We start from the raw sequence: 144179 nt of genomic DNA on the forward strand, positions 1-144179 counted from the left end.
CATTAGTTGAAATGTAAAGATAAAACATTTAATTTCACAAAACTGAAGTTTAAAATAGTTTCACAGATCATAACTTGCCAATTTTGGTCTAGAGTTTGGCCTCATTCCTTGGGAAAATTGGGAAATCATGAGACTTGTTTGAGTCAGGGTTACCTCCAAATATCCATGGCTTAACTCAACTTGTACATTGGCTAGCATGTTGTGTTTGTGAATGTTTAAGATGGTCCCACTTGAGATATCTATCACCGCTTCCCTCCCCTCGTCATTGGCCTCAGCGCTGTATAAAGTGTGATGTATAAAGACCCTGGTAATGGAAGTGCTGGCTCAGCCTGCAAAACATTGTTGGAACCTCTCAATCTGAGAATGTTTGTGACTGTCATAATCACATGTATCATCAGGGGCATCACAGCTCTCTCTCCTGAACCCAGTTCCACACAATTTCACCAGTGTCCTCAGATTGCTGTTTCCAATTATAACTGTTAGGTCTCTCTTATTGTGTTCTGAGGCTTTCTTGAGTTCTGTAATGTGAGCTTTCAAGTGGAATAAACCAAAGTCTGACTGACCAGATCCAGTCAATCAGAAGATCTGCAGTAAGCAGGATTACCATGGTCACATTTGTCAAAGTCAGGGGTCATTTCCCCAAATGTCTAAGGTTAATGTCATTATTCCTTAGGTATAGGCTTTACCATGTTATCCTCAAAGATTCACTATGGCGAATGTAATACCTTCACGTTTTCAACAAAAAGAACAAACAGTGATGGCGTGTCCTTGGGAGGACGTAGGCCATTAAAATACAGGGAAAAAACTAATATAGTTCCCACATGCTTGCAATCAACCATCAGAATCTAGGAAGGTCCGTTTTCCATTACCGAATCGAAGGGAGGCCATGAGAAGTTGGGTTTGGCCAAAACCAAAGGAATGAACTGTACAAAGGCAAACTTCATGGCACACTGACTTTCACTCAGTGCTGAGATCCCATTTTCACTCTTGCAATTCATCCTCTGTGCTAGTAACTACTGTATGGAATAAAATAGGACTGAAAAAACGTTCAACTGGAGGAGCTTCAGACTTTGGTACTTGCCAGAGACATAAGACAATGGTTACGAACATAATGGGACGCCTACGCAAAAGACACTGATGTTGCGTAGAAATTGCACTCCGGTGGACTCTTATCCGCAATCTGTCAGTATTATGTTAGGCTCACATATCCATCCAGGGAGGTCTACCGTTTTCCACTCAAATTCCAAGCGTTCCATTTGTTGTGTTTAGTTGTTGGGCAGCTGTGGTCGCAAATAAAAAACATCTGTGATTTCACATTCAAGAGGTAGAGCTATACTGGCAGATCAACGGGGGAGCTGAGAGATTGTAGCAGACTTGTTTGGCCATTTCGAGGGAGATCGGTTGACCCGTGTGGGTCCGTGGCCTCAGGAATGTGCTTAAAAATAGTCATTTGCGGAAAAGGGAAGCCAAAGAATCAATGACGCAATGATGATGAGAATGACAGAGTTCTGGTTTGGGCTTGCTGAAAGCATTACACCAGCAAGCCAACGTTCCAACACAATCAAAATGAAGAAGTAAAGGAAAATCTTGGATTGTTATTTGAGTATTAAAGGCCATGTTTGAAGCCCCAATTGATGCCAAGGAAATAGTAAGGGACATATTTCTCAATATTTTTATCTCAAAGTATGATATCAGATAAATAAAACCTTTGTTATGTAGCAAAACATTAAATGTTTAACCTTAACCCTTAATTCATTCTCCTTCTGGTTGCTTTGATTTCATTTGGAAGTCTTTCGTGTTTTATTATTTCCAGGAAACAAACAAGTGCTTGTGTCTGTAAAAAGCAAGGATCTTATTCAAAACTGTCTGTAGCCAATCAAAACTGGCTACAGACTATCCAGATACAAGAAATGGATTGGGCCCTAATTAACCTTGGAACTGAGGAGGAAATGTTCAAACAGGGAGAACCTTTAAAAACATTTAATGCCTCGTTCATCTTAAATGGAGTGGTTGGAGTTGTTGTATACAGTGAGGTCTGGGGTGTGTGGGCATGTTTAATTTAACAGGGCCATGTTGAGAGAGTGCAATTAACACAGGCAGCCATTAAATACTTGAGCTGCTTCTCGATCCTGAAAAAAAGTAGCCTCCTTCCCTCCGAAATTGTTTCTGCATCTCCTATGGCAATGAACAGCCCAGCTCAATGCACATTACCGCTAACAATGTACACTCTCCCTTACACCATGTAACAACTCTGTGTCAGAATGAAAAATGATAATGCATAAATTAATAGCAACCACGTCTGTTATGTGCCTGACTCTCTACCTCTTGCCTCTCCCTCTGCTCACATATTGAAGGTTATGCTACACTCTAATCATATTAAACTTTGAAACATTAAAACCTTAAACTCGGAAAGATGTTGGGATTTGGTGTTTTTAAAAGTTGCGATTGACAGAGGGTTTTTACAAATTGTTCATTGGTAACATATTTGGCAAATTTCAGTTGTGGTCAAGTTATGAACTATTTTTGATCAATGGTATTGGTCATGTTTAGTCCCTATCACTCACCATTGTATATGATTAGTTATTGTGTGTCTACACAAGTAGCTCAGTACAAGTAGCCCAATTACCTAAACTCAGGTTTGGCATCAGAGAAGAAAACAGCAAGGATGGAAAACATGAAAAGAAAAACAGTAGACCATATAAATTGTTGTTACAGTTTAAACTTTGGGGCCATTAAACTGGAACGTGAACTGCAATTGGGACTTGAGACAGAGGCCGTTGACCAGAGAATTTCTCTCCAATTGTTGTTTCTATCCTTAACACACGCATTATTCATCCTTGGAAGATACGGTTTCAAATGAGCTTTCTGCACTGTGCAACCCTGCACTGTAAATCACCCCACCATTTTGTTTAGAGTGAAAACATGAGCAAAAATTCACAGCCAGCATCCAGAGATTGAAACGCTCTTTGCTACTACAAGGCCATAGACCCTTAGCCACTGTTTCCGGTCTGATGAATAAAGCCTTCTGTTTCTTTTGCCAAGAATGGATTGATCATGTCACACTTGGGGTCAATGTGTTGTTGTTGCAGATATTAAAGCCTTTGAATCATGTTTGCTGAGTGTAAGAGGCCACCACGGTTCACATGTGAAATACGATAATGTGATTTTTTGTTGTTGTTGCCGTTTCAAATTAGAAAACTCCATGTGAAAATGTTACATTTCATATGTTAAAAACATTCACGTGCAAATCACACTTTCGCATATGGAATTGCAGATTCACATGTGGGGTTAAAATGTTATTTTCCTCACAAGTAAAAATATGGCGTTAAAGAGCGACTGAACTTCCTGATTTGGTCCCGTTTTGAAGCTTAGTTTTTAAGAAATACTAGCGGCCATGATTGAAGCCAAACGACAGTGGTCTTAGGGATGTAATTTGGCGTGGGTGTTTCTTTGCCATTCAATCACAACAAACACGGGCATTTTAGTCATTCAGCATACATTCTTATCCAGAGCAACTTACAGTTAGTGCATTCATCTTAAGATAGCTTGGTGGGACATCCACATCACAGGCATAGACAGTACATTTTCCTCAATAACGTAGCTATCAGTAGAGTCAGAGATAGAAGGGGTGTGTGACGTGCAAGTGCTGGTAAATATTTGAAGGGGGTTCGTGGTGCTTGGCGGTGGGGGTCGAGTTGAGGAGGAGGATTCTTTAACATACTGTTTGAAGAGGTAGGGTTTCAGAATATGGGCAGGGACTCTGCCGTCCTAGCTTCAGGGGAAAGCTGTTTCCAACAATGGGGTGCCAGACAGAAGAGCCTGGACTGGGAGCTCCCCTCCCGTAGGGGTGGGAGGGCCAAGAGACCCCAGGTGGCATAATGGGGTGATAGGGTTGGGGTGTAGGGTTTGAGTATAGCCTGAAGGTAGGGAGGGGCAGTTCCTCTTGCTGTTCTGTAGGTAAATGCCATGGTCTTGTAGTGGATGCAAGCTTCGACTGGAAGCCAGTGGAGTGTGTGGAGGAGAGGGGTGACATGAGAGAACTTGGGAAGGTTGAAAATCAGGGAGCCTGCAAGCATTCTGGATAAGTTGCATGAGTTTGATGGCAAAAGCGGGGAGCCCAGCCAACAGCAAGTTGCAATAGTCCAGATGGGGGAGGACAAGTGCTTGGATTATGACCTGCACCTCTTCCTGTGTGAGGTAGGGTCATACACTACGGCTGAACCAAGCCCTGGGGGACACCAGGTACAAGCAGCCTGCTTTTAGGATGCAATCCAAGTGTGCAGAGCTTGAGAGGGTGGAGAGGAGGATCTGATGGTTCACGGTGTAAAAGGCAGTGGATAGATTTAGGAAGTAGAGAACAGAGGAGAGAGAGTCAGCTTTGGCAGTGGGGACAGCCTCCATGACACAGAAAAGAGCAGTCTCGGTTAAGTGACCAGTCTTCAAGCCTGACTGGTTAGGGTCAAGAAGATCGTTCTGAGAGAGATAATGACAAAGTTGATCAGAGACAGCATGCTCAAGTTTTTTGGAAAGAAAAGAAAGGGATACAGGTCAATAGTTTGTTACGTCAGATGAGTTGAGTCCTCACTAGTCGCAGGATGTCATCTGGCGAGAGAAGGGAGAAAGGTCAAGGCGTAGGATAGTTCTGTGTGAGTGGGATAAGTGGACTCAATATGCTGAGTGTATGAGTAGCTGATGTCATCAACCTTTTTTTCAAAGTGGATGACAGACATTTGCAGGGAGGGAGGGGGTGGAGGATTAAGGAGGGAGGAGGTGTAAAATAGTTCTTAGGGTTAGAGGCAGAAGCTTGACATTTAGAGGTAGAAAGTGGCTTTAGCAGCGAATCCAGAGAAGGAGAAGGTAGAGGAGGGAGTGAAAGGATGATAGGTCCTCCGGAAGTTTAGTTTTCCTCTATATTCGCTCAGCTGCCCGCAGCCCTGTTCTGTAAGCTCACAATGAGTTGTTCACTAAGCTCGCAATGAGTCACTCAGCAGGAGGGGAGGGCAGACCCGGCCGGAAGAAAAAGGGACAGTTCGAGAAAAATGGAGGAGAGTAGGTCGAAAGGCAGATTTAGGAGACAGGAGAGAGAAGAATTTAGCAGAAGGGAGAGATGATAGGATAGAAGAGGACAGATTAGTGGGGGAGAGAGAGTGCAAAGATTGCAACGGCGCATGACCATCTGGATAGGGCTTGAGTGGTTAAGCTTGGAGGAAACGGAGACAGAAAAGAAAATTAAGTAGTGATCAGAGACCTGGAGAGGGGTTGCAGTGGGATTAATAGGCATATTGCCTGCCTTGTGAGTTGGAGAGGATTGGGAGGTCAAAAGAGGCAAGGAGGGAAAGAGACAGTTGGAAAGAAATTAATCGAAGGCAGACGTTGGGATGTTGAAGTTGGCAAGTACGAAGAGTGGTGAGCTATCGTTAGGAAATGAGGTCATCAAGGTGTCAAGCTCATTGAGGAACTCTCCCAGGCCACCTGTAGGGCGATGGATGACAATAGTGTTAAGGCTTGAGTGGACAAGTGACAGTGACGAGATGGACAGGTGAGATAGGGAGAAAAGAGAAAATCTCCACATAGGAGAAATGAGTAGACCTGTGCCACAAAGTTTTGAAGATAGGGACTTCTTCCCTCCTTACTGACTCACCATCCCAAGATGTTCAGCTAATTCAGTTATGTGTAGGCTAATGCCTGCTCTGACCTTGTGTTTAGCCAAGCTGACAGTAGCTAGCTAGCATAGCTTGGGGATTGCCGTAGCAGGGGGTTCATGGTGCTTGGCGGCGGGGGTCCTCAATTTGGTGGTATCCAATTGGTAGTAACAGTCTCATCGCTGCAACTCCCGTACGGACACTGTCCAGCATGCACTGCGCCCGGCCAGCCACAGGAGTCGCTAGTGCAATCAGTGCTGTGGGACAAGGACATCCCTGCCGGCCAAACCCTCCCCTAACCCAGATGACGCTGGGCCAATTGTGCGCTGCCCCATGTGTCTCCCGGTCGTGGCTCACTTGCGACAGAGCATGACTCAAATCTAGAATTCTAGTCCACTGCGCCACACGGGAGGCCCTGGAATGTGTTTCTACAACACCTTGCTACAGAATTTGCAAGAAACGTAGTTTTAAAGTTTCAACAGATCACGTAAAGGCATGTTAAACGGTATCAGGTGCGAGCTGAAAGCCTGGTCTTGACTCAGCTGTCTTACAACACAATATTCTATAACTGGCTAGTTTTGACTCATCTCTCCTGATGTCCGATCTTACCCGAGGACAAATCCCGGAACTATTAATATCCCTACAGGTGTAGGATACATGTGGACATTGCATAAACAAATCGCACAGCTTGTGTAGATAGATTTATCAAAATATTTTTGGAAAATATCATCGATATGAGTGTTCGTGTTACAAAGAAAAAAGATTTTATGCTGTAAAAATCATATTGATGTGCTTATAAAGATGGTATGCCTACACTTACAGTACCTAGCAAATAACAATACGTTGTGTGTAGAGTACAACTTCAGCTGTTACCATTACTGGAATGGCATTATATGTGTCTATTTGGCCAAATCTAAGGATGTGGCTATCTAACCACACACTGACATGCACAGCTCTCTGGGTGAGGTTCTGTCTTCAAGTCTACAATGGGTGATGAAGTGCCTTTCATCTATGTAATGTATTACATGTTATGGACAGGTGCAGTCAGGTGGGTGGAGGGGTGGAGTACATGACACTCCATGCTGGATATGGCAGTTTGCCTCAACCCATGGGTCCAGCAGGCAGAGTTAAATAACTATAGGCAGATGTGAGATTTATCAGCTCCACGCTCCTCTCCTCACAGATACTGGCTTCTGCTTCTATATCTGTCCAGCTCTTATATCACAGAGGTAGGGAGACAAAGAATGTCACCATACAGTCATGGAAGCAAATAGGAGTGGAAATATGCTTCAGTAAATACATGGTTGAACATAGCCAATCAGAGATCTTGATTCACAGCTAATTCACAAGGGTCATGTGCCAGCATGACACTGACTGGTTGGCATTACTTACTCGGGCCCAGGTGTATTCCATTGGCACATTGGAAAGGGACACCTTCTTACAACATACACAGCACTGATTACAGGATCAATGGTGCTTAGGTGAATTACAGGACAGATAAGTGTTTTGACCATTGACCAGATCAAATGTTATCAACCTGATTCAAGTGTCCTCCATTACTCTGAAGCAGTACTGATGTTTGGCCACTGCCTCAGCCTTCTGTAATAGCTCCTGATATGGTAGGGGGTGTTCCCACAAAAGCAAGCTGGCTACACCCTATGATTAGCAAGCAAGGTAGTATCCAATGCCTGCCCTCTATTGACCCTAAATGCAAATGGCTAGATCTCTTGTTAGCGAGTTAGCTAGCTAACATGAGCTATGCACAGCTTTCTCAGACATGCTATACATTACACATTAGCTTGATGTATTTAGCCCAACATATAATCCTAAGGAGCCTACAGTTAGTCATTATGGTCCATCTACATGAAGCCCTTTACGTTCATGTCACATCAAAATAATTTCACAAATGCAAAATATACACTTACTGTTGTCACCAGTTTACTAATCACCTGTCAAGGCAGCACATCATTACGCACACCTGGCAACCGTTACTACGCACACCTGCACCCCATCATCAGTCACAACTGTACTTCATTATTTATAATTTATCTAGCACTCTGTTCTTTCAGTCATCAGGTAGTATTGTTAATGTTTTCCTTGTTAGACACTTCTCTTGTTTTGTTTTCATTAAACTCACACTACACTTGCTTCCAGACTCCCTGTGTCTATGTTACAGAATATTACCTGAAACGCTGAAACCCCTCCGCCTCTCCTGGACATCGATGGGAGTTCCGCCTATACCGTCAGATCCCTCCTATACTCCGACATCGTGGGGTTCGTCTCCAATACCGGGTGGACTGGGAGGGGTACAGTCCAAAGGAGCGGTGTTGGGTTCCGGTGTACGTCATTCTAGATCCCAACATCATCTGGTATTTCAACCTTCACCGTCGTCCTGCGGCTGTAGCTGTGCATCTGGGGTACTGTCACTTCTACTCACGGTCACTGGTCTACTAACTACCAGTTCTTGCAACCCATCATTATTCAAACCTGCACCCCATCATCAGTCACACCTGGACTTCATTGCTACCTTGATTACCTACCATTTATCTATCACTCTGTTTCAGTCATCAGGTAGTAATGTTTGTTTTTCCTTGTTAATTAAGACACTGCTCGTTTTGAATTTTTCCATGTTTCTTTTTCATTGAACTCTATTCCGGACTCCCTGTGTCTACGTTACAACTGTATACGGTTTTAACCGACTTTATCACAGTTCGAGATAACAGTATTTTTCAGTGACAACACGTTTCTGACGGCAGCCTTCTTTGGAGCATGCTAGAGTGCTGATTAGCACAGGTGGCCTCTCTGTTTATCTTCCTTAAACATGCTCTGTTACATGGAGATATGACCGTGTGGGAAAACTAACCCTATAAAAGATGTATCCTTTTAACCTTTTATTTCTCACTGATCACAAAGCCCTGACCTCAATCCTATAGAAAATTTGGGGGCAGAACTGAAAAGCGTGTGTGAGCAAGGAGGCCTACAAACCTGATTCAGTTACACCAGCTCTGTCCGGAGGAATGGGCCAAAATTCACCCAACTTATTCTGGGTGCCACGACTTCTGCCGAAGTCGATGCCTCTCCTTGTTCGGGCTGAGAATGCCTGTTCTTCCAGCAGGCCATCTCCTTCCTAGGGTACCGCATTTCCACATCAGGGGTGGAGATGGAGAGTGACCGCATTTCAGCCGTGCGTAATTGGCCGACTCCCACCACGGTAAAGGAGGTGCAGCGGTTTTTAGGGGTTGCCAATTACTAGCGGAGGTTTATCCAGGGTTTTGGCCTGGTGGGAGCTCCCATTTCCTCACTGCTGAAGGGGGGTCCTGTACATTTGCAGTGGTCGGCTGTGGCGGACAAGGTTTTTGGTCACCTAAAGGCTCTGCTTACCTCGGCTCCTGTGCTGGCCCATCCGGATCCTTCTTTGGTGTTCATAGTGGAGGTGGACGGGTCCGAGGCTGGGATAGGAGCTGTGCTATCTCAGCGCTCGGGCACGCCACCGAAGCTCCGCCCCATGCTTTCTTCTCGAAGAAGCTCAGCCCGGTAGAGCGGAACTATGATGTGAGGGACCGGGAGTTGTTGGCTGTCTTGAAGGCCTTGTAGGCGTGGAGACACTGGCTTGAGGGGGCTAAACACCCTTTTCTCAACTGGACTGACCACTGCAACCTGAAGTACATCCGGGCAGCAAGGAGACTGAATCCTCGTCAGGCAAGGTGGGCCATGTTTTTTTTACCCATTTTGTGTTTACCCTGTCCTACACACCAGGTTCCCAAAATGTGAAGGCAGACGCACTGTCCCGGCTGTATGACACAGAGGAGTGGCTCATGGATCATACTCCCATTCTCCCGGCCTCCTGCCTAGTAGTGCCAGTCGTGTGGGAGCTGGATGCGGACATTGAGTCAGTGTTACGTACAGAGCCCGCTCCCCTCCAGTGTCCAGCGGGGCATCTGTACGTTCCGTCTGCTGTCCGCGACCGGCTGATCTATTGGGCCCACACGTCACCCTCCTCTGGTCATCCTGGTATCGGTCGGACAGTGCGCTGTCTTCGTGGGAAGTACTGGTGGCCCACTTTGGCTAAGGACGTAAGGGATTATGTTTCCTCCTGCTCGGTGTGCACCCAGTGCAAGGCTCCTAGGCACCTGCCCAGAGGTAAGTTACCACCCTTACCCATTCCACAACAGCCGTGGTCGCACCTGACGGTAGAATTCCTGACCGATCTTCTCCCCTCACAGGCTAACACCACGATCCTGGTCATTGTGGATCGTTTTTCTAAGTCCTGTCATCTCCTCCCTTTGCCCGGTCTCCCTGCAGCTCTACAGACTGCGGAGGCCTTGTTTACACACGTCTTCCGGCACTACGGCGTGCCGGAGGATATAGTGTCTGATCGGATTCCCCAGTTCACGTTGAGGGTCTGGAGGGCGTTCATGGAACGTCTGGGGGTCTGTTATAAGTTACAGCTTCCCTCCGATTACCGCATTAACCCCTCGTTCCATGTGTCTCTCCTCAGGCCGGTGGTGGCTAGCCCGCTCCAAGAGTTTGAGGTGCAGGAGGTTCCTCCACCCACTCTGGACATCGAGGGAGAGGGGCCTTCTGTACCTCGTGGACTGGGAGGGGTATGTTCCGGAGGAGAGATGCTGGGTTCCGGTGGAGCATGTGTTGGACCCTTCAATGCTGCGGGAGTTCCATCGTCTCTGTCCGGATCGCCCTGCGCCTCACCCTCTAGGTCGACCCAGAGGCAGGTGTCGTCAAGGGGGGGATACTTTCACGACTTCTGCCAAAGTCGTTGCCTCTCCTTCTTCTAGCCATCGGTGATCCATTTTCCATTTGTGTTGTCTTGTTTTCCCACATTATGTGTTGTGTATTTAGCCCCCTGTTTCCACCATGTCTTTGTGCGTGATTGTTTATTGTTAGTTCGGTACGTTTCCGGCTGGTTTATTCCCGGGTGTTGTTTTACCCGTGTTTAGTGGCAACCGTTATTTTGTTCGCACATTGGGTTTGTTACTTTGTCCATTTGCCTTTTATTAAAGTGCGTTGTTCACTTATCTCTGCTCTCCTGTGCCTGACTTCATGCACCAGCTACACCCACCAACTGACACTGGGAAGCTTATGGAAGGCTACCCGAAATGTTTGGCCCAAGTTAAACAATTTAAAGGCAATGCTACGTAAACTTCTGACCCACTGGGAATGTGATGAAATAAATAAAAGCTGAAATAAATCTTTCTCTGTACTATTAAAGTGGTGATCCTAACTTACCTAAGATAGGGCATTGTTACGTGGGTTAAATGTTAGTTTCACAATTCCTGAGTTGAAATATATTTGGCTAAGGTGTATGTAAACTTCTGACTTCAACTGTACATATTACCTCAACTAACCGGTGCCCCGCGCACATTGACTCTGTACCGGTACCCCCCTGTATATAGTCTCACTGTTGTTATTTTACTGCTGCTCTTTAATTACTTGTTTTATTTTTATTTTACTTGTTTTAGTTCTTATTCATATATTTTTTTAACTGCATTGTTGGTTAGGGGCTTGTAAGTAAGCATGTATTCGGCACATACTAATAAAATTTGATTTGAAATGATCCGCTAAGAAATGAATGCCTTCGTGAATTTTCATGTACATAATTCTCAGATGGTAAGGGTGTAAAACTTTTTTTAAATAAGATGTGTGTGTGTGTGTGTGGCATGGTGGGGCAAATGTAGTCACAGCAATAATGTGAGGGAGCGAAGGTCACACCAAGCATGTTTTCTGACAAATACCAGAAGCTATGAGAAGGACAATCAGGTCCAAGTTCCAGGTTGTTTTCTTCTTCTAGGGAATATAGTGAAACTGAGCAGTATGGCATTTACTTTGCTAGCATGAATATGATTAAAACATATATTTTTGTACTATTATAGGACACCACTGGTTAGAGAGGGGAAACTGGTTATAGATACCACGGCTTAAATATTAGTGGATAATTCTTAATTTTTGTAATTCCTGCAAGAATAGCATTATCTTTTTTATAGTTGCCAGTTATTTTGACTGGTTACAGAACACTGTCACACCATTTAAGGTTGCTTCATAGGTCATGTCTAGACAGTTCATGCAGCTTTAGTATTCTCATAAAGTTTCGATCATGGAATACCGAACACATCATGCATGAAACACCTACATTTAAATATGTTTACCATGTCCAAATGATCTTTCCTCACGCTATATTCAAATGCCAGTATGTATTCTACAATTGGTAGATTGGCAAAATATGTATGTCATCGCGGGTCAGTCCTTCACAGGAGAGCCGTTTGAACGTAAACACAAATTGTTAAATTACGAGCATAGTTGGTTTAGCCACAGAAAAATTATGCAACCTTCCAGCTAGCTATGATTGGCTGAGATAATGAGTAACCTGGACATGCCGAGAGATGAGTTGGGATTGGTCTGACATACAGCACGCCTCTGTCTATTTGAGCTGGTCAGTATGTCTAGGGATTCCTGTCTAGTGGGGCTTTATTTATGTCTCGTGTATTAAAAACTGCATAAGTGTTGCTCTCCACATTCCGGAGGACTGAGTTTTTAAATTAGTGGAATAAGAGTACGATAGCTAAGGAGATAGAGAAAACACCTGTCTCCAGATTAAATCTTCAAACTAAGGGCAACTATGGCATCCGCCAGGATACGCGTCCAACCATGAATGATGTGCAAGGGTAAAATAGACCATGGACATGGACCACCATGGCACCATTTTTGGTGGTCCATGCCCCAGCACCGTCCTTCACACGTCTGACGACATAATCCTCACTGAAGGACTTGTGGATTGTTGTGCACATCACCACCTCTCTGGTATCCATCCACTTTACAAAAAGCAGGCCATCTTCACGGATCCATCGCATGGTCCCCCGTGCTTCTTTACTGGCTAATTGTTAGTATTCAGCTAACCACGGTTTGTGGTCATCAGCTATCCTTTAGCTCGAAAATCTATCGCCAGTTTTGTACGGCGCGGCTCGGACCGGAACATACCGGACTTATTTTTCTCTCCATGTCCCCGGATTTCAACCGCAAGGTCTGGACATTTATACCTGGATCTCGCAGCTAGTTAGCTGCTATCCATGTGACTATTGGCTTACGTCGATTCCGGAGCAAACATCAATTATTCCGGAGCTAGCCAGCTGAAGAGTTCCATCAGTCACTCCTGGGCTACAATCACCTATCTGGACCCGTTTTACTGCCTACGCGGAGCCCCACCGGGCCTTCACAACTGGACTACCGATGTTATCTGCCCGAGGGAGTTATCCAGCTGGCTCCTCCGTCGCGATGTTACCTGAACGCCCATCTGCAGTCCGCTAATCGTTAGCTGTCTTATCGGCTGCTATCTGAATAGACCTATCGGACAATTTTTTTTTCTTTCTTGGGCCTCTGTAACTATATCAATATTTTTTTTTGCGAATTGGATTGATCCCCTGTACCACACGGAACCCCACTAATCCTACCGACGGAAATGCACGAGTTGGCTAAAAACAGACCCCCATCCTATGCTAGCTTGCTACCGATGGCCCGGCTAGCTGTCTGAAATGACCATGACCCCGACCAACCTCACTACTCACTGGACCCTTTTGATCACTCGACTAAGCATGCCTCTCCTTAATGTCAATATGCCTTGTCCATTGCTGTTCTGGTTAGTGTTTATTGGCTTATTTCACTGTAGAGCCTCTAGTCCTGCTCACTATACCTTATCCAACCTATTAGTTCCACCACCCACACATGCGATGACATCTCCTGGTTTCAATGATGTTTCTAGAGACAATATCTCTCTCATCATCACTCAATACCTAGGTTTACCTCCACTGTATTCACATCCTACCATACCTTTGTCTGTACATTATACCTTGAAGCTATTTTATCGCCCCCAGAAACCTCCTTTTACTCTCTGTTCCAGACGTTCTAGACGACCAATTCTCATTGCTTTTAGCCGTACCCTTATCCTACTCCTCCTCTTTTCCTCTGGTGATGTAGAGGTGAATCCAGGCCCTGCAGTTCCTAGCTCCACTCCTATTCCCCAGGCGCTCTCTTTTGATGACTTCTGTAACCGTAATAGCCTTGGTTTCATGCATGTTAACATTAGAAGCCTCCCCCTAAGTTTGTTTTATTCACTGCTTTAGCACACTCTGCCAACCCGGATGTTCTAGTTGTGTCTGAATCCTGGCTTAGGAAGACCACCAAAAAATCTGAAATTTTCATCCCAAACCACAACATTTTCAGACAAGATAGAACTGCCAAAGGGGGCGGTGTTGCAATCTACTGCAAAAATAGCCTGCAGAGTTCTGTCCTACTATCCACGTCTGTACCCAAACAATTTGAACTTCTACTTTTAAAAATCCACCTCTCTAAAAACATGTTTTTCACCGTTGCCTCCTGCTATAGACCACCCTCTGCCCCCAGCTGTGTTTTGGACACCATATGTGAGCTGATTGCCCCCCATCTGTCTTCAGAGCTCGTGCTGCTAGGCAACCTAAACTGGAACATGCTTAATTAACACCCCAGCCATCATACAATCTAGGCTTGATGCCCTCAATCTCACACAAATTATCAATGAACCTACCAGGTACCTACCCAAAGCCGTAAACACTAGCACCCTCATAGATATCATCCTAACCAACTTGCCCTCTAAATACACCTCTGCTGTCTTCAACCAAGATCTCAGCGATCACTGCCTCATTGCCTGCATCCGTAATGGGTCAGCGGTCAAACGACCTCCACTCATCACTGTCAAACGCTCCCTGAAACACTTCAGCAGGCCTTTCTAATCGACCTGGCCGGGGTATCCTGGAAGGATATTGATCTCACCTGTCAGTAGAGGATGCCTGGTTATTTAAAAAAAAGCCTTCCTAACCATTTTAAATAAGCATGCCCCATTCAAGAATTTTAGAACCAGGAACAGATAGAGCCCTTGGTTCTCCCCAGACCTGACTGCCCTTAACCAACACAAAAACATCCTATGGCGTTCTGCATTAGGATCGAACAACCCCCGTGATATGCAGCTTTTCAGGGAAGCTAGAAACCATTACACACAGGCAGTTAGAAAAGCCAAAGCTAGCTTTTTCAAGCAGAAATTTGCTTCCTGCAACACTAACTCAAAAAAGTTCTGGGACACTGTAAAGTCCATGGAGAATAAGAACACCTCCTCCCAGCTGCCCACTGCACTGAAGATAGGAAACACAGTCACCACTGATAAATCCACTATAATTGAGAATTTCAATAAGCATTTTTCTACGGCTGGCCATGGTTTCCACCTGGCTACCACTACCCCGGTCAACAGCACTGCACCGCCCACAGCAACTTGCCCAAGCCTTCCCCATTTCTCCTTCTCCCAAATCCAGTCAGCTGATGATCTGAAAAATCTGGAACCCTACAAATCAGCCGGGCTAGACAATCTGGACCCTTTCTTTCTAAAATGATCTGCCGAAATTGTTGCCACCCCTATTACTAACCTGTTCAACCTCTCTTTCGTGTCGTCTGAGATTCCCAAAGATTGGAAAGCAGCTGCGGTCATCCCCCTCTTCAAAGGGGGGACACTCTTGACCCAAACTGCTACAGACCTATATCTATCCTACCCTGTCTTTCTAAGGTCTTCGAAAGCCAAGTCAACAAACAGATTACCGACCATTTCGAATCTCACCATACCCTCTCTGCTATGCAATCTGGTTTCAGAGCTGGTCATGGGTGCACCTCAGCCACACTCAAGGTCCTAAACGATATCTTAACCGCCATCAATAAGAAACATTACTGTGCAGCCGTATTCATTGATCTGGCCAAGGCTTTCGACTCTGTCAATCACCACATCCTCATCGGCAGACTCGACAGCCTTGATTTCTCAAATGACTGCCTCCCCTGGTTCACCAACTACTTCTCTGATAGAGTTCAGTGTGTCAAATCGGAGGGTCTGCTGTCCGGACCTCTGGCAGTCTCTATGGGGGTGCAATGGGGTTCAATTCTAGGACTGACACTCTTCTCTGTATACATCAATGATGTCGCTCTTGCTGCTGGTGAGTCACTGATCCACCTCCACGCAGACGACACCATTTTGTATACTTCTGGCCCTTCATTGGACACTGTTAACAGCCCTCCAGGCAAGCTTCAATGCCATACAACTCTCCTTCAATTGGAGGCCATACAACTGGCCTCCAATTGCTCTTAAATACAAGTAAAACTAAATGCATGCTCTTCAACCGATCGCTGCCTACACCTGCCCGCCTGTCCAACATCTCAAATCCAAAGTTAAATCTAGAATTGGCTTCCTATTTCGCAACAAAGTATCCTTCACTCATGCTGCCAAACATACCCTTGTAAAACTGACCATCCTACCAATCCTCGACTTCGGCGATGTCATTTACAAAATAGCCTCCAATACCCTACTCAACAAATTGGATGCAGTCTATCACAGTGCCATCCGTTTTGTCATCATAGCCCCATATACTACCCACCATTGCGACCTGTACGCTCTCGTTGACTGGCCCTCGCTTCATACTCGTCGCCAAACCCACTAGCTCCATGTCATCTATAAGACCCTGCTAGGTAAAGTCCCCCTTATCTCAGCTCGCTGGTCAACATAGCATCACCCACCTGCAGCATGCGCTCCAGCAGGTATATCTCTCTGGTCCCCCCCAAAACCAATACTTTCTTTGGTCGCCTCTCCTTCCAGTTCTCTGCTGCCAATGACTGGAACAAACTACAAAAATCTCTGAAACTGGAAACACTTATCTCCCTCACTAGCTTTAAGCACCAGCTGTCAGGGCAGCTCACAGATTACTGCACCTGTACATAGCCCACCTATAAATTAGCCCAAACAACTACCTATTTCCCTACTGAATTTATTTTATTTATTTATTTTGCTCCTTTGCACCCCATTATTTTTATTTCTACTTTGCACATTCTTCCACTGCAAATCTACCATTCCAGTGTTTTACTTGCTATATTGTATTTACTATGACACCATGGCCTTTTTTTGCCTTTACCTCCCTTATCTCACCTCATTTGCTCACATCGTATATAGACTTGTTTCTACTGTATTATATACTGTATGTTTGTTTTACTCCATGTGTAACTCTGTATTGTTGTATGTGTCGAATTGCTTTGCTTTATCTTGGCCAGGTCACAATTGTAAATGAAAACTGGTTCTCAACTTGCCTACATGTTTAAATAAAGGTGAAATAAAAAATTAAAATTACAGTCATAGCTAAGTCCCTTACCAGTAGCAAAACTGTTCTTCCCCTCATAGACAAAAACATTGCATGTGTAGGCACACACAGAATCAGCCAACACAAACAGCTTGTAACCCCACTTGGTTGGTTTGTTTCTCATGTACTGTTTAAGGCCAATTCTGGCCTTTGAGGCTATCATCCTCTCATCTATTGACACATTCTGGGCTGGCTGAAAGTAGGTTTTGCAGGCCTCAACAATGTTGGAGTAGAGAGGTTTTAATTTGCACAGTCTATCAAATGTTGCTGTGCCTCTCTTCTTGTCATTCGCTTCATCATCCTTTGGGTCACTGATATGAAGCGCCTGTGAAATAACCAGAAACCTTTTGCAAGACATAACAGTTATGGGGAAAGGCCGTTGGTAGAGAGATGATGTTTTCCAGTAGTCCTTCAGGCATTTCAGCCTCACCAGCCACATGTAGACGACCAGTGAAAGGTAGCAGAAAAAGTCTGATATGGATATGGGCTTCCATGCTACCTTTTTGCCTGCTTGCTTCTTCTCCCCATACTTATTTGTGTTAGACACGAGCGACTCGACAACGGATTGGGTGGAAAACAGCTGAAAAAGCTGAAGGGGGCTGTAAGTTGATACTCAACTGAGGTCCTGGCTCCCTTTTCGGCCTAAATGTTGGTTGAGGTGGCTTCACATCATCTTCTAGGACAGTGTGCCAACGCCCTTCTGTCCCTTCGTTAGCAGGTGGCACACTTCCCCACCTCTAGATGGCCCGGGAGGTGTGGATCCAGACAGGTGTCCGGCTGGATGAACCAGCTTCAGTGGGGGATGGACACCTTGGCACTGGGGGCTCCCATTTGGAGTCAGTGTCACTGTGAAAGAAAATGTTCAGTTAGAATAGTTTCACATATGAGCCCTGTATCAACAGGTATAATAAACAGGTACAGTGCCTTGCGAAAGTATTCGGCCTCCTTGAACTTTGCGACCTTTTGCCACATTTCAGGCTTCAAACAAAGATATAAAAATGTATTTTTTTGTGAAGAATCAACAACAAGTGGGACACAATCATGAAGTGGAACGACATTTATTGGATATTTCAAACTTTTTTAACAAATCCAAAACTGAAAAATTGGGCGTGCAAAATTATTCAGCCCTTTAAGTTTGCGTTGTAATGACTGAATTTTCTTTTTTTTTTCTCAGCCAAACGTGATGAACAAAACGGAGCGATTTCTCCTACACAAATAATATTTTTGGAAAAACTGAACATTTGCTATCTAACTGAGAGTCTCCTCATTGAAAACATCCGAAGTTCTCCAAAGGTAAATTATTTTATTTGAATGCTTTTCTTGTTTTTGTGAAAATGTTGCCTGCTGAATGCTAGGCTTAATGCTATGCTAGCTATCAATACTCTTACACAAATGCTTGTGTAGCTATGGTTGAAAAGCATTTTTTGAAAAACTGAGATGACAGTGTTGTTAACAAAAGGCTAAACTTGTGAGCCAATATATTTATTTCATTTCATTTGCGATTTTCATGAATAGTTAACGTTGCGTTATGGTAATGAGCTTGAGGCTATAATTACGCTCCTGGATACGGGATTGCTCGTCGCAACAGGTAAAATCCAAATGAGACCATGTTTTACTGAACGGAAATCGTCCCTCTTTTTAATGAGATTAGCACTTTAAGAATGAACTATATTCTCATTCCCTCTTCCACACACACATCGTAACTTCACCTTTCAGATATTATCACATTTACAGTTGTCCTTATTGGTCCTTATTGGTTTCTTCTCCCCATTTCCATTATTATAACCTAATTACAATCATGGGCATGAACAAAGAGAGTCCAGTAAACTTGTGTGGACTTTTTAGGGGCCCCTCACCTTGTGCTCTGTGCAGTGAATGGATTGCCTCTGTGATTCACTCCAACAGATGAAGGGTTTACGTTGCAGCTGTGCTGAATTCAATTGCAAATCAGTGAATTTGGAAGCTCTGCTTGAGTCACAGGCAAGGAATCCCTAGTATGTCAATATAGGAGTTGATCATTTACATTGTACATGATCAAACTAACAATTGCAGTCCCAAATGTGCCACGATCTCATCCCACTTTGTGATAAGTGCCATGGGATATTTAGTGCCTCATTATTCAGTAAACTTGTCTCTGTGCCGTCGTCTTCGCAGGTCAACAGATTTGAACTTTTCCACGTAGAAATGGCATAGAGAAGTCAATGTACAGTATAGAGATTTGCATCTTTACACTATTGAAATATGTGTATGTATTTTGCGATAACTCTAGGACATGTAGAGTTAATGCTAAAAGGCCCTGAAGGCCTTCACTCACTATGTCGGATTCAGTCTTTTACAAGTATTACAGTACATGTTAGCAAATAAAATCACAATATCAATTCGGCCAGATTGTATGATTTGCTTCAGTCTTGTGGTCACATTTTGCGATTGGCTTGCAAGACTATGTAGTTGATCGGCACATGTGCCAGCACCAGCAGCGCAAGTCTCCCCCTGCTCATGAGCGAGTGAAGTTTGTCAGCTTGCGCTATTCTGTGAAGGGAGTAGTACACAGCACTGTACGAGATCTTCAGTTTCTTGGCAATTTCTCGCATGAAATAGCCTTGATTTCTTAGAACAAGAATAGACTGATGCGTTTCAGAAGAACGTTATTTGTTTCTAGCCATTTGGACCTGTAATAAAACCCACAAATGCTGATGCTCTAGATACTCAACTAGTCTTAAGAAGGCCAGTTTATTGCTTCTTTAATCAGAATAACAGTTTTCACCTGTGCTAACATAATTGAAAAATATTTTTCTAATGATCAATTAGCCTTTTAAAATGATAAACTTGGATTAACTAACACAACGTGCCATTGGAACACAGGAGTGATGGTTGATTGTCACACCCTGACCATAGTTTGCTTTGTATGTTTCTATGTTTGTTTGGTCAGGGTGTGATCTGAGTGGGCATTCTATGTTGTGTGTCTAGTTTGTCTGTTTCTGTGTTTGGCCTGATATGGTTCTCAATCAGAGGCAGGTGTTAGTCATTGTCTCTGATTGGGAACCATATTTAGGTAGCCTGTTTGGTGTTGGGTTTTGTGGGTGATTGTCCTTGTAACTGTCTAGTGTTAGTTTGCACCAGTTTAGGCTGTTTCGGATTTCACATTGCGTTTATTGTTTTTGTATTGATTCGTGTTTACTTTGTTTATTAAACATGAATCTCAATAGCCATGCCGCATTTTGGTCCGACTCTCCTTCACCAAAAGAGAACCGTGACATTGATGATAATGGGACTCCTTACGCCTATGTAGATATTCCATTCAAAATCAGCCGTTTCCAGCTACAATAGTCATTTACAACATTAATAATGTCTACACCGTATTTCTGAACAATTTGACATTTTAATGGACGAAGAATGTGCTTATCTTTTAAAAACAAGGACATTTCTAAGTGACCCAAAACTTTTGAACGGTAGTGTATATAATATAACAAATATTGCCCATATAACATGTTAATCCTCACCATGTTGGCAAGGCTCTTTTACTATCTCTGTGGGTTTCATTTGTATTATGTTGCTGCAGATAATGGAAGTACACACTGGTTCATCTCCCTGGGGAAATTGCACTTCAATACACTTCAAGAATGTTCATTCGCATAATGTCATACTTTCTCCTCTGAGGAAAAAAACAACCTGCAATGAAAGAGAGGTGAAATGACAGTACATTTCTACAGCCTGTTTTGACAGTGAGCTGACAGCCTGTTTTGACAGTGTCTGCTGACATGGCCAGGCTCTTACGGTACAACCTAATTGGTATCTGTTGTGCCCCACCCTTTAATCAGCGTTCCATTTGTGCTCTGAGGGAAGTGGGGCCCTCTCAGCCAACAGTATGTAGAAGAACCAGAGCCATGCTACAAAAATACCAATGTCATGGAGAGATTGGTGCGATCCAGACCTTCATAGACATTTTACTATTTGTCAATGTTCTAATAATGTTCCTTCCAGACAGTGTTGCCAATTTAGCAACTTTTACAGCATATTTTGTGAATTTTCAGCTACTTTTATAGGTTTGACACAGAAGATTTCTATGGTTTTGATCGCATTTAGCTACTTTTCCTACTGAATTTTTTGCCACTAACGAGAGTGGAAGAAGCTGTCTGTGCAAAGAGGGGAGGGATTGTGCAGCGGGAGAGTGGCCGAAAATTTCTTATTCTTGGAGGGCTCATCTTTTTTCTTTGACTGATTATTACCACAATCATATCTGATTGTGCCTCTGGGCCAATGACCTATGACACTAGGGGTAATCAAGACCCATGGACATTTATACTTCTGAGGGGGGAAAAAGTTCCAGCATTACACGAAACCCAAACCGGCTGCACATTTGTGTATCGTGCGCCATCGTGCATAAATGTATAATGTCCCCCCACACTAAACGCCATCACAACACGGAGGTTACAATATCAAAACAAAATCGAACTGATTATATTAATTTGGGGACAGGTCGAGAAGCATTAAACATTTGTGGCAATTTAGCTAGCTAGCTTGCTGTTGTCCTGGGATATAAACATTGAGTTGTTATTTTACCTGAAATGCACAAGGTCCTCTACTCCGCCAATTAATCCACACATAAAACGGTCAAGCGAATCGTTTCTAGTGATCTCTCTTCCTGCCAGGCTTTCTCTTCTCTTGACTTTATATTGCGATCGGCAACTTTCATAAATTAGGTGCATTACCGCCACTGACCTCGTTCGTCTTACAGTCACCCACGTGGGTATAACCAATGTGGAGATGGCACGTGGGTACCTGCTTCTATAAATCAATGAGGAGATGGGAGAGGGAGGACTTGCAGCGTGATCTGCATCAGAAATATAACTGAATTCTATTTTAGCCCTTGGCAACGCAGAAGGAATCTGGTTGATATCCCTTTCAATGGGCAATAGGGATGCATAGAAAGACACGGGTTTCAAAATAAGAGTCACTTCCTGATTGGATTTTTCTCAGGCTTTCGCCTGCAATATCAGTTCTGTTATACTCACAGACAATATTCCTACAGTTTTGGAAACTTCAGAGTGTTTTCTATCCTAAGCTGTCAATTATATGCATATTCTAGCATCTGTTCCTGAGAAATAGCCTGTTTACTTTGGGAACATCATTTTTCCAAAAATGAAAATAGTGCCCCCTAGTTTCAAGAGGATAACAAAAGGTTAAAGGCTGTGTTTCGCTATATTTCACTTGTGATTTCATGAATATGAATATTTTCTAGTAAGATTATTTGACCGTTGCGCTATGCTATTTAGCGTAGTTGATGACAATTGGGTGGGTTGGGTGGGTGGTTCCAAGAGGTTAACTTGACGCATTGCTTATCCCTGATTTAAACTCTTCACTTGTTAACAAACTTACTATAATTTGACTTGAGGCTGTTGATAGATACAACTGGATAGACATGTCTATATTTATTTGAATTCTTCAACGGCTACAGGATAGCTAGAAAGGACACATCGTATACAGGTATCTCCCTGTCTGCTGCTCCACAATGTGACAATGTGACACCAGCTATTTGTATTATGTTGGCTCCCCCTCCCATTTTGTAAAGAAACTAATAAATGTAATGCACTAAGCAGTCCAGCTAAGCACAGTGGCTGATATGAGTTGAATCAGGTTTCACAATGCACACATGATATTAGTCAATGTGTAAGTACTGGCATTGTGTAACATTGTAGCATTCATATATTTCCCAAAAAATCGAACCTCGAGACAAACATGTCCAGTGTTTGTGATTGCGTGCCCACTGGAGCCGCTTCTTCTTGTTTTTAGCTGATAGGAGTGGAACCCAGTGTGACCTTCTACAATAGCCCATCCGTGATAAGAGCAGACGAGTTGTGCATTCCGAGATGCCGTTCTGCACACCACTGTTATACTTTGCCATTTATGGCCCACCTATTAGCTTGCATGATTCTTGCCATTCTCCTTCAACCTCTCATCAAAGAGGTGTTTTCGCCCACAGGATTTCCACTGACTGGATGTTTTTTTGTTTTATAATTATAGAGTTTGCTTTGGAATCTACATCTTCCAGAACCCCAGACATATTTCATTTAGATAAGTGTTCTTTCCATCTTGACTCCTCACCAACCTTTTTTTCATTGTCTTTGAAAAATAAATGTATACATTATGGTTTTCCTCCATCAACAAGTGTAAGAGGTTGGAATAATTGAACAAAACAGTGAGCCATTTGGAGGACTACACAAAAGGGCCTAAAGCAATGGAGCCTTTCCATGTAAACAGACTGCAAACCATCATCTTCAGAAGCAGTAGCCGCCTCTGTTCAGAAAATACAAGACGAGTCAGTCATACATAACCTTTTTCCTCCACTACTCTGAATCAGTGGCGATTGGGCCGTTTAAGATTAGGGAGGACAACTTTGTTAATGAGCATGGCGATATTTCTATTACAGAATATTGGATGACTGTCATTTATATTCCAATCACCCAGCTCAATATAACATTGATTGTGGTAGTCTACTACACACTAAAAACAAATGCTTGCACAAAAAGAGCTGTGAGCAAACCACGCCCCTAAAATAGAAAAATTTGCCCTACATTTGAATTATCACTATAAGACGAAATAACCCTTTTTCTTTTGCAAAGAACCATTGAAAGGTTCAAAGGGTTCTTTGGGTCGGTATGATCGCCCACAAAGAACCCTTGAGAAACCTCATTTTTTTGTGTGCACATGATACTCGAATTTGACCTATACCCATCATGAGGTTGCTACAACCTAGCATAACAAATGAGTGTGTATAACGTAGAGGCACAGGTCGAGAGGCAAATTTGAGTAATCAAGGTGACAGTGAATACCACCGTGCACAATCTTGCCTGCATCTAGCTTATCTGAGGTGTAATCATTAGTCCAAACAGTTGCAAAATGAGAGTTTCTATTGGACATACAGTTGAAGTCATTAAAACTCGTTTTCAACCACTCCACAAATTTCTTGTTAACAAACTATAGTTTTGGCAAATTAATTAATTAAAAATCCTACAATGTGATTTTCTGGATTTTTCTTCTAATTTTGTCTGTCATAGTTGAAGTGTACCTATGATGAAAATTACAGGCCTCTCATCTTTTTAAGTGGGAGAACTTGCACAATTGGTGGCTGACTAAATACATTTTTGCCCTACTGTATAGAGTACAGGGAACATAAGGTTGAATATATTATTATGACCTCCTCTCTTTTATATTATGACATTTCAGCTAGATCTACTGTCTATTATTTTATGACAGACCAGCTATATCTACCGTCTTTATTATATTACAACAGACCAGCTGTATCTACTGTCTCCATTTCACTTTGGCAATTGTTGTGGGCCTGCCCTCCCCTCAACAGCCTAGCCTAGTGGTTAGAGCGTTGGACTAGGAACCGGAGGGTTGCGAGTTCAAACCCCCGAGCTGACAAGGTACAAATCTGTCGTTCTGCCCCTGAACAGGCAGTTAACCCACTGTTCCCAGGCCGTCATTGAAAATAAGAATGTGTTCTTAACTAACTTGCCTGGTTAAATAAAGGTTAAAAAAAATAGGCTATTTCATGTGGGTTGGGGTGGGGCGGCAGACACACGCATCTCACATTTCATGACATTACATGTTAATATATTGCTTCTAAAATAAATAAAAAAATCACAAATAATATTTTATATTATTAATTTCAAACAAGGGCATTAGCATGATAAGAATTTACCAGTCCAAAACGATGTCCTCTCCCATTCAAAAATATTCCTCCACAATCGCTAAATGAATCGTCCTACAACAATCTCTGTCTCACTTTCCCAATCAATTTATTCTAAAATCGTGTGTACATCTGTATATCTAGACTTAGATTTAGCTTTCCCTGACTTAGTCGCCATACTGATTGATATATAAACAGCTGAATCTGCGCGTTTACCAAGCAATGCAGTGCGCAATATGTGTTTCTCCTTCCGGTATGAAACTTCAATAGCGAATGACTCTCTTTACGCTGGAGCTTACTACTTGGGTTGGTCTTGCAACACATAAACTTGACCTATTGCCGTTTACCCCAGCTCATTGGCTATCTACCCAGCTAGATTTCAAAACGATCAGTGGTCATTGGGTTAAAAGACAGTCAATCAACAAAACAGCGGGCAAATCATTGGTGCACAATGATGTCATGACTTGTTGTCTTCAAATCGGTTTCTTTCAGACAATACGTCCCGCGAAATGGCCCATCAGGTTTGATTGTGTTACAAACAAACCAGTTGATTGCAGTGAAACCAAACATGACTGGAAAAGTCACGTTCTGTGTGGGTTATTTACCTGGAATGTGTCGTCGAAAATGGAATGAGACGGAATTCACGACACAAGCGGTTCACAAAATGTTTCGTGTTAGGCTATAAAAACGGATTTTATCAAACAAAAGATCATTCATTCTGTAACAATGAGCATTGGAATTGCAAACAGATGAAGATCGTCAAAGGTAAACAATTTATTTTAATGCAGTTTGTGATTATGTTACGCCTGTGCTGGTTAAAATTGTTATTTTTTTATGGGGCTCTATGCTCAGATAATCGCATCGTATTCTTTCGCAGTAAATCCTTTTTTAAATCTGACAACGTAGTTGGATTAGCAAGATTCTATGCTTTCGATACATGTGAGACACTTGTATTTTCATGAATGTTTAATATGACTATTTATGTAGCGATCACCGTATGTTGTGGAATTTCAGCCCGCTACCGGGTTCCGTGCACAGAGAGGTTAATTCTTGATACTACCCATCCCGGATCCGGGAGCGTAATCATCGTCTGACACTAATTAGCATAATGCAACAGACATAAATATTACTAGAAAATATTCCTATTCATGAAAATCACAAGTGAAATATATTGAAACACAGCTTAGCCTTTTGTTAATCACCCTGTCATCTCAGATTTTCAAAATTTGCTTTACAGCCAAAGCAAGACAAGCATTTGTGTAAGTTTATCAATAGCCTAGCATAGCATTATGTCCAGCTAGAAGCAGGTAACTTGGTGCACTTTAATCCACTCCAATCAGAAAAGCAATCAAATTAAATCGTTTACCTTTGATGAGCTTTGGATGTTTTCACTCACGAGACTCCCAGTTAGATAGCAAATGTTCCTTTTTTCCCAAAATATTATTTTTGTAAGCGAAATAGCTCCAAATGTTCTTCACGTTTGGCTGAGAAATCGACGGGAAATTGCGGTCACGAAAACACCGAAAAATATTCCAAATTAGCTCCATAATATCGACAGAAACATGGCAAACATTGTTTATAATCAATCCTCAAGGTGTTTTTCAAATATCTATTCGATAATATATCCACCGGCACAATTGGTTTTTCAGTAGGACCGATTGGAAAAATGGCTACCTCTGTATTTTACGCGAGAATCACTGTGAGAGCCATCAGGTGACCACTTACACAATGTAGCCGCTTACGGGTATTCTTCAACATAAAGGCGTAAAACTACGTCACAATGCTGTAGACACCTTGGGGAATACGTAGAAAAAGTAATCTGGTTGATAGCCAATTCACTGCTCAATAGGGACGCATCGGAACGCAGAGCTTTCATAACATGAGTCACTTCCGGATTGGATTTTTCTCAGACTTTCACCTGCAATATCAGTTCTGTTATACTCACAGACAATATTTTGACAGTTTGGAAACTTTAGAGTGTTTTCTATCAAATACTACTAATAATATGCATATATTAGCAACTGAGAATGAGGAGCTGGCCGTTTACAATGGGCACCTTTTCATCCAAGCACCTCAATACTGCCCCTGCAGCCATACAAAGTTAAAGAAATTATGTTTTGCCTCGTAGCGCATACACCACGAATGAAGAATGGGCCCGATGTTCCTTATACAATGAGGATAATGTATCATGAAGTGGTATTTCGGTAACACATTTCTATCAGGAAACATAAATAAATGAAAAGCCTATGATGTTCAGCAATTAAGTGCTTCATAAAGATAGTCATGCCCTCTGTTAGTATAGGAGAAAATAACACAATATATAACACAATATTTACCATTTGTAATATGACAGAAACAGCTGCCAGTATTTATCATCTTTTTGTACCAGATCACCAAATATCAATGGCAAATTACAGAGAAGACACCAAGACTTGAATAGCATTTAGACCCAAATCAGATTATAACAGAACATGGCCAAGATGTTTAAATGTTCATAAATGACCAGCATGGTCAAATAATAATAAGACAGCAGAACAGTTGAAACTGAAGCAGCAGCACGGTCAGGTGGACTGGGGACAGCAAGGAGTCATCATGCCAGGTAGTCCTGAGGCATGGTCCTAGGGCTCAGGTTCTCTAGGGAGTTTTTCCTAGCCACCGTGCTTCTACACCTGTATTGCTTGCTGTTTGGGGTTTTAGGCTGGGTTTCTGTACAGCACTTTGAGATATCAGCTGATGTACGATGGACTATATAAATACATTTGATTTGATTTGAACTACAATACCCTCAGTCTCAAGCACTTTCAAATCGCTTACTATTGGCTCAAGAATGGAATCAAATCCATTTGTTTTAAGGTCCTGGGTATGGAAGAGTGCACATAAGTGAACATTTACCCAAATTGAATTAAACTTTAGGGTAAGATTTCTCAAAGTAAAGTATTTACCTCCCAACTCGTGAATACCATTAGCAGTCTCAAAGTCATCATAAGAGTTGAATTTGCAATGCATTTTTCTCTTTAGGAAAGAGAGGATGTCTCTTCATATATAGTCCATCTTCCAAATCAAAGTAAACTTCATCTTTAAGCAACCCTTGGATTCTCCTTAACCTTCCCAATGTCTATGCTGTACACAGTTGTCTGAATGAAAGTGTACATGTTGCGCAGCATTGTATTGTAAGCAGTACCAAAAACAAAGTGAGTCTTGAAAAACTCATCGAAGGCACTCGAGCGCTCGTTGACTTGCACGGCAAGGCTCGCTTGTCTAGGATGATGACGTAAGCATGGATGCTGCTCTTTCTGGTCCCGACTGCAAGAAGATATGGTTGGCGGCTCTGGTTAATCGCACCAAGGTACTCCTGGATACTGGTTCCTGCCTGAAGACGACAAAAGCAAACACCATCGTTAGTTCATCATAACGGCAGCAGCACTGTCCATGAATAAGAATGCTAATACAAACCTTTTGGAATATCACAAGATGCTGTTCAGTTTGGGATGTAAACATCTTGCCTGGTCTTTTGCGGCCTTGAAACGAAGGAAATTCCATCAGTGACATTAACATTTCAGAGTTATTTGAAATATAAATGATAAATTTATGATCTTCTAACCATCAGCATTCGTGTCAGCTCCCCCATCAACTGCAGATTCTGCCAGATTCTGAGTGGCCTTGCTTAAGCATGATGATCTTTTGCTTGAATGTAGTTGGCCACCTCTCCAAAAACGTGGCTGATGTTCCCTCTCCAAACAGCAGCACAAAATCCTGTTCAATCTGAAACAAATAAGACAAAAACATTCCACATTAACCTCCAAAAGCATTTAAATAAATCACCAGCCTACACATTCATTGAACTACTATTACTGGCCAACCTAAATTGGCATCTAGAGATTAAACACAATTTAAACAACTTAAAACAGCTGTTCACATCAAGAAAGCGTGGAAATTCAGTTAGGATGGTGGAGCATTTACTCAGGTCATGGGTCATCTTCTTCCTGTACTCAAAGGTCAATTTCATCCTCTGTTTGACTGTTTCTTCATCAGAAGAATGCTTTATAAGAGAAATGGCCTCTCGGCACTGGTCTTCACTCAGGGTAGCCAAAGTGGATGGACTGGACTCCCTCTCAGCAGTTGGCCCTCTAGAGTATAGTTGAGTGGGCAGTTTCTCGGATGAAGCCAAATTCCTCTGAATGGTTTTGATTCTATACAAGACGTACCCTTCTCCACTATTAGATCGTAATAATGTTCCTAAGAAAATTAACATGGTTACTAATCTTCAAAGTAAAAACAAATAACCAAGTCCCATTTACTCCGATACCATACCAGACGAATTAAACGCAGATGCCCTTCATCAGTGGTAATGTATGCTTACATATCCATTTGCAGTGTAGGGATCCTTCAGGTATGGGAACAAGGAGACGATGCCTTGTGCAAATGTTTCTCTCACACTGTGCGGTGGTGATGTCCTGGCAAGAATATAATGTTATGTTTAGGCGGCAATCAGAATCTCCACAAGCAGCATTGGTCCCCAGTCAGCTAAATATCAGTCATTTTTGAATCAGTATCATGTCCATCGAGTTTGATACAAGATAAATCTTCTACCAATAGCAGTGGATGGTCAGCAGTAGCCTATCCAATCAGATACTGATACAGAAGTCATTTTTAACATTCAGTAGATATGGGAGCAAGTAATGCTCAACAATTTTCATTATGAATCTTTCCTTTAAACTTACCCATGAGTCTCTGTCATCGCCGAAACAAGAATGTTGATCATCTTTTGTCTGGTGCAGTCAGTCAGGCTTTTAGTTTTGGCGTATCCCTTGATGGCAACCTCTCCACCTGGCTTTTTCTTCAGTATGCTCTCTATTAGCTGTAAAAAAAAAAACAGCAGTGAAAAATCCATTTGATGCCACTTGAATTGAAGAATGAATTACAAACATACATTTTTTGCTTTGTAATCAGATCTTTGACACTTTCGTGAGGGGCTTCCATCCTCGCTCAAAATGATTGTATCATCCGACTTATGGTCTGAACCACCCATCACGGAACTGGCAGAGACAGGACTCATCAGGGAAGATTCTGAAATACACAACGATGAGAATACAGGCATGTCAAATGTATGGTTATATTGAAAGTGATGCCACAAGTAACCAGGACTTGAAAACCAGCACATACCTTTAGCATCATTGTTCAGTGTGAGCTTGAAAACACCCAGATCTGGCCGTGTCACCACCTCCTCAAACACATCCCCATGAATTTCAGCTCCAGACCCATCATACAGCTTTGCCTCTGATAAACTAGTAAGTGGGATCTCAAATTTCAGGAAAGCTGTGACAAACAAGCTGTGACAAAAAAAATTAAAACAACAACCTAGAATTAGAATTGCAACCCTAATGGTAAGAGTAATCAGACTGACTGGTATGAAAACAATACATTTATTTCCAATCACAAATTAAAAGTTTACCTCCAATAAAAAGGTCTTCAAGTGTCAGGTCAATGATCTTGACATATTTTTGTTCACCATTGAATTTAACCCTGATTAGCATGACTAGGTCTGAAAGCAGTTAATGGTATAATATAACGCAACATGGATGTAAAAGCATTACATTTGTATTTCAATCATGACACATTATATAAGGATGACTACAAATATTTTCACCAATACTCCTGCAATGCTAATTTCAAAGTATATTATGAAAATATTGGATCATGACCACAACTTCTCTGATATTACTTGAAGCAGGTCCCAAACTACAGCAAACAGACTATTCAACTCACATCCACTGTCCCAAAATATTGACATCCTGGTTAGTCCAGTAAAATACACTCATCCTTTCAGCTAGTCATGTTCTGGGAGCAGTCTTACAAGCCGGCCAAAATCAACTGGTGATAAAGCGAGTGGGAAACACAGTTATCTAGACTAGCTAGCTGCCGATGCAATGGCCACAATAGGTATCTATATGCATCACCCACAAGTCAAAAGTGTCAGGTCATTTTACACCTTAGCAATTAACACCAGTTATCAGCACTGACTCTAGGGGTCTTTTGGCACTGCCAGTTGCTAAAACAACTCTATGGGAGTCTATCACTTTTGACACAGTGAAGTTAACACTGGTGATTGAGTATGTGTTGTGCCTTTATGAGGGTGGATATTCCCCAAAATCACATCTAGACAATAGCCTGATGATTATCTTTCTCTCAAACTCACCTGATCTGTGTTCTACTTTATTTACTTAATCATGTGCATGCTGCTGCCTACTTAACCAAACAATTTTGTCGCCCACCCCGTGGTTGATAAAATTCCTAAACTAACCATAATTCAGTTTGACCCTTACGTCCCTAATCTTTAAATACCCCTTTCTGCTAATTGAGTGTTCCTAATTTCATAAGTAAACAGAAATCCAAGTCATTGTAGCTGCCGTAGATTAGGCAGTCAATATCTGTCCAGTTGTGAAAAATAAACACTTAAATCTCTTGTCTAATCTCTCCAATTTTACTGCCCCTTCTCGGAGGTACCTGACCTGCCATTTCAACATGTGCTCCATCATTGTGTCGAGCAGCCCTGTTTGTTTTTACGGCAATGGCGATGGATGGTGGATGCTGGTAGGTCATTACCAATGGGTAACAAGTTTCCCTGTCAATGTTTGAGAAGAAAAAGTTCCTTGGTCTTTCAGAGTGGAATTCCATCAGTCTCTAAACAAAATAAATAGCTTGTTTTTAAGCTTTGCACAAGAACTGCAATATTGGAATATTACGTTTGCACTGTGCCATTCCTTTTCTGTGAAACAAAGCATCCAACAGAAGTCATGTGAGTCCTTATCAAACTGTCAAACAATGGCCTGTCATAGCACCATCAAACTTTCAAGTGTTTGTACACTACAATCTTAGAAAAAAAGGGTGCTATCTAGAACCTAAAAGGGTTCTTTGGCTGTCCCGATAAGGATAATAACCCTCTTGGTTCCAGGTAGGGTTTTACCCTTTCCATAGAGGGTTCTACCTGGAACCAAAAATATTTATCCTATGGGGACAGCTGAAGTAACTCTTTTGGAACCCTTTTTTCTAAGAGTGTACTATTTATCAAGTCAAAGGCTTCTCTCCATGATGGATTGGCCCTAGACGTTTCTACATCCTCTGATAGGAAGAAGGAGTATGCTATCTTAAGAGAATCACCTCAAAACAACTATTTTCAAGCTTTTCTTTCATCTCTCAATGTTGTCAGACAATAAGGGGAAGTCATACCTTCAGCTACCACAGGTATTATCCGGGATGGCCCACTGACTATAGGGTCGTCGCAACCTCAAGGCGTCAAAATGTAGGCCCATTTATTGGTTCCCTCATCCAATCAAATGGAAGGGGTCGATTTTTCTGAAGATAAAAAATAGCCCAAACATGACATCTTTCTGAGATAAGGGTAATGGATCGGCCCTGTGAGCAGCCCATCTGTTTGCACAAGTGAAGGGGACCTGCGTCTTCTCTTGAGTATATGACGGCTCTACTTATGACCTCCTAGGCCCCATAATCAGGTCCTTGGCAGGGTGCTTTGATCTCCTTGGGGCTCCCTTGACTACTGCCTATTGGGAAATGTGGATATATGGACAAGGGGGCCTGGTTAAGAACAAACATGGGTGAAAAGGATAGAAGATAGACAGACAAGCAGGGGTGACATTGGTTTAGTGGTGTGGAGCTTGCTGAGTGGTGGGGGTGGTAAGTGCACAGAGGTTAAAAGTGCACAGAGGTGAGGGTGCTTGGTCGAAGAAGTCAACTCCCAAGGATATTTGACTTGTAAAAACAGCCAGCATGGGTGTGTGTTTGCGTGTGTGCATGCATTCGTCTATTTGTCCATCTGTGTTTGCTCAAGAGAGTCATGAAGAAATTAGTTAGGAAGAGTGTGAGCAGTTGATTGTAGGTGTGGCTGCAAAGCCATTCACTACCACTCAAAAATAAAAAAGATCTTAAACTGATAAATGCTCACCCCAAATGAGCTTCTTATGTACATGGTTCAAAATTACCGCTACTATATACTATGAGGTGCATGGGGACCAATGGAACAAATTGCTCTGCATCTCTTGTCAAATAAGTAGGATGAGCAAAGAGATAACATTTTTGAAATTGTCTACAAGGGTAATATGGGTTCCATCAAATGGTGAAATTGAGCAAGCCAAAGAATTATGCCGCTAAAATGTAATGTGTGGTGAATTATACCAAAGTATTGTTTTCATAACAATTCCGTCACTCAACAACCCCCCTTTTTGTGCACACAGACACACACAATCTCCCCTATCTGTGTCTTTTGACACATGCAAATCAATCATTACCTTCATGGTCAACAGGCTTGATCATTGAAGTACAGAGTGTTTAAACATGAAGAAAAACAAAGAGCGACATGAGGAATAGCCTCTTTGTCCACTTACGTAATCAGTCATACTCCAAGTGCTCAACCCTGGCTCTTGAGGGCCAACCCTTGGAGTGCCCTTTTCAACTGCAACCATATACAATGTGATATGGGATTTACAGAGCTTCCCTCAGGCCCAGGCCATGTTGAGGGATACTTTGGGAGGTGCTTAATAATTTCCTGCTCATGTTATGCATAATGGGACATACAGGTCCAGAGATGGAGGTGTAGAAAAGCGCTACAACTAGCACAATCTCTCACTCCCAGAGACTCTCTCACACACACACACACACACACACACACACACACACACACACACACACACACACACACACACACACACACACACACACACACACACACACACACACAGACACACACTAATAGCTCTTCTGTTGTTTATATCTGGATTTAAAAACTCATCCCACCCACCCCAAGTGTTCCGTAAAGCAAGTTTCCCAAACCAGAAGCAAATGTCTTGGTCTAAGGAAAACCCCCCAAATTAGGGGAATCAGTCAAAGCGTAATTTGGGCCTGTTAATGTTGGGTAACTGTGTACTAAGAAAAGGCTCTCCTTTTGGTTGGTTACATCCTGCACTGAGTAATGGCATGTTTGGTGAGGAGAGTCCAGTCCCACTGAAATACGTAGAGCTCAGAGTGTTGACATGGAACAAAATGTCTGACAATTACAGTGAGTTGATTGCAGTCAAGGATGCTGCCAACCAGGAATTTTCATTGTTCATAACCAAAAGAAAAATATTTATGTCTGATGCCTAAAACTATTTTGCTTGTAGCCACAGTGGCCCTTACCCATGCGTGGTATTTTATTATAATTAGCTGGAAAAACATAACATGACCAGAGTTATCAAAGTGGAACAGTTTGGTGAACCCATGCCATATTATTTCAATTAGCTAACCATCCGCAGTTTGGCTGGGAAAACAGGCGTAACTACTGGCGTGCTACATTTTAGAATGCTAAATTGATGCAAAATGATTGAGGGAACTATTACTCTGCAATGCTTGCTTCTAGATAACAAGCCAACGTAAATATGACATTTGAAATGTGAAACATTTCGAGATAAGGGTTATATATCACAGTCCAGGAGAAGGGGACTGGCAACAGCCTATCTATGCAATTGGATTGTTTAGACATTCAAACATCACATCTCAGAATGGATTGGAATGAAATGGAGCACTGTGGACAAACCCATTTTTAAAACTGAGAAAGAGCTGTCCATTAGCATGTAAACATTGGTTAACATTAATATTCTCAAATCCAAAAATAAATAAAATGTATTGGTCACATACACATGGTTAGCAGATGTTAATGCGAGTGTAGCGAAATGCTTGTGCTTCTAGTTCCGACAGTGCAGTAACATCTAACAAGTAATCTAACAATTTCACAACAACTACCTAATACACACAAATGTAAAGGGATGGAAAAAGAATATGTACATATAAATATATGGATGAGCGATTGCCGAGCGGCATAGGCAAGATGCAGTAGAAAGTATAAAAATACAGTATATATTGTACATATGAGATTAATAATGTTTACATTACTCACATTACTCATTTTTTAATGTGACTAGCGATCCATTTATTAAAGTGGCTAATGATTTTAGTCTGTATGTAGGCAGCTGTTTTTTAGTCTCTCAGTCCCTCCTTTGATGCACCTGTATTGACCTCGTCCCCTGGATGGTAGCGGGGTGCTCGGGTGGTTGTTGTCATTGATGCGGTTGAGGGCGGTGCAGTTGCCGTACCAGGTGGTCATACAGCCCGACAGGATGCTCTCAATTGTACATCTGTAAAAGTTTGTGGGTTTTAGGTCACAAGCCAGATTTCTTCAGCCTCCTGAGGTTGAAGAGGCCCTGTTGTGCCTTCTTCACCACACTGTCTGTATGGGTGGACCCTTTCAGTTTGTCCGGGATGTGTACGCCGAGGAACTTGAAACTTTCCACCTTCTCCACTACTGTCCCATCGATGTGAATAGGGGGGTGCTTCCTCTGCTGTTTCCTGAAGGCCACGATCATCTCCTTTGTTTTGTTGATGTTGAGTGTGAGGTTGTTTTCCTGACACCACATTCCGAGTGCCCTCACCTCCTCCCTGTAGGCTGTCTTGTCATTGTTTTATTTGAAATCAGTAGTCCCAAATGTATTCACTTCTCCATGCTCAGTCTATGCTGGCTATCATGGTTCTAACTAAAGCAATTGTATGTTTCTATTTTGACCGTAGGGCTCCATATTCTGTAAATGCTTAGGCCTAAATTTCACTACTCTATTACATTGCTGGTCACACAATGTTGGCTACTATGGGGGCTAGTGTCTTTACTGTGCTGGCGAGACCCCGTTCTACCATCCCATAAATCATCTGGTATCAGGGAGTAAACATTATTCATAATCAAGGATACCTGGAGATAATCAGACCTCTTTGAAATGAAAATGTATTTTTACCTGGCCCTCCCCGAGCGTAGAATTTTTCTCTGTCACGTCTACTCCCCCTCCCCCTGTCCGTTGCTGAACGTCGCCGGTCTACTAACTACCTGTCCTGGCAACCCATCATTATGCAGACCTGGCAACCCTCATTCCATCACTACCCTGATTACTCCCCAGCATAACTCTTCGGGCATTATTGGTTATGTTTCCTTGTCAGACGTTTCTCTTGTTTTGTATCTTTCTATGTTCATTATTATTAAACTCACTAACTGGACCTGCTTCCTGACTCCCTGTGTTGACGTTACACCCTCCCCCTCAAAAATGATCCTTAAAACAAAATAGCAGGGAATATGAAATCCCTTTTTAGTATGCTACCAATGTTGAAGTCGCGATTTCCATCAAATCAACCCCTGGTTGAGAACCACTGCTGTATTCATTACATATTCATGTTATTCGCTAGAGGGCGACATTTACCAATCTAAGTGTTAAGGGCCATTCACACCAAGAACGATAACTATAACGATAAATGATACATAACTATAAAACATTGGCGAGCATCCGCACTAGAAGAAAGTTTATCATTCTACAGTATCCTACACCTGTCAATCAACTGATCAAATTATCCTAATGCACGCTGTAGGCCTAATACTAAGGTGGTAACAAAGACCATTCATCAGGGATTCAGGGTGTGTTGATTGTCCTAATGACAACTGCAAATAATACTTCAATCTAGGCTACATGTAGCCTAATGAAAAATATATATATAGAAACTCGTCCTTAAATTAAATGTAGAAATTCAACAAAAAAAAACGCTGTTTAGCCGGCACATCTTTTATATCATGTCATTGCTTGCCTCATTGCTCAAGTGGTTTGCGAGTGATACCATTTTTCGAATGGATTTAAATTAATTTTGATATTTTTATTCACCGTGCAGCCATTTAATAAGCTATATCAGTGAAACAATGTTATCATCACTGGCCAGTGATGCACTCTCTCTCCGCAACTTTCCCCGACAGTTCATAATGATCTATTTTACATTCAGAAATTAGCAAGAGCAAGTCTGCTTCTCTCCACAAAAAGCCTGTTAGGCCTAGTATAACAATTTCAAACAAAGAATCTCCTATAGCTTTTGACCTCAATCCTATAGAACATTGGGCAGAACTGAAAAAGCATGCGCGAGCAAGGAGGCCTACAAACCTGACTCAGTTTATCATCTCTGTCAGGAAGAATGGGCCAAAATTCACCCAACTTATTGTGGGAAGCTTGTGGAAAGCTACCCGAAACATTTGATCCAAGTTAAACAGTTCAAAGGCAATGCTACCAAATACTAATTGAGTGTATGTAAACTTCTGACCCACTGGAAATGTGATGAAAGAAATAAAAGCTGAAATAAATCATTCTCTCTACTTTTATTCTGACATTTCACATTCTTAAAATAAAGTGGTGATCCTAACTGACCTAAGATAGGGCATTTTTTTTCTAGGATTAAATGTCAGGAATTTTGAAAAACTGAGTTTAAATGTATTTGGCTAAGGTGTATGTAAACTTCCGAATTCAACTGTATATATGATTTTGATTATTTATTTATTTATTTATTTTATTTATTTATTTTACCTTTATTTAACCTGGTAGGCAAGTTGAGAACAAGTTCTCATTTACAATTGCGACCTGGCCAAGATAAAGCAAAGCAGTTCGACAGATACAACGACACAGAGTTACACATGGAGTAAAACAAACATACAGTCAATAATACAGTATAAACAAGTCAATATACAATGTGAGCAAATGAGGTGAGAAGGGAGGTAAAGGCAAAAAGGCCATGGTGGCAAAGTAAATACAATATAGCAAGTAAAACACTGGAATGGTAGTTTTACAATGGAAGAATGTGCAAAGTAGAAATAAAAATAATGGGGTGCAAAGGAGCAAAATAAATAAATAAATTAAATACAGTTGGGAAAGAGGTAGTTGTTTGGGCTAAATTATAGGTGGGCTATGTACAGGTGCAGTAATCTGTGAGCTGCTCTGACAGTTGGTGCTTAAAGCTAGTGAGGGAGATAAGTGTTTCCAGTTTCAGAGATTTTTGTAGTTCGTTCCAGTCATTGGCAGCAGAGAACTGGAAGGAGAGGCGGCCAAAGAAAGAATTGGTTTTGGGGGTGACTAGAGAGATATACCTGCTGGAGCGTGTGCTACAGGTGGGAGATGCTATGGTGACCAGCGAGCTGAGATAAGGGGGGACTTTACCTAGCAGGGTCTTGTAGATGACAGGGAGCCAGTGGGTTTGGCGACGAGTATGAAGCGAGGGCCAGCCAACGAGAGCATACAGGTCGCAATGGTGGGTAGTATATGGGGCTTTGGTGACAAAAGGATTGCACTGTGATAGACTGCATCCAATTTGTTGAGTAGGGTATTGGAGGCTATTTTGTAAATGACATCGCCAAAGTCGAGGATTGGTAGGATGGTCAGTTTTACAAGGGTATGTTTGGCAGCATGAGTGAAGGATGCTTTGTTGCAAAATAGGAAGCCAATTCTAGATTTAACTTTGGATTGGAGATGTTTGATATGGGTCTGGAAGGAGAGTTTACAGTCTAACCAGACACCTAAGTATTTGTAGTTGTCCACGTATTCTAAGTCAGAGCCGTCCAGAGTAGTGATGTTGGACAGGCGGGTAGGTGCAGGTAGCGATCGGTTGAAGAGCATGCATTTAGTTTTACTTGTATTTAAGAGCAATTGGAGGCCACGGAAGGAGAGTTGTATGGCATTGAAGCTTGCCTGGAGGGTTGTTAACACAGTGTCCAAAGAAGGGCCGGAAGTATACAGAATGGTGTCGTCTGCGTAGAGGTGGATCAGAGACTCACCAGCAGCAAGAGCGACCTCATTGATGTATACAGAGAAGAGAGTCGGTCCAAGAATTGAACCCTGTGGCACCATAGAGACTGCCAGAGGTCCGGACAGCAGACCCTCCGATTTGACACACTGAACTCTATCAGAGAAGTAGTTGGTGAACCAGGCGAGGCAATCATTTGAGAAACCAAGGCTGTCGAGTCTGCCGATGAGGATGTGGTGATTGACAGAGTCGAAAGCCTTGGCCAGATCAATGAATACGGCTGCACAGTAATGTTTCTTATCGATGGCGGTTAAGATATCGTTTAGGACCTTGAGCGTGGCTGAGGTGCACCCATGACCAGCTCTGAAACCAGATTGCATAGCAGAGAAGGTATGGTGAGATTCGAAATGGTCGGTAATCTGTTTGTTGACTTGGCTTTCGAAGACCTTAGAAAGGCATGGTAGGATAGATATAGGTCTGTAGCAGTTTAGGTCAAGAGTGTCCCCCTTTGAAGAGGGGGATGACCGCAGCTGCTTTCCAATCTTTGGGAATCTCAGACGACACGAAAGAGAGGTTGAACAGGCTAGTAATAGGGGTGGCAACAATTTCGGCAGATAATTTTAGAAAGAAAGGGTCCAGATTGTCTAGCCCGGCTGATTTGTAGGGGTCCAGATTTTGCAGCTCTTTCAGAACATCAGCTAAATGGATTTGGGAGAAGGAGAAATGGGGAAGGCTTGGGCGAGTTGCTGTTGGGGGTGCAGTGCTGTTGACTGGGGTAGGAGTAGCCAGGTGGAAAGCATGGCCAGCCGTAGAAAAATGCTTATTGAAATTCTCAATTATGGTGGATTTATCAGTGGTGACAGTGTTTCCTATCTTCAGTGCAGTGGGCAGCTGGGAGGAGGTGTTCTTATTCTCCATGGACTTTACAGTGTCCCAGAACTTTTTTGAGTTAGTGTTGCAGGAAGATTAGATGACAGGCAGGCAGCCTAGTATAAACATGTCTAAAAAAAACAGAGGAGAACAACTCGTAGGCATACAGATGAACTGTTGTCCTTCCCGTTTGGTAGCAACTCCTCCAACACTAGATTTAATCCATTCACATTTTTCTGCATTGGGGAACCCTTTTGGTCTCCAAAATACAATTGTTTTCTAGACTCTCTTCAGCAGACAGAGACTGCATAGAAACCTTTAAATTATTGTGAAAACTTTTTTCACGAGCTGTGGACCTAATTGTGCGACGCCATGCTTGTTGTTGTAATAAACAACAGTTTGTTGGTGCTTTCTAGACAACAACAAAAAACATGGTCAAATCATGACGTCAGTGAACGTCAGATGAAAAAGTCGGAGCTCTAGAAAGATGCCAGAGTTTCAGACTTTGAATTCCAAGTTGGATGACCAGTCGGAGCTCTGAAGTCGAAAGTCGGACATTTCAAGTTCCCAGTTGTTTTGAATTGGAGCATTTATACCACTGTTCTTGTTGTGAGCTAGCTCCCTACGTCATCACCATAAGCGCTAGTCGTCAGATACTGTACACGCCCACATTCTGAATACAGCAAGTACAAAGAGGGACTGATCAAACAGCCATTGGAAAGGTAAAAGTGAAATGCCTATCCAGCCGGGCTCAGTGAAGAGAATAAGAGAGAGAGAACAGGGTTGTACACCAAACTTATATAGTCGAATTCAATAAGTAAATTCCAAAATGCTGAATAATATTGACATTTAATCGATTACAAATTACATGACCCTCCCCTGGATTAAATAAAACAAATACTAAACTATCCCCCTGACTGAAATTGAAAAAGCATGACCCTCCCCTTTTTTCCTCTGGGTAAAAATTTCATACATTACCACCGCTCCCTTCTTTGCCTGGGATACAAGCGGCTTGAGAACTAGCGAGGCATAGTCAAACACTGGGAAAGATGAATGAAGTGAATGCTTTGTGACATGTTTATTGAATGTTTAGGCCAGCGCCCAGTTACAGACCCTTTCATTTGGTTGTGCATGGAAATGTTTGAAGTAGTTTGTGTCTGATGGGGATTCACGCTTTGGCGACTCTGTGGTTATTTGATACCCACAGAGGGTTGGTGATGGTGGGATAACTAAAGGCCTCAGTAGTATGAATACATTGTTACGCTGTGATACAGTTTGTTATGGCCAACTTGCATTTGGAAAGTTGATATTGAATTCTATGTTAGGTTACCGCTGAGGCTTAGATCGAGGATCAGCTCCTTCTTCTCCAAACCTAATCTAAATCCAATGGGGGGGAAAACTCAAAACTGAGCTTGCATTGACAGGCAACTTCATCCTACTCCATATACCTGAAGTGATCGCTTATACCTTACGGGATCCAATGCTCTGTACCACGGTAGTGTTTGATAGTGCATGCAACAGAAAAAGTTTTAAAACAGAAAACAAAAATTGTTTCTTATTGGTCCAAGTATTCCCTACTTGTTATCAGTCCATCTCCTTCTGTTAGGTGCCTAATGAACACAACCTAGTAGTGCCTAACACTACTCCACTATCTGTGAACTGAGGTGTGGGAGCATGTTCTCTACCTCCCTTCGGGAAAAGGTTTTAGTTCAGAGGTCAGCGTGAGTGTCCGAGTCATTCTCCACCATCAATAACAAAAACAGTCTCCCTGTCAGAAGAAGAGAGCTAAAGGACAAGGGCTGGTGCCATTAAACAACCGTAAACAGACTTTAATGGCGGAGACAGAGTGGGCCCGCTACGCCTTTGGCTCCCAGCAGAAGCAGCCGGGAGGCTGGCTTCTATCACACCAACATGCGGGGAGCTTTTAAGTAAGCTGTAAAAATAATAAATATCCCAAAGTGGCCGGCGCACACCACAGAATGAGGCAATATTGATTTCAAAACAAATACTCAAACGTCAGCGGCATTATTGGTAATGGCTTCATATCAAATGTTGACTAGAGGCCGGGGCAGTCAGCAGAGCAAATCCTTCAAGCCATTTGGAGCTATTTTTGAGCCTGTCGTCTCAATCCCAACAGCCACGTTTCCACCACCCACACTTTAAGAGGATAGTGGTCCCTCCTAGGCTGCCAAACTCCTCTGTGCCATGAGAGTCAGAAGAAGGAACTAAATTAAGAGTTAGAACTTCACAACCGTGCCAGCTTTGAAAAATAGCTCACGTAACACAATACTTTGATGTGTTTTCCTCAATTGAATGAGCAGTAGACTATTCCCAGAGAAATAATCCTGGCGGGAGGATTGGAGGAATAGACATGCTCACTGAGATCGGAAAGGTTGTCCTTTTATTTGTCATATTTCATTTGCGTCTTTCTCCTCATCTAGAAACGAAACATATACAAAACAACAAGGAAATGTATCTACTTCTCAACATTTTATTAGTCCCAGAATACGGTCTTTAGCTTAATTTGTTTTTATCTTGTTTTTTTCAATTGAGTTTTATTCATTTTTTGTCCAACCATCTGGTGTATAATATTCAAATTGCCTCCAAATGACATAATAATAATGATAGATAATTTCATGTCTTGCTATTAGGAGATGGCATTTTCGGGAGCCGTTGAAGGCACTCTCAATTTAAGCAATAAACATAAAACGGTAAAGAAATACAAACAAACTCATCTTACATCAACATAGCAGAACATACAGGTTAGCTTAAGGATAAAAAAAGTCTTGACAGTTTCCCTTAGATCTATAACCATTACCACAACCAATTACACATGATTTAACATTCAACTGATGGATAAATGGCAAAGGTCAAATCTGTTTCCTCAGACCTCTGTTCCCAGGGTAACAGGGGTCAAAAAGGTCAATGGTTGTGCTGTGTCGTAGACCTTATGACAGAGGATATCCTACAATTATATGATTAGGCACTAAACAGTTCTTGAATTGTTATAATTATTTTACTCTGGGCCTGGTACTCAACCATGAGGTACCCCACCAACCTCCATCATCGCAGTCATCGATACAATCCCCCACAATACATTACAAATTGACCTCATGTACTCTCATTTTAATACACCACTAGGGCCCTCTAGGGTCTAACATGCTGACCACGTTACAAAATAAATGTACACATTCATCCAAACCGTTCGTACTTGTCAACGAGCGTCTGCGTAGCCAGGCGCTAAAATATAACTATTTTTGACTCGAGGTGCTACAAGTCCCACCTCTCCCATCTCCTCTTTGGTTTTTTGGAGCATATACCCATGTGGGTTGGTGGTGGTAATGTCACATAAAGTCCATATAAGAAGAAGACTGATAAATGAGAGATTATTAGAAACAAACTAAGTTTCCCCTTATATCTGTGGATTAATTATCAGAATGGAGATCACACGATTTTGTGTGACTCAAAATGGATCAAAATTCTACAAAGATCCAGGAAAGATAGGACCTTATTCATGTTTCATGTGTTTCGACCTGTCCCCTAATTAATAGAATTGGTTCAATGTGACATTTCAACCTGTGTGTCCTGATGGTCTGGTGTGGATACAAAATCAACATGCGCACAATAGTGCACACTTAGCATGTAAGGAAGGGACTACAATGGCCTGAAAGTGTCAAAAAACCCAAGTCAAACAGTGACAAAGGTGATTTCAATTTGACAGGCCTATCTATTTCTAGCATGCCCAGTTCTGCTGTGTTTACTCTCCCCCCAACCTCTCATATCACAGATTGAACATTTATATTCTCCTTCTGGTAAACTGATGTCACACCCTCATCTGTTTCACCTGTCTTTGTGATTGTCTCCACCCTCTTCCAGATGTCACCTATCTTCCCCATTATCCCCTGTGTATTTATACCTGTGTTCTCTGTCTGTTGCCAGTTCGTCTTGTTTGTCAAGTCAACCAGGGTTTTTGTATCAGATCCTGCTTTTCCCCAGTCTCTCTTTTCTCATCCTCCTGGTTTTGACCCTTGCCTGTCCTGACCCTGAGCCCATCCACCTGACAATGCTGCCTGACCCTGACTGCCGTCCTGCACCTTTGCCCCACCTATGGAATACCGACCTCTGTCTGACCTGACCCTGAGCCTTCCTGCCATCCTGTACCTTTGCCCCTGTTGCTGTAATAAACATTGCTACTTCTACACGGTCTGCATCTCGGTATTACCCTGATTCCTGATAGTATGAACTGGCCATGACTGATCCAGCAGACCCGGGCCAGCTGCGCAACGCCATCTCCTCCCAAGGAGCCATCATTGGGAGGCTCGAGAATCTGCTTTGTGGCCGTATGGAGGGGTTCAAAACGTTGGCTGAACGCCATGACCGGGCATTGGACAGTCTGCTGGAGCAATTCTGCAGGTTGTCTGGGAGGCAGCCTACCACGGTGGTAACCCCACAGCATCTCAGTAACCCAGCTGCTAGCTGAGCCATCTCATTGACCACTCCACCTTCATTTACACCTCCCCCCCAGCCCCAACAGGAACGCTTCAGTGTAGAGTCGAGCACCTGTCGGGCGTTTCTAGCTCAGTTTGCCATCATTTTCGAGGTTCAGGCCTCCTCCTTCACCTCGGATCGCTCCAAGATAGATTATCTCATCACGCTGATGTCTGGGAGGGCTCTCACCTGGGCTACTGCTGTATGGGAACAGCAGCTGGCCATATGCATTAGTCTGGAGGGGTTCGCGGGAGAGGTTAAGAAGAGTTTTTACACTCCGTTCTCCGGGGATGAAGCTGCCCGGAAGCTAATCCAGCTTCCGCAGGACTCCTGCAGTGTGGCTGACTATGCAGTGGATTTCCGCACTTTGTGGGGGAGAGTGCTTGGAACCAGGAAGCACTGTTTGATATGTTCTTGCAAGGCATCTCGGAGGAGGTCAAGGACGAGCTTGCTGCTCGAGAGTTACCTACGAATCTCGATTCCCTTATCACTTTGACAACCTGAATCGATGGGCAACTACGCGAATGACGGAGGGAGAGGAAATTTGACTTCGCTTGCATGTCCAGGGATTCCACCTTGCCTCGGAGTCATCCTGGAAGTCCCCGACGATCCCATTGCCGAGAGAACCCGAGGCTTTCCAACCTTCCCAGAGAGTCGCCGAAGACGGCTGAGTCACCACTTCCCGAGCCTGTGCAACTAGGTACAGCTGGGCTATTGCCAGTGGAATGGCAATACAGGATCTACAGAAAGACTTGTCTGTATTGAGGGACTCTTGGTCATTTTGTTTCCTCTTATCCTTTAAATAGATCAGGCTCACTGGTAGGAGCGAATACTGTGGTGGGCCATTAGGATACCTTTCCTGCTTCCCTTGCTCACACCCCTGTTTATGCCATTCTGCTGTGGAGAGGCCAGTCTAAATCTCCCCGGGTCCTCATTGACTCTGGGGACGATGAGAGTGTTTTGGACTCTACAATTTAACCTTGCGCAATACCCTAGATGCAGTTGCACCCCTAAAAACTAAAAACATTTATCATAAGAAACTAGCTCCCTGGTACACAGAAAATTCCCCGAGCTCTGAAGAAAGCTTCCAGAAAATTGGAAAGGAAATGGCGCCACACCAAACTGGAAGTCTTCCGACTAGCTTGGAAAGACAGTACCGTGCAGTATCAAAGAGCCCTTACTGCTGCTCGATCATCCTATTTTTCTAACTTAATGAGGAAAATAAGAACAATCCGAAATTTCTTTTTGAAACTGTCGCAAAGCTAACTAAAAAGCAGCATTCCCCAAGAGAGGATGACTTTCACTTTAGCAGTGATAAATTCATGAACTTCTTTGAGGAAAAGATTATGATTATTAGAAAGCAAATTACGGACTCCTCTTTAAATCTGCGTATTCCTTCAAATCTCAGTTGTCCTGAGTCTGCACAACTCTGCCAGGACCTAGGATCAAGAGAGACGCTCAAGTGTTTTAGTACTATATCTCTTGACACAATGATGAAAATAATCATGGCCTCTAAACCTTCAAGCTGCATACTGGACCCTATTCCAACTAAACTACTGAAAGAGCTGCTTCCTGTGCTTGGCCCTCCTATGTTGAAAATAATAAACGGCTCTCTATCCACCGGATGTGTACCAAACTCACTAAAAGTGGCAGTAATAAAGTCTCTCTTGAAAAAGCCAAACCTTGACCCAGAAAATATAAAAAACTATCGGCCTATATCGAATCTTCCATTCCTCTCAAAAATTTTAGAAAAGGCTGTTGCGTAGCAACTCACTGCCTTCCTGAAGACAAACAATGTATATGAAATGCTTCAGTCTGGTTTTAGACCCCATCATAGCACTGAGACAGCTCTTGTGAAGGTGGTAAATGACATTTTAATGGCATCGGACCGAGGCTCTGCATCTGTCCTCGTGCTCCTAGACCTTAGTGCTGCTTTTGATACCATCGATCTCCACATTCTTTTGGAGAGATTGGAAACCCAAATTGGTCTACACGGACAAGTTCTGGCCTGGTTTAGATCTTATCTGTTGGAAAGATATCAGTTTGTCTCTGTGAATGGTTTGTCCTCTGACAAATCAACTGTAAATTGCGATGTTCCTCAAGGTTCCGTTTTAGGACCACTATTGTTTTCACTATATATTTTACCTTTTGGGGATGTTATTCGAAAACATAATGTTAACTTTCACTGCTATGCGGATGACACACAGCTGTACATTTCAATGAAACATGGTGAAGCCTTGGTGAAGCCAAAATTGCCCTTGCTAGAAGCATGTGTTTCAGACATAAGGAAGTGGATGGCTGCAAACGTTCTACTTTTAAACTCGGACAAAACAGAGATGCTTGTTCTAGGTCCCAAGAAACAAAGAGATCTTCTGTTGAATCTGACAATTAATCTTAATGGTTGTACAGTCGTCTCAAATAAAACTGTGAAGGACCTCGGCGTTACTCTGGACCCTGATCTCTCTTTTGAAGAACATATCAAGACCATTTGAAGGACAGCTTTTTTCCATCTACGTAACATTGCAAAAATCTGAAACTTTCTGTCCAAAAATGATGCAGAAAAATTAATCCATGCTTTTGTCACTTCTAGGTTAGACTACTGCAATGCTCTACTTTCCGGCTACCTGGATAAAGCACTAAATAAACTTCAGTTAGTGCTAAATACGGTGCTAGAATCCTGACTAGAACCAAAAAATTTGATCATATTACTCCAGTGCTAGCCTCTCTACACTGGCTTCCTGTCAAAGCAAGGGCTGATTTCAAGGTTTTACTGCTAACCTACAAAGCATTACATGGGCTTGCTCCTACCTATCTCTCTGATTTGGTCCTGCCGTACATACCTACACGTACGCTACGGTCACAAGACGCAGGCCTCCTAATTGTCCCTAGAATTTCTAAGCAAACAGCTGGAGGCAGGGCTTTCTCCTATAGAGCTCCATTTTTATGGAACGGTCTGCCTACCCTTGTCAGAGACGCAAACTCGGTCTCAACCTTTAAGTCTTTACTGAAGACTCATCTCTTCAGTGGGTCATATGATTGAGTGTAGTCTGGCCCAGGAGTGGGAAGGTGAACGGAAAGGCTCTGGAGCAACGAACCGCCCTTGCTGTCTCTGCCTGGCCGGTTCCCCTCTTTCCACTGGGATTCTCTGACTCTAACCCTATTACAGGGGCTGAGTCACTGGCTTGCTGGGGCTCTCTCATGCCGTCCCTGGAAGGGGTGCGTCACCTGAGTGGGTTGATTCACTGATGTGGTCATCCTGTCTGGGTTGGCGCCCCCCCCTTGGGTTGTGCCATGGCGGAGATCTTTTTGGGCTATACTCAGCCTTGTCTCAGGATGGTAAGTTGGTGGTTGAAGATATCCCTCTAGTGGTGTGGGGGCTGTGATTTGGCAAAGTGGGTGGGGTTATATCCTTCCTGTTTGGCCCTGTCAGGGGGTGTCCTCGGGTGGGGCCACAGTGTCTCCTGACCCCTCCTGTCTCAGCCTCCAGTATTTATGCTGCAGTAGTTTGTGTCGGGGGGCTAGGGTCAGTTTGTTATATCTGGAGTACTACTCCTGTCCTATTCGGTGTCCTGTGTGAATCTAAGTGTGCGTTCTCTAATTCTCTCCTTCTCTCTTTCTTTCTCTCTCTCGGAGGACCTGAGCCCTAGGACCATGCCCCAGGACTACCTGACATGATGACTCCTTGCTGCCCCCAGTCCACCTGGCCGTGCTGCTGCTCCAGTTTCAACTGTTCTGCCTTATTATTATTCGACCATGCTGGTCATTTATGAACATTTGAACATCTTGGCCATGTTCTGTTATAATCTCCACCCGGCACAGCCAGGAGAGGACTGGCCACCCAACATAGCCTGGTTCCTCTCTAGGTTTCTTCCTAGGTTTTGGCCTTTCTAGGGAGTTTTTCCTAGCCACCGTGCTTCTACACCTGCATTGCTTGCTGTTTGGAGTTTTAGGCTGGGTTTCTGTACAGCACTTTGAGATATCAGCTGATGTACGAAGGGCTATATAAATACATTTTATTTTATTTGGGAGGTGTTTAACAAGGCTCAGGCCACTTCGCTTATGTTCTCCGCGACATGTTGAACCGGTTCGTCTTCTTCTACATTGATGACATCCTTGTCTCCCCCCCCAAGAATATGTGTGCCACGTCCGACCTGCTCAACGCTTCCTAGAGAACCAGCTGTTTGTTAATTAATGACCTCTCTGGGATAGGCATCCCGCTAGCGGAACACCTGTTGACAACTTCCTGTGAAATTGGAGGGTGCACAATTCAAATAAATAGTCATAAAAATTATGGATATTAAACATCTAGGTACATACAAGTGTCTAATATCAGTTAAAAGCTTACATTCTTGTTAATCTAACTGCATTGTCCGATTTACAATAGGTTTTACAATGAAAGCTTGCCATGCAATTGTTTGAGGACGGCGCCCACATCAAAATATTTTTCAACCAGCACAGGCTTCGTAAAATCACAAATAGCTATTTAAATATTCACTTACTTTTTGGAAATCTTCCTAATTTGCAATCCCAAGGGTCCCACTTACAATATGCATGGTCATTTTGATAGATAAAATCATTTTTTATATCCCAAAAGTCTGTTTAGTTGGCGCCCTCGATTTGTGTAATCCACTCGTTCAACATGTAGAGAAAGGAATCCAAAAACCTACTGCTAAACTTTAAAACAAATCAAGATACGTTTCTATACAATCATCAAGTACTCTAAAATGTAATTAAACTCTAAATTCTTCCTCATTTGGGAAGAAACAAGCCTGAAACCTTGAACAAAGACTGTTGACATCTAGTGGAAGCCATGGGAATTGCATTCTCGGAGATGAAATTGCATATGACCCATAGCTTTCCATTGTAAAAAAAACAATTACGGTTGTTTTTTCTTTGTATTTTCTCCTACCATATAAATTGTGTAATAGTCTCAATCCATCTGTACCAGTTATATGCATATCCTGGCTTCTGGGCCTGAGTAACAGGCAGTTTACTTTGGGCATGTCAGTCAGACAGGAAGTGGAGGAAAATAGACCTTAAAACTTCTTCAGGCTAAGGCAGAGAAGTGCGAGTTCCATCACTCCACCATCCTCATTCTGGGGTACATCATCTCCGCTGGGAGTGTCCAGATGGATCCCAGCACCATGGCTTTTCCCCTGTCAGCATTCACTTCTCACAAGGCTCCGATCACGTGGTCCCCTGCTGCTGACCGGGCATTCCTGGACCTCAAACACCGCTTCACCACTAGTTCCATCCTGGGTCATCCTGGTTCATCCTGACCCTTCTTGTCAGTTCGTGGTGGAGGCCGATGCGTCGGATGTAGGAGTGGAGGCGGTCCTGTCCCTTGGACCTGAAGTTATATCCCTGAGCCTTCTCCCATCGCCTCAACGCCATGGAGAGATACTACGATGTTGGAAATCGTGAGCTTCTCGCAGTGAAGATGGCGTAGGAGGAATGGAGGCACTGGCTGGAAGGGGCGGAACAACCGTTCATTGTATGGACCGACCACAAAAACCTGGAGTATGACTAGGGTGGGCCAGGGTGTGACTAGGGTGGGCATTCTAGTTTCTGTTTTGGCTGCGTATGGTTCTCAGTGAGGGACTATCATTGTCTCTGATTGGGAATCATACTTAGGCAGCCTTTTTCCCACTTGTGTTTTGTGGGTAGTTATTTTCTGTTTAGCTGTTTAGCTGCCTGACAGAACTGTGCGCTTTCATTTTTCTACTTTGTTATTTTGTTGCGGTGTTCAGTTTAATAAATATCATGAACGCTCAACACGCTGCACCTTGGTTTCCTTCTTCAACCCACACGAGTCGTGACAGAACAACCCACCACTTAAGGACCAAGCAGCGTGGCCAGGAGGAGCAGGGATCCTGGCCTGGGAGAAGAGGGAGTGGAGGACCTCATGGACATGGGAGGAGGTTATGGCAGGGGACCCTGCCATGGAAACAGGCAGAAACAGCAAGGGAGAAACGGCAGCGATTCCAGGAGTCACGGCAATGAGGTAAGCACGAGAGGCTGCTCCAAAAACATTTTTCGGGGGAGTGTGGCAGAGTCAGGGTTCAGACCTGGGCCAATTCCTCATGCTTACCATAGGGAGCGTGGTACTGGTCAGGCACCGTGTTATGTGTTGGAGCGCATGGTGTCTCCAGTGCGCGTTCACAGCCCGGTGCGCTACAGTCCAGCTCCCTGCATTGGACAGGCTAGAGTGGGCATCCAGTGCGTCTGCACAGCCCAGTGTGTCCTGTGCCAGCGGACCGCATTTGCCGGGTGAAAGTAACCATCCAGACAGGACGGGTTGTGGCGGCTCTACGCTCGAGACCTCCAGTGCGCCTCCACGGCCCAGTGTATCCGGTGCCTGCTCCAAGAACCAAGCCTCCAGTATGTCTCCCCAGCCTGGTGAGTCCTGTGCCTGCTCCCAGAACCAGGCCTCCTGTATGTCTCCCCAGCCTGGTGAGTCCTGTGCCTGCTCCCAGAACCAGGCATCCTGTATGTCTCCCCAGCCTGATAAGCCTTGTGGCAGCTCCACGCACCAGGCTGCCTGTACCTCTCCTTACTCCAGTGATGATCTATGGCCCGAATCCTCCAGTGATGATCCAGGGCACGAAACCTCCAGTGATGATCCATGACACGAAGCCTCCAGCATTGATCCGCGGTCCGGAGCCTCCAGCATTGATCCCCGGTCCGGAGCATCCAACGACGGTCCCCGGTCCGGAGCATCCAACGACGGTCCCCGGTCCGGAGCATCCAACGACGGTCCCCGGTCCGGAGCATCCAACGACGGTCCCGGTCCGGAGTATCCAAAGACGGTCCCGGTCCGGAGTATCCAACGACGGTCCCCAGTCTGGGGCCTGCAGCGAGGATCCCCAGTCCAGAGGCGCCGGAGTCCGCACCTTTGGGGGGGGTACTGTCACACCCTGGCCATAGAGAGGCTTTTTTATTCTCTATTTTGGTTAGGCCAGGGTGTGACTAGGGTGGCCATTCTAGTTTCTTTATTTCTATGTTTTGGCCGGGTATGGTTCTCAATCAGGGACAGCTGTCTATCGTTGTCTCTGATTGGTAATCATACTTAGGCAGCCTTTTTTCCCAACTGTGTTTTGTGGGTAGTTATTTTATGTTTAGCTGCCTGACAGAACTGTGCGCTTTCGTTTTTCTACTTTGTTATTTTGTTGCGGTGTTCAGTTTAATAAATATTATGAACGCCTACCATGCTGCACCTTGGTCTCCTTATTCAACCCATGAGAGTTGTGACAGATTCTTACTGTGGTCGACCGGTTTTCCAAGGACGCCCACTTCATTCCTCTCCCCAAACTACCCTCAGCCAAGGAGAGGGCCCAGCTCATGGTGCAGCACGTCTTCTAGATCCATGGACTGCCCGTGGATGTGGTCTCCGACCGGGGCGTTCGGTTCTTGTACCGGTTCTGGAAGGCTTTCTGCACCCACATTGAGTCGTCGGCCAGGCTGTCCTCTGCGTTCCACCCCCAGACCAAATGCCAGTCGGAGTGAGCCAACCAGGACCTTGAGACAACTCTGCGCTGCCTGATCTCCGCCAACTCCACCACCTGGAACCAGCAGCTTGTGTGGGTGGAATACGCATGCAACACCCTTCCCTGCTCTGCCACGGGCCTATCGCCATTTGAATGTTCCCTGGGGTATCAGCCCCCGCTCTTCCCCGATCAGGAGGAAGAGGTCGGCGTACCTTCTGCCTAGATGTTTGTCCGCCACTGTTGTCGTACCTGGAGGAGAGCCCGGTCGGCCCTCCTCAAGACCATCTCCAGGTATCGATGACAAGCGGATCGCCATCGGACCCCGGCTCCCCGGTATAGTCTCGGGCAGAAGGCATGGCTATCCACCCAGTATCTGCACCGCCGGGTGGAATCCCGCAAGCTCTCCCCCCAGTTTATTCGCCCATTTCCCATCTTTAAAAGTTTTAGTCCCTCTTCTGTTCATCTTTTGTTGTCCCGCACATTTGTATACACCCCACCTTTCATGTGTCCCGAGTTAAACCCATGTCTCACAGCCTTTTGTCTCCTGTCAAGTCAACCAGTGTTTTTTGTATCAGCTCCTGCTTTTCCCCAGTCTCTTTTCTCATCATGCCCCTTCTGCTGTTCAAAGACCATTCACTGGCATTTTCTACAAGAAATCTGCCTACAGAAATAAAAGCTTCTCCCAAGTGGGTGTGACACCTAGGCCCATTGCCTGCTGCACTGCTGCTTGGATTCTACCTGGCGATCTGTTCACCATCTGCTCTGGCCTGTCTCCCCCTATCTTGTACAGGTTCCTCCACCACACTAACCCCTCTCTCCTGAGCTTTCGCTCGCCTCCAGCACACACGCACTGTTGGGGCGAGTGACTCTGAACATGGCTAGCCCCTAGTCGTTATATATATATTTTTTTTCTTGTGCATTTTGCTATTTGCCTTATGACTCCTGTATACTTTGTTGACTACAAACGGTCTTTACCCAACCGTGGGACAGACTGTTTGTTCCCACACTTGGGACTCTGACTCTGTTGTTTATTCTGACTTTTGTCCTCCATTCTAACCACCTCTCGCCGGCTTCGTATTAATGTTAGCTGATGAAATTGCTGTCATCAGCACTGTCAGAGCTCTCCCTGTCCTATGCCTTGATTGTATTACATATTGATGATATCTGAAAGTGTGCATGTACACCCTGGCCCATCTACTGTTGCTAGCCCCAATTCTGACTTGTGCTCTGATATCTGCTCTCGTGAAAGTCTGGGTTTTCTGCAAGTTAACAGAAAAAGCTTATTGTCTAAAATGGATAAATTGTCATTACCGGAGATAAATAATGAAGTGCGCACCCTCACCCGATACTCAACACAACACTACAGCAAAAATTGGAGCCACTTAGAAAAACTACAAATTCTAGCTCATTTTTCAAAAAACGAGCCTGAAACTCTTTCTAAAGACTGTTGACATCTACTGGAAGCCCTGGGAACTGTAATATGGGAGTTATTCCTTTAATATACCTATAGACAGCCATTATGAGTGGTGAGTTTAAAAAAAAACATTCCCAGAAGGATTCTCCTCGGGTTTTTGCCTGCTACATCTGTTAGACTCACAGACATTATGTTAACAGTTTTGGAAACTTCAGAGTGTTTTCTATCCAATACTACCAATTATATGCATGTCCTAGCTTCTGGGCCTGAGTAAAAGGCAGTTTACTTTGGGCACGTCAGTCATCCGAAATACTGAATCCTGCCACCGGCCAACAAGAAGTTAAATGCTCTACAACAAAGTTTTCTTGGTGTCCAACAAGCTTTCTCTACTCTGAACACCTCCAAAGCAAAGGTCATGAGGTTGGGTCAGAAGAATGCCCATCTTCACACAGGTGTTATTTCTACCTCTGAGGGTTTAGAGCTTGAGGTAGTCACCTCTTACAAGTACTTGGGAGTATGGCTAGACGGTGCACTGTCCTCTCAGCATATATCAAAGCTGCAGGCTAAAGTTAAATCTAGACTTGGTTTCCTCTACCGTAGTCGCTCCTCTTTCACCCCAGCTGCCAAACTAACCCTGATTCAGAAGACCATCCTACCCATACTAGATTACAGAGACATAATTTATAGTTTGGCAGGTAAAGGTGCTCTCGAGCGGCTAGATGTGCTTTACCATTCGGCCTCTGCAAACTGGTCATCTCTGTATACCCGTTGCAAGACCCACTGGTTGATGCTTATTTATAAAAACCCTCTTAGGCCTCACTCCCCCCTAACTGAGATACTGCAGCCCTCATCCTCCACATACAACACCCATTCAGCTAAAGGTCCCCAAAGCACACACATCCCTGGGTCGCTCGTCATTTCAGTTCGCTGCAGCTAGCGACTGGAACGAGCTGCAACAAACACTCAAACTGGACAGTTTTACTTCATTCAAAGACTCAATCATGGACACTCTTACTGACAGTTGTGGCGGCCTTTGTGTGATATATTGTTGTCTCTACCTTCTTAACCTTTGTGCTGTTGACTGCCCAATAATATTTGTACCATGTTTTGTGCTGCTACCTTGTTGTGTTGCTACCATGTTGTTGTTATGTTGTGTTGCTACCATTCTGTGTTGTTATTTGTTGCTGCCTTAGGTCTCTCTTTATGTAGTGTTGTGTTGTCTCTCTTGTTGTGATATGTGTTTTGTTCTATATTTATATATATTTTTTTAATCCCAGGCCCCCGTCCCCTCAGGAGGCCTTTTGCCTTTTGGTAGGAAGTCTTTGTAAATAAGAATTTGTTCTTAACTGACTTACCTAGTTAGAAAGGTTAAAAAAATAATAATAATAATAAAATGTTTTGCAGCATGCTAAATTTGTGAAAAATATTAATTTTGTGCCACAAAATACATCATGTTACAAATGGCACCCCATAAAGCCACATTGCATATTCATGTTGCATGTGTTGGGTTACGTTTTGTTATGTGTTATGTGTTGAGGCATGGGGGACATTCCTAGTTCCTTGTGGCGGGCCTTTGGTCCTCAATTACAACCAGCTGGCCACTCCTGTTTGATAGCACAGCGGCTATCTTCCACGGGATCTGCCGCTTATTTATTTATATGGAGTAATTCCACAGGAGAGCCTTTCGGAGACGTCACTTTGAATTTTCTCTCGATTCGAACTAGAGGAAAAATGGGATGCTTTTACTTGGTTGTTCTAGCTTCTGACAGACAGACTTGGAAGCAATTGTTGACAAATTATTAAAAAATGTATGGAGGAAAAGGAGAGTGACATGATTTACGTTGCTAACACTATCCCTTACTGTGCTGTCGCAATTACAGTGTTCGTGCACAGGTATAAGAGCAAGTTTTGTTTGGGCTGCACAGAGCACGCATCGGGACATGACTCTGGACTGGGTCAAGAGATGTGTTGAGAGTAGCAGAAGCTGTATTGTTTTTGCTGTTGCCAATGCCATTCTTTTTTTAACTGCAAACCAACATCCATGTTCACTCAGTTGATGTACCAGAAATCACATGAGGCTGTTTGTTCATGACATCATTATGCTGTCATCGTGACAGAACATTCAAATAAAGTGTAACCGATTCACTTGTTGGAGTTACATATCAGCGAGTTCCAAATTCTCGATGTGTGATAGTGTATATTTTTCATGTTGTGCAACACATTTACTAACGCGTGCCATATACTTCCCTTATTGAAATTCATGGTTCTTCGTATCTTTTGGAAGAATGATTCCATAAAATATAATGGGGGAGGGTCACATTCTTGGGCCTAGCAGACATTGTGATGAAAGGGAAAACTGTAATACATGCAACTGTTTTCTTTTACTCTGAAAACCCCTTGTAATTAGGTTCCAACAAATCAAGCTTGTTTACATGGTTCATTGCAGTGTGAACTTCCAGTGACATAATACAGTGTCTCAGGAACTTGACAAGGTGAGTGTGCGGGGCACATTGGCGGGATCATTAAACGGAATAAACCTACTTTGGTATAGTAGGAAATATTCTTATGGGCGTTACATTTTGAGAACATTGTTTGTAGTAACAGGTTATCTACTGAATACTATGTGGGGGTTTTATCGTGAAATGCTAAACCACCTGTTTCTACTTACTTTGCAAACAGGCTCTGCTCACCATCAACCCCAAAGGTGGTTTAGATTATGTTTATGACTCTTATGTCGCTGTTTTGACGTACAGTGAATACATTTTATTACCAGTTTTGGTGCAAAAACATTTGAGAGGAATTATAAAAGGTACTAACGATGCTCTTTAAGTGGGAACTAATGATGACCTTTACGCTATGAAAACAAAACCTGTTTGATTATTTCGTGATTGATTAATCAAGGTTGAGCAATGAGAGGTGATATATTTAATCTGAATGACTGGAATGTTTTGAACTCTGATTTCTCATGTACAACCAAGCCCTTTCATTGTTTTATCTAGCTAACGCCCGCTCAATCTTCTCACAAGTAATGTACACTATATGTATAAAAGTATGGGGACACCACTTCAAATTAGTGGATTCGGCTATTTCAGCCACAGCCGTTGCTGACAGGTGTATAAAATTGAGCGCACAACAATTCAATCTCCATAGACATACATTGGCAGTAGACTGGCCTATACTGAAGGGCTAAGTGACTTTCAACCTGACACCGTCATAGGATGCCACCTTTCCAACAAGTCGGTTTGTCAAATTTCTGCCCTGCTAGAGCTGCCCCGGTCAACTATAAGTGTTTTTATTGTGAATTGGAAACGTGATTGGCATTGTAAATCATTGCCAATGTAAATCATGATTTTGGAATAAGATGTTTGATGAACAGTTGTCCACATACACTACATAACCAAAAGTATGTTGTAGGTCTGAGGTCTGAGCATACCTTTCAATACTATTCAATATATTTGATTGATCAGTGCAAATCTCAGGAGTATGTCCATTTTACCCCAACAATAACATTTGAATATTAAACAGTATTCGAATAAACAATAAAATGTTATCAAAAAATAAATAGCATTAAACGCAAATTACCTGAAGTAGACGTTCAAATGTGCTGAACACAAACTGTAATGGTTTGAAGGTTACAAGTGTATGAGTTCAAGTCTAGTTGAGACCCATTTGGGGATGCTGAGTGATTAATGCTTTTTGAGGTCAGCTCGGTTTCGTTCTATGATTTTTCTTTATCACAGTTTTCAATTACAGTTTTGATTTATGTTGTTGTTATGCACTATGCATTATGTGGGTTGAATGCTGTAACAACACAGAATAAAACAATTAATAAAAGTCCCATCATGGTAGTGTCTGCCCATTACTGCTTATCACTTATTAACCATAATTTATTAACATTTCAGGTGTGTAAATTACCTTTGTTTTATTTGATTACTTTATTATTTCATTCCAAGTCATCATCTCATCCCTATAGACCTGCTGTCTGACAAAATCACTATTTTTAGTAGTTCTTCAGAGTAAACAAGGCATACTTTTATGACTGCTGAATACCAACTATCAATCATTTCCATAATGTATTTTCAGGTAGAGATACCTCGTGAAGCAACTGCTCTCTATCCCTCTCGATTGGCATTCTTCTGTCACTTTAACATAAAAGAAACACAGAGAGGACAAGTAGGCGCGTAATGGATTGTAGTTAATTGCCATATTTTTTGCGCAAACTATATATAATATTGGTCTCCTTACTACATCGCACAGTTTGAGCTTGACCTGATTTATCTCTAGAGAAACTGTGCAATGTGCGCATTGAATTCACAGGAAAAAATGGAATTAAATTAATATAACCAACATTGGTCAACTTCAGTTAATTGCTACGCACTTATAGTACATATCCTTTTATTTATTCTGTTTGAATCCCCATAAGTTCTCCTGTCCTTTACAACAATAGAAACACAAAGGAGAACAGTTAGTGAACCTGTTTGTAGTCTCTGTCTGTTTAATCTCTGACAGTGGCCTCTGACCAAGTCGGGTATTGCTAGGCAGTCCCATGGGAATCATAAATTGAGCCCCTGGATCTGGAGTGAAGTTTGGCCAACAGAGATGTAAAACAATCCGTACCCTAAATCACAATAGCCCCAGTAAATTCCCCGGAGTGAGGCTTCTGGGTTGTGCGGCAGGAAGCAACTGCTTATTTGGCCCTCTAATTAGCCACCCAACTTGGGAAACGAGCGGGTGAAGTTCGAGGCAGAGATTGAGAGAGAAATCACAAGGAGTCTCTTTTGACAATGTTGATGACAAAAATTTGCCACAGCTCCCAAAAACAAGATCTCTGTATGTGCCACTCAAGCCATTGTAAACGCCATAAACAGGGGAGCAATTTGGATTATCTTGTGCATGCAATGAGACAGATCAGTTTACTAGGCCTAGATTGAGGATGGAGAAAGCAATTTCAGTCTAAATATTGATCTACAGTATGTGTGTACTGTATACAGAAAGTATACAGCGTGCTCCTCAACCTCATTCAAAGAAGATTGCGCAGAAGTGTATAGCACATAAAAGATGTCAAGATAATCCGAATAAATCAACTGTTTTCTAATTAAAAAGCACCATGTCAGATAAAAGAAGGAAATGCCTAGGGATCGCTTTATTTGGGATAGTCCCATATAGATTATCATGCTATCAACAAACTGTTGATAACCAACTGGTTGCCAAGGTTATGATTAGGGAAAGGTTTAGAATTAGGGTAAGGGTTTGCTTAGGGTTAGGATAAGTGTTGACAGTTATTGAACATCTACAAACCATCTACTTGGTACTATCCAACTAAAGTGTTACCAAAAACCCATTTTAGAAGTTTAACTTTACAGTGGCATTCCTGGTGCATGATCACAATCCTCTGTGTAAAATGCTCCTCTAGCCTGCACTGTTTGATGGTGGTGTACTGTCCCTGGCAGGTCCACCCTGCGTCATTGAAGACACTGAGGTTTCTGACCAAACTCGAATCAAAGAGCCAAGGAGCTGCAGCTGGTTTTCCATGGTGGTTTTTGGTTAGGTTTTCTGGCCTTTCTGACTCCGCTACTGTTGATCGTTGGCAAAATAATTTCTGTCAAAGCGTCTGAACTATCAGGCTGGTTTGAGAACACAGCACTTTGTGGACAATGGCACTTTCACAGTATCCATAGTAGGACAGCCTCAGAGTCAATGACATCAACTCCTGTGTCACTAACATGTCAGAGTGGTATTGACAAACTCCTTGGGACTCTGAGGCTGTCCTCATGTGGACACCATGCAGTTTGATGTTATTTAGTGGTGGTTTATGCAAAGCAAGATGGGACACACAAGATCTGTTTATTTGCTGGGGAAAAGATGGCTTTGGAGTTTCAAGCTGTGTTTGGAGCACATTTCAAAACAGCACACAGATCTGAAAAGATCACATTTGCTTACGCTCCCAGTTTGGAAGAACTGGCATTTCTTGTATGTTTTTTTTCTCTCTCCAGATTTAATGCAGAGCTATTCCTCATTTTGGTTTTATTTTCACTGTTCAACTGCACGTTTGATTAATTCATTACACGTCTGGATGAGCTTACATACACTGACATGCTTGTAGTGGTCACTGCCACTGGGAATTTCCTGGCTATTGAATGAAAACTCAATTATTTCTTTATTTTCTGATTGAACTTATAGAATGTACGTGTCGTCGTTATTAGTTATATAAATAAACAGATTCCTGAGACTCTGCCAGTACTCCAGAGTTGTCTCCTGCATGTTTCCATCACGGAGGTCCCTGTTTTTCTCAGAACATCACTAACACACCATTACCTCCACCTCCCTAACACTCGGAAACTCAAAAAATCAAGAGCTATCGGAACAGAGAACTAGGAGAGATTTTCCTTGTCTGGGATTCAGCCACCAAAGCAGTCTTTTTCCTAAACAGGCCTTTCAACGCAGTAAGGATTTACATGAAGACGCACGTCATGATTTAGGAATGGGGGAGCTCATGCAATGCTCTCCTTTGCTTTACTGCCGGGATGCAAAGAGAAAGTCCTCCTCAATATCCCAGTTTACTTTCTCCTTCATCCTTTAAATGGCGTGGGGGTGCAGTTGGGGGATAGGAGAGTATGTGTGAAAATACCCATCCCCCCCGTTGCGCATAAATCTTCCACATAAATTCAAATCCGAGAGAGGATACTCACGAGTGTGAGAGGATCCCTCTCAGGAATGTCTGCAACAATAACAAATGAAGTACTGTTGGCTACTCCAAGAGGTTAGGGCAGGGAAAGCTTCATATCCTCTGGCTGGAGCAGATGTTCCTTTCTTTCATGTTTACCATCAAAAGAATAAACAAATGAGCAAACTCTTAAATGCTATACTAGTATTTAAACTGTATACTTGCCCACTGATTGGTAACAGAGGTAGTTTAAGGAACCACACGTGACGAGTAACCCTGCCTGGAATCTAAACACTTAGCTCCCTGAGCTAATGCTTAGGCATTAGCTCAACAGGTTAACACAGTCATGTAGTGCCAACCCAGACTCAAACCAAGAGAGTCACATTGGTGCTGTCACTGATTTGATCAATTGATGCCTGTCAGCTGCTGGGGCCTTTGTGGTTGAGGAGTAAGTCAAAAGGCGTGACATTTTAGGGGCTTGGTGAACCATGCTCTTTTATGAATAACCTTATATGAAGTCCTGAAGACTTGTGTTAGCTCCCAGAGCTAATGCTTAGGCTTAAGCTCAGCAGGTTAATACAGTCTTGTGGCATGTAGATGTCCCAGGTTCACCATGTTGGTCACACTTACTCAGAAAGCATAAAAATGAATTGATGATGCATGGTTCGATGTCCCACAAAGAATCATTGGCCTGCTTCAGGGAATCCTCAAGGAAAATCAATGTAAACACAAACAGGGAATGACAGAATGACTGAGTTTCTCAAAATTACAGCTGTGCATCTTCAGAGGGTTCACCTAGCTGCTGCATTATCGATCATTTGTCAAACAATTACTAGTATGTTTTTCTGAAGACAGGGTAAAACTTTACATGAAGTTTCTCTTGTGAAGTAATGCTGTAATTAGTGTGGTAACAACATTGTCGTTAAATACTGGTCATTTTCATTTAGTTTATTTCTCTGTTATGATCTGGCTCAAAGGCTATAACAGATCAAGTGCAATGTAAGGATAATGTAGTTACATAGGAGCAAGCAACTTGAAATGAAACCTGTGCGTACATTTGTTCACATTCTTTGCTAGCAGGTGAATTATTAGCCCAGTTATGGCTAAGTTCTAGTTCTAGTGGTTGCTTCCTACAAGTGCACAAAACATGCACATTTCTAGCCACCTTTGAAAAGCAAGTCAGTCTTAATGGGCAGTGTTGTATTTTGAGACATGCTTGATAAAGATAAGTAGCCATTAGGCAGAGGGTAGCATAATTTGTCTGATTCCCTGTATAAAAATGGTGTTGGAAAAACAATGAATATTATTTTGTAAAATGGTTTCTTGCATCAAACAACACAAGACTTTCAGTCACCTCCTTGTCTGAAGGACAAGTGGATAAACAGGTTAATGTCAATCCCTACTGTTTGTTTCAAAAGTCTGAGGGAATGTTGGCCAACATTGAACACAACATATTGACTGCTACTATAGACTGAATAGCTATTTCCATGTTAAAATGTTGTCGCGACCGGTAGACCCATGAGGCAGCACACAAGTGGCCCAGCGTCGTCCGGGTTAGGGGTTTGGCCAGCCCGAGTTATCCTTGTCCCATCTTGCTCTAGCAACACAACTCATGTGGCGGGCCGGGCACAACGCACGCTGACACCATCGCCAGGTGTACAGTGTTTCCTCCGACACATTGGTGTGGCTGGCTTCCGGGTTAAGAGAGCGTTGTGTCAAGAAACAGTGTGGCTTGGCGGGGTTGTGTTTTGGAGGATGCACGGCTCTCGACCTTCACCTCTCCTGATTGGATATCACATAATTGTGGAGAAAAAGGGGGTAAAAATTGATGTCATGGGATGCATTTTCTCCATTGTTTTATATGTTAGGCCTACGTTATGATTAAATAGCCACAGTAGCTTACTTGGCCACTGTTATAACTTTAACTTAAAGCGGGTACAGTCTCAGTGTTCACAGTAAACGCATGCCAGAATTTTCACAATGTTCAAGTTGGTGCTCAGGAGACCTTACATTTGATCAGTGGAACATTTTGTTATACAGCTCAACTCCATTAGCACAGGTATAAGCACAAGTTAATGTAAACTGTAATATTTTACTACTATAAATGAGACTGTATTACCTGACTTGCATTATGGTCTCACTTTCCCTCAAACTCTGGGAAAGGATGCCCTCAACTGGTGACAGAATGAGCCCAGGCATTTTATTAGATATTCTTTGACTCAAGAATGATGCCAAAGCATGCATTGAGCTGCAAAACATATGCCACTTAAAGTGCAGTATATTACAACTATATTATAGGGGATTCTACTGAGTCACCATATAGTCAAAACCATAACTTGTGGAACATCAGTCGCTATAGTACAAGTTCACTTTGACACCCAGACAGACCCACGACATGGACCTGCTGTTTTTGGCTCAGGTTAAATGTTTGCATCAATCCATTTATTCAGTGCACATAGATACATGATGACGTTCTCTTTTGGCACTCCCAGGACTGTGGCGTACCCACTTGAGAGCCATTACACGCTACATTGGGAGGCCATTCACACATCAGAGACGTTTCACAAACCACTGTTCAGGGCAGCCATATTAAAAAGAGATACTCATTAAATGGCCATTACGAGTACAACCAGAAGACTACGGCGTGCCAGAAAAAGGCCCCGGGTTGCGTGCATTAAGAGTGTTGTGGGAAGCTTCTGTACATAAATACCAAGGATAATGTGGCAGCAGAGCTCAAGCCAGACTGTGCCGTCGAATATATTGTTCTGTGTAATTGCTTGGGCATGGGGCATGTACTTCTTAAACTTGGCTGGCATCGCCTACTGTATGCTGTTTGGGTAGTTGTTACCTTGACTTGTCCACTGCTAGTTGCTAGGTGGAGGGAATGAACACTTGATGTTGAGTATTGTAGTTGTCATTGACTTTTCATAATTTAAAGGTGCATTATGCAACAATTTCATCTGCAAATAGCCAAAAATGACAATAATATATCTGTGGTAGTCAATAAACAAAGTTCCTTGATATCAATTACATTTTTAATTCATTTATTCAATACATTAGCTGTTTTCATGAAATGAACTAAAAACTTCTCACATGGAATCAGATACCCCAACCCTGCATGTCCTTGAGTCCTCACAGTCTCTTAACGCATCTGCACTCAAGCTGCTGTCCTTTCAAAAGAGGAAAGAAAATAATTAGGGCCCAGTTATTTAAGCCACTTCATGTGCCCATCAGGGGCATACACTATGAAAACACAGCTGTGGCCTCAGAGTCCTGTGGAAGGGCAGTCTCTACTGTGGGGGCCCGAGCATCCGTCTGTTTGAGGGGGCCAAATTCCTCCACCACGTCGTCTTGACACAGACAGTTTGTTTTATTTACTCTCCGATCACATGCCGTTCAGCCTCCATGACTTTGGGAGATACAATTAACTCCCCAATATCCCTTCTATCTGCAGATGTGAAGGAGTTTATTTGTATTAGGTGGGCCTTGTTTTCCCCAGTTGCATGGAAGCAGTGTTTCTCAACTGCAGTCATGTGGCCCGTGTCATGCGGGGTGACAGCTCACTCCTGTGGCTCAGCTCATCATGTGCTCACCCCTGCTCTTTTTATGCCCTGAACTACTGGTGTAACGTTCAGTCCTCACACTCAGGTTTGAACAATGTAGAGATATCAATATAGATTGTCTATAACAGCATTAAGTAAGCTAGTTGAGTCTAAGACTCAGTTAGTTTTGAGCATGGTGAATGCAACAATGATAGTTGTCTGTCTTTCCTGCACTAGCCACATACACTGAACATCATGTTGGTAAGTGAAAGTCAATTTGGATTTTCTGCTAGTGTCTGCTAAATGACAATACTGTGTATTATGTTTTAAACTCCTTTGTGTGCCAAGGATTCGCCCAGTCAATTCCAAATCTCAACGTAAACCAACAGTAGTTTTGAAGTATGCTTGTCTGGTGCCACTTCCAAATGCACGCTACTCCATCTTCAAAGAGAGACTCGAGTAGATTCCACTGTTTGATGACTAGATGCAAGGAGGCGTGCCTGACAGAGTAGATCCACAAACATTAAGTCTTTACCCCCCTTCACCCCCAATCCCTCCTCCCCTTTGCCTCCGAGGGCCACCGTGTCACTTCCTCCTGGGAACTGGAAGTAATGCAATCCCTTCAAGTTTACCCACCTGTCTCTTGGCCTCTGTTGTGCGCCCCGTGCATCTGACCGAGACGAGACAGAGACCATGGCAAGGAGGCCACGCTACGTTGATGTTGATTCAGCTTCCTCTTGTCCTAGCGCTCCCTCTGGAAGTGTTTGTAATGGGAGGGTGGAAGTGAAACGGGGGAATGGTTGTTTGGAGTGGTGGGGAGCTGGGGTTGTCTTTTGCTGGTCAGGGTCGTGTTCAGTAGGCTCGAATTATAGGGAAACGGTCTGAAATGGGGAGGTACTATCTTAACTTTGTCAATAAGACATTTTCAGTTGCACATTTTGAAAAGCTGTTTGTGTTCTAGTGAACATAACCCTGGAGTTCATAGCAATCCTGGGTCTTCTGGAACACCAATCTACCACAATGACCACCTGCTCATTTCACTGAGGCATCAATGGAGGAGAAGAGCGAGGACAGGAGCAGCTGAAATCATACACACATATGTTCAAACGGTAATAGTACGATTTAGCTGCCGAGAGCAAGGCTTAAGAAAACATACACAGACACCCTTTGATGTCCACTGGGAGCTTGCCGATGTGTGGCCCCAAGTGCATATCCAAAAATGTTAGGTGGGTCTAAACAAATAATCATGAAGGTGGTAGTCATACAACCTGAGAACCAACAATGATTTATTGTCTTCATGTCAGTGAGCTAAATCCTTTGATAGAAAGACATATCTGGTTCTTCTCAAGGTTTCTTTCTTCTAGTGAGTTCCTCTGCCACTTTCTTTTGGGAGTCTAAGCCTGGAAACTGTAAAGCACTTTGACGTATATTTGTTAAAAGGGTTATAAACACAATTGCATTGACTTCTGTCCCCATAGGTATAAATGAAGTTACATAAATGTACTGTAGTATGGCTGCGTTTTGACAGCCAGCCCAACTCTGATATTTTTTTCATTCATTGTTCTTTTGACCAATCAGATCAACTCTGAAAAAGATCTGATGTCAAAAGATTTGATTGTCAAAAGAACAATTAGTGGAAAAAAGCCTAGGTCGGCTGAGTGAACTAAAGCACGAAAACACCATGACCAGACTTAACAGAAAATGCAGCAGAATATAATTATTATCAAGAACTTCGTTAAAGTAACATCATTTCAGAGGAACTATTTATGCTGTCACCAGTGCTGGTGCCTAAGTACTGGTGCACTTCAAACTACTACCATCATGATGGATGCAGTGTTACACATTTTCATTCTCTGCATAACGTTTCTTTTATCTACCGTCAGTAAGTTTTGTGTAGCTCCATCTCGACCACCTGTTTCCAATTCCTTTGTTTAACCTTTGTGTCTGGTATAGCAAGTTCACCTTATGCAAAAATGTTTGTACAATTTTTGTTTTCATGGTAACAGGTGGGGTTTTTCCCCTCTATCTCCATTTTGTGGTTGTTTTTGTGCGTTCTCCTTTAATTGATTGATACAGTACCATACATAAACAGCTTAAGTTATGTTTAAGAAGAAAATGTGGGATATTGGCTAAGCAAATTTTCTGGACTTCCGACTTTCCTTACGTTAATTCTAATTTAAAAAACACATGCTTTCTTGTGCAGAGTCGTGGGCAAGTGGTAACCCTACTGGCTCCAGCACTTGTCACATAACCAGAGTTCGATGATTCCTACTCCCTTAAAACATCCTGGGTCGTACCACAAATATAGTAGATTTTGGGTAGTGTAACTTGATAAAAAATAACTATAAATGTCACATACTTCTAACATTCTGTCATAAAGAGCACTTAACAGGATTTGTGTCTTAAACAGCCATGAATCCCCTTGTGACAGGGGAAATGGAAGCTTGTTGTGTGCAACAAAGCAATTGAATGCAAGCTTCACAAAAAAACATGACAATTATTAAAACATGTCTAGTTTATCTATTTATGGGCAACAGTGTTGACATGTTATTCTCAACATGCTCAGTGTTCCACCACAAAACACTAGAAAATGGTCAAAAAGAGCATAATAAGCTCATCTGCTTTTAGACTATGATTTTACTTATATGTTCAATGTTTCTTTAGAACAAAAATATAGTTTCGCCATATTAAATCAAGTTCACGTAACAGGGTTGACCTTCATTTTAAAATAAGGGACGGATGTAAATGAATCACTGTTCAAATGAAATAAATAACAATCTTCAGAAATGACTTTGTCAAAGCAAGAACATAACTAGGGCTTTACAAAGAGTTTTTAAAAACTTGAAGAATTATTTTGGCTAAGTGGGTTACAATCGTATTAGTTGGAAAAACATGCTGAGGGACAGGTCAAAATGCTGTCTTTATTCATATAAAAAAATCTGATTTATTAAATTTTTCAAAAGGTCTATATTAAAGGGCACTTGCTTTAAAATAACAGGCTTTAAATGCAATTTCTATTTAAAATATCAAAGGGATGGCAAATGCACTGTATTCAGGGAATGACCCTCCTACTGTTTCTCCCATTCTACTACAATCTTAAAGCTTCAAAATATGAAAAAATCTATACAAAAGACAAATACATACTTTCTCATGTCCTTGCAAATGCACAGTTTATACAAAAGCCAAATCAGAGCCATTCATCTGCTTCATATCAATTAATTAGATGCCTGATGCTGCATTTACACTGTGAAGGCCTAGTTTACCCATCAATCCAGACAACAAAACTATACCTGTGATGTCTCTGTGCCTGTAGTAGCAAAAAACACTACTGCTATCACCTGGGAGGTGACAAGGAGGTAATAAGGTGTGAAGAGTAACATTTGGGTCTTGTTTATTACAAGTGTGAACAAACCCATTAAAACCTGATGGTGGTTGGTAAACAGTTTCTTTCAACACGCTAAACAGCAGTCACCGCTTTTGGACTGAGAGAGCAGCCGCTGTTTCCAATCAGGGCTCCAATTTCACGCACAACTCGACAGGACAGGCCTCTGACGAGAGATGGGTCTGGCTTCCAAATATGTCTTCACACTGGGCTGATTGAGCATGACATGGCCTCCCGATGCCTAGTTTGGACATGCATTCGCTAATAATGCACATGAGGGAAGTTCTCGGTTAATGCGCCTGCTCTGACTGACCTCAGGGAAAAAAAAAACAGTATCCTCGCGGTCTCGCCACATGGTTTCAATAATCCATCTCTGATATGGGTCCATCTAATAACATTGGCTCACTGAAGTACACCGAGTGTACAAAACATTATGATCCCCCCCCCTTTTGCCTTCAGAACAGCCTCAATTTGTTGGGGCATGGAGGGATGCTGGCCCATGTTCACTCCAATGCTTTCCACAGTTATGCCATGTTGGCTGTTGGATGACCTTTGGGTGGTGGACCATTCTTGATACACAAAGGAAACTGGTGAGTGTGAAAAACCCAGCAGCGTTGCAGTTCTTGACACACTCAAACTGGTGCGACTGGCACCTACTACCATACCCCTTTCAAAGGCACTTCAATATTTTTTCTTGCCCAGTCACCGTCTGAGTGGCACACATACAAAATCCATGTCTCAAATGTCTGACTTAAAAATCCTAATTTAATTAGTCTCCTCCCCTTCATCTATGAATGATGTGGTTTAACAGGTGACATCAATAGGGTATCATAGCTTTTACCTGGATTTAGCTGGTAAGTCTGTCATTGAAATATTCACTCGGTATATTGTGCATGTGAAGTGTACGTACCGAAATGCAACTCAATTGACTGTTGTATTGTGTCCATATTAGGATAACATCACATCGAAAGATGTTGAGTTATTCAGACGTACCAGAACAACTTTGAATAAAGCAAAAAACGATAGTTTTGGCAAGTCGGTTAGGACATTTACTTTGTGCATGACACATCATTTTTCCAACAATTGTTTACAGACAGACTATTTAACTTGTAATTCACTGTATCACAATTCCAGTGGGTCAGAAGTTTACACTAAGTTGACTGTTCCTGTAAACCGCTTGGAAAATTTCAAAAATTATGTCATGGCTTTAGCTTCTGATAGGCTAATTGACATCATTTCAGTCAATTGGAGGTGTACCTGTGGATGTATTTCAAGGCCTACCTTCAAGCTCAGTGCGTCTTTGCTTGACTTCATGGGAAAATCAAAAATAATCGTAGACCTCCACAAGTTTGGTTCATCCATGGGGAGCAACTTTCACCACGTTCATCTGTACAAACAATAGTACGCAAGTATAAACACCATGGGACCACGCAGCCGTCATACCGCTCAGGAAGGAGACGCGTTCTGTCTCCTAGAGATGGACGTACTTTGGTCCAACAACAGCAAAGGACGTTGTGAAGATGCTGGAAGAAAAAGGTACAAAAATATCTATATCCACAGTAAAACAAGTCCTATATCAACATAACCTGAAAGGCCACTCAGCAAGGAAGAAGCACTGCTTCAAAACCTAGATAAAAAAGCCAGACTACGGTTTGCAACTGCACATGGGGACAAAGATTGTACTTTTTGGAGAAATGTCCTCTGATCTGATGAAACAAAAATAGAACTGTTTGGCCATAATGACCATCGTTATGTTTGGAGGAAAAAGGGGGATGCTTGCAAGCCGAAGAACACCATCCCAACCATGAAGCACAGGGGTGGCAGCATCATGTTGTGGGGGTGCTTTTCTGCAGGAGGGACTGGTGTACTTCACAAAATAGATGACATCATGAGGGAGGAAAAATATGTGGATATATTGAAGCAACATCAAGACATCAGTCAGGTTAAAGCTTGGTCGCAAATGGGTCTTCCAAATGGACAATGACCCCAAGTATACTTCCAAAGTTGAGGTAAAATAGCTTAAGGACAACAAAGTCAAGGTATTGGAGTGGCCATCACAAAGCCCTGACCTCAATCCTGTAGAAATGTGTGGGCAGAACTGAAAAAGCGAGAAAGGAGGCCTACAAACCTGACTCAGTAATACCAGCTCTGTCAGGAGGAATGGGCCAAAATTCACCCAACTTATTGTTGGAAGCTTGTGGAAGGCTATCCAAAATGTTTAACCCAAGTTAAACAATTTAAAGGTAATGTTACCAAATACTAATTGAGTGTATGTAAACTTCTGACCCACTGGGAATTTGATGAAAGAAATCATTCTGACATTTCACATTCTTAAAATAAAGTGATCCTAACTGACCTAACTGACCTAAGACATGGAATTTTTACTAGGATTAAATGTCAGGAATTGTGAAAAACTGAGTTTAAATGTATTTGGCCAAGGTGTATGTAAACATCCGACTTCAACTGTATAAGTCAATACATCTTGTAGTAGTGTTGTGTTCAAGACCGATTCCAGACCAAGACCAGAGAAAATCGAGTATGATTCAAGACCGAAATAGGAGGGGGTGGGGTCGAAGCACTGGAGACCAAGACAGAGACAAGAAAAATATGAGCCTAATTCCAGACCATGGGATGTAATTGTGCCAAATCGGCACCATAATAAGAGTTCAAAATGAGACACAGCATGAGACATGAGACGGAGCACGCAGAGCCGGCGCACGATACCCTGGGCCGAAACGGTGTACCGGAGACCCAACACGTTGAGCTGGCACAATACGCCCTGGCTGGATGCCCACTCTCGCAAGGCACTTCCGGGGGCTGGCCTATAGCGCTCCGGGCTATGAGCGACACCGTGCACTTCACCGCATAACACGGTGCCTGACCAGTACTACGCTTCTTCTGGTAAGCACGGGGAGGTGGCTCAGGTCTATCGCCTGACTCTGCCAATCTCCCCGTGTGCCCCCCCCCCCAAAACATTTTTGGGGGGCTGCCTCTAGTGCCTGTTGTGCTGCCTTACCTCATATCGCCGCAACTCAGCTTTAGCTGCCTCCAGTTCTTCTTTGGGGCGGCGATATTCCCCAGCCTGTGCCCAGGGTCCCTTGCCGTCCAATATCTCCTCTCAAGTCCAGGAGTCCTGAACCCTCGGTTCCCTGTTACCACGCTGCTTGGTCCGTTTGTGGTGGGTAGTTCTGTAACGATCGTTGTCCTCCTCGGCTGAGGAATAGGAAGGATCAGACCAAAACGCAGCGTGGTAAATGTCCATGTTAATTTTAATAAATAAACTGAACACTGCAATAACCACTAAAACAACAAAGAGAGAGAGTGAACGAAACGAAACAGTTCTGTAAGGGGAAGACACACAAAACAGAAAACAACTACCCACACACACAGGTGGGAACAGGCTACCTAAGTATGGTTCTCAATCAGAGACAACGATAGACAGCTGCCTCTGATTGGGAACCATACCAGGCCAAACACAGAAATACAAAACATAGAATGCCCACCCCAACTCACGCCCTGACCAAACCAAAAATAGAGACATAAAAAAGGAACTAAGGCCCGGACGTGACACTGTACATGTATATAAAAGATAAAAAGACAAAGTATTCCCCCAGTCTCACTAATAGTGAGCATGCAACTTTCAAGCAATTGAATCAAGGAAATTCTGACGAGCGCGTTTGAGGTTAATTTTCATTGAAAGTAAAGGTCAGTAATGTTAAGAGTAACGTAGGAAGCCCAGGTTTCAATAGGCGACAAGATATTAATGTGTCGTGAAAGGAGTGTTGCAGGAACTTTTTTGGACTGTACAATGTTTGCCTTCCTACTACCTACATTTTCCTACATTTTCATGGCCCTTCATCTCAGTGTTACTGTACTCCATTAGATGCATGTCTACAAATGCCTGGCTTGGAAATATGTCAAACAATGTAGTAACTTGTGAAATTGTATCCCTCCTCTCAGCTATTGAGACCCCCTTGAAGAATCAGATAGGCCTTATCTGTTCAAATTTAAGTTAGTGGGGCCCTATAATGATGCCGCTCTGCGTGAATGCCTGACTGAGAAAATGGAGACAAGTTAGTTGCCTGCCTGAGAAAATGGAGACAAGTCCGTTGCCTTCGGTGTGAACTACCAAGGAGCCAGGTGGCATAATTGCAGCATAACCGTTGCGTTTGAGTGACTCGAAATGTTCAAGGGTGCACGCTACAGTCAAGGGGGAAAAACTGCTGAAATATCAGCCGATCTCCACAAAGTCTGCAAACAATTAAAAAAAGTGGCTCTTTTTTAATTTGGCAATTATGCTGATTTAATTTTTTGAAGGCCGCGAAATTGCATTTACCTAAAATAACGGCGGTGTGTGATGGTCTTTGTTTTCTTGTCGTTTTGTCAGGTTGGCCGGGCCAGGCTGCCAAGAAAATTAGGAACATTCGTGTTTAGGACTAAAGCAGTGTGTAATGCTACGGGTGTCTAAGCCAGTAGAGCTGGGCAATGTTGGGCAATGTAGTAATCAATTTCGATACACTGAGTGTACAGAACATTAGGAACACCTGCTCTTTCCATGACATAGCTGGATTCACCTGGTCAGTCTATAAGCTATGGTCCCTAATTGAAGTAAATTGTTAAATCCACTTCAATAAGGGGAGGAGACTGGTTAAAGAAATATGCCTTGTTTATGCCTTGAAGCGATTGAGACATGAATTGTTTGTGTGCCATTCAGAGGGTGAATGGGTAAGACAAAAGATTTAAGTACCTTGAACGGGGTATGGTAGTAGGTGCCAGGCGCATCGGTTTGAGTGTCAAGAACTGTTTTTCCTGCTCAACAGTTTCCCGTTTGCATCAAGAATGGTCCACAACCCAAAGGACATCCAGCCATCTTGACAAAACTGTGGGAAGCATTGGAGTCAACATGGGCCAGCATCCCTGTGGAATGCTTTCGACACCTTGTAGAGTCCATGCCCTGACAAATTGAGGCTGTTATGAGGTCGAACGGGGGTGCGACTCTGGGTCTCTTTTTCAAGGCAGCAACAATCAAGACATTACATAATTAAAACATACAAGACTAGAAGGCAGTCTTACCCAATACTGTAAATGGTCTTTTCATGGTTAAATTTGTCTCAGTCTCAATGGGCTTTTCCTGGTTGAATTTGTGATTTGGAGCTTAAAATATGAGAAATATAGGAATCATCTTTGTGGTGTAACTTCAAGATTCAGGGTAAGGGTGGCCTTAAATCATCAAGCACTAGCGCTAGTGTCAACAGGATTTGAAAGTAACACAATCAATGAGACTTTCCACCTCTTTGCTTGCCATAACTCAGTTTTTCCATATTTTTGTGGTGCGTCCTATTTATCTATCATTGCATGAGCAGGCTTAGCCACGGCTGGCAAAATAACACAAACTGACATTCAACATTTTGTAGTGGCATCCTGTCCATTTATTTTTAACCTTTATTTAACTACTCAAGTCAGTTAAGAACAAATTCTTATTTTCAATGACAGCTTAGCAGTGGGTTAACTGCCTGTTCAGGGACAGAATGACAGATTTGAACCTTATCAGCTCAGGGATTTGAACTTGCAACCTTTCGGCTGCTAGTCCAACGCTCTAACCACTAGGCTACCCTGCCACCCCATATTGAAGTAGCTACTTTATTTTGTCCATATATCAAGGTAGAAATGAGTCATAGAGAAGTGTGATTGATACGATGGCTCCCAAATTGGCTGGAGACGTATTCCGCCACAGAGCTGTAGCTTGTCAAGTGCAATTCAGGAGGCTTGGCGTGAAGTTCAGACTGTGAGCCACAGATGACCTTTCACCCCAGGCTGTTCCCCTCTCACATACCCTCATGTTGTGCCCACTCCTGCCCAATCTATTGGCACTGGATGTGGATGTTAATCATGGGTATATCAGGACTTGGTTGACGGTAGAACTTTCACTGAAATGTTCTATGGTAATTTTTAACAGAAATGTCTTCAAATTCCACTGTATGCTGTCTTCTAACCTAAGGTGGCGGACGACCCTATTGTGTGAATTTCACTACAGATGTATAAATGTTTTAGCAAGGTCAGAACTCAATTTGATTTATGGTGAATAATTAGTTCACCTAACTCCCTATGACCACTGTGAGACTAACAATAAACATATCAGGAGTCAGGAGTCAAGAAACACACGAAATGGTAACAAAGACAAACTCTCCCAAATTGTGTGACAGGGATAGGGAGGGTAAAGGTCAGCATTTGTGTCATGAGTAGATACAGGTTGAGCATCTGTCTTGGTCCCTGGAAGACCTTCACACACAAACAATTCTGTAGTTTGTCACCAATCTGGGTCCCTTCCAACTGGCTCACAAACAATGTGCTGGGGGAGATAGTCATTTTGGTGATAATCACTTTCGTTTGAGGGTTTCTATTCCAGTACCTGGATTATTTGTTTTATTTTTCAATTTTTTAAAATGTTTTATCCACCATCTGTCATTCATACATTTTCCTGTATTCAAAATAAAGCTCTGTTCTTATGAACAAGTGTCTATTTAGGCTGTTAATCACAGCATTAGTATACTTTGGCTGAGCCTCCCTGATAAAAGAAACAGAACTTATACTTTGAAAAGTTGGAAATATCACTAATTTCTTCAAGATCGATATGGTGGTCAAACCAAACTGAGTGATTTGGGAATTACGTGGTGTTCCTGAGAAGTTTATTGGAAGAGTGTCACGCCCTGGTCTTAGTATTTTGTGTTTATATATTTATTTGGTCAGGCCAGGGTGTGACATGGGTTTATTTTGTGTTGTGTTTTTGTATTGGGGTTTTAGTAGGTATTGGGATTGTGGCCGAGTAGGGTTGTCTAGTAAAGTCTATGGCTGCCTGAGGCGTTCTCAATCAGAGTCAGGTGATTATCGTTGTCTCTGATTGGGAACCATATTTAGGTTTCACTGTGTGTTTGTGGGTGATTGTTCATGTCTCTGTGTGTGTTAGCACAAGATAGACTGTTTAGGTTTTCACGTTTGTTGTTTTGTTCGTTTTTTCTTCATCATTAAATATGTATCTAACTTACCACGCTGCATTTTGGTCCGACTCTCTTTCATTGGAAGAAAGCCGTAACAAAGAGCACTGGGAAAGAGGAGCATCATCCACTGCAGCCAGGAACAGCTAGAGCACCACGATGAATGCTACAGAGTAATGAAACCACTTTGACGGCATTGTTTATGCATTTCATCTATGTGCAACTTTACTCCATTACTAATAGAAGCCACAATATGTTCTTTCAGCAAGTCTGAGGATCCTGGAAATAGTTTTTCATTTGAACAGCAGCATGTAATGAGTGGAGTATTGATGCTTGATTGGGAAGGGATGAAGGGCAGTTGCAATTGAGGTATGGTGATGGACGTGGGGAGTTACAGATATGAATGGATGAAGGAAGGTTGGAGGGATGGATATAAAGACAAAGCCAGGGTGGATAGAAGAATATGGTAGGTTTGAGGGATGGATAAATATATGGATGAATGTAGGTAAAATGCTATGATAGATTAATTACGTTTGGATGTAGAGAGCTTACAGTATATGACGCAATGGCAGCTTAGTTGGAGAAAAATAACTTTCTAATCAAGCTGTTAGAAATTGCGCAAAACAACAATACGGCACCCATGTGTATTTGTTTACGTCTCGCATCAGCAAGCCACACGTAAATAACACCAGATTACAAGCTCATGTGTGTCGTTTTTTGTACAACTCTGGGCTGGATTTGCCAAAGGCATCGAAACACTAAGATCGTCTTTCTTCCATTTAGTTTCAATGGAATTAAGATGATCTTAGTGCTGCGATGCTTTTGGAAACCCAGGCCTGTCCTGTCCTCCTTATACAGAGCTGCGTATAACTTGACAGGCAGCTAAACACCCTCTCTCGTCATCAAGACTCAGGAGACAGGATATCCGTTTGTCCTATGGTTTATTAACTAGAAAAGGGTATTCACAGGTATTCTTGGAAAAGGGTATTTCACAACCTCCGGTAAGTAGTTAAAGAATGTGTTACGTACCAACAATGCTATCAAAAGGCATACGACTTGTAGATTGATGGAGATAACAAAGGTACTATGCAGAATATTCTTCCATTAGAGAAACAAACTTCCTGTTTACTGACAGGTAATGTCAAAGTCACTGCAAGGAAAAATACTGCTTATAGAAAACCCACAGCAGGGGGAGACTCACACCCAATTGGAAATTAATACTCAGGTGACAGAACAAACTCCACTGTGAAATGTGCCTGTTATAGTATCCTTACTAGCCTTAAACATTTAAATCCATTCTTGACTAATGAAAAATCTCCCTAATTTATGCCTAAACCAGGCATGTAGGCAACAGTATGTGAGTTCATTCAGTCCTTTGATTGAATGGAAAAGCCATCAATTGCTACTGCAAGAGATTATCTGTTCATGCTCCCCTGGGCTATGTTATATATAAGTTTTCTATGGAGGGCTTACATTTTTTTTTTTACCAGAGTTTAAACAGAGGTCAATGGAGCTAGATTTACACTCTCAATGGGTTTCAATCAGGACGAGGAAAGCATTACACACACTACATTTTCCTCACCTGTATTATGCGGTTCTTTGAAAACACCATCTATATTGAGGATTTGCCAAGAGGTCAACACGCAGACTAATATTATCTTTAAGAGAGAACTCAGAATACCAAGCTCAGAATACCAAGTACAGTTAAACTAATTCTAAAATCTATTAAAAAAACATCTTTCCAATCTACACACAATAACCCATAATAACAAAGCAAAAACAGGTTTTTATAAATGTTTGCAAATGTATAAAAAAAATACCAAAATTAAATATTATATTTACATAAGTCTTCAGACCCTTTTCTCCGTACTTTGTTGAAGCACCTTTTGCAATGATTACAGCCTTGAGTCCTATTGGATATGACGCTACAAGCTTGGCACACCTGTATTTGGGGAGTTTCTCCCATTCTTCTCTGCAAATCTTCTCAAGCTCTGTCAGGTTAGGTGGGGAGCGTTGCTGCACAGATATTTTCAGGTCACTCCAGAGATGTTCGATCGGATTCAAGTCCGGGCTCTAGCTGGGCCACTCAAGGACATTCAGAGCCTTGTCCTGAATCCACTCCTGTGTTGTCTTGGCTGTGTGGATTCATCAGACCAGACAATCTGGTTTCTCATGGACTGAAAGTCCTTTAGGTGCCTTTTGGCAAACTCCAAGTGGGCTGTTATGCGCCTTTTACTGAGGAGTGGTTCCGTCTGGCCACTCTATTATAAAGGCCTGATTGGTGGAGTGCTGCAGAGATGGTTGTCCTTCAAGGTTCTCGCATCTTCACAGAGGAGCTCTGTCAGTGACCATTGGGTTCTTGGTCACTGACAGAGGCCTTTCTAAGGCACCGACTAAGGCCTTTCACCCCAATTGCTCAGTTTGGCTGGGCGGCCAGTTCTAGGAAGAGTCTTGGTCCTTCCAAACTTCCATTTAAGAATGATGGAGGTCAGTGTTTTTAGGGAACTTCAATGCTGCAGAAATGTTTTGGTACCCTTCCCCAGATCTGTGCCTCGACACAATCCTGTCTTGGAGCTTTACGGACAATTCCTTCAACCTCATGGCTTGGCTTTTGCTCTGACATGCATTGTCAACTATGGGACATTATATACACAGGCGTCTATAAATCATGTCCAATCAATTGAATTTCCCACAGGTGGACTACAATCAAGTTGTAAACACATCTCAAGGACAATAAATCGAAACAGTATGCACATGAGCTCAATTTCGAGTCTCATAGCAAAGGGTCTGAACACTTATGTAAATAAGGTATTTCAGTTTTTTTTTTTCAAAGAACCTGTGTTCAGTTTGTCATTATGGGGTATTGTGTGTAGATTGAGGTAAACATTTCATTTAAATCATTTTAGAATAATGCTGTAATGTAACAAAACATGGAAAATGGAGGAGTCTGAATACTTTCCGAATGTGAGTAATTGTGAGAAACCAAACACAAAATGAGGTACATTTTTGTGATAAATATACACAATGTGTGTGATGTCCTCTCTTTTTTAGACTACATTAGCCCTCAATATGAAATTATTGTAATAACTCAATACGTCCACAGGTTCTTTTTTCAAATAAAGTATAGAAAACCTTGAGACCCCAACTTTGGGGAAACGTCCTGAGAAGTAACAACGAGACATGAAATGCTTGTGTGTATTGATTCAGAGTTGTTTTTTTTCCGTAATGATCACTCACCAAATCTAAAGAGACTTATTTGTTCAGGAGCTGTCTTCAAAGAACATAAAAGTTATCATGTTTAAATGCCATTTTCCTCACTTGTATCGTGCTATTCTTTGACAATATCACCAGTATTGAGGGTCTTCCAGAACCTCACTTCTGTCTTCATGACAATCATCCAGAGCACTAAAGTTTTGTTCCAATTTATCTTTTTGTTCCTTATACAAGTTAAGTGTGGTTTTATTAGATATGCCTAAACCTCAAAGCCGACTGGCAACACTACCAGTGACTGACTGATGACTGAAAGCTTTTCCTTTTCAAAAGCCCCTTGGCAGTCATTTTATGTTTCTCCTGCAACCAAAATGTTTGAAACGCATCATTTGAGGACAGACCAACACATAAGGAAGCCTCAGAAATGCAACAAGGAACAACGGGGTGTATTTAAAATGGTTCTGTGCGAATAAAGCCTTGAAGTGGTCAAACCAGACATCTGTGATGGATCAAAAGCAAGAGATTCCCCTAGAAAAGCCCGGTCTGCTTGGCTCCAGAGAGTCTTGCTGCTTGTTGCCGACTAGAATATGGACATAATGTTGGTCTCCTCTGTCCACAGCCAGTTGGAAAAAGCAGAGTATGTGTTATATGACAGGGGGAACATCCAAGGTTGTGTTGAGTCACTGGAAAGCACCACCATCCTATCCTTTCAACCCGCTGCAGGTGTGGTCAGTGTTGTCCGTAGTGATTCCAGACTGGGACGGTTTACACACAAGTGTGACCGGTTCTGATTGCTATGGGAAACACTCTACGGTTCAGTGGATGGTTTGAATGAATCTGAACCCCGGTCTTCTAACCCATGCCATGTACCTGGTGGAGTCAGAAGTTTCCTGTTAGACTTCCTCCTCTGAACCTGCTGATGTGAGCATGCTATAGGTTTACAGCTACTAGGACCAACTTAGGTCTCTCTGACCAACTAGTACAGTAATGCTAACAAAGCCTTCATATACTCTTTATAAGGTGTATGTAGATGTTTATTAAATAATTTGAGAAAGTACAACAGGGGTGGCATAAGGGTTTTTGCCACATTTGGCAAACATACAAGACAAAAGGACAGGTGTTATTAACCTTTATAACATTTGCTCATAAATGAGTTGCTTTATAAAGGGTTTATGAAGACATGATAAAAATGTGACCCACTTCTCATTAATCAATTGTGTTTATAATGCCTCTGTTCCGCCAGCACATTACCCTGAGCGGAAGGGCTGTCATTGCTGAAGGGGGTGATTCAAGCATTTGTTGTTATTTTACTTACTATAAAGGTCTCTCCCTGGAACCCAGTGACGTGCTCAAAAGACAGCTTGACTGTACATTTTAGCTTTGTGAATAATGACGCTGGAAAGAATTGTAACAAGGGCAATTATTCAACCAAACAAAATTAATCTTCATTGAAATGACCAGTTGAGGGTAAATACAGGGCTGAATTTAACCAAGACATATATGTTGTATTTAGTTCATTCTTGGTGGAAGCGAAAAGCACTCATCTGAGGTGAAATGCACACATTGCACAGCGATGTAGTCTGATGTTATTTGGAGTGCTTTGTCACCATATGATTAATGGTGATATTCAGAACTAAATGGGGTAGCACTCGTCTTGAAATCCACCATTTGTGTTATGACAGACATCAGTAATTTTTACCCCATTCATTTGCCAGGTTTCTGGGTTAACGTGTTGACTTAACCAGTGCGTTTCCATGGGTAGGGCATATTTCAGATGCATGTTCAACTTCTACAAGCCCAAATCATGAATTTTTCGTAATTCAGCAAGTTTATTCACCTTGCGGCCCGCTTGTTTGGTTTGGAGTCTTAAGAATTTGTTCATGGCAATGCTCAGTTAAGTTCCCTCGCCAGTTTCCTGTTGCATTATTAACTATTGGAACTAAACGATATGGTCCTTCAGATGACCTCAAAATGCTCCATCATGACATGTGGTCATTTGTTGTTTCATTGGAAGGCGCAAAAATATCACACAGCAAAGAGTAGACAATAGACACCCATGTGGGGGAACTTAAGAGAATGAAATAAATTAGTAGTCTGAAGGGGGAAATCAGATCCATTAACATAAATGTGGGTGGTCACAGTTACTGTATATTACATTGACTACAATGGTATTAAACAGGTTGGGATTAATTATATTTCATTGCAACTCTATTCAGGAGATGAATTGAAAGCCCCATTGGTAACATCTACATTAAGGTGCCCTTATGCCCATGTAACTACCCAGTAATAACTTTAGTAACATCCTTGTATTTACATGTAGTTACGTAGTAACTGTTTTGTAATGACATGGTAATAGTGTATAAATTAGTTGAAATTATTTTGACCCAAAACCAAGATCTCATGTAAATTCCATTGCCTCTCCCTCCCCCCTCAGCCCCCAATCCTCCAGCTGCAGATGGGGGGCTAACTCTTGGGCCTCCCTGTCATCCAAACAGCCAAGAGCCCCTTAGATAAAACTGCCCATGTTTATTATGGGATGAGGGGGAGAGAAAGGAGGCCGGGTCACGTCTGCTCTGCATGGCTAGCAGGTGGCTCTCCCAAAGTCACAGAGGAATGAGAAATACAGTATCCACACAGAGTGTATGTGTGTGAGAGAGAGTGAGAGATGCTTTCATAAGTAGGATCCCTGACCAGAAAGTCACTGGTTAGATTAGAGTGAAGTACTTTATTATCCTCTGGGGAACTTCTGGTCTGAGTGTACTATGCACACACACTGGAACCCCAAACACACACACACACACACACACACACACACACACACACACACATTGACACTCACCACATAAGCCGCTTCAACTGTCTATCCTGTTCTTATTCACTATTTTTTACTGTAATCTTTTTTTATCTTTAACTCTACATTATTGGAAAAGGGCGAGTAAGTAAGTATTTCACGTGCTTCGTAAACAACAGGTGTAGACTAATACAATTGTTTGATTTATGCATTATGGGTAAGTGCAGACTAAGTACTGGAAAACATAAACAAGAAAAGGGTATGTCGCCGCTATGGGGTTTCAGTTTGACACTACACAAGGGCATACACACTCCAAACTGATCCATGTTGGATCAAACTGGATCTGTGAGTGATTGGATAATATAAAAACATGATTCCCCCATTACTTGAACCAAGCCAATCAGATAAGTTCCTGTTCGGATACGGTTGCACACCTGGCTGAGAAGTCATTTAGTATGCCTGTCCCAGTTGCACAATTTCTAAATCAAGTGTCAACTTTCTAGCTCAATCCAGGACATGCTGCAGTGCACATCTTAGCTTGCCTACTGTACTAGGACAGGGAGCTTATTTTTCCCCTACTCTGGTAGCAGTAAATTGAGGTAAGGTCACAAATCAGGATCCCTCTCTTACTGTATACCAGAGTATCCTGGGAAACGTACTAACTGCTCTATACATTTAGTTCTCACTCCATCATTCATTAACATGTAAACAATTAAGCAATATGCACACCAGGTCATTACCACAACGACTTAAATTGAAACCACAGTAAGAGAAAGAAAATAAATACAACATCCCATTTCATCTTTAAAAAGAGTGTAATCTGGACCCTTTCTTTCTATGTAAAGTGAACCAGCGCGGCCTGATGGTATATCGTCTATCAAATATATCCAAAGCTGAAAAAACAGAAGATGTTGACCTTGGATAAGTGGAGAGTGGCAGAATCACAGGTGTACTATTACTTCAAGTCAACTAGTCAAGCAAAAGTAGTGCATGCACTGGTCAGTGTATGGGAGTATTACAGTCATGCAATGCACTCTCTCACTCACTCGCCCGCACAGAAATGTCCAGAAAATACATAAGGTTTCACCATTTACATTTTTGCAGTAGAACCGCAGACGAACCACTGTCTAACGACATTCTGTGGAAAATTAGATTGTGACAAGTATCGCTGGTCCAAACAACATTACATTTATACTCCAGTGGAATGTCTGTAGTATGTCGCCGCAACTGTCGGATTCCTTGTCGCAGAGAAATTAATAAAAAGTTGAATGTCTCTGCGAATGTCACAACGTCCATTTTAATGGTTATCGGACTGCCACACCAGACCAAATCCTACTATGACAAGACCATGCATGAGTTCTAAAAATCTCCAGTTGTTGACCAGCTTTTATTTCATCACACTCATAACCGTGTACTATTTCCTATAAACTCACCATTACTTTGTAATTAATGCTGTTGTGAGTTTATTTTCCACTAATAATCGATAAAAAGTAGCTAAGGTTAAGACTCTGCTCTGGTCATTATTTGAACTGGCTAGCCAGCTAGCTACCTACCTAACAATCTAGCAGCGAACGAAAACATTTTTTAGAAAGTTGCTTTTAGTTTCCTGGCTTGCTAGGTTTACATTTACTGAATCACTTTTTAAAATGGATGGGTTTATAGGTGTTAAAATAGAGAAAGTATTTGGAGCACTGGGTTACGATACTTTTTCGTAACGACAATGTGTAATGTGATGCTACTGGCGGCAGAGAAGTTAGGCGCAGGAGCGGAAACTGATTTAGAACGGTTGTGTTTAATAACCATAAACCACCGTCAACAGAAATATTTAAATAAATGGGTCAAACAAAAACCGGGTAAATACCAGCATACCGTGCACAAGCACTACAACAAAACAATTACGGACAAGTACATGGGTGGGAACAGAGGGTTAAATACACAACATGTAATTGATGGAATTAGAACCAGGTGTGATGAAGACAAGACAAAACCAATGGAAAGTGGATCGGCGATGGCTAGAAGGTCGACGCCGAACGCCGCACAAACTAGGAGAGGGACCAACTTTGGGGGAAGTCGTGACAGTACCCCCCCCTTGACGTCGGCCTCTGGGACGACCCGGAGGGCAAGGCGCAGAGCGATCCGGATGAAGACGGTGGAACTCCTGCAACATTGAAGGGTCCAACACATCCTCGACCGGAACCCAGGCCTGCTGAAGGTGGACACGGACGGCTTCCCATTTCTCCTCCGCACGCTGAACCAGTCGTCCACCGCAGGAACCTCGGTCTGACTCTGATGCCCAGCACGTACTGGAAAGGAGAGAGATTAGTGGAGGAGTGGCAGAGCGAGTTCTGTGCCATCTCGGCCCAGGGCACGAACAGCGCCCACTCCCCCGGCCTGTCCTGGCAATAAGACCGCAGAAACCTACCCACATCCTGGTTCACTCTCGCCACCTGCCCATTACTCTGTGTGAAACCCTGAAGTAAGGCTGATCGAGACCCCCAGACGTTCCATGAATGCCTTCCATACCCTTGACGTGAACTGGGAATGCCGATCAGACACTATATACTCAGGCATCCCGTAGTGCCGGAAGACGTGTGTAAACAAGGCCTCCGCAGTCTGTAGGACCGGGCAGAGGGAGGAGACGACAGGACTTAGAAAAACGATCCACAACGACCAGGATCGCGGTGTTACCCTGTGAGAGTGGAAGATCAGTCAGAAAATCCACTGACAGGCCGTTGTGGAACGGGTAAGGTGTGTAGCTTACCTCCTAGCAAGTGCCTAGGAGCCTTACACTGGGTGCACACAGAGCAGGAGGAAACATAAACACTCCCGTCCTTAGTCAAGGTAGGCCACCAGTACCTCCCACTCAAACAGCGCACTGTCCGACCGATCCCAGGAAGACCAGAGGGTGACGTGTGGGCCCAATAGATCAACTGGTCACAGACAGCAGACAGGACGTACAGATGCCCAGCGGGACACTGGATGGGAGCAGGCTCTGCACGTAACGCCTGCTCTATGTCCGTGTCCAGCTCCCACACTACCGGTGCCACCAGGCAGGAGGCACTGTCCGACCGATCCCAGGAGGACCAGAGGAGGGTGATGTGTGGGCCCAATAGATTAACTGGTCACGGACAGCAGACATGACGTACAGATGCCCAGTATGGGAGTGGGAGCCATGGGCCGCTGCTCTGTGTCATACAGCCGGGACAATGCGTCTGCCTTAGCGTTCTGGGAGCCTGGTCTGTAGGAAAGGGTAAACACAAAACGGGTGAAAAACATGGCCCACCTTGCCTGGCGAGGGTTCAGTCTTCTCGCTGCCCGGATGTACTCCAGATTGCGACGGTCAGTCCAGATGAGAAAAGGGTGTCTAGCCCCCCTCAAGCCAATTTCTCCACGCCTTCAAGGCCCTGACGACAGCCAACAGCTCCTGGTCCCCCACTTCATAGTTTCACTCCGCCGGGCAGAGCATCTTCAAGAAGAAGGCACAGGGGCGGAGCTTCGGTGGCGTACCCGAGTGCTGAGAGAGCACTGCTCCTATCCCAGCCTTGGACACGTCCACCTCCACTATGAACGCAAAAGAGGGATCTGGATGGGCCAGCACGGGAGCCGAGATAAACAGAGCCCTCAAAAAAATTCCCTGTCTGCCTCAGCCGACCACTGCAAACGCACCAGGCCCCCCTTCAGCAGTGAGGTAATGGGAGCTGCTACCTGACCAAAACCTCCGGTAGTAGTTGGGAAACCCTAAGAACCGCTGCACCTCCTTTACCATGGTGGGAGTCGGCCAATTACACACGGCTGAAATGCTGTCACTCAATCTCCACCCCTGAGGTGGAAATGTGAAAACCTAGGAAGGAGACGGATTGCTGGAAAAACAAGCATTTCTCAGCATTGACTTACAGGTCATGCTCCAACAGGCGACCAAAGACCCTGCGCACCAGGGACACATGCTTGGCGCCTGTAGCGCAGTATATCAGAATGTCATCAATATACACCACTACACCCTGCCCATGCAGGTCCCTGAAAATGTTGTCTACAAAGGCTTGGAAGACGGCGCATTCATCAACCCATACGGCATGACGAGGTACTCATAATGCCTAAGGTGGTACTGAAAGCCTTCTACCACTGGTCTCCCTCTCGGATACGCACCAGGTTCTAAGTGCTCCTGGGATCTAGATTCGCGAAGAAGCGTGCCCCGTGCATTGACGCAATCGTTGTGGCTATGAGTGGTAGCAGGTAACTATACCTCACAGTGATCTGATTCAGACCCCGATAGTCAATACACGGGTGCAAACCTCCACCTTCTTCTTAACAAAAAAGAAACTCGAGGAGACGGGTGAAGTGAAGAACCAAATGTACCCCTGATGCCAGGATTCAGAGACATATGTTTCCATAGCCTCGGTCTCCGCCTGTGTGCAGCATCTACCAGGAGATTTATCGCACAATCGCCCCGTCAATTGGGTGGTAATTGAGTCGCCGCCTTTTTAGAGAAAGCGAGAGCCAAACCGGAATATTCAAGGAGAATGCGCACGGGGGAGACCTGGTCTGGACTTTCCACCGTAGTAGCACCAACGTAAACCCCTGAGCACTCTCCTGACTACCCCGCCCTCTGTGGCCAAGAAACAGTGGGCTCATCACTAACTAACCAGAGTGTAGGCCTAGCACCACAGGAAACGCAGGAGAGTCAATAAGGAAGAACTTTATAGATAAATCGTTTTCCCATGGTGTAGGGATCCCCATTGTACCATTAGGGTCAGGTTTGATCAGAGAGGCCACCGCCGTGGCCTCCCTGATCAAACCTGACCCTAATGGATGACTATCTAAGGCGTGAACGGGGAAGGGCACAGCCACGGGTACAATGGGGATCCCTAAACTATGGGCAAACGATCTATCTATAAAGTTCCCAGCCGCGCCTGAATCGACGAGCGCCTTATGCTGGGAATGTGGGATAAACTCAGAAAAAGAGACATAGACAAACATATGTGCAACAGAAGGCTCTGGGTGAGAATGGTGCCGGCTCACCTGGGGTGACACCAGATCGCCCTGCCTGCTGCCTCGATCCCCAGAGGAACCAACCCGGCACCGACCGGCAGTGTGACCCCCTCCAGTCTCCCTGCCCCTCCCGGAGAGGGGGTGCGTGGGGGGTGGATCCACCAGACCCCGATCTGAACGTCCGCGAGTATCCAGCAGGTTGTCCAGCCGAATGGACTGGTCCACCAGCTGGTCAAACGTGAGGGTGGTGTCTCTGTAGGCCAACTCCCGAAGGACGTCCTCGCACAGACTGCAGCGGTAATGGTCAATCAGGGCCCTGTCGTTCCATCCCGCGCAGGCAGCCAGGGTCCTAAACTCCAGGGCGCTCCTCGTCTCCTGCCTCAGATGGAAGAGGCGCTCACCTGCCGCTCTACCTCCAGGCGGGTGGTCAAAGACGGCCCGGAAACGGTGGGTGAACTCCTCAATCTGGTCCAACTCAAGGGCTTTCCCGGTGAGCCACGAGATGATGGCGGACACCCTCTCCGGGCCCGACGGAGCTGGGTGGACGGTGGCCAGGTATAGGTCCAGTTCTAGGAAGAACCCCTGGCAGTTCGCAGCCTTCCCATCGTATTCCTGGGGCAGGGAGAGACGAATCCCACTGGGACCAGGATGAAGAGGGGCGCTCAGTGGAGACCCCGGTTGTACTGGTTGAGGCGCTGGAATAACTCCCTGTCGCTCCCAGCGATCCATTGTCTGAACAACGTGGTCCATGGTGGTGCCAAGATGTTGGAGCATTGCTGCATGCTCCCGGACGCGCTCCTCCACCCCTATACCTGGGGAACCTGCTCCTGCTGACTCCATAGTATTGGTCCGTAATTCTGTAATGCAATGTTCCTGGCGGCAGAGAAGTCAGGCGCAGTAGAGCGGAAACTGATTTACAGCGGTTGTGTTTAATAACCATAAACCACCGTCAACAGAAATAATTAAATAAATGGGTCAAACAAAATCCCGGTAAATACCAGCAATTACAGACAAGGACATGGGGGGGAACAGAGGTTTAATACACAACATGTAATTGATGGAATTGGAACCAGGTGTGATGGAAGACAAGACCAATGAAAAATGAAAAGTGGATCGGCGATGGCTAGAAGGTCTGCGATGTCGAACGCTGCCCGAACAAGGAGAGGGACCACCTTCTGCGGAAGTCATGACACTATGACAAGTTTGAAGGCGGTACGCAAAAGAAAGTTGGCTGCGACAAATATCTACAGACATGTTGATTGATGAACTGTAAACTAGCCTTAAAATGGAGTGCTCTGCAGTACCTCATAACTTTCATCCCACATTCTGTAAGGAGATTGGTTGACCAACCGCCTGCTACTCACAATGACGACACCACTGTACTGTATCTGCCATAGCCTAGCAACCGGTCAGAGAGCATTCACTCATCTTCCCCAAATATTTTTTGGGGCGGAAAGGGGAGAAAAAGCAAACCTGGGCACAGTCTTTAAAAAAATACAGCTATTGGATAGGATTAAATGCATGGGGACAGAATGAATAGAACAGGAGGCCCCATTCAAGTCAATGATTTGTCTATTTTATTCAATACATTTCTATGCATTTAATTCTATCCAATAGATAACCCGTTTTTCAAAAGTTATTTCAGATGGTGAAAGGTGGCAGGCTGCCTTGTCAACCATTCAGTCTCTGGGCAATTATGACAATGATTTTTTTTTAAATGGTCCAATTGGGTATCTGCAGCTGAGAAAAAGTTTAAAATGTAATTCATGGCTGCTCCTGCGGTCAGCGGTGCCAAGAAAGACAAGCGGGGAGAAGGTAAACACAGTTAGGCAAAGCACCGCTGAGGGGGAGAACTGAAGGAGGTTAAGTTTCCTCCTCCATCCATCCATATTCCATATCTCCCTTATTGTTGTTCGCCATGATGAATGGCACGGTGAGTTATAATGGGACTCCCTCTGTAAGCAACGGGTTGGATTTGTACTCTCCCATGCTCTCACACAGTATATACGCTCGCTCTTTTCCCTTGATTTGTTTCCATGGCCTATAAACCTGATTAACATCAGAACCAGAAGTGACCATGAAGGTCAGTGTGTTAATGCGGAAAATGGCTACCACACTTCAGTCGGGTCCCCACTTCCTCCTCATACTGTGCTGTGTGGCAAGGAAGTGGTGGTGGTGGTTGTGTGTGCCTGTTTAGTCCATTCTTAGAATGTTCCAAAAGGGTTCTGCGGCAGTCTCCAAAGGAGTACCCTTTTATGTTCCAATTAGTACCCTTTTGGGTTCCATGCAGAACCCTCGGTGAAAAGGTTTCGACCTGGAACCTAAAATGGTTATTTAATGAGTTTCCCTATGGGGACAGCCAAATAACCCTTTAAGTTCTAGAAAGCATATTTTTTCTAAGAGTAGTGATGTGCAGTTTGCGATCTCATCGTTTTTAACAGCTCTTTTCACTGACTCGATAGTCATGATTAGTTTTTCTGAGTGACTCGTTTACTTTAGTCGTTCGTTTGCACTGCTGGCCCGCAATGAGTCGTACAAAAGGATTAATGCACACTACTCTGGCTCAGCGGCACCAGAGACGTGCTCCGACCCAGTCTGTCATATATGCGTGCATAAATATAGATCATTCTGCAGGCTGCAGAGAACAAAAAGACATGTTTAGAACTGATAATTGATTGCATAGTGCAAGAATGAATGCAATTAATTGATTATTGAATGTCATGGTGGAGACAGCTTTGTAGAATCAACAAATGTACATGGTTTAAAGCACACTTTTACGCAAATGATACCTCCAATAAACCCCCTATGCTATGGTGAATGAGATGAGAAGAGGCTTGTAGAATCATTACTATTTCGAGTTTTCAGTTCATTGTTCGCCAGTCGTGGGTCCTGAATACTCTGGGCATTACTGACTCATAAGAATGAAATTAGTCAAAAGATTTGTTCTTTTGATTGAACGACACAAAAAGATCTAAGTCAGTAAAAAGAGCTGAACTTCCCATCACTACTGTCAGTGTGTGTGTGTGTGTGTGTGTGTGTCTGTGTGCCTTGCAAGGGGTGTTTGGGTTGTTCTACATCCCAGCCAGAATCCGTTGCCCTAACGACACTTTAGAATCAGCCCAACCGCAATCAGTCATCCCAATATAGTGCAGAGTACAGGAACATGCCCATTGTTAAGTTGTTTACATATCCCGAGAACGACTGGGTAGGGGGTAATAAGCACTAATAGATGAGGCAAGAGGGAGAGATTTGGGCAGCGCCGTTAGGTCCTGATGTAGCACAGGCTGACACTACATTCCCCATGATGGATTAGCCCGGTAGGCCAATTACGACTCCCTAATTGTGCCTTGCACTGTGCCTTGCAATGTATAGTTCTCACTTTCATCCAAAACAAGGCACAGCGCAAATGCTTGATGTAAAGGCCACTTGAGACATAGAGAGCCACTTGAGCCCATAGAGCAGGGCTCATCAACTACATTCAGCCACAGGGCAATTTTTTTGTTGAGCAGATGGTTGGGGAGCCGGAACATAATTACAAATCATTTGTAGACTGCAAATTGACCGCAAGAAGCCCAAACAGATATAATATTTGACTAAAACATAATTTCAAACCTTACCTACATTTGTATATGATCACGTCTCTCAATTACACACGGGAATACATGGGAACAGATTTCATATATTAAAAAAGTTATTTTTTTAGCCCAGAAAAACTTGGGGGGCCAAATGAAACCACCCGCGGGCCAAATTCAACCCTGCCATACAGTATGTCTCTACGCAGGGTTGAGGTCACCTCCACCTTAATTCAGTTCAGGAATGTATTTCAAATTGTTTTTCATGAGGATAATTGAACAAACTGTCCTTAAAATTTAAATTCCAACATTAAAAACAATATAACACATGGGTGTGGTGTATTGGGGAGACCCTATGGAGGAGAAACATTTACAAATCCTTCGTTGCATCAAAGTTTAAACTTCCCATGCTTTTCTGGCGGATAGTGTAACACAACCCTAGGCCTTCCCCCAGCACACCGCTCTCATTGATAACCACTGAGTTGCTGATCATTTTGGGAGGCCCCCAATACTGTCCTTTTGTTTGCACACTACACTGTAGACAGCAACTGAAGAGTGAAATGTCAGCTCCAGTCTCTGTTTTCTCAGCTAAGAAAGAGCTTAAGCCTGTTATTCATGAGCTGCATGGGGCCTTGTCCTTTATGTCTTCTAAGTTAAATACATTTGTAGACTAAACTGCTTTTAAGGCTCTAACCTTAAAAACATATTGCTTCGTTTGGCTTGACTCTTTATTCTACTGGCCTCTCCAGCCCAAAAAGGTAGAGACACACACATGCAACAATGTGGATCAAATTCTGCTGTGTGAGAAGGATGCGCCATATTAATGCGTGTTACGAATCCCTTTTGGCCCGACAGTCTAGGGGGGGATGGTAATGAGACCCGTAACATAACTCATGCAAATTATAATTGTGACAAAGTAAAAGTGTGAACGAAATAACCACGATAACTGAAATTATACCGTCAAACTCAGGGTTTATTGTAAAACACACGGTAATGGGGGGAGCAGGAAAAGTGGCTGAGCTGGACCCAAGGAAAGAAACAATAAGCATCCAAAACACCCCTAAGCTAGACTAGCCAATTTTAAAAACAGCTAACTAACTAACCAAAAATACAGTGGGTGGTCCGCCCAGTTCTAACTAGTGTTTTTAACAAAGTCTACCTACGGGTAGTGTATGCCCATGGGCGACTTGTCTTGGTTTCCCCTTTTCCCACCAGCAATCAAACACAAACACCATAACCAAAAACAATACTCACAGGAGGTGACAAAGTGATTTGGAGGTGCTCAAACAAAAGAGAGGTTAAGACACAAAGAGAGAGTGAAACGCAGAGATCTACATACATGGCATTTATAGAGAGATTGAGCTCTAGAGCAAACAACTGTTGGGGTTTTTAAACCAAGGGAAAGGAACTGTGATAGGGTAGGAAACAGGAGGAGGTGTGTCTTCTGATTGATGATTGATTGTTGACTGATTGGGGAGTGATGATGTTCACCTGTGAGGGGAGAAGGAGAGAAAAGAAACACACACAGGATACTTGTATCCGTAACACTTGTATCCATAATAATGTGACACCTCTCAAAACAGTATGGTAGAACGTTTGTTCTTTTTCACACTCACTCTCTTTCCAATGGTCTCAGGTTTCCAAGACCTCCCGGTGGATGGGAACAGGAAAACATGTGGTGAGGCGTCATTGCCCCAGCACATTTCAATCCACACCACTTTTGAATTAGTTTAATAAAATATATTGATCCAAAGCGTTAAAAATAACTGCTGTTTTTAGACCGATTTGCCTCATAATTTCTCTGTCCTTCACATCAGAGTGCTGCTGCAGGCTCTGTGCACATCTTGACCAATCAGATTCACGGAAATCGTAGGATGTGCAAGCCGGGCACAACGCACAAAGTTCAAGGCATGCTCTCTACTTTCCTCCAGCATTTATTTAGTGAGCATGATAACACTCATGACAGAAGAAAACAAGATCATATACAGGGGCGACCCGTCATTCAGGGCAGGTGGGGCAGTCTGATCACCTGTCTGTTGTCTATTTTTTATGTTATTTTGGCATTAATACGTGTCACATGAATAAAACAAAATGGGGTTAATAAAGCCGCATACAAACAGTCTCTTTTTTGCGTAAGGCAGCTCCAAAATACAGGTGTTTCAGCCTAGCTCAGTGCTTTCTTTGGTGGTTTGGCTGCCAGCGGAAAATATGGAGTGTAGGGGTTGCTAATGTTCTGTAGTTGTGCCGTGATTGGCTCAGTGTTCTGTCACTCACTGGGACACTACGTCACCGCAAAATCTACAGGGGAAGCCTGACAATTCAAGCCACTTCGGTGCTGCCATATAGTTACAGTAGAAGTGCCCATCCAAGAAGGCTCAAGGTCATTGGCCACAGATAAAATCACATTATCAAAACTTCAAATCACAATATTTAGACAATAGCTTTGATTGATCATGTCAACATCATACTGTCAAAATCTTATTTGCAAGCTAGCAGTCATCATCATGAATCAAGTCGACAAACTACTGGCAAATCCTTTTCAATCCTTGTCTTATGAAGAGAAATGATAGATAAAATGTAAAATGTGCTAATCGGCCATTGGATATGACCATTACACAACAAGTTGGAAATCGCACATTCAACAATGAGTGGTTTGGAAGGAATCCGTGGTTAACTGCAAGTATTGAAAAGCAATCACTAGGCTGCTATTCAGTGTAGTGGATGTGTGGTCCAAGTCTGGGTTTAACTTAATTAAGAACAAATTCTTATTTTCAATGACGGCCTAGGAACAGTGGGTTAACTGCCTGTTCAGGGGCAGAACGACAGATTTGTACCTTGTCAGCTCTTGTCAGTAACCTTTCGGTTACTAGTCCAACGTTCTAACCACTAGGCTACCCTGCCGCCCCAGACTCTGACCACAAGTCAGAGACCACTACGATGACACACCAAATGTGTTTGCTGGATCATGGAAAAAGAGCAGGAATACAGTCCAAGCTATGTCTTCCAATGGTGCGACTGCTGTCTGCATTCAAAGATTATCCAACTTGAATAAACGCTCAGAGGTAAGGATGACAACAGTGGTCTAGTCTACGGTGATACAGATATCACTTATTATTGATATCTACAAAGCGCAATGATGTGGATCACAATGCTGCTCTCTCATTTAGTTATTTGCGCCTTACGGATTGTTGTTGTTGTGGATGGCTGTTCACAAATTTAAATGTGTATTTGAACTCAATAATCATTGTTTTTAAAACCAATGGATAGCCACTGAAAAATGTGCTCTTGCAACAGCTGCATAGTATGGATCCCAGCCTATGGAATGAAAGTGGGGCTTTTATTGCTCAATCTAATTCATGCTGATGAAACAAAACAAAAAATGGACATGCTCAAACTCACACACTTTTGATAGACTTAAAGGGGCAATCTGTAGTTGCTACATCAATTTTTGGACTTATAAAATATATATCCATTGATTCTTGAAGAATAGAACTTGTAAATGCCTCATGAGCTTTGTTCAACCGTCCCACTCCTTGAGAACCCCAAAAATAAGCTTGTTTTTCTCCAATGTTTGTAAACATTTTAAATGCCTCAAAACATGGTCAAAACAATCATGTTGATATCATTTATGGTCAGTCCTTGCATCCATAGCTCCGTCTATTAATCTGAGAGTGGTTACATTTCTACAGGCCCATCCCTCAGCTTTTTACCAAAACATAGGCGGGGTGACGATTTATTATGTCATGCAATAAATGCAAATTAAATACTTAAAAATCATACAATGTGATTTTCTGGATTTTTGTTTTAGATTCCGTCTGTCACAGTTGAATTGTACCTATGATAAAAATAACAGACCTCTACATGCTTTGTAAGTAGGAAAACCTGCAAAATTGGCAGTGTATCAAATACTTGTTCTCCCCACTTTATGTAACGCCTGCGTCCAATTCACACTCCCAAACACTTAGATCCCCGGAACATATTGTTTTTGGACCTACCGTGCATGACCTTCTGCCTGCCCCTGGACCCAGCTACCTGCCTTCTCAGATAGTCCCTTTGATTAAACACCTGCTGTGCTCTGCGCTTGAAACCAGCTCTTTGTCTCCCTCATGTTCAATACAACTGTAACGATTACATGTAGAAAGTAATTCTCATATAAATGGGAGGGATCTCATTTTAGCTAATCACACGACTACGAGGCATAGCTCTGCTTGTGGTTTCCTAGCATATAGGAAAGGTTTCAAATAATCAAAGCTTGTTTTGGATATTGGAATCAGCTTTGTTGTGCTAGGGTAAAAACATAAATGTGTACCCAGCGGAGGCCCCAGGACCGAGTTTGGGTAACCCTGGATTATGTCTATGGCCACAACGTAACAAGCTTTTCAATATTTACTCACGTAATTTACACTCTTATAGACCAATAGGGACAGATTTTGGGCGGAGGTAATCTTCTAGCGTCCTCTCTGGTGATAGTGATGCACAAGCTAGGCCTATTTGAAACATCGCCATCTCCTGGCCACATTTACTAACCAGATTCAGTAGCTTGAAAACCCCATTAGATTTTTGCTGAAAGTTAAGAGAGAAAAAAACTCAAACTGAACATCATTCACAGTGGCTTTTAGTTTGTTTTGGAGTCAAATATAGACTAACAAACAGGTTTGTAATTATTTTATTTCGGTTTACTAAATAGTTCATGATTAGTTTTCATTTTAGTGTAATAACTTTGGTCCACAATGTCAAAAGCCGTTGACAAGTCTATGAACAGATAGACATTGCAACTTCTTATCCAGGGTACAGTGAATATTATTCAAAACCTTCAAGGTTGCTGTGACAGTGCTGTGGCTTGACCTACCACTCCAAATGTTGTCTTCCTGGAAGGCTGGAAGTCTACGGGTATCTACATGCTAGCAGATACCCCTAAACTTCCAGTCATTGCGCTAACGCTTGTTAGCATTGCCTCTCGACACTATCTCCAACTTCCTTCATACTGGACACATAGACATAAAAATGTTATCCACAAGTTCATTTGACTCTGGGGAAGTAGATAAAGGTCATTATTGCCCAAATCCCGAAGTATCCCTTTAAGCTCCAATACTTTTGCCAAAACAGACCATTTAGATATGGGCCAATAGTTGTTCAGTAGAGGTAGGACAAATGTTGATTTGCATTCTTTGGGAATTTCCACCCTAACCCTCTCTGTAGAAGGCAGCTTGTAGCCTTACGCTCCAGCCCAGACATTGTAGATATGTTCCCCTCAAATTAAACAATTCCCACCGTTTCTTTTTTTCTTCACTGTCTAAGTTCTTAAGAAAATAAACCAAGCACATGAAGCCCAAGGTGGCCAAGTACATATTCCCAGGTCTACACTATCACTTCCATCGTTGGTACTGGAGACATTCCTGAGGTGGACAGGATCTCTTGATGTGGTGTCCTTTCAGAATTGGATCTTCCCGGCAGCAATACATTGATAATAAGCTAATATCATCTTGTAAATATTAGAAAAAAAGTCTAACATGGTATTCACTCTCTGTCTCTATGGTATACACTCACTGTGCCTGGCATTTGAATTGTAGTAGGCTGGCTACACTTTCTTGGGCCCGTACGAGTTATGATGTCATGGCGTCCCATCACCTGGGGATCACTTACTTGAAAATAGAGGCAATTTCTGTCAGCACGTCTTGATTTGCTTTCCTGGTATAACACCACCCATACGCCCAGGCGAGCACTTGACGTTTATTTTACTTGCAACTGAGCCTGCAGAGGAAAAATCGTTGCTTGTATTTATTTATTTTAAAAATTAACTTTTATTTAACTAGGCAAGTCAGTTAAGAACAAATTCTTATTTACAATGATGGCCTACCGTGGACGACGCTGGGCCAATTGTGCACCGCCCTATGGGATTCCCAATCACAGCCGGATGTGATGCAGCCTGGATTCAAACCAGGGACTGCAGTGACACTTCTTGCACTGAGATTTAGTGCCTTAGACCGCTGTGCCACTCGGGCGTTATTGGTATTGGGCCGATCTCAGCACTGACTGATGTCAATAGAATGCAGTGATGTTTGTTTCAAACAGAGCGCTCTTAAAAATTAGAAGTCAAGGCTTTCTCAGATTGAAGCACTCCCTCATGTAGTAGCATTTCCTATTGAAGGACTATAAAAATGTAATTTATAGGCATATTAGAAAGAGATATTTGGGTATGCCCAAATTGGATTGAAAAACATGCGCTAATACTGACTAAGATGATTCATACTCACCATTTTCTCATGATTGTTTTTTCTAATCATTTTGGAAAGTTTAAGTGTATACTTTGTGATCTGGCACAAATAAAAATTACAGGTCATATTCCCTTCTTTCATCCAATTTAGAAAAGAGCTTGGAATAGATCTAAAACCTTTCAAAAGACAAGTAAGGAATGCCACAAGTATCTTCAGCACAATGTTAGCTCATATCCTGCAGAATCAAAGTACAAACATTACAGAAGTGACAATAACCTGTAGATAACTGTGTGGATGAGAGGAAAAGAGCACTTAACTTTGGTTAATTTGTATTTGTGTTGGGAACAACGAGTGTTCAGAGACAGGCGTGGATACAGACTCTGCATCCTACGCTCAGGCAGAACCGGAGAGCTTTGTGTCCTCACCCTTGGATGCTGGGAGAGCGGCTCACTCACTGGCTGTGCGCTTGGTGAACAAGCTTAATGGGTAGCATGCGTGAGAATTTCAGACATGCATATGGATAGCACGAGTGAGAATTTAGGACATGCATAAGGGTAGCACATGGGAGAATTTCGGACATGCATAAAGGTAGCACGCGGGATAATTTAGGACATGCATAAAGGTAGCACGTGGGATAATTTAGGACATGCATATGGGTAGCACGCGGGATAATTTAGGACATGCATAAAGGTAGCACGCGGGAGAATTTAGGACATGCATAAAGGTAGCACGCGGGATAATTTCCGACATGCATATGGGTAGCACGCGGGAGAATTTAGGACATGCATAAGGGTAGCACCCGGGAGAATTTAGGACATGCATATGGGTAGCATGCAAGATTTCTCACACAGCACTCGTGAATAGGTTGGCACCGCAAACATATTTAAAAACATGTGAACACAGCAAACATTAAAAAAAAGGAAACTCTTCATCACCAGGTGACACTACATCCAAACTTTCACCCACAAACATCGTTGCCAGAGCGCAAAACACTGACGGCAGATGTTTTATCAATACACCTACCTTGGAGGAGAGTTGGCCAAACCCTGATTTTTGTTATTTATTTACAGTATATTAAAGCTATGGTTCAGATAACCAACTGAGACACGGTCCAAGTCGAAATGTCATAAGAACACTTCAACCGAGGCACCTGGCTGTGATATCATCCCCCTGAATAAAGCCAAACGAAATAAATTAATATTCTATTTTCAATTAAAACAAATTGACGGCAATAAAAGGCAGCTCACGTCTCTCTTCCCCAGGGTCTCCACGGCCTTTAAGTCCAACGATTCCCACGATTCATCCAATCTCTTCCCACATGAGCAGAAACAAGAGACAATTAAACAATAAAAAATCCATCAGTCATGCCATTAATAAAAACAGCTTTAACTGACAATGTATTACCTTGATGACAACTCTAGTCCCGGTGTGTCACTAGCGCTGGCCAAGGCTCGGCTGTGATTAATGGATGCCGATGTTGGGGTGTGGAGGCTTGGGAATATTGATAGGCCTGTCTCCACTCAGGATGTTAACACTTGGTTGCTGAGACTTTGCTAAGATGTTACAGGGCAAACATCTGTCCATGTCCTCACGTCCCTGTGACCAATGCGATACGTCAACCGGCACGCCGATGGACTGCCTAGTGCCTTGGTTCAGATGGTTCTGGTTTCAGCGCTTAACGTTTTGCTTCAGGTTTTGTGTTACAAGTCCAAAAGTATGCTCTGTGTGTGTGTGTGTGTGTGTGTGTGTGTGTGTGTGTGTGTGTGTGTGTGTGTGTGTGTGTGTAGCTCATTGGGCTGTTTGTGTGTGTGAGTGACCTAGCTTGGACATTGAAGGGAATTTCAATCGTTGACATCTTGACCGCCTATGTGTTACTGAGCAAAAACAAGAAGCAAACATATAGCAGTAGGCAGGGCTCTAAAGTGCAACCAGTTTGGTCGCATATGCTCCTAAATATTTTGCTGTGCAACCTGTCATTTTAATTTGGGAGCACCAGTGCCACTGTTGTTGAAATTATTAGGCTTTGAGTGTCCTGGATAAACCACTGTGGTGGTTGCACCATTACTACACAGAGATCCGCTTATCCCTACCCCAAACCGTTCAAAAGTTGTGACCATATTACTGGCACTATGTTTTTTCCAGATGCAGCTGGCTCATAGACTTAGACACAGAATCATTATATCTGTCCCATGTTGGCGTTTGTGAGAGCATGGGCAGTACCATTGCCACCATCTCCATTTTCTTCTACTACTTCTATGATATGTCAAACAAACAAAGGGTGCATACTGCCACCTGGAGTGTATTGTTTGAAAGGGTATATAGCCAGGTTTTCCTGATTTACTGCCACCTACAGTTATGGAATGTTTTCTCACAAGTATAATTCATTGGGTGATCCCTCCTGGTGACCTGGATGGAATAATGTGATCCTTCCTTACGCGTAGGAAGTCCCACCCAGTTCACTACTTCAAAATGGTGAGTCCTCAATGGTGCTGCCCATGTTAAAACAGGCTTTTGGGCACTAGAGTCCTTCCTCTATCTACCTCTATGATCTGCACGTCTCTCCATTGGCAGGCCGTGTTTTACATTCATAAACCATTTTGCGGCCCATTAATAGCATGTTCATTCATGTTACTACATTAGCTAGCTAACATTTGGGGGCACAGAAAGAATGGTAAAGGCATAGCTTCTTCAGGAGATCAATGATCATAGGGCTGAGGGAACTCAGGTTGAGCAAACATAGGGCCCATGGAGCATAGATATCGTCCAAATATATTTGAGGGAATTTGAATGTTTGTGCTTTTCTTCTAACTCATTTCTGTTCTATTTATGTGCTGTTCTATAAACCAATTTCTGTGATCATGCAAGTGGCTGACTAAATGAATCCTCACTATCAGTAGCTGCAATTTAGCAGTACGCCTAGACCTTGTTTTGAGAACGAGAACGAAAGATATTGCAGTTTCAAGCCTCGTGTGGTATTGGTCGGTCACATGAATGAAACAAAGTGGCAATGATTAATTAATTATGCGAAATCATGCAAATATAACTTATATAAGACAACTGCTGGGACTGTCCAAGGAGAGATTGATATTGATATGATTGATATATGTACTATGGTGTACTATGGTGCATTGAGTTGGTTGGAACCTCTCCAGCGCACTGCCAAAAAAACAATGATTCATATTGTGAGAATTCCAGCACATTGAGCTTGATTGAGTTTGGAACACAACAAAAAACTTGACATTCTTAAAGAGACAGTGTACAATTTTAAGTGTAATGCATCATTACACAATGTAGAAACCTAATATTCCACAAATGACTTTGTAATTTCAATGACAGGTGTTGGTACAGGGTTACATATTAGTTTCTCAGGCACAACATTTGCTTATAGATAGAATTTCATATAGGCCCAATAATGTATGGATTTCAATCAATTAAAACATCTTATTTTCTGGTGCTCCTAAATGATGTGGTGCTACCAATGAAATACATTCATTTAGAGCCCTTGCAGTAGGTCTCACCAAGAAAGAGTAATTCAACTGGCCTTGCTCTCTGTGTGACCTCTCTAAGTCATTAGGTAAATTGTAGCACCTTCAGTGTATGATGATGACAATTATGTGCTCTATTGATGTGGCAATAGCTAGTGTAATGGTATAAGAAACTTTTGGGAAAGTTGTGAAATAAATCAACAGGTTGCTGAAAACTACAGAGAAATGATTTAATTGGATGTCAGATTCTCTTATCAGTTTCCAGCTTGTGCACTGCAGTGCAACCAAGCATTGTCAAGTTGGACCAACTCACAATGCCATTGGCTAATTAGCTTCCTGTTTCCATAATGGTTATTACACTAATATGAAAATGGGTTTCAGGTTCAATCACTTCCCAGTTGCATCCAGCAATAGTTTGAATTTTGGCCTATACACCTCATGTCTTTCCTGAGATAAAAATATGTTTGACCTCACACGATCCTGCACCTGATTCCCTCCAAAGGTGGTGGTGTGGCGGGGGAAAAAAATCTGGGGTATGTCGTAATTAAGCTGTTGTAAAAAAAAAAAAAAATATATATATATATATATATATATATACATATATATATATATATATATTTTTTTTTTTACAACAGATTTATCAATTATATTGGCAATGATGTTCCCAGGCCTTGGGGAGGAGGAAAAACATGTCAAACTGCAGTAACCTTGTACTTGTTCTTATTCATTATATTCTCAATAGGGCTAGCGGGACAACTTCCGGTGAAACTGGCGCACAATTAAAATAAATAATCATAAAAATTATAGATATTAAACATTGAGGTACACATAAGTCTCTTATTAGTTATTGTTAATCTAACTGCACTGTCCAATTTACAGTAGCTATTACAGCGAAAACATGCCATGCGATTGTTTGAGGATGGCGCCCCACATTAAAATATTCAGGGCTGAGCATGATTTATGCAGGTTTGCATCGCGTGGTCATGCCCTGAGCAACTGTAGGCCTAATTTAAAATGAACTCTGTCTATTTCATCTACTGTGTTTATTGATTAATTAACGTTAAAATTTACAATTTTGGATTGAAAAAGTTTAGGAACAGTAGCTTAATTAGTCTAGTCTGAATATAAACTACATTTGATCCCATTCACATTTTGTCAAATACACAACGTTACCACTTTGTTTACCCTGGCCAGAGGGAGAGGACGCATAGTAGGCTAAACTACGCAGCTGCTGTTGTTAGTAGCCCACAGGTGATCAGACTGAAAAATGATATTGTTTCCATGCAATGCAACATGTCAGATCACTAATGTTTACGTGTATAGGCTTTGGTGATTTTTAGCATGTAAATCTTGGTGGAGCAAAAATATTTAGATGCATCCCAGCAAAGCCACTACACAACACAACACTAAACAATACATGAATTGGACTATGAAGGTGACAAACGGTGCACACAAACTGTTAGGGCCTACATAACACTGCCCCAACAGCAGTCCCAACACCTTACCACCGCTACACGTGGCTATCAGTGGAGCCTTGTCTAGCAGTGAAAAAGTTAATTCAGCCTCATTCACTGCCTTTCAGAATAACATTGTTGATTTGGTTGACTTGCTTAAACAAATGTGGTTTCTTCTGACAATTGAGATGTACAAACTATGGCATAAGGGGACGACGAGCAGATGAGAGGCAATCTGTATTTTCGATTAAGACCTTAATGAGCGAGCTTGGACGGACGTAGTCAATATAACTATTTGTTCAGCACTTTTCAAATGTACAGCGACAGATTTCAGAAGATGGGCCTTTCTTAGTGTTTTCCCTATACACCAAGTCAGAACCGTAGGATAAATAAAGGGGGCAAATAAGCAGACAATGAAAGCTCTTACAATATTTGATGACATTTCTCTAGAACAGGCTATAGGCTACATGTGCACCACCAAGTCAGAACAGTAGGCTAAATTATGAATGGAAAAGGGACCAAATTATTAGGGTGAGGCACATGAGCTACTAACAGCTTACCACACAACATACCCTTAGTGTTACTTTCTTAGCTACAGCATACATATCTCCCTGGCATATTACATCAGTTTTGCAGCAGCAGACAAGACATTTTTGAACAGGAAGGTGGTGTGGCGATCCTTCGTGGGCAAATTTTGTCATCAGACTTTGTCATCAAAGTCTGGCATTCTTCAAGACAAACTGGGAACTCTGGGGGTGGGGGGGAGAAACAAGGTCGACGTTAGTCATCTTCAGGTCGGAGCTCTAGAAAGAGGCCAGAGTTCCCGACTTGGAATTCCGAGTTGGATGATCGTTCAAAATGTATTTTCCCAGTCGGACCAATTTTTTTCCCTATTTCCTTGTTGTCTTGAACGCACTGAAGTCTGAGATTTTTCCAGTTGATTTGAAAGCGGAAGAAGTCATGCTGGATCGACAGCATGGCCAATGTTGAATGTTTATCCTTTTAAGCTTGGAAAATAGACCCTTAAAACCTCTTGATACTACCCTTCCCGGATCCGGGAAAGTAATCATCGCCTGAAACTAATTAGCATAACACAGCGGACATAAATATTACTAGAAAATATTCCTATTCATGAAAATCACAAAAGAAATATATTGAGACACAGCTTAGCCTTTTCCTAATCACACTGTCATCTCAGATTTTCAAAATATGCTTTACAGCCAACGCTAGACAAGCATTTGTGTAAGTTTATCGATAGCCTAGCATAGCATTATGCCCTGCTAGCAGCAGGCAACATTTTCACGAAAATAAGAAAAGCAATCAAATTAAATCATTTTAATTTGAAAATGAAAATGTTCCTTTTTCCAAAAATATTATTTTTGTTGGCGAAATAGCTCCGTTTGTTCTTCACGTTTGGCTGAGAAATCAACCGGAAAATGCAGTCACTACAACGCCGAACTTTTTTCCAAATTATCTCCATAATATCAACAGAAACATGGCAAACGTTGTTTAGAATCAATCCTCAAGGTGTTTTTCACATATCTATTCGATAATATATCCACCGGGACAATTGGTTTCTCATTAGAAGCGATTGGAATAATTGCTACCTCTGTACTTTACGCAAGATTTTCTGCGGGAGCCATCATGTGACCACTTGCTCAATGTGGTCCCTTACAGCTATTCTTCAACATAAATGCGTAAAAATACGTCACAATGCTGTAGACACCTTGGGGAATACGTAGAAAGCGTAAGCTCATTCGTAGCCCATTCACAGCCATATAAGGAGTCATTGGCATGCAGCGCTTTCAAAATATGGGGCACTTCCTGTTTGGATTTTTATCTGGGTTTCGCCTGTAACATCAGTTCTGTTGCACTCACAGACAATATCTTTGCAGTTTTGGAAACGTTAGAGTGTTTTCTATCCAAAGCTGTCAATTATATGCATAGTCGAGCATCTTGTCGTGACAAAATATCCCGCTTAAAACAGAAACGTTTTTTTATCCAAAAATGAAATTACGCCCCCAGAGTTTCAAGTGGTTAAAACCTCTTGGAACTACCCATCCCGGATCTGGGAGAATTGTCATCAACTGACACTAATTAGCATAACGCAACGGACAAAAAATATTACTAGAAAATATTCATATTCATGAAATCACAAGTGAAATATAGTGAAACACAGCTTAGCCTTTTGTTAATCACCCTGTCATCTCATATTTTGAAATGATGTTTTAAATGATGTTTTATGGCCAAAGCAAGACAAGCATTTGTGTAAGTTTATCGATCCCTACCCCAAACCGTTCAAAACCGTTCAAAGTTGTGACCATATTACTGGCACTACGTTTTTTCCAGATGCAGCTGGCTCATAGACTTAGACACAGAATCGATAAATTCTCCCCACTTCCATTGTGTAACAAGTCGTCATATCAGGTTAGTCCACTAGGGAATTTTCATATGCATTATGTTAGTAATCGATGACCTATACCTTGTTGTGTGTTTATGTATTTCTGTGTGATTAGTTAGTAAATAATTAATTTAGCCAATTTGTGTATTACTGATTCATCACTTAGGCTAGGGTTCTTGCGGATTAAGATGTTTGCGATGTTGAGAATGAGACTGAAGAGGTAATAATTAATAATTGACTGGAGTGATGTAAGATATATCTATGTATCTTTAGAGTTTAAGTTGGGAGAGAGTCACTCTTTAAACATTTTTTCCTGTGGTGTCCCAAGTTCCTAATGAGTTACTGTAATTGTTACATTAATATTTTAATAGAGTAGTAATTAAACAAAGTAGGTCATTATTTGATAAATAGCAGTAGTCACGTCACGACACTATAATATATATTTCCTCCTAAAATTGTACAATCTGTCTAAAATTGGAAACCATTTGCTAGACTGAAATAAAATAATTAAGAAAAAAATGGCAAAACTAAAATATACTGAAACTGTTATCTTTGACTGAAAAACTAACAAAAATCTAATAAAAACCATAAACGTATGTTCAGTTTTATACTTTGGTCAAAAATAAAATGGGGTTTTCAAACTTTTTTTCGAATGGGGTTTTCGAGATTCTGATTCTGAGGGGTAAATGCACCCAGTAGATGACAATGTTACAAATAGGCCTAGCTTGTGCATCCCTGTGCATCCCTAGCTATCACCAGAGCAGACCTTTTTGCATGGAGGTCTATGAGAGTATAAATTACGTGAGGCTTATTTGATCAAATCAAATTTCATTTGTCACATGCGATACAATACAACATGTGAAATGCTTACTTTACAAGCCGTTAACTAACAGTGCAGTTCAAGAAAGAGTTAAGAAAATATTTACCAAATAAACTAATATAAAAAATTACATTACACAATAAAATATCAATAATGATGCTAAATACAGTAATGTTTAGGTTGTAACATGTCTTGATATAAGTGGGCGTACTGGGAATTCGGCAACTTTGAGAAAAACAACTTAGTTGTGCCTGTAATTCACACGCGTATCTGCCCTCTCATTGGCTAGAATGGTCCCACCTGTTCTCTTCTCCTCCCGCCTGCCTTCCATCTTTGAGGATGCATTTTCAATGTTAGAGTGGTTACTTGAACATCTTGTCAATATAATAGATATTTTCTAACAACAGGGAAGAAATCCGAGGCAGAGAGAGTAGAGAGAGCGAAACACTTTTTTCTGATTAGGACGGGCCACTCTGGTCTGTTTATTGCCCCTGTCCCACGGAGGGGGTGCCCCACAGCGAAAAATGTTTATACAACTAGAACGAAATAAAAACTAGCAACACAATATGGCATTAGCACAACATGGTAGCAGCACAAAACATATAGGACAACCATTTTTGGGCCCATACAACAGCACAAAGGGCAAGAAGGTAGAGACAACAATACATCACGCAAAGCAGTCACAAGTGTCACTAAGCGTGTCCTTGATTGAGTATTTGAATGAAGAGATGGAGATAAAACATTTTGAGTTTTATTGCAGCTTGTTCCAGTTGCTAGCTGCAGTGAACTGAAAAGAGGAGCGACACAGAGATGCCTTGGGGACCTTTAACAGAATGTGACTGGCAGAACTGGTGTTTTATGTGGAGAATGAGGGCTGCAGTAGGGGGGAGTAAGGCCTAAGAAGGATTTATAAATAAGCATCAACCAGTGGGTCTTGTGATGGGTATACAGAGATGACCAGTTTACAGACGAGTATAGAGTACAGTGTCCTATAGGGACACTATAAGGAGCATTGGTGGCAAATCTTATGGCCAACTGATAAAGAACATCTAGCCACTCGAGAGCACCCTTACCTGTCGATTTATAAATTACGTCTCCATAATCTAGCATGGGTAGGATGGTTATCTGAATCAGGATTCGTTTGGTGGACCCTTGCTGTGGACCATGCTGTCTTGGTGCAAAGATTGAAAATATCGGGATGACTGGTCATGCTCTGGAGTGGTTTGTGAACTACCTGTCAAATTGAACCCAATGTGTTAAGGCAGATGGTTGTCAGGCACCATAGAGCTGTCCTCAGGTGTGCCTCAAGGATCAAATGTAAGTCCCGTGTTTATTATCTATATTAACAACATTGGGAGAAATTGAGACAACATTTTTATGCAAATGACACAGTTCTCTACCCAATGCATGGCTTTCCAATACTAAACACTCTGAAAACCATGTTATTACTACATTGGAAGGAGTTTCCATAGAGCAAATCAAGATGGATAAACATCTGAAGTTGCTCTTCACTACCCATGTAGACAACATTTTAATTAAAATTAAGATGCGTATTGGGTTTTAGTATCCGTGTAAAGTTTATTTTTCCTTAGCCGCCAGAAAGGCGCCGATTCTTTGTACTTTTCTCTCCGTGTTGGACTATGGTGATACTATTTATGTGCAAGCCTCAAGCTCTACACTGAACGTTCTCTGACCTCCTCCCTATAGGCTGTCTCATCATTGTCGGTAATCAGGTCTACCACCGTGGTGTCGTCAGCAAACTTAATGATGGTGTTGGAGTTGTGCTTGGCCACGCAGTCGTGGGTGAACAGGGAGTACAGGAGGGGACTAAGCACACACCCCTGAGGAGCCCCCGTGTTGAGGATCAGCGTGGCAGATGTCTTGTTGCCTACCCTTACAACCTGGGGGAGGCCCGTCAGGAAGTCCAGGATCTAGTTGCAGAGGGAGATGTTTCGTCCCAGGGTCCTTTGTTTAGTCATGAGCTTTGTGGGAATTATCGTGTTGAACGCTGAGCTGTAATCAATGAACAGCATTCTCACATAGGTGTTCCTTTGATAATTGTGTTGGAGTCGTGCGCAGCCACGAAGTCATGGTTAAAAAGGGAGTACAGGACGGGGGTAAGCACACACCCTGAGGGGCCCTTGTTTTGATGGTCTACGGATGTGTTCTTGCTTACCCACACCACCTGGGGTGGCCAGTTTCGGAAGTCCAGAGTCCAGTTGGAGAGGGAGTTGTTCAGTCCCAGGAAGGGCTATTATGGTGACCATATACTGCCACACCAGCAGTCACCAGTCATGACCGCAGTAAAATTCCATGCGAGCAATCTCCTCTTATGCACTCTGGACATGCTTTTGTTGTACACAACTTGCTAATGACCATCAGGTCCTAATGGCCTGGTACTCAGGGCTCTTATCCCTCTACCCACTCTGACATCGATGCAAATGCAATCAAAAATCACATCGAACACTTATCCGTAAAACAGTATGCTTTTAAAACTCACCTCACTGTGATTATCCATTTGAAGAAAGAAGTTCAACAGCAGTTGTGGTTGTTATGGATGTTTCAACGCCTAACAACGAAATGGACAGTGCTTTCTAAGGTGATGATTAATTCAAAACACCCATATGCATATACATAGGCTTCTGCGCCAAAGCCCCCCAAAAATAAACTGAAATAAAATGATGACTGTGCCCTTATACAAAACACAGCCTACCGTATATTACGCATGGCAGAAAAACATAAAACAAAACAGATTTAAGATGCCTTGGTACATAATTGGTCTAGCCTATACTCCAACATGTTTTTTTGTTGAGTAACCGCCTTTGAGTGTGGACTGTATTATTATGCATACTGGATGGACCTTATGCTATGCTCCAAAATGTATATCCTTGAGTCTGGGAGAGAATCTATAGCCCTAGGCGATAATGTTGGTTCATTGATTATGCAGCGCGGTTTACAGTTAGCCAACAATTAGTGCATTTTATTTGATTTTGAATAGCCTAGTAATAGGGAATTAATTGGGTGACACATTACCTTTAGCTACAGAATACATCACGACAGTGAGTTTCCTTCACCTGCCCTCTCTCCTTCATTCCTTTCTCAAGCGCGCGGAAAGAGGGGCTGTCAGCAGTTTAGTTGTAACGGTATTCTTCCTCCTCTTCTGAGGAGGAGTAGCGAGAAGGATCGGAGGACCAATGCACAGAGTGGTAAGCATTCATAACGTTTAAAAATGGGTCCCGAATGGCCGGGAGACTCCGGCAGCGCCGAACAGGCGGGAGACTCCGGCTGCGCCAGACAGGCGGGAGTCTCCGGCAGCTCCGGAGTGAAGGGTGATTCTGGCATCACCTGGCTGACTGACGGCTCTGGCAGCTCCTGGCTGACTGACGGCTCTGGAAGCTCCTGGCTGACTGACGGCTCTGGCGGCTCCTGGCTGACTGGTGTCTCTGGCGGCTCCTGGCTGACTGGCGGCTCTGGCGGCTCCTGGCTGACTGGCGGCTCAGGACAGACGGGAGACTCTGGCGGCTCAGGACAGACGGGAGACTCTGGACGGGAGACTCAGGACAGACGGGAGACTCTGGCGGCTCAGGACAGACGGGAGACTCTGGCGGCTCAGGACAGACGGGAGACTCTGGCGGCTCAGGACAGACGGGGGAGACTCTGGCGGCTCAGGACAGAGGGGAGACTCTGGCGGCTCAGGACAGAGGGGAGACTCTGGCGGCTCAGGACAGACGGGAGACTCTGGCGGCTCAGGACAGACGGGAGACTCTGGCGGCTCAGGACAGACGGGAGACTCTGGCGGCTCAGGACAGACGGGAGACTCTGGCGGCTCAGGACAGACGGGAGACTCTGGCGGCTCAGGACAGACGGGAGACTCTGGCGGCTCAGGACAGACGGGAGACTCTGGCAGTGCTGGACATGCGGGAACACCTGTAGGCTGAAGACGGAGAGACAGCCTGGGGCGGGGGCTGCCACCGGAGGGCTGGTGCGTGGAGGTGGCACTGGGTAGACCGGACCGTGCAGGCGCACTGGAGCTCTTGAGCACCGAGCCTGCCCAATCTTACCTGGTTGGATGCTCCCCGTAGCCAGGCCAGTGGGGCGAGCTGGAATAGCCCGCATTGGACTGTGCTGGCGAACTGGGGACACCATGCGTAAGGCTGGTGCCATGTTCGCTGGCCCAAGGAGACGCACTGGAGACCAGATGCGTAGAGCCAGCTTTATGGCACGTGGCTCGATTCCCACTCTAGCCCGGCCGATATGAGGAGCTGGACTGTACCGCACCGGGCTATGCACACGCACCGGGGACACCGTGCGCTCCACCGCATAACACGTTGCCTGCCCGGTCCCTCTCGCTCTCCGGTAAGCACGGGAAGTTGGCGCAGGTCTCCAACCTGGCTTCGCCACACCAATACATTTTTGGGGCTGCCTCTCGGGCTTCCAGCCGTGCTGCCATACTGCCTCCTCATACCGGCGCCTCTCTGCTTTCGCTGCCTCCAGCTCTGCTTTGGGACGGCGATATTCCCCTGGCTGAGTCCAGGGTCCTTTGCCGTCCAGAATCTCCTCCCAAGTCTGTCTCTCCAGGTATCGCTCCCTCTCCTGCTGCTGCTGCCTGTTACCATGCTGCTTGGTCCTTTGCTGGTGGGTGTTTCTGTAACGGCATTCCTCCTCCTTGTCTGAGGAGGAATAGCGAGAAGGATCGGAGGACCAATGCGCAGCGTGGTAAGTGTCCATAACGTTTATTTTAAGGCATAAACTGAACACTATCAAATACAAAACAATAAACGTGAACATGAACGAACTGACCATACTAACTAAAGACAAAACAAAGGAAATAAAGGTCAGAACGTGACATTAGTGAAATATGTTACTGAACAGATTTAGCTTGGATTTCCAAATTAAGCACTGGGTAGCTGCAGGAACAATATTGTAGCGCCCATGGCATACAGAGTTTGGATATCACTTGTTGTGCAGCGAGAGCGTGCTCCTCAACCAGTGATTGATGTGTGAAGTAAGTGTTATCATATTTATTTCTCAGCTGCTCAAATTAAGCTCATGCTCCGCAATAAAACAGACGTAGCCTACAAAACTGAAAAGCAGGAAAGTGCACAAACTCCATTTGCTATTTAAGGGCATACAGATTACGTATTTTTCCCCCTGCTTCTGCCCATTTGATAATGGGCCAAAACTCATTTTACTAATTTTACAAATTGGTAAAGATAACATTAAATTGAGAATAGTCTTATGGGTGAAAATATGATCACTTGATAAGAGTACAGCTGTCCAGCTTGAGGCAAGGAACACAAGCTTTGTTTTGCTACTTTCTCAAATGATCAATATAGGTGCACCATGCAGCCCATTTTATAACACCTACTCATTCAAGGGTTTTTCTTTATTTTGTCTATGTTCTACATTGTAGAACAATACTGAAGACATCAAAACTATGAAATAACACATATGGAATCATGTAGTAACCAAAAAAGTGTTAAACAAATCCAAATATATTTTATATTCTTCAAACAGCCACCCTTTGCCTCGATGACAGCTTTGCTAATTCTTGGCATTCTCTCTTTTACATCGGTCTTGAAGGACTTCCCACATAGGCTGCTTTTCCTTCACTCTGCAGTCTGACTCATCCCAAACCATCTCAAGTTGGTTGAGGTCGGGGGATTGTGGAGGCCAGGTCATCTGATGCAGCACTCCTTTACTCTCCTTCTTGGTAAACTAGCCCTTACACAGCCTGGAGGTGTGTTGGGTCATTGTCCTGTTGAAAAACAAATGATAGTCCCGCTACGCCCAAACAAGATGGCATGGCGTATCGATGCAGAATTCTGTGGTAGCCATGCTGGTTATGTATGCCTTGAATTCTAAATAAATCACAGAAAGTGTCACCAGCAAAGCACCCCCACCCCATAACACCTCTTCCTCCATGCTTTACGGTGGGAAATACACGGGTGGGTGAACGGATGATCTCCGTATGTGTCTCACAAAGACACGTCGATTGAAACCAAAAAACTCCAATTTGGACTCCAGACCAAAGGACAAATGTCTAATGTCCATTGCTTGTGTTTTATTTGGTGTTGAGTAGTTTGAATAACAAAATGGTGTGACGAAAATACATGTAAACAGGACTGGTTTGTCAGGTTCATCAACAATTTGTTTTTGGGAAGCAACGTTATAAACTCAGCATAAAAATAAAAGTCCTCTCACTGTCAACTGTGTTTATTTTCAGCAAACTTAACATGTGCACATATTTGTATGAACATAAAAATATTCAAAAACTGAGACATTAACTGAACAAGTTCCACAAACATGTGACTAACCGAAATGGAATAAAGTGTCTCTGAACAAAGGGGGGTACAAACTCAAAAGTAACAGTCAGGATCTGGTGTGGCCACCAGCTGCATTAAGTACTGCAGTGCATCTCCTCCTCATGCACTGCACCAGATTTGACAGTTCTTGCTGTGAGGTGTTAACCCACTCTTCCAACAAGGCACCTGCAAGATCCAAGACATTTCTGGGAGGAATAGCCCTAGCCCTCCCCCTCCGATCCAACAGGTCCCAGGCGTGCTCAATGGGATTGAGATCCAGGCTCTTTGCTGGCCATGACACACTAGCTTTACTCAAAGCCAGTGGAATTTCGTAGGTATAGATTGAAAACAGTAAGGGGCCTAAACTGCTGCTCTGGGGATTTCCTGGTTCTAACTGGATTTTGTTGGAGAAGCTTCCATTAAAGAACACCCTCTGTGTTCTGTTAGACAGGTAACTCTTTATCCACAATATAGCAGGGGCTGTAAAGCCACCACAATCTTTTTAACATAAATTTCTCTCAGCAAATCATCAGTCATTTGTATGAGTGTTGTGCTTGTTGAATGTCCTTTCCTTTAATCATGCTGAAAGTCTGTTTGTTTACAATAAAATAGCATTGTATCTGGTCAAACACAATTTTTTCAAAAAGTTTACTAAAGGTTTGTAACAGGCTGAATGGTTGGCTATTTGAGACAGTAAAGGGGGCTTCACTATTCTTAGGTAGCGGAATGACTTTTTGCTCCCTCCAGGCCAGAGGGCACACACTTTCTACGATGCTTAAATTGAAGATATGGCAAATAGGACTGGCAACAACATCCTCTATTATCCTGAGTAATTTACCATCCAAGTTGTCAGACCCTGGTGGCTTGTCATTGTTGGTAGACAATACTTTTTACGCCTCTTCCACACTCTACACTCCTGTTGCTGGCAAGTCATGCCTTAATATGCTAATCTTGCAAATGAAAAAATCATTAAAGTAGTTGCAGCAGTGGAAAAAGTACCCATACCTTAATAGAAAGGTACAAACGTAAAAGTCTAAAAGTATTTGGTTTTATCAAAAGTAAATGCAATTGATAAAAGTATAAATCATATAAAATTCCTTATATTAAGCAAAGCAGAAACTGTCACGAATCCCGTTTCCTGAGTCTGTGTTTGCCTGTGTTTCTGTCCTGGAGTGTGTTTCCGGTGTCCTGGAACGCACCCTGTCTGGTTGCCGGGCGAATTAGCTTGTTGGGAGATCGATGTTCACCCGCACCTGTATCCCATCAGTAATCTGCACACCTGTCCTGATCATCACCTCTCCCCTTCAAAAGCTCTGACCTGACATCCATTCCCTGCCGGATCGTTAGCCATGAACAGTATGTTGTGCCATAGTATCAGCCTCAAGTTGGATAGAATTTGTTTTGTTGTTTTTTACGTATTGCTTGCCTTAAACTTACCTCCGTTTGTTCTGTCTTCAGTTACTCACCCGGATCATTTACCCCATTCCCGCCTGGTCGTCGGAGGATTCCGCTACCCCATTGGATCCACCTATTTACTCCCATCAACTCACCACCGCTGCCCGCTACGCCACCTGGATATATCTACCCATTCACATTCACTTGTAAATAAATACTCACCTTCTTCCTACTCTCCTTGTCCTGGTCTGCTTCTGGGTTCGATTTTGAAAGAACGTGACAGAAACACCATTTGCTTGTTTTTCAAATGTATGGACAGCCAGGGGCACACTCCCACACTCAGGCATCATTTACAAAATATGCATTTGTGTTTAGTAAGTCCACTAGGCGAGAGGCAGCAGGGATGTGTTCTCTTGATATGTGCTTGAATTTGACAATTTTCCTGTTAATCATTCAATTTTCCTGCTAAGCATTCAAAATGTAACTAGTACTTTTGGTTGTCAGGGAAATGTATGAAGTAAAAAGTACAATATTTTCTTTGGGAATGTACAGTCGTGGCCAAAAGTTTTGAGAATGACACTAATATTAATTTTCACAGTTTGTATGATGGCAATTTGCATATACTCCAGAATGTTATGAAGAGTGATCAGAAGAATTTCTAATTAATTGCAAAGTCCCTCTTTGCCATGCAAATGAACTGAATCCCCATAATTTCCACTGTATGTCAGCCCTGCCACAAAAGAACCAGCTGACATCATGTCAGTGATTCTCTCTTTATTAACACAGGTGTGAGTGTTGATGAGGACAAGGCTGGAGATCTTTCTGTCATGCCGATTGAGTTCAAATAACAGACTGGAAGCTTCAAAAGGAGGGTGGTGCTTGGAATCATTGTTCTTCCTCTGTTTACCATGGTTACCTGCAAGGAAACACGTGCCGTCATCATTGCTTTGCACAAAAAGGAGCTTCACAGGCAAGGATATTAATGCGAGTAAGATTGCACCTAAATCAACCATTTATCGGCTCGTCAAGAACTTCAAGGAGAGCGGTTCAATTGTTGTGAAGAAGGCTTCAGGGTGCCCAAGAAGGTCCAGCAAGTGCCAGGACTGTATCCTAAAGTTGATTCACCTGCGGGATCGGGGCACCACCAGTACAGAGCTTGCTCAGGAATGGTAGCATCTCCACGCACAGTGAGTCAAAGACTTTTGGAGGATGGCCTGGTGTCAAGAAGGGCAGCAAAGAAGCTTTTGCAGAATCAGTACACCACACTGCCAGTCTTATGAATTCACATGTGTGCTTTCGCGTGCTGATTACCACAAGTGTTAGCATCTTTCAGTGTTTCATCTTACAAACAGTTTTTGTCTGTTATCCTAAGGAGTGTTCAATTACGAGTGTACTATCTTTCAACGAGTGTGAATATACTTTAAAGTTTGCATGTTTTCTCCTAGAAGTACTTTACATGCCAGGCTTACGTCCTGTTTTTTAAAATACATATTCTGGTCCTGGATCTGATTCCTTGTGTGCTCTCTGGGCACTAGTCCTAGCCGGTGGGCGGATTGGGTATACTGGTGACTCTTAAGTATTGTAATGTATTGCTCTTGTTGTAATAAACCCTGACACTTTTGTTAACTCTGTTTGTTATTTATTTGACAGACCTGTGTTTAACTTGTCCCGAGGACCTCCCCTCGTGTAACAAAAAGGTGGCATTGTACAGTTCACACATTTATACAAGTTGCAAGCTACTTTTGTAGCAGTGTGTTGTAGAATGAGTATCTTATGAAACACATTCCAGACACTGGCTCTTCTATCTAGCCATAACTGATTTGACAGCGAAATAGCAGCTAGCCAGCAGCTGTCAGCTTGACTAAACACAAGGTCAGAGCTGCCTTTAACCTACACATAGAACTGAATTAGCTGATCAACTTGAGATAGCGAGTCAGTCAGAAGGGGAGAAGTCCTGAACTTCAAAACTTTGTTCTCTTCATAGCAAAGCTACAGCAGGCTTAGCTTACCTCCTTTGTACTCACTACTGGCCTTGTTTGTTGTGATTGAATGACAGACACATCCAATAAACACCAACATCAAATGATGTGGTGTGGTTTGTGAATACAACAGAGAGGAAGAGGCAAAGTGAGGCATTTTACTCTACCCAAATTCTGTCCACGAAAATAAGCCGACGAAGTGAGGAATTTTTGTATGGAGGTAAATGAGTGTCGAATTTGGTCAATAAAAATGTAATAAACAATAATTTGCTACGTGAGGTTTATTTGATTGAATAGACATTACGTAATGGTTAGATTCTGAATGCACTGATATAAGTGGATGCACGTGACTTTATATAGTTGTGCCTGTTGTCATAGAGCTAGATAGAGGACGTGTGTGTATATAGCCTGTTTTAGCATTGACATTGCCATTGAGGGCTTCAACCATTTCACATGTGAGTTCCAAATATCTCTAATGGTCGTTCCAGTGTGAGTTGTTTTATGCGTGTGATGTCAGAAAGCACTCACTGTTCCAAAATGTGATTGTTACGCAACAGGACAGTTAACCCACGCTGCCCTCAAACCAAGGCACACTGCCTGCTAATTATCTATGGGCTGTATTTCAACTTGTCAATTTCACATTATTTTCTAACAACAGTTTGAATTTAAGTGTGTTCCGCCTCATTAATTCACATAAGAAGTAGCCTATTTCACTGTTGTGGACAATTTACGTTTGAGACTTTAATGAGCCTGACAAACTTCTCTCTCTTTGACGAGAGCCCAAGCACTTCCCCAGTGTTTACCAAGATCAAGTATGAAGACATTTGCACATCTCTTGTCAGAACAGGCCTTGCACAAACTTTTCCCACCTGGCACATTTTCTGGCTGGCGCGTGCAGTGTCTTCATTATTGTTTTCATTACAAATAATAATTTTGGACATGTGTGCGTTCCTATCAAAGTAAGCGCCTTATTCTCTGTATATCGTGCTGTCGAATCTACTGTAGCTTACAGTATGTATGTATGGAGCTTAATTTATTTACTGTTTTATTCATGTTTTCAAGTTCTGGTGACAAACGTTTGCATTCTGATTATAGCATAGATTGTAATGGACACATTATGATGAGCTAATGCTAAGCTATTTGTCAGCTATATGTGGCACCATGTTTGTTGATGTCCTACAATGCATTCTGGTTGTCATGTAAGCGTCTGTCAGACCAAAGATGTTATAACTAAAAATGAGGTGAATGGACAGTTCACTCTACTGACTTATGGCGCTTTCAAGACTACTGGAAATAAGAGGTCAAATCATGACTTCAGTGATCTTCAGGTCAGAAAGTCTGATTCCGAGTTGGAAGACTGTCAAAACTATTTTTCCCAGAGTTCCCAGTTGCCTTGAACGCACTGAAGTCCGAGATTTCTGAGTTCCTAGTTCCAAGTTGTTTTGAATGCAGCATCAGATTGTAACTATGGTACCTCAGGGTTGCCAGCTCAGACCCCCCTTTCCAGGGTTTTTATTTTTATTTAGCTTATAAACTTCTCCTGTGTTTGTCACCCATTCATTGATAAATCCTCCATCATAGTAAGATTTCCTGCATCATATCCCCCCATGATATCTTCCCCCATTTCTACACCCCATGGACTTGAACCCCCACCAAATGAAATGAACCCCCCTAAAATGGTTTTATCCCTGTTTAGCTTTTGGGCTACGGTTAGGGTAGGCAGTAAGCTTGTATTTGGGGTGATGATCTGTGAGGTGATAACATTTTATTTGCTTTGTGATTTGCCAAAAACTGTAAACAACTTGTCAAGTCATGTGCCCAGGTTCTTGTATACACAGTAACAAGTACATTGAAGATATGAAATATGCTGAAAAGTGGCCAAACTAAGTTCCTATTTTTCAGGCATTGGGTGCAGCCATCTTTTACTTTGTTTATTTGCGTCATATACTGAATGGCTTTCTGGGATTAGGGAGTCAAACATAAACAAACATGGCTGCCATCATACATTTTCTTGCTGCTGTTAGCTTAGCTGTCACACATCTTTTTTCTAAACAATATTACATTTCTCCCTTGTGCTCACCAGAGATGGGGTACATTATTAACAAGTCTAGCTGTTAGGACACTAACTTATGTTTTTGTTTTTTTGTCAGCACAACCTGTTATTTAGACTGGTTTATGGAATGAGTTTGGCTGTAGATGTGTTCCATGTGATGTTTGGATAATGAAGTTCGCATTTATCTTTTATAATACAAGGTGAAATTGAGGAATAAAGTTGTGAAGACCTTTATTTCCCACCAGTACAAAACATTGTTTGGATGCTTTTCAGACAATGCTGTTTAAACGCATTTGTTGCATTTCACGTTCTGTTGCTACTGTTCCAATCACATATGTGACTCGTTTCAGGAAACTAGGCGTATATCAGGCAGAAATGCCATCTCGAACATGTGAACTTTCATGTGCCTTAATAACAAACTTGTATGCCATCTATAAATACGAAAACAATTGTTAAACTACGAGCCTAGTTGGTTTACCTTCTGACATAATGGGTGGGCTGGACATGCCGAGAGATGGGTTTGGACTGGTCTGCCATGCAGCGCCCTTCTTTCTATAACATTAACTTATAACGGCACAAGGCGAGACCCAAATGCAGACACAGGAGGCAGATGGTTGAGCTCCGATATTTATTAAACCTAAAGGGGTAGGCAAAAGGCAGGTCGGGGACAGGCGAGAGTTCATAAACCAGGTCAGAGTTCAAACAGTACTAGGGGATAGGCAGGCTCGAGGTCAGAACAAGGGGTAGGCAAAAAAGGGGTAGGCAAAAGGCAGGTTGAGGAAAGGCAGACGGATTCGGAATCAGGACAGGCAAGGGTCTAAAGCAGGAGGGCTAGGAAAAAACAGAGACTGGGAAAAATAGGAGCTAGGAGAAACACTGGTTGACTTGGCAAAACAAGACAAACTGGCACAGAGAGACAGAAAACACAGGGATAAATACACTGGTGACTAAAGGGGAAAACATGAGACACCTGTAGGTGGGTGGAGACAATCACCAAGACAGGTGAAACAGATCAGGGCGTGACAAAGCTGGTCAGCATGTGTAGGTAATCCTTTCTAAAGTGGGTTTTTTGAAAGATATCACATATTTGGACTGTATTACACTGCATATTTGCATTGGGGGAATACAATGTATTCGGGAAGTATTCAGACCGCTTGACTTCTTCCACATTTTGTAGATGATTACATGACCCATCAATTATCAAATATTTACACATTGTTTTTATCTGGACAATTTCTATTTTTGATATTGATACTATGCAAATATGCAAGTCACCTTTTCGCTGTACCGTTTACACCTTCTGTATCCTGTACATGTGACAAATAAACGTTTTGATTTTATTTGATATAGTGTGTGTTTTACAGCGATGGTAATGTGAAGAACAACATGACCTGCACCAAAGTCAGATAAGGATATCGGCCAAGGACTAGATAAAGTGTATTTTGTTTTTCCTAATTGTAGGCTACTACTTTCACCACTTTTAGTCTTAATCTTTGGTTTACTACACTACCTTACTTACTCTGCTTAGCACATGGCCTCACATGTGAATCCTTAAAGAGGTAGGTGGGGCTAAGGCTGAAAAGAGTGTGCACGGTGCTGAATAAGTATAGACAAAGAGGAGCTCTCCAGTAGGTTTCCCAAATATTCAAGGGCCAATTTCTGAAAAGTGGAGTTAGAAGTTGATAAACTTTCAAAGCACAATTACTTTCCCATTGCACCTCAACTGCAGTCTGATATACCATTGTGTAGCTCTTGTGTCTGTTCTCCAATGTGAAAAAACACAATTTCAAATGTTGCTATATAAGGCTGAAAATAGGTGCGGGTCACAATTAGGCTGTCAAAAGAGTTCTTTTTATTTGATTTTTTTCATTCTCAAAGTCACTTTTCTTTTATAGAAAAACAACAAAATTGGATGTTCTAAGTTCACACTGTTGAGGTCTGAGAAAAAAAAGACATTTAGATTTTTTATTGTTACCCTTTAATTCAAGTGCACAGGCGTCTAGTTGTTGTTACGGTTCTCTAGGTGTGAAGGAGAGTCGGACCAAAATGCAGCGTGTAGATTGCGATCCATGTTTAATGAACGAACGTAAAACACGAATCAATAACAAACACTACAAAACAAAGAACTTAACGAAAACCGAAACAGCCTATACTTGTGTAAACTAACACTGCGACAGGAACAACGACACATAGGACAATCACCCACGACAAACTCAAAGAATATGGCTGCCTAAATATGGTTCCCAATCAGAGACAACGATAAACACCTGCCTCTGATTGAGAACCACTCCAGACAGCCATAGACTTTGCTAGATAACCCCACTAGCTACAATCCCAATACATACACACCAAAACCCCAAGACAAAACACACCACAATACAAAAACCCCATGCCACACCCTGGCCTGACCCAATACATGAAGAAAAACACAAAATACTTAGACCAGGGCGTGACAGTTGTTTTGTTACCGGAGTTTGCATCTCATGTGGCCACTGGATTGATGCAAATAATGCTATCATTCTGTAGGCATATGTTACTTTGTAGCTAGTTGTCATTTAATTGCAAAGTTTTTGGGAAAGTCTTTCCATCTGCTAGAAGATGGTTAAGGCCTATCATTAGCATTGCTATAGTTTTCCTGTTTGTTCATTGTTTGAAACCTGGATGTTTTCCTTCATATTATGAGGCATGTCTTACCTTGCTTCAAAGTAGCCATGGCAAAATCCAACCATAGTGTAATTTGTAAACTATTTCTCATGTTAGCTCTCCTGTTCTATTGGTTTTGAAATCAAACTCATTTTATTCTAGCAGCCAAAGGCATTATCCTTCAGATCTCCACTCTTTCAACTGACTGAACACACCTCTGAATACAACTGTTGCAAAGATAATTAGAAGAAAGTGTCATCAGTTACCATTTCACTGCACAATAACATTTGCATCACACTAGCAAAGATGGTCTATATGTATAAAGAACTTCTTTAGTAGAAACCCCGATCACACCTGTACGCGATGTCATGGCAACATTGGCTAGCTAAGCTCATGTGCAGAAATGCGTCATGTGGTCTAACAATGGCCTCGTGGCCAACAGTGCATGTGCAGGCCTTCAAATCAAAGGCACTCTATCGATACAACTTATTTTTATTCAAAAAGGAGTGTCACATTTATGGGGTTGGGGTAATAACATGTTCAGCTACTTAAAAGGATTCTCTGGTACTTTTGTATACCTTTTAGCCAGTAGTTCTGAAAATAAAGCTCACAAGCCAAAAATGGACCGCAACAATGGTGTACTATGTCACATAGGTGCAGATGGGTGTGGCGGCTGTATATATTTCTGGAAACCACAAACTCTCATTAGGTCACTACTAACGGCGCCGGAGGAGATGGCTGCCATTTTACGGGCTTCCTAACCAATTGTGCTATTGTGTGTTCTTGGTCATTTATTTTGCACATAATGTTTCTGCCACGTGGATATCAGGACATAGATTACTCACCATGTACTGAACGAAGATTTTTTCTTTAAATAAATAAGACCAACAGCACATTACTCAACACTAGTGAGACTCACTTCGTCTATGGTAGGCCTACAGTATATCTAAAAATAAAAAAAATTCAATGACGTGACTCTCCGCCAGTAATAGAGGATTGGAGGATTCTAAATTAATATATAAGTGGCATTTTCCATTAGGATCTGTGAGAATATCTAGTAGCGCTAAACGGTGCTGAAATTGTCATCCACAGTAGGAAGGCTATATATAGCGATATTTTTTAGATTATTTAGTTTTCCCAAAAATTACAGTGAGTGATTGTAATCTGAATAAAGGCCAAAATAATATTTATAAAGGCCAAAATATAGCCCTAATAGTGCTGTACAACGTGACCGTGTGTTTAAAAGAGGATTTTCAAGTAAGCAACAATTTGTTCACCTTCATTAAACAACTTTGTTCCAATATTTCTGTAATTCAGTGATATTTCTTCCCATAGTAATTCGTTATGGATCCATAACTAAATAAACATCAGCATTTTGAAAGAGTATTTTTATCATAATAACTTCCGGCGCCGACAGAGATGGCTGCCTCGCTTCGCGTTCCTAGAAAACTATGCAGTTTTTTGTTTTTTTACGTGTTATTCATTATTTAATTAACAATGGTCAAGTTCTGTTGTCAGAAGAGGAATGGAAATGTCAGGGTGAACCGACGACCTGACGAACTCGCCATGTATGTTGACTCTGCCTGTCGGAGGTGGAGTTCCAGAGCTCACAGGTGTGCCTGGCATGGATGGTGAGCCCATCTCGTTCCTTGCCCTTTTCAACGGCATTCTCCACCTGACTCTCTGAACATTCCTCCTGATGGAGGACACAGGTAGAGGAGAAGTCTGCTGCTCTGCAGGATGTTTCAAGGATGGGGTCCAACAACGCAGCAAGAGAGGCAATCCGTGTGCGGGAGATCTTCACCTCCTACTTCTTCGATGGGGGTGCTGTTCCCTGGCAACACCATGGACTACACTATGCACAACCAAAGGCTCTTTTAACCTGTCTAGGACTGGGGACTCGGAAACCCGTTCTGCTACCCGAACCCCCCCACAACAGCCAGTTAAAGTGCAGGGCGCCAAATTCAAAACAACCAAAATCTCATAACTAAAATTCCTCAAGCATACAAGTATATTACAACATTATAAAGATTAAATTCTCGTTAATCCAGCCACAGTGTCTGATTTCAAAAAATATTTACTGTGAAAGCATCACAAACGATTATGTTAGGTCAAGCCACAGAAAAACACAGCCATTTTTCCAGCCAAAGAGAGGAGTCACAAAAAGTAGAAAGATACCAAATGAATCACTAACCTTTGATGATCTTCATCAGATGACACTCATAGGACTTCATGTTACACAATACATGTATTTTTTGTTTGATAAAGTTCATATGTATATAGTAAAATCTTAGTTTACATTGGCGCGTTACGTTCAGTAGTTCTAAAACATGCGGTGATTGTGCAGAGAGCCACATCAAATTACAGAAATATAATAAACATTGATAAAGATACGACTATTATACATGGAGCTTTAGATAAACTTCTCCTTAATGCAACCGTTGTGTCAGATTTAAAAAAAAAAAACTTTACAGAGAAAGCAAACCATGCAATAATCCGAGTACAGCCTTTAGACAACAAAGCAGCCAAAAAGATACCCGTCATATTGGGTAGTCAACATTACTCAGAAATAGCATTTTAAATATTCACTTACCTTTGATTATCTTTGTCAGAATGCACTCCCAGGAATCCCAGTTCCACAATAAATGTTTGATTTGTTCGATAATGTCCATCAGTTATGTCCAAATATCTTCTTTTGTTAGGGCGTTTGGTAAACAAATCCAAAAGCGCGTTCAGGTCGCACCGAACATCGGACGAAAAGTTCAAAAAGGTCCATTACAGCCCGTAAAAACATGCCAAACGAAGTTGGGAATCAATCTTTAGGATGTTTTTAACAAAAAACGTAATAATGATCCAACCGGACAATTCCTTTGTCTGTACAAATGAAGTGGAATGTAGCTACCTTTCACGTGAGCGCACCAGACCGAGGCTGTGGCACTCTGCCAGACCACTCACTCAAATAGCTCTTTTTAGCCCCTCCTTTAGAGTAGAATCCTCACAACAGCTTGTAAATACTGTTGACATCTAGTGGAAGCCTTGGGAAGTGAAACACAACTAATATCCCACGGTATCTTCAATGGGGGCTGAGTTAAAAAACTACAAACCTCAGATTTCCCACTTCCAGTATAAAGTACTCTGCAGCCACTTAGTGTGGTGTGGACACCAGGTGAGGCCACACACACAGATTCCTGTTGAACACTGTCTCTTTAACAACCTTGTTTTCTCAATAACAGTGTCTTTCCTTCATCCTCTAGGTTATATCAGCTGTCTCGGTGAACCCTTCCCGCATCTGTACTGGCTATAAAGAGGGCACTCGGTCAGGTCAACAGGAAGCATTTTTAAAGAGATGCTTTACATTGAAATACAGATAGAGATGCAGAAGTCCCAGAGTTATTGATCCAAGGTCAGGTTTTCATTTCACATCCTGATTATTATGATGACTAACAATGTTAGAATAAAAACAAGGCTTAAACATGCTATCTCTCCATTTGTCTCTCATCTGCAGTTATGTTTTGATGTGAGAGAGGATGCCAAGCCCCAGTCACATCATCGCCACCTCACCCACTTTTAAGATAACATTTGGGCCGACTAGAGACACTATTATATCATTGTGATGAATTTAGAGAATATTTGGGTTGCACTGTGATTCATTAATCATATGCTGCCATCCCTGCTCCTATGTTCTTACCTCTTTCCCTTTCTGTCTTTTACACCTCTCTCGCCACCACCTCTTTCTTCCTCTGTTTCTATAATACAGATGTGCATTGAGGTACAGATTGAACTTGTATTTATAATGCATGTATTTATAACACTCGGATAATGATCTTCTTTCAATAAAGTGTTTCACATTCTCTACTTCTTGAAATGAAGTCTCTCATTTGATGAAATACTACACCTATCCTGTTTATCAGATCAATGCAGATGAAGGCATTAGATTTTGAGATGAACCGGATTTAGAGTATTTACTTGATGCATAGTGTAGACACAGCATCATTCAAAGACTGGAATGTGATACTCCTGTTATTGGATATGACTGAACAATAATATCAAAGACATACCTGAACTACACCTTTAATTTCCAAGGTAGAGTACATGATCAGTGAATATATTAAATGTACAGGCTACAATGTGGGGATCTCATGCATGGTAATAACTACATGTGACTTGCATCCTTGGCACAAAGGATGCAAGTTATACTGTTATATTATATTCTACTCAATCCATAGGCTTTATTACTGTTATTCAGACTGTTTGAAATTGATACAACTGGCTATGATAGCTGAGGTTCATAGCTAGGTTCTGAACTAATATGTATACCTAACGTTTGGGTCCATACACAGATCGGCTAGATAGCTAGCTACACATCCATAGGCATACAGGTATGTTTATCCTCCACTGCACAATAAGCAAGAACATAGCTAGCTACGTTATTTCATCTATCTGCATTGCATGGCAAATATCAGCAAGGCAAGCTTATAAAATTGTACATTCAATTTGCAGTAAATGCTTTAGCTAGCTAGATTCTTTACATCCACTGTTTCACAAGATGACAGCCTGGTTTGCTGGTTGTTTCAGGAGTCCATAAAACATTAAACAACCAGAAAAACAATTTCATACTCATGTCACAACACCCATAAAACTAGCCAGCTAGCTTGCTAAATCGCGATTTCTGTAAGTTAACTTTATGATAAAAAAATATGCATAATTTGTCTCCACATTAACTAGCATGATTCGTTATGACGTTATAATCACTTACATTTGGTTCCATCCTAGTATTTTTGTCAGCCATCTTTGCTGAGTAAAGTCTCCAGCCTTGGGTCGCATAGCATCAAATTTGTCATGGGAACCACTCAATATGATTGGTCATCTCCCAGCGATCACCGCTGGTGATTTGCATAAAGTTGGGAAAAGTTTGTTTTTCACTGCCTCCCACGCCACCTTCGCACCGCGCAAACGTCCCCTGCCTTCTCCGCTTCTCACCGCTTACCTTGAAATGAATGGGAAGCGGTGTTTCACCGCACGGCATCCTGTGCTAGTGTATCATGTCCGTGACTCCACAAATGCCGCCTGGCCCTGGACCAATGCATCAGCTGTCGCCCGTATCTCTGCCCTCAGAGAATACTTCTCTTTCTGCTGGTCTATCTTCAATGACTTGATCTCGGTCTTCAAAGTTTGAATTTCATCCATGAGCACCTTCGTCAGATGAGCAGAATGTTACCTCCCTGAGCCCCCATCGATTACAGTGGCCTTTGATAGAAACGGTAGATCAATTAAGAATTAAAAGTGAATCCAACACGCAAATGCTGCTTACACATTTTAAGACTCTAGACTCTTTAAGACTCCGCTTTCTTGGCGACCATGCGTTTTTTCGGTGCTGCTTGTTGTCCAGCCCTTTGTCCACTGATCTCCACGGATTGTTGCCAGCTTGGTTGTAAGCTCTGCAAAACCCATTCATATTTTTAGTGCACAGTTATCGATTTTATTACACAGTATTTTTTTTAAACGCACAGAAAACCAAAATACCTTTAGTTTTCGTGATTCTGTCAAGTCCTCTGGTGGGTCCATTTTTGACCAGTTGCAATTATAAGTAGGCCTAGTAAAAAATAAATCCTACTTCTATTAGGCTTTTTGTGCGTCAAGAATTCAGCATAGCAAGTTTGTATGAAGGTCTGGTTATTCACAGGCAAATAGTAATATGCTCTAAACCGCTCTGTTGACCTGTTTTCAATCATCCACATGGCTGGGAGAACCTCCTCAGATTAATGCAGATGAAGGAAGTTAGATATGCATAGGAAGTGTAGTGTCCAGTTTTTTTCTGTATATATGAATTACAAATCAGCCTTTACTTAAATCATGTTTCTAGTCTATTGCATAGTTACAATGTGTAATCATTGTTGTCCCAGGAGCAGGAGTGGGAAACACCTTTGAAGTGTATAATTGTAATACATACATGCAGACACAGCATCATTCAAAGAATGGAGTTTGATACATTGATATTGGATTTGATGTGCTAAATAGTGATTTTTGTAATTGAACTTCATGACAAAAAAATATGCACAATCATTTGTCTCTACATTAATTAACATATTCCTCTCAATTGTAATGTTTTTGCTTGACTCGTTATGACGTTATTATTACTTACATTTGCTTCCACCATAATGTTTTTGTCAGCCATCTTTGCTTAAAAAAGTCACCAGCAACGGGTGACATAACGTCAAATTCGTCATTGGAACCACTCGATATGACTGGTCACATAAAATCCTTGGGACCCAAATACATAATGTGTGCTCTAATTCCCCTCTGCGGTGGTCTGGAGCAATGAAGCCGTGACACTGGGTCCCGTGGCGTAAGCTCGCAACTTTTAAAGGAGGAACCACTGTATTCCCCCTCAAAGTTCTACAGCTGCACCATCAAGAGCATGCACTGGTTGCATCACCGCCTGGTATGGCAAATTTGACCTCCTACCGCAAGGCACTACAGAGGGTAGTGCATCACTGGGGCAAAGCTTCCTGCCATCCAGGACCTCTATACCAGGTGGTGTCAAAGGAAGGACCTATAAATTGCCACCCTAGTCATAGACTGTTCCCTCTGCTACCAAGTCTAAAAGGCTTCTTCAAAAGGCTAGTTTTGCCAGTTCTGATTGGCAGTACTGTTACGGTTTTCCTCCGTCGAAGGAGAGTCGGACCAAAATGCAGCGTGGTAAGTTAGATACATGTTTAAATAAACGAATAAACACGAATATACAAAAATAAGAAACGGACCGTGAAAACCTATACAGCCTATCTGGTGAACAACAAACACAAAGACAGGAACATAAGGACACTAAGGACAATCACCCACGAAACTCTCAAAGAATATGGCTGCCTAAATATGGTTCCCAATCAGAGACAACGAGAATCACCTGCCTCTGATTGAGAACCGCCTCAGGCAACCATAGACTTTGCTAGAACACCCCACTAAGCCACAATCCCAAAACCTACGAAAAACCCCAATACACAAACACACCACAAAATAAACCCATGTCACACCCTGGCCTGACCAAATAAATAAAGAAAACACAAAATACTAAGACCAGGGCGTGACAGAACCCCCCCCCAAGGTGCGGACTCCCGGCCGCACACTTAAACCCATAGGGAGGGTCCGGGTGGGCGTCTGTCCACGGTGGCGGCTCCGGCTCAGGCTCGGGACCCCACTCCAACCAAGTCTTAGTCCCCCTGTAACGCGTCCTTTGATTGGCGACCCTCGCCGCCGACCTTGGCCTAATAACCCTCACCAAGGACCCCACTGGACTGAGGGGCAGCTCGGGACTGAGGTAGAAGCTCGGGACTGAGGGGAAGCTCGGGACTGAGGGAAAGCTCGGGACTGAGGGGTAGCTCGGGACTGAGGGGTAGCTCGGGACTGAGGGGTAGCTCGGGACTGAGGGGTAGCTCGGGACTGAGGGGTAGCTCGGCACTGAGGGGAAGCTCGGCACTGAGGGGAAGCTCAGCACTGAGGGGAAGCTCAGCACTGAGAGGAAGCTCAGGCAGGTAGTTGGCTCTGGCAGATCCTGGCTAGCTGCTGGTTCTGGCAGATCCTGGCTGACTGGCGGTTCCGGCAGATCCTGGTTGACTGGCGGATCCTGGCTGAATGGCGGATCCTGGCTGAATGGTGGATCCTGGCTGAATGGCGGATCTGGAAGATCCTGGCTGACTGGCGGATCTAGCTGCTCTGGCTGCTCCATGCAGACTGGCAGCTCTGGCTGCTCCATGCAGACTGGCAGCTTTTTGCAGACTGGCAGCTCCTTGCAGACTGGCAGCTCCTTGCAGACTGGCAGCTCCTTGCAGACTGGCAGCTCCTTACAGACTGGCAGCTCCTTACAGACTGGCAGCTCCATGCAGACTGGCAGCTCTGGCTGCTCCATGCAGACTGACAGCTCTGGCTGCTCCATGCAGACTGACAGCTCTGGCTGCTCCATGCAGACTGACAGCTCTGGCTGCTCCATGCAGACTGGTAGCTCTGGCTGCGCTGAACAGGCAGGAGACTCCGGCAGCGCTGGAGAGGAGGAAGGCTCTGATAGCGTTTGACAGGCGGGAGACTCCGGCAGCGCTGGAGAGGAGGAAGGCTCTGGCAGCGCTAAACAGGCGGGAGACTCCGACAGTGCTAAACAAGCGGGAGACTCCGACAGCGCTGGAGAGGAGAAAGGCTCTGGCAGCGCTGAACAGGCGAGGCGCACTGAAGGCCTGGTGCGTGGTGCTGGCACTGGTGGTACTGGGCCGAGGACACGCACAGGAAGCCTGGTGCGGGGAGCTGCCACCGGAGGACTGGTGTGTGAAGGTGGCACAGGATGGACCGGACCGTGAAGGCGTACTGGAGAGCCTGAGAGCAGGACTGGCACAGGACGTGCAAGGCTAGGGAGGTGCACAGGAGGCCTGGTGCGTGAGTCTGGCACAATCTTCGCCAGCCGACTAACACGCACCTCAGGACGAGTATGGAGCGCTGACCCAGGTGCCATCAAATCCCGCCACGCTCCGTCGGGCGAATATCTTGCATACTACGCCAAATCAACTGCTCTCTCTCTTCACTCTCCTCCAATTCTATTAACACCTCCTCGAGTGTCTCCTCATCTCCCATCCGTGCACTCTCCTCCATTCTGTCCAATAATTCCTCGACCCTCTCAGACTCAGCCCTCAGCTTCGCCGATAGCTCCGATAACATCCTTGGCTCCTTACGGTAAACAGGGGGAGTTGGCTCAGGTCTGAACCCTGACTCTGCCACACTCTCCCTGAGCCCCCCCCCCAAGACATTTTTGGGGCTGACTCTCGGGCTTCCTTCTGCGCCGCCGTGCTTTTCTCTTCAACTCCATTCTCCTATATCCCTCCTCGCACTGCTCCAGCGAATCCCAGACGGGCTCCGGCACTCTCTCTGGATCGACCGCCCACCTGTCTATCTCCTCCCAAGTAGTATAGTCCATACTCTTGCTGTCCATAACGTCCTCCCATGTCCATTCCTCTTTTCGCTGCTGTGGCTGTCGCTGCCTGTCACCACGCCGCTTGGTCCTCTTGTGGTGGGTGATTCTGTTATGTTTTCCTCCGTAGAAGGAGAGTCGGACCAAAATGCAGCGTGGTAAGTTAAATACATGAATTTACTGTTTTAAATGAGGCCTCACCTCCTGGCTACACTAGTGACCATATCCCCCGTGCATCCCGCAAAGGCGGAGGGGTTGCTAACATTTACGATAGCAAATTTCAATTTACAAAAAAAAAAATGACGTTTTCGTCTTTTGAGCTTCTAGTCATGAAATCTATGCAGCCTACTCAATCACTTTTTATAGCTACTGTTTACAGGCCTCCTGGGCCATATACAGCGTTTCTCACTGAGTTCCCTGAATTCCTATCGGACCTTGTAGTCATAGCAGATAATATTCTAATCTTTGGTGACTTTAATATTCACATGGAAAAGTCCACAGACCCACTCCAAAAGGCTTTCGGAGCCATCATCGACTCAGTGGGTTTTGTCCAACATGTCTCTGGACCCACTCACTGTCACAGTCATACGCTGGACCTAGTTTTGTCCCATGGAATAAATGTGGTGGATCTTAATGTTTTTCCTCATAATCCTGGACTATCGGACCACCATTTTATTACGTTTGCAACAAATAATCTGCTCAGACCCCAACCAAGGAACATCAAAAGTCGTGCTATAAATTCACAGACAACACAAAGATTCCTTGATGCCCTTCCAGACTCCCTCTGCCTACCCAAGGACGCCAGAGGACAAAAATCAGTTAACCACCTAACTGAGGATCTCAATTTAACCTTGCGCAATACCCTAGATGCAGTTGCACCCCTAAAAACTAAAAAAAATTCTCATAAGAAACTAGCTCCCTGGTACACAGAAAATACCCGAGCTCTGAAGCAAGCTTCCAGAAAATTGGAACGGAAATGGCGCCACACCAAACTGGAAGTCTTCCGACTAGCTTGGAAAGACAGTACTGTGCAGTACCGAAGAGCCCTTACTGCTGCTCGATCATCCTATTTTTCTAACTTAATTGAGGAAAATAAGAACAATCCGAAATTCCTTTTTGATACTGTCGCAAAGCTAACTAAAAAGCAGCATTCCCCAAGAGAGGATGACTTTCACTTTAGCAGTGATAAATTCATGAACTTCTTTGAGGAAAAGATTATGATTATTAGAAAGCAAATTACGGACTCTTCTTTAAACCTGCGTATTCCTCCAAACCTCAGTTGTCCTGAGTCTGCACAACTCTGCCAGGACCTAGGATCAAGAGAGACGCTCAAGTGTTTTAGTACTATATCTCTTGACACAATGATGAAAATAATCATGGCCTCTAAACCTTCAAGCTGCATACTGGACCCTATTCCAACTAAACTACTGAAAGAGCTGCTTCCTGTGCTTGGCCCTCCTATGTTGAACATAATAAACGGCTCTCTATCCACTGGATGTGTACCAAACTCACTAAAAGTGGCAGTAATAAAGCCTCTCTTGAAAAAGCCAAACCTTGACCCAGAAAATATAAAAACTATCGGCCTATATCGAATCTTCCATTCCTCTCAAAAATTTTAGAGAAGGCTGTTGCTCAGCAACTCACTGCCTTCCTGAAGACAAACAATGTATACGAAATGCTTCAGTCTGGTTTTAGACCCCATCATAGCACTGAGACGGCACTTGTGAAGGTGGTAAATGACATTTTAATGGCATCGGACCGAGGCTCTGCATCTGTCCTCGTGCTCCTAGACCTTAGTGCCGCTTTTGATACCATCGATCACCACATTCTTTTGGAGAGATTGGAAACCCAAATTGGTCTATACGGACAAGTTCTGGCCTGGTTTAGATCTTATCTGTCGGAAAAATATCAGTTTGTCTCTGTGAATGGTTTGTCCTCTGACAAATCAACTGTAAATTTCGGTGTTCCTCAAGGTTCCGTTTTAGGACCACTATTGTTTTCACTATATATTTTACCTCTTGGGGATGTTATTCGAAAACATAATGTAAACTTTCACTGCTATGCGGATGACACACAGCTGTACATTTCAATGAAACATGGTGAAGCCCCAAAATTGCCCTCGCTAGAAGCATGTGTTTCAGACATAAGGAAGTGGATGGCTGCAAACTTTCTACTATTAAACTCGGACAAAACAGAGATGCTTGTTCTAGGTCCCAAGAAACAAAGAGATATTCTGTTGAATCTGACAATTAATCTTAATGGTTGTACAGTCGTCTCAAATAAAACTGTGAAGGACCTCGGCGTTACTCTGGACCCTGATCTCTCTTTTGAAGAACATATCAAGACCATTTCAAGGACATCTTTTTTCCATCTACGTAACATTGCAAAAATCAGAAACTTTCTGTCCAAAAATGATGCAGAAAAATTAATCCATGCTTTTGTCACTTCTAGGTTAGACTACTGCAATGCTCTATTTTCCGGCTACCCGGATAAAGCACTAAATAAACTTCAGTTAGTGCTAAATACGGCTGCTAGAATCCTGACTAGAACCAAAAAATTTGATCATATTACTCCAGTGCTAGCCTCTCTACACTGGCTTCCTGTCAAAGCAAGGGCTGATTTCAAGGTTTTACTGCTAACCTACAAAGCATTACATGGGCTTGCTCCTACCTATCTCTCTGATTTGGTCCTGCCGTACATACCTACACGTACGCTACGGTCACAAGACGCAGGCCTCCTAATTGTCCCTAGAATTTCTAAGCAAACAGCTGGAGGCAGGGCTTTCTCCTATAGAGCTCCATTTTTATGGAACGGTCTGCCTACCCATGTCAGAGACGCAAACTCGGTCTCAACCTTTAAGTCTTTACTGAAGACTCATCTCTTCAGTGGGTCATATGATTGAGTGTAGTCTGGCCCAGGAGTGGGAAGGTGAACGGAAAGGCTCTGGAGCAACGAACCGCCCTTGCTGTCTCTGCCTGGCCGGTTCCCCTCTTTCCACTGGGATTCTCTGCCTCTAACCCTATTACAGGGGCTGGGTCACTGGCTTACTGGGGCTCTCTCATGCCGTCCCTGGAGGGGGTGCGTCACCTGAGTGGGTTGATTCACTGTTGTGGTCATCCTGTCTGGGTTGGCGCCCCCCTTGGATTGTGCCGTGGCGGAGATCTTTGTGGGCTATACTCAGCCTTGTCTCAGGATGGTAAGTTGGTGGTTGAAGATATCCCTCTAGTGGTGTGGGGGCTGTGCTTTGGCAAAGTGGGTGGGGTTATATCCTTCCTGTTTGGCCCTGTCCGGGGGTGACATCGGATGGGGCCACAGTGTCTCCTGACCCCTCCTGTCTCAGCCTCCAGTATTTATGCTGCAGTAGTTTATGTGTCGGGGGGCTAGGGTCAGTTTGTTATATCTGGAGTACTTCTCCTGTCCTATTCGGTGTCCTGTGTGAATCTAAGTGTGCGTTCTCTAATTCTCTCCTTCTCTCTTTCTTTCTCTCTCTCGGAGGACCTGAGCCCTAGGACCTGAGCTCCAGGACTACCTGACATGATGACTCCTTGCTGTCCCCAGTCCACCTGGCCATGCTGCTGTTCCAGTTTCAACTGACCTGAGCCCTAGGACCATGCCCCAGGACTACCTGACATGATGACTCCTTGCTGTCCCCAGTCCACCTGGCCATGCTGCTGCTCCAGTTTCAACTTCCACCTGACTGTGCTGCTGCTCCAGTTTCAACTGTTCTGCCTTATTATTATTCGACCATGCTGGTCATTTATGAACATTTGAACATCTTGGCCATGTTCTGTTATAATCTCCACCCGGCACAGCCAGAAGAGGACTGGCCACCCCACATAGCCTGGTTCCTCTCTAGGTTTCTTCCTAGGTTTTGGCCTTTCTAGGGAGTTTTTCCTAGCCACCGTGCTTCTACACCTGCATTGCCTGCAAAACAATACACAAACACACCACAAAATAAACCCATGTCACACCCTAGCCTGACCAAATAAAGAAAGAAAACACAAAATACTAAGACCAGGGCGTGACAAGTACCAGCATAGGTCTTTGGCTGGTCGCATTGTTAATACAAATGGCACCAAATACAACTTGTGGAATGATCTGAGTGAGACCTTGCAGATGCTGGCTATGATTACAGCAATGCAGTATTGCTCATAAATCTTCTTCTTGTTCGAGTTGGTCGGCAAAGGTTTCACATTGGTTTTCTAATGCCAAGGTGTACATCCTGGAAGCATATAGCATTGGCTTCAGCATAGTTAAAAACAAAGTCCACCACTGCTCTTGTGTCCTCCAACTTCAGAGAGGTGCATCCCACAACAGAGTTTGGAGAGGATGGCAATGTCCAGTTCTTCACTTGACATCCTCAGAAATTGCTGACGGACATCTAGGAGTTCCTCTTTCCTGAACTTTGTGTGGCAAGGTTAGCCATCGTTCAGTTTTCAGCAACATTAGCATTCTGCTTCATTGTTTTCCACATCTCCAAGGACAGGAGGAACAATGTTAACAGCCAGATCTTTGATTGTTTCATACTGACATTCAGTGACAATAAAAACTATTAAAACAGACATTCTCTATTATATAGCTATGCACACTACAAAGTAGATTCATTCACTTTTATTTGAATATGTATTGTCATGTACTCCATAGATGCATAGCATTTCATTTATTTTTTATGTATTGATTTATTCTAGTTTTCATACAATTTATTGATTGTATTTCAAGTAAAATGTCAAGTATTATGTTATGGTGCATTAACTGTAATTATAGTAACATACTAATAATGTATTTGTCTATGACATAGGGTAGGCTACATGTCTCAGGCAGAGATATGCCTAGGACTGTACAAATATTACACTAACCGATCACAGCAAAGTATGCAGTGATCCGTGAGAGTGTAACAAGCATCGTCGTAGGTGGAAGGAGGTGAGGACCAAGGTGCAGCGTGGTAAGTATACATATTCTTTAATAAAGTGATTGAAAACTGAAACAATTAATAAAACGACAAACAAACAGTCCTGAATGGTGCTGGAAAAACACTGAACAGAAAATAAACACCCATTAAACCCAGGTGGAAAAATGCTACCTAAGTATGATTCTCAATCAGAGACAACTAACGACACCTGCCTCTGATTGAGAACCATACTAGGCCGAACACAAAAAACAAAATAGAAAAACAAACCTAGACTGCCCACCCCAACTCACGCCCCGACCATACTAAAACAAAGACAAAACAAAGGAACTAAGGTCAGAACGTGACAGTACCCCCCCCCCCAAAGGTGCGGACTCCGGCCGCAAAACCTGAACCTATAAGGGAGGGTCTGGGTGGGAGTCTGTCCGCGGTGGCGGCTCTGGCACGGGACGATGACTTGTCTGTCACGTCAAATGTTTTAAGAATAGGGTAGGCTACTGTTTAACATGAAGTAAGGTACGAAATACATATCACCATTTGTCTTTTGACCACTGTCCATCAACTCCATAGCCTATCATTTCATTTTGGATTTAGCTTTCAATTAGGCTCGGAAAACAATCACGGATAAACTCCCCGCATCCTCATCAACGTTATGAGATGGCAAATTTGAATCAATCTGATCTCTGATCTGTTAGCCTAGTACTACAAATAATCAGTATTTTAACACAAGTTATTGCAAGGAACTGGCAATTGTTTCTGTAATAGCTTTATATATTCCTTTCATGTGTGTGAATAAGACATTTCGCAGCTTGGGCTGCAGAGACCGGCAGCTGAGCTGGCGACGCACAATTGGCCCAGCGTCGTCCAGGTTAGCGGAAGGTTTGGCCGGCTGGGATATCCTTGTCCCATCGCGCTCTAGCGACTCCTGTTGCTGGCCAGGCGCATGCACGCTGACACAGTCGCCAGTTGTACAGTGTTTCCTCTGACACATTGGTGTGGCTGGCTACCAGGTTATGTGAGCAGTGTGTCAAGAAGCTGTGCGGCTTGGCAGGGCCATGTTTCGGAGGACGCATGGCTCCCGAGTCTGTACGGGAGTTACAGCGATGGGACAAGACTAACTACCAATTGGATATCATGAAATTGGAGAGAAAAAGGTGTAATAATATAAAAGTGAGCTATCGTATTGCAATGGAAAAACTATTCTCTCTGATCTGTTTATAGTAGTCACTCTTGTACCACAAGTTATATTACTTGAAAAGGGCGATTATCCTATTCATTTCTGAATAAGCTTTAGTTCACCCTGTACCGTAGGATACTAGCCTAAGCCAACACAGGAGCTGTCAGTTGGCTAGCCAGGCACTGAACGTGAATAATTTCACTTTCCCTAGCATGTAAAAAAACAACACTTATATTGACCAATTTAGTACTTGAAAACACATGCTATTTATACACCACAGTAAAGTAAAAAGTTTAAAGTATCTGATTCATTGCTCATCTCAATTTCCACAAAAAAGTAATTTACATTCACACATTTTGCCAACCATGGGCGGCAGCGACATCCGAAGGGTTCTTCTCGGCCTCCACACATGTACACCACCTCATTTCTCTCTCTCACTCAGCAAGATGCACATGATGCACACACAGCAATCTGTCACTCATATGGAGAGGGGCTGAAGCTCATTGTTTGAGCTCAAATTGTTAGGGCTGGCCCACATGGGGGGAAATGGCAAGGCACAGCTTACTGAAAAAAAAGTTGCTTTCAAACTACGGATTCCGTGACTAATTGAGATAAGACTGTAATTCTGCTCATAGATTACACATGTATGAATTAGTTGCAAAAGTTCCAGAGCATGTCTTTAACACATTGGCTCAAATCTAAGTTGTGCCTTTAGACTTCGAGAAACTTAACACCTAAGACATTTGACTGCAAGCGTTCCCAGAAGTCTTGCGATGTTGGGCCTCTGGGTTTAGAAACTCTGACACTAGCGCTAACACACTAGGGCACTACTGTACACTCTCAGAAAAATAGTTGCTAGAACCTGAAAGAACCTGAACCTGAAAGGGTACTGCAGGTGTCCCCATAGGTTAACCCTTTTTGGTTCCATGTAGAACCCTTTTCAGAGAGGGTTCTACCTGGAACCAAAAAGGGTTATCCTATGGGAAATGCCAAGGAACACTAAGAGTGTATGTCATCTGTCAAATCTGGGGCTTATTGCACATGCACTCATTTCATAAATAGCTAACTAACTGTACCTACAGTGGTTCCTCCATTACCTACAGTGCTTCCTCCATGAGACTAAGGAGGTACCTCATTGCTTCATTGCTCCAGAACACCACAAAGGGGAGGTAAAGCACTCATTATGCATTTGGGTCCCAATGTTTTTATTTGACCAATCATATCGAGTGGTTCCAAAGACGAATTTGACACGAGCCACCCGTCGCTGGTGACTTTCTTCAGCAAAGATGGCTGACAAAAACATTATGGTGGAAGCAAATGTAAGTAATTATAATGTCATAACAATCAAGTATAAAATGTACAAGTGCGAGGAATGTTAGTTAATGTAGAGACAAAAGATTGTGCATATTTCTTTGACAAAGTTAATTTACGAAAATCGCTATTTAGCGAGTTAGCTGACATTAGCCAGCTAGCTAGCTAGTGTATGACATTGTAATTCGTGTTGTTTAATGTTTTAGGGACTAATGAGAAAACCAGCAAACCAGTCATCTTGTGAGACAGTTGATGAAAAGAATCTAGCTAGCTAAAGCATTTACTGCAAAATGAATGTACAATTGTGTAAGCTTGCCTTGCTTATATTTGCCATACAGCTGAAGTAACATAGCTAGCTAATTATTTACTTGCTTATTGTATAGGATAAAAATAACTGTATGCCTATGGATGTGTAGCTAGCTACAGTATGTATCTATGAACCTCAGCTATCATAGTTGTTGTATCGACTTCAAGTCTGAATGGTATTAATGATAACTATGGATTGAGTAGAATATAATAACTTTACTGTGCCAATAATGCAAGTCGTACATACATGTAGTTATTACCACACAAAATCCCCACATTGCAGCCTGTACATTGAATATATTCACTGATCATGTACTCTTCCTTGGCAAATAAAGATGCACTTGGAAGTACTCAGACCCATTCCCCCAAAAATGTATGCACCTTTGAAGGTCCCCAAGAATACACTGGCCTCTATCATTCTTAAATGGAAGAAGTTTGGAACCACCAAGACTCTTCCTAGAGCTGTCCACCCGGCCAAACTGAGCAATCGGGGGAGAGGGGCCTTGGTCGAGGAGGTGGCCAAGAATCCAATGGTAACTCTAACAGAGCTCCAGAGATCCTCTGTGGAGATGGGAGAACCTTCCAGAAGGAACAGCTCTCTGCAGCACTCCACCATTCAGGCCTTTATGGTAGCGTAGCAAGACAGAATCCACTCCTCTGTAAAAGCACATGACAGCCCGCTTGGAGTTTGCCAAAAGGCACCGAAATGATTCTCAGAACATGAGAAACAAGATTATCTGGTCTGATGAAGTCTGAATGCCAGGCGTCACGTCTGGAGGAAACCTGGTGCCATCCCCATGGTGAATCATGGTGGTGACAGCATCATGCTGTGGGGATGTTTTTCAGTGGCAGAGACTGGAAGGATCGAGGGTAAGATGAACCGCACAAAATATAAAGAGATCCTCGATGAAAACCTGCTCCAGAACGCTCAGGACTGACTGACTGGGGTGAAGCTTCACCTTCCAATAGGACAACAACACTAAGCACACAGCCAAGACAACACAGGAGTGGCTTTGGGACCGGTCTCTAAATATCATTAAGTGGCCCAGCCAGAGCCTGGACTTGAACCCAATCGAACATCTATGGAGAGACTTGAAAACAGCTCTGCAGCGACGCTCCCCATTCAACCTGACAAGAGCTTAAGAGGATCTGCTGAGAAGAAACTGCCCAAATACAGGTGTGCCAAGCTTGTAGCGTCATACCCAAGAAGACTCTAGGCTGTAATTACTGCCGAAGGTGTTTCACCAAAGTACTGAGTAAAGGGTCTGAATACCTAAGTAAATGTGATCTTTCTGGGGGGGGGTTTATACATTTGCGGGAAAAAAGTCTAAAACCTGTGTTTGCTTTGTCATTATGGGGTATTGTGTGTAGATTGACAAGGACTTTTTAGAAATCCATTATAGCAACATAGAGGATTATTAAAGTTTGTAACCAATATTGTGTTTCTGTTCTGAAGCTTTTCCAACAGTCAGAGCCCAGAGTTGACGTGCTGATCAACAGCGCTGGGGTCTACCAGTGTCTCTACACCAAGACGGAGGACGGCTTCAAGATGCATTTCAGGGTCACCCACCTCCTCCTGGACCTCCTGAAGTGCTCTGCGCTAGCCACGTGGTTGTGGTCTCCTCTAAACTAAACTACTAAACTACATGTATGGTGAAATCGACATTGATGACCTTATTGAGCGGCTCTACAACAAGGCCTTTGCCTATGGCCGAGTTTTAGTGAAGTCATGGTGGGCATAACCACGTCTGTCTTTCACTCTTTCCAAATATTAGACACTGCCATGGTACTGCAGAGAACTGTGTCGTGGATGCTTGAGGCTATACATTGTGATTTATGTAGTCTTTATACAATTATTTTTCTCTGCTTTGTTGTTACAAGTGAAAGGAGAATTTTGCTATGCTCTTAAGCTGAGCATGTGGATTTGATTCTGCTGACCAGGTGTCAAGTCACAATGGTGATTCCGCAAATACGGGCACTTCTATGTCCTCGGGTCAATTTTTGGGATTTTATAAAAAATGACCTTAGTTATCTTTGTTTTGGTCAGGGTGACGAGCGTAATATGTTGTTCCCTGTCTAGGGTTTTTGTATGTTTATGGGGTTTTTCCAGTCTAGGTGTTTTATGTCTATAGTTGCCTAGATTGGTTCTCAATCAGAGGCAGCTATTTATCGTTGTCTCTGATTGGGGACCATATTTAGCTAACCAAAATCCTTGGGTATTTCTTGGGTTATTGTTTATGTGTAGTTGCCCATATCTGCACTCTTTGTTCATATCGTCTCGTTTGTGTTGTTGTTTTTGGTTAGTTTGTTTAAGTGTTCTTTGTGTTCTAATCACGCTGCGCTTTGGTCTCCTCTTTACGACAAACGTGACAAAATAACCCACCAAACTAGGACCAAGCAGCGTGAAAAGGAGGAACAGCGATTAGTGGGGAAATGGACCTGGGAGGAGGTATTAGATTGAGCAGGACCCTGGACACAGCCGGGAGATTATTGCCGTCCTAAGGAGGAGTTAGAGGCAGCGAAAGCGGAACGGCGATACTACGAGGATAAATACAGGAAAATAGAGGAACAGCGACAATATGAAGGTACACGGCTAGCACGGAAGCCCGAGAGGCAGCCCCGTGATTTTTTTGGGGGGGGGCACACGAGGAGATTGGCTGAGTCAGGTTGGAGACCAATGATATTAGGCCACTCTTGGCCATGATTACAGACACCTGTGTCTTTTGACACTATATAAACAAGTCATCCCGCAGTGTTTGTAATTATACCCTGATGAAGACAGCTTGGATGTCGAAACATTGGTATTACATTTTTGCATCTGAGCTCCTAGAGTGTGTGACTCTCTTTTATTTTCAGGAGACCTGAGCCACCTCCTCGTGCTTACTGGTCAGGCACCGTGTAATGCGGTAGAGTGACACAGTGTCTCCAGTGCGCTATTCTAGCCCAGTGCGCTCTATTCCAGCTCCTCGCATTTGCCGGGCTAGAATGGGCATCCAGCCAGGATGTATTGAGCCAGCTCTATGTTCTGGATCTGCAATGCGTGTCCACGGTCCAGTGTATCCTGTGTCTCCTCCCCGCACTCGCCCTGAGGTGCATGTCACCAGCCCAGTACCACCAGTGCCAAAACCACGCATCAGGCCTCCAGTGCGCCTCAGCAGTCCAGTACGCCCTATCGCTCTTCCCCGCACTCGCCCTGAGGTGCGTGTCCGCAGCCCGGTACCACCAGTGCCAAAACCACGCACCAGGCCTCCAGTGCGCCTCCAGGTTCCAGTACGCCCTGTTCCTCTTCCCCACACTCGCCCTGAGGTGCGTGTCACCAGCCCGGTCCCACCAGTGCCGGCACAACGCACCAGGATAACAGTGCGCCTAGGCAGTCCAGAGCGTCCGGCGACAGTACCCAGTCCAGAGCGTCCGGCGACAGTCCACAGTCTGGAACCTCAAACGACTGGCCACAGTCTGGAACCTCAAACGACGGGCCACAGTCGGGAACCTCAAACGACGGGCCACAGTCCGGAACCTCAAACGACGGGCCACTGTCACGCCATGACCTTAGTTATCTTTGTTTTCTTTATTATTTTGGTTAGGTCACGGTGACGAGCGTAATATGTTTTGCCCTGTCTAGGGTTCTGGTATGTTTATGAGGTTTTCTCCAGTCTAGGTGTTTTTATGTCAATGGTTGCCTAGATTGATTCTCAATCAGAGGCAGCTGTTTATCCTTGTCTCTGATTGGGGACCATATTTAGGTAGCCATATTCCTTGGTTATTTAGTGGGTTATTGTCTATGTGTAGTTGCCTGTGTCTGCACTCGTTGTTCATAGTTTCTCGTTCGTTTTGGTTAGTTTGTTTAAGTGTATTTGTCTTTATTTTTAGAAGATGCCACATAAAACAGCACAGAGGTCACAGACATCTATAAACAAAATAAAAAAGTATCCTGTATGATACGTGGAACATCTGCAAAAAGACAGGGAGAGATACTGGAAGAAAAAAGAGAAGGGAGAAGTGAAATCTATCTCTGAGCTTACAAAGCGAGAACAAAGAAGCAACAGAAGGGAACGGAAATAGAAGACAGATTTGAAAGAGAACAGTTGCAATGGAGACCTACCTATCAGGCAACACACCACCTCAGTCACCAGATGACTTGCAGCCAGAACATGAGGCTAACATATCTTCCCCTAATTTACCTGCCCCAGATGCACATCCTGATACCCCTTCCTCATCGTCTGCTACAGCAATGAGAAGTCGAATACTTGCTGGAAGGAAAAAGGTTGGAAGAGGTTGCTCAAAAGCATACAGAGATCTTAATATGTCAAACTAGATAATGCTCTATGGAAAGCTGAAAAATACAAAAAAAAAGGTTTGATCGACTGATGAACGAAATGGAGAGACTCCCCAAAGATTCCCCAAAGACAAAACAGCAAATGAAGGGAACTCCAAAGAACTTGAGTTTTTTTTAATAATGTTTCAAAATGGCATCATTGCAAAGTTAAAACAACTGTATAAAACAATGTGCAGTGCCAAGGACAAACAAGTGGCTTAAAAAATGCTCAGAGGCAACATCCTGAAAGTATGACCTGGTCAGAGCCACAAACAGAGAATTTGGATTTTCAGCAAAAGGGCAATTGAAAACAGGTTATCAAGACTTCTATACTCCAGGAAAAATCAGTGTAACAGAATTAGCACTGCCACAGAAGAGAAAATCACTAGATTATTTGAACTTGATGACAACACCAGAGCAACAACAGGGATAAAGGACACTAACGAGGAACAAGAAGAAAAAGCAGAAACGCTCCTTGAATGGCACAATTCAGAAACTTTATCAGTTCTCCCTATGCCAAGCAAAAGAGCTTAAAGCATCTGACTTTGATGCTGGTGAGCAGACATGGTGGTTTGAGTGGGAAAACAAAGCCGAAGAGAGAGAGAAGAAAAACAAAGAGGAAACATGGAGAAGTTCACTGTACATTTGACAGTAAAATAAAAGTTGTGGCACACTGCACATTCTATTGGAGGACTTCTCCAAAAGGATTGAAAGAGAAGTTGGGGAAACACGTGTACAACATTCGACACCAATATTCCAAACTGAGAGAACTAAAAGAGAATCTGGGGAAAGAGGTGTGCATATTTACTTTGCAGAGAACTACCTGTGTAAATGGCCAATGAGAGATGACATTATATGGTACAGACCACAGCATGTGCTTAGACTTGTTCCTGAACCCCATAAGCATTAGATAAACTTGGAAACTCACTATACAGTACATAGAAAGTGGCCATAAAATCATACATTTAATAAAACATGTGTAGCTCTCAATGAACTCTTCCCTCTATATGTGCTAGAATTTATATTTGTAGCATCAAAGTGTAGTCAAAGAAAACACATTGTTCTCATGTTGAAAAGGTGCTTGTTCCAGTGTTTTGTGAATCTTACTTTGTCTTATAGTAATAAAATGTTTAACAATGGTTGTTGTTCAAAATGTTTGCAATAAGATATTATTTTTTTTACATAGATGTCATTTCCACCACACCTTATCATTTCCACCACAACCCATATTTTTTAGGTAAATGAGTATATTGTATATAACATTTATTTGGTTTAGATATAGAAATCATATGGTTGTTATCATAATCTCACAAAAAGGATGGGTGGAAATATCTTATTTTTCATGATAAATAAATGTTTTCAGCTGTCACCAAGGCAAGTTTATACATTCAGGCGTTGTGTTGAATTATTAACATTAGGAAAACCTTCAAAATCACGTAAAATAATATGCAATACAAGTTCATGTACAAATGTATAAGAAATGTATAAGAAATCCGTTATACATCAATTGTGTGATATTTCATTTTCAACTAAAATGGATGTTTAACGACGTGATGGAAATGACCTTTGTCTGTGGCTGTCTGGGAAAAAATGACAAAAATATATACATTCCTGAATAGTACGATCGCAGCCATTATCATAGTTTAGAGACAAATCAAAGACAAGTACAATACTGGTAAAATGGTGTTGGAATAAGTTTTAATTTCTGAAAGTTTGCACGGCCAAAGTGCCCGAAGTTGCAGAATCACCCATTAACTGAAACATTATACTAAATCATGCTGCAAGGGTTTCTATCAATGTTAACGGGAATTGTAGATAACTCTTGAATTAGAACTATCACTGTGATTATCAGTACATTTTGAGATAAGTGTTGTGATCAGCCTAATTCTTATGTACAAAACTATGAATAGTAAGCTAGTATGAACATACTTTAAATAACCTAAGCACAATGGATCAGTCATGCCAAATTATCATGTTTGAAATAATTGTAATTCATGCCTCTTTTGATGAATACAGGGTGATGCCACGTTTGTGATATGTAGCCTAATATTTCAATGATCAGTTTGAGCAGTTTTAAACCTGTGATGCACTGACTGAAGCTACATGATTTCCTTGCATATCATTGTTGATTTGCTGTCTCCATTTCAAACTGCTCTGTGCTTGATGGTAGTGATGAGTCTAGCCAAATAACTTCCACAAAGCTTTGACACAATGTAGCCTTTCCTCTCACTTTAGGTCAACCAACAATTACAACGTCTATGCATAAACTTCAAGCCTATTGACCAATTGGTTCGCACACACAAATATGAGACAGAACAACAACAAAAAATGTTTATAAATAGTTTATTTTAAATGCTTTTTTTCAGTATGTAGCAACTTCAATGTGTTCGTTTTCTGTTAGCATATAGTTATCCATGGACCTTTTTCGGAAATGGAAAAGTCTCAACCTTTCTCAGGGATGAGTTCATATTGGTTTCCTCTGCAGAATTACAATGGCCCATAATTGTCTGTTTCATAATTGAATAATGCTTATGGACTGGCTTCATTTACAGACTCACTTTGGAGAGAAAAATGGTTCCTAAATCGATGTCATTTTAGGGGTCAGTTAGGCCCTAATCAGCCATGCTAGTTGTATTCAGTAAATTATAATGCATAGTAATTACTCAGGAATGTTTTCTCTTCATATTAACGGTAGATTAACCGCTTCTTTCCAAATGAAAATGGTAGCAAGACCCCAGATTTATAATGCATTTCCCACCTGCAACTTCCATTAGGGGCATTTTCTGGATCATTTAGTGGGATCCCCGACAAGCCTGAAAACAACTCAGATCCAAGTATATAGCGGAGTTTATCCGATCCATCTTTCTCGCCAAGAAAAGGAGGTTTCAGGGCATTTCTCATGGAAGCTGAAGCTTGTTTGTTTAAGAAATAAAGAAAATGAAACTGATTTCGTAACGTAATGAGGCATACCGCATTGGTGCCACATAAGTGGAGGTAATCTATCGATCACAAAAGTGTTGCAATTCCTTATTGTGTGATTTACAGTTTATGCTTTATGTAAGCATTGACATTATTAGGCTACAGTCTTCATTTTAGTCACTTAATCCCACTGATATTGAATAACTACCATTGTTTCTGTCTCACTACATACATTTTTTTATTCAGTCATGAATTCATGCTGGACGTGGCCCCTAAAATTAAAATAATGGTATCTACTATATTGCCTTGCTCGCTTGTTGTACACAAAGTGAAAGCAGTTGGAAATCAGAGTGCCTGTCAGATTTGAGACAACATTTCTGGGGGACAGGGTTTTATTGACCTAGCCTAGTGTAACTGGTAGGAGGGAGTCTGCTTTGACAATGCAGCTACAAACTTGTTCCCTTCCTTAGACAGGGCCTGTGGTCTTGTCTATCCAGCTGGAAGGAGGATATAGGACAGTTTTGATGTTCTATAATGAAGTCACTAGCGTAGCACACACTGAACAAAAATCTGAAAGAAATCGATCAATAGAAAAATTCATTAGGCCCTAATCTATTGACTTCACATGACTAGGAATGCAGACATGCATCTGTTGGTAAGATACCCCAGAAAATGTAGGGATGTGGATCAGAAAACCAGTCAGTATTTGGTGTGAGCACCATATGCCTCATGAAGTGCATAGAGAGCATAGAGTTGATCAGGCTGTTGATTGTGGCCTGTGGAATGTTGTCCCACTCCTCAATGGCTGTGCGACGTTGCTGGATATTAGCGGCAACTGGAACACGCTGTCGTATACGTAGTATTCCAAACATGCTCAATGGGTAACAAATTTGGTAAGTTTGCAGGCCATGGAAGAACTGGGCCATTTTCAGCTTCCAGGAATTGTGTACAGATCCTTGCGACATGGGGCAGTGCATTTTCAAACAACTACCTCTTTCCCTACTGTATTTATTTTATTTTATGTATTTATTTATTTATTTTGCTCCTTTGCACCCCATTATTTTTTATTTCTACTTTGCACATTCTTCCACTGCAAATCTACCATTCCAGTGTTTTACTTGCTATATTGTATTTACTTTGCCACCATGGCTTTTTTTTTGCCTTTACCTCCCTTATCTCACCTCATTTTCTCACATCGTATATAGACTTGTTTCTACTGTATTATTGACTGTATGTTTGTTTTACTCCATGTGTAACTCTGTGTCATTGTATGTGTCGAACTGCTTTGCTTTATCTTGGCCAGGTCGCAATTGTAAATGAGAACTTGTTCTCAACTTGCCTACCTGTTTAAATAAAGGTGAAATAGAAAAATAAAATTTAAAATTCATGCTGAAAACATTAGGTGATGTCAGAGGATTTGGCATGGCAATGTGCCTCAGGATCTTGACACGGTATCTCTGTGCATTCAAATTGCCATTGATATAATGCAATTGTATTTCTTGTCCATAGCTTATGCATTCCCATACCATAACCCCACCGACACCATGGGGTACTCTGTTCACAACATTGACATCAGTAAACCGCTCGCCCACACAACTCCATAAACGCTGTCTGCCTGGTACAGTTGAAACCGGGATTCATCAGGGAGGAGCACACTTCTCCAGCGTGACAGTGGCCATAGAAGGTGAGCATTTGCCCACTGAAGTCGGTTACGATGCTGAACTGCAGTCTGGTCAAGACCCTGGTGAGGACGTTGAGCACGCAGAGGAGCTAACTTGAGACGGTTTCTGAAATTGTTTGGTTGTGCAACCCATAGTTTCATCAGCTGTCCGAGTGGCGGGTCTCAGACGATCCTGCAGGTCAAGAAGATGGATGTGGAGGTCCTGGGCTAGCGTGGTTACACATGGTCTGCGGATGTTATGCCAGTAGGATGTACTGTCAAATTCTCTAAAACGTGGTAGAGAAACATCAAATTCTTTGGCAACAGATCTGGTGGACATTCGGGCAGTCAGCATGCCAGTTTCCATCCTCACTTCACGACCCCACCCCGAATTGTTTTCTTTCCTGAACCAACACTTGTACCTGACTACCCCATTTCTAGCGGACTTTTCTAATAACTACTTTATTGAGGAAAGTCCTGTGCCTGTGATATGTGGTTGTCCCACCTAGCTATCTTAAGATGAATGGACTAACTGTAAGTCGCTCTGTATAAGAGTGTCTGCTAAATGACTCAAATATAAATCAAAAATGTAACTGCACCCTCCCTCAACTTGAGATCTGTAGCATTGTGTTGTGTGACAAAACTGCACATTTTAGAGTGGCCTTTTATTGCCCCCAGCACAAGGTGAACCTGTGTAATGATCATGCTGTTATTCAGCTTATTGATATTCCACACATATGGAACATATTTTGTTTCAGCTCAAGAAACATGGGACAAGAACATATACACACACATACGTTACTGACCGGCTCGATTCGGTCTTTTGTAGCAACAATTGAAATTGTGTTCTTTACATTGGATAAAAGTATGACTACTAGAAAATGCTATGTCATACACTACAGTTGAGTGACAGTGGGAAAGTAATTCTGCTTTGAAAGTTGATCAATTTGTAACCCCACTTTGAGAAAATGGCCCTTCAATGTTTTGATATACCTACTGGTGAGCTCTTTGTCTACACCCATTCACTCGTTTAAGCCTTAGCCCCACCCATCTCTTTAAGGATTCACATGTGAGGCCATGTGCTAAACAGAGTGAGTAAGGTAGTGTTCTAAGCAACCAAAGATTAAGACTAAAGGATTGATTATATTATATTATACCAATCGACATGTCACAGTGACATCAAGAACATTCTATTGTAGTCCAACATCGAACTTGTCCTTGTCTTTATGAAAAAGTATGAACACAAAAAGGACAGGCTGCATGACATATCACATTTTATTGGTCACATACACATATTTAGCAGATGTTATTGCGGGTGTAGCGAAATGCTTGTGTTTCTAGCTCCAACAGTGTAGTAGTATCTAACAATTCACAACAATACACACACATACATCTAAAAGTAAAATAATGGAATTCAGAAATATTAGATTGAGCAATGTCGAAGTGGCAGTGACTAAAATACAGTATATACATATGCATAAAACAGTATTTAAACATTATTAAAGTGGCCAGTGATTCCAAGTCCATGTATAGTGGGGAGAACAAGTATTTGATACACTGCCGATTTTGCAGGTTTTCCTACTTACAAAGCATGTAGAGGTCTGTCATTTTTATCATAGCTACACTTCAACTGTGAGAGACATAATCTAAGACAAAAATCCAGAAAATCACATTGTATGATTTTTAAGTAATTAATTTGCATTATATTGCTTGACATAAGTATTTGATCATCTACCAACCAGTAAGAATTCCGGCTCTCACAGACCTGTTAGTTTTTCTTTAACCACTTATTACCTGTATTAACTGCACCTGTTTGAACTCGTTACCTGTATAAAAGACACCTGTCCACACACTCAATCAAACAGACTCCAACCTCTCCACAATGGCCAAGACCAGAGAGCTGTGTAAGGACATCAGGGATAAAATTGTAGACCTGCACAAGGCTGGGATGGGCTACAGGACAATAGGCAAGCAGCTTGGTGAGAAGGCAACAACTGTTGGCGCAATTATTAGAAAATGGAAGAAGTTCAAGATGATGGTCAATCACCCTCGGTCTGGGGCTCCATGCAAGATCTCACCTCGTGGGGCATCAATGATCATGAGGAAAGGTGAGGGATCAGCCCAGAACTACACGGCAGGTCAATGACCTGAAGAGAGCTGGTTTGCCAGTTTGCCAATGACCATCTGGATGATCCAGAGGAGGAATGGGAGAAGGTCATGTGGTCTGATGAGACAAAAATATAGCTTTTTGGTCTAAACTCCACTCACCATGTTTGGAGGAAGAAGAAGGATGAGTACAACCCCAAGAACACCATC

Source organism: Oncorhynchus tshawytscha, linkage group LG24 (assembly GCF_018296145.1).
Source record: "Oncorhynchus tshawytscha isolate Ot180627B linkage group LG24, Otsh_v2.0, whole genome shotgun sequence".
NCBI lineage: Eukaryota > Metazoa > Chordata > Actinopteri > Salmoniformes > Salmonidae > Oncorhynchus > Oncorhynchus tshawytscha.